General features: G+C 44.5%; 4 protein-coding genes and 1 long non-coding RNA gene across 6 annotated transcripts; 1 reads left to right on the top strand and 4 right to left on the bottom strand.

Moving 5' to 3' along the window:
• Positions 1–7,459: 7,459 nt before the first annotated feature.
• LOC131264870 (uncharacterized) lies at positions 7,460–105,404 on the top strand. Its single transcript, XM_058267137.1, has 18 exons — positions 7,460–7,547; positions 40,086–40,202; positions 60,909–61,824; positions 62,859–62,980; positions 69,189–69,271; positions 71,879–71,997; positions 75,987–76,131; positions 79,729–79,918; positions 82,602–82,738; positions 83,143–83,220; positions 84,607–84,746; positions 88,332–88,407; positions 89,284–89,436; positions 90,302–91,544; positions 91,647–92,085; positions 94,782–94,883; positions 96,330–96,433; positions 104,411–105,404. The coding sequence occupies exons 1-18, from the start codon at positions 7,460–7,462 to the stop codon at positions 104,563–104,565; spliced, it is 4,407 nt and encodes a 1,468-aa protein (XP_058123120.1). The 3' UTR covers positions 104,566–105,404.
• LOC131262425 (uncharacterized) lies at positions 43,072–49,039 on the bottom strand. The gene is made up of 3 exons (XM_058264418.1): positions 48,802–49,039; positions 48,470–48,668; positions 43,072–43,261 (listed from the first exon to the last, which is right to left on the bottom strand). Exons 1-3 carry the CDS (start codon positions 49,010–49,012, stop codon positions 43,072–43,074), a joined length of 600 nt encoding a protein of 199 aa, XP_058120401.1. The 5' UTR covers positions 49,013–49,039.
• Positions 50,188–53,039, bottom strand: LOC131262423 (17-beta-hydroxysteroid dehydrogenase 13-like). The gene is made up of 6 exons (XM_058264417.1): positions 52,659–53,039; positions 52,257–52,433; positions 50,821–50,893; positions 50,544–50,727; positions 50,337–50,462; positions 50,188–50,266 (listed from the first exon to the last, which is right to left on the bottom strand). The coding sequence occupies exons 1-6, from the start codon at positions 53,037–53,039 to the stop codon at positions 50,188–50,190; spliced, it is 1,020 nt and encodes a 339-aa protein (XP_058120400.1).
• On the bottom strand, positions 55,881–58,487 carry LOC131262422 (uncharacterized oxidoreductase YoxD-like). Its single transcript, XM_058264416.1, has 5 exons — positions 57,927–58,487; positions 56,671–56,743; positions 56,427–56,610; positions 56,242–56,367; positions 55,881–56,155 (listed from the first exon to the last, which is right to left on the bottom strand). Exons 1-5 carry the CDS (start codon positions 58,485–58,487, stop codon positions 56,053–56,055), a joined length of 1,047 nt encoding a protein of 348 aa, XP_058120399.1. The 3' UTR covers positions 55,881–56,052.
• Positions 105,405–106,163: 759 nt separating the features above from the next.
• Positions 106,164–107,099, bottom strand: LOC131265523 (uncharacterized). 2 transcript variants are annotated; one of them, XR_009178274.1, is made up of 3 exons: positions 106,791–107,099; positions 106,335–106,707; positions 106,164–106,243 (listed from the first exon to the last, which is right to left on the bottom strand). It is a non-coding gene; the product is annotated as an uncharacterized LOC131265523 (long non-coding RNA). The 2 variants fall into 2 exon arrangements; XR_009178275.1 differs by having other exon boundaries at positions 106,335–106,710.
• Positions 107,100–113,833: the final 6,734 nt, after the last annotated feature.

Genomic DNA, 113,833 nt, shown 5'->3' on the forward strand with positions numbered 1-113,833 from the left:
CCACGGCTCAGGCCTAGCAAGTGCAGTTAGCAGCATCACATTCTTCATCCCATCCACCGTCGGCAAGTAATTGGAGCAATATGAACCGGGCTCCCGTTTGAATAGAGCCGCGGTGCGTTTATCTCACATCTCGTCGCTCCATCTCGGGCGGAAGTCCGGTGACCCCGGCTAGGCTTCAGGCGATCTTTCCGCCGTATCGGGGGCGTGTGTTTACGGCTGTATGTGTTTTTGAATGGCGATGTGTCTGTGGGAAAGATAAAACGGAATCACCTTCCGCAAAAGGACTGGTACGGGTGCTTGAGGCACTTGCATTCCTCCGCCACACACCTACACGCAGGTACTCACACATACACATGGAGAGAATATGCCAAAGATCGGATCTTGTTTGGTACCTTCTCGCACGAAGTGCAACTGTTTGCTGCGAGACTGCCGGAAGGCTTGAGGTTAGGATTTCACATTTGATTCTACCCCCACACACACAAACACACACACATATGAGAGGATGAACATTGTTTCAAAACCAGAAGCGGCTCTTCACCAGACGGCGACAGGAAGAACTGCCATCCGTTGCCGGTAGTCGCTGCAGGAAACCTACAAGCGTCCTGTAGGCATATCGACGGGTTTGTTGGCGAGTACCTTCCCGTCTGCCACAGCGATGCTCGAGATGGGTTGCATCGTGCAAACGCACGTGTGCCACAAGGGCGCCCTCCAACCGGTGCCACTGTTGGGGTTTCCAACTATTTCTATTTGTATCCTCGCGGGCAAACCGAATCACCGGCAAGCCTGCCTGCCGTCGAGGGCTTTGATCCGCGACCCAACTATGCGCCGTGCGTTATGCTTGCCTTCCATCTTCGACACTTTGGAAAGATCGAGCTGACTGCAAAGTACCTGACCGGTGAAAAAAAACGAACGCCAACCCTCGAGGGGCAAGGTGGAAGGGGCTAAGGAATGTTTTCGAAACGCGTGCGAAAGCGTGGGCATAGCTCCGCACCATTGCCTGATGTCACGCGTGGGAGGAAGGATGTTTTCTTTCCATTTTCTGGCAAATGCGGTCGCAATGCGGTTGTTTTTGTTTGGCGGATTTTTCGTCCGCCGCTCGACATCTCTTGTTATATACAATGTCACATACAATGTAAGGCATGTTCTCGATTATGCTTGTTTCCACATGAAATAGGTAAAGATTAAAACACAAAATACTAATTCGTACGCATGAACTTCTTAAAGCATTTCAAAATGGTACATCCTGTTATTTATCAAATTGAGTGATAACATCATAACAAATCCACAGGTTTCTAACCGAGGCACATTTATATCTCATGGAATGTTTGGTGGGGTGTAAGCTCTCTCCCGCAGTTGGTCTTTGTCAGGGTGCAACAATTTCCCCGAAGTTTCATTTTGAATTTCTCGGAATGAACGATGAAACCATCATTCATCGAAAACGTTCCACTTTCGATACGATTCAATTATGATTAATTCAATCACTCAACAATGTCTGAGCGGATGGGTGTTGTTACGGGCATTACATTGAATTGAGAAACATAAGAACTGACATTTGCAGCATGAGAAGTAAAAACAGATATCTTGTTGTCAAGAAACCATTTTTTAATGACGATGAAGAATGTACAACGGCCCGCATTCGTTGGGAGGTTTGTGTTTCATTTTATTTTTACTTGAACTTATCACTTTTTTTTCTCATGCGGATTGGGTTTTGAAATGCATATTTTACTCTCAATACTATTTGGGATTTTGTTTTGGAAACGTAAGACAGTTGAAATAATGAACTTTTGTTAGTAAGGAATTTAATTTTTAAAACAGAGCAATTCAATTTACTGACTAAATTTCTACTTTGTTATAATAGTCTAGTTTTGCAATGTTTCGAATTGTTATTGTTGAATGTGAGTGTCAATAATTTTATTGATGTTTTTGTTGATAAAATTATTGACGTTCGATCGAGCGCGATCGATGCTGACGATCGACCGATAAACACAATCCAGCAGAGGGCGCTGGTACCTCCGAGAAGATCAACAAAGAGATAATCAATAAATAAACAAATTATGTCATTCGCGAACCGACACTTGCGGCAAGCAGACCTAATTTTTAGCTCCCGTATTATCGGTGCTTAGAAAAGTTTACTGTGTCGTCAATTGTACGAACTCCGAAACGCGAATCGTCAACACTAAAAATTAGTTGCCAAAAAACTTCGTGGAGTTTATTGTGTCACGATCGTAAGAAAAGTGAAATCGCGCCCGCATTCGCCGCTGAATCCGGGTTTTATCACTTTTCGGGAAGTGTATCCCACGCTTTGCTGCTGAAGCCAGGGAATATTGAAAGAAGATGGAAATGGAGTCGACCGCCATCGAGGATATGTGCGGCTGGTGCTTTGCCCTGCTGCATGAACGCGTGGCACAGTGCGATGGCTGTAAGAAGTGGTTCCACTTCGAGTGTGTGGGACTAACTGAGGCCACAGTGACGGAAGAGTGGCGGTGCAAGCAGTGCGATGGCGGAATCGCCGGAGCGGCAAAAGAAGAGCTGTCTTCCGGGGAGATCACCCGGAAAATAAATTCTCTGCGGCGGCAGCTGAAGGAGCGGCAGGAGAAAGAACACACCAGCGACTGCGAGCCGCTCGAGGAACAGTGGAAGGAACGTGCGCGTGGACAGGAGCAGCTCGAGGCGAACTTTAGTCGGATAATTACTGCGCAACGCGGGAAGCCACTTACGTACGCGAGCAAACTGGCAGCAAGCTCCACGATGCCCAGTTACTGGAAAAACGAGGCGAGCGCGAACGAACCCGAGCTGTCAAAAAGCCAGCTTGCTGCCCGCAACGTAGTATCCGGAAAGCTACCAACGTTCTCCGGTAACCCGAACGAGTGGTGCAGCTTTAAAAGCCGCTTCGACACGTCGACTCGGATGTGCGGTTTCACCGACGACGAGAATGTGATGAGGCTGCAGGAGTGCTTGACGGGACGAGCACTTAGAGCCGTGCAATGTCGACTTCATCAACCTCGTAACCTGATTGAGGTGATGGACACGCTGGAGAAGTTGTTCGGTCGACCCGAGGTGCTGATTAACAACATCTTGCAGCAGATCAGGGAGACACCGTCACCGAAAATGGAGCGCTTGCAGTCGATCATCGACTACGGTGTGGCAGTAGAAGAGCTGTGCGCCACAGTAAGAAACAGTGGACTGCACGAACAGCTCGTGAACGCGGCCCTTATACAAGAGCTCGTCGAACGCCTTCCCCCAAATCTACGATTGGACTGGGGCCTGCACAGGCGCACCATGTCATCAACAGTGTCGCTGGAGAGTTTTGGGACATGGATGAACGCCATCACGGACGCGGCGATTCTCGTGACACCACCCGCTCAAGACATGCCCAAACGTGCCGAGGTCCGACGAGTAGACAGCCACCATGAGGCGACGGATGATGATGACCGACCAGGCTGTTTAGTCTGCAATAGGGACGACTGTCTAGCAGGTCCTGACTGCCCAACGTTTCTCGCCGCCACCGTCGATGAAAGGTGGAACTGGCTTCGTCGCTGGCGCCTATGTCGAACATGTTTGTGGAAGCATAATGGCCGCTGCCACGTAACACGGCCATGCGGAGAAGCGGGCTGCTCCGCTTACCACCACAAGCTTCTACACAACCATGCGCGTCCAGACCGACAACCCAATTCAAGCGCAGTCTCCAGTCTTTCTCACGCAGTAGCATGCAGTAAGACGCTACTCAAGTATGTGCCGGTGACCGTGTATGGAGCGGGGAAGTCCATCTCTACATACGCACTGCTGGACGACGGTTCTGCGGTTACGCTAATGGATCAGGATCTGCTAGCAGAGCTAGGCCTTAAGGGCTACCCAAACCCCATTAGCTTAAGCTGGACAGGGGAGCTTACCCGCGAGGAGCCCAAATCTCGCACAGTCTCATTGAAGATATCGGCCGCCAAAAACGCTGAGAAAACGTATTTGATGCGGAATGTCCATACCGTCGCAGATCTGGCGCTACGGCAACAAACCCTAGCTGTGAAGGAACTAACGGCAGCCTACGACTACCTCGGTGCAGCAGACGCTAGAAGCTACACGAGAGCAACGCCCCGGATACTGATCGGAATCGACAACTCACAGCTAATGACGACGCTCAAGACGATCGAAGGTTTGCCAGGGCAACCAATAGCAGCCAAGACGCGCCTTGGATGGGTCATCTATGGTACCCAGGGAACCCCGACGTCGCTACAACCTCATAGCGTCTACCTGTGTACCCGTGCGGAAGTCAAGTCGCGGTTCAATAAGGCTTCGAAAAGCTCCACCTCACCACAGCTTCCACAGCTCCAAACTTACTCGCAGGATACCACCAATGGTTTGTCGAACAACAACAGTCGGCTAGAGAATAGCGGAGGCGGAAAAGGCGCCCCCAGAAGCAAACCATCGACATTGTCGTCGTTGTCGTCGAATACCAAATCCACCACCAGCACCACCATAATCGCACCGGTTGCGAACCGACCCGCGCTGTCGGGCAGCGGCACACCGACAACGATACCAACGATGTCCACAACATCGACTAGCAACAGCAGAAATTATTCCGGGGCAGATGACAGCGTTCCCTCAGCGACGGCATTCCCGAAACCGACGCCAAACTGTTACAAACCTAATATAATGCCGAAACAGCCGGGCACACAGCGGGTGATGGCCGAGCAGGGCCGAAGCGGTGGAATAACGGCGACTAGGATCAGTGTCCGCCAACATAAGAGTACGCGATGCCCAACGTCACCATCGGTCATGCAAACGGAGTTGAACGTTCCCGCTAACCGTCCCGGTACGACGTGCGAACCGTCCTTGTCAGCCTCCGTACCTCAGTCACCGTATTCGACCGCCCGACCGGCTGGACCACCACCAAAGCCACCAACGATGACACCGCCACCTCCGCCTCCCATACGCAGCGACCCTTCGGGTTCCGTCACTGGATCGACGGTTAGCAGCAGTTCATCGGTGGCCACTACTGCGAGTGTGTCGACAGCCACAAGCGACCGACATCCCGCACCTCGTAATGTTCTTGAGCCTGTTTTTGGTTTTATTAGAACTATGCGCCAACTGAAACGGCCGGGTGCTACAGATCGAACGAGAGAAGAGTACGTTGCAGGCAACGCACGGGTGGGAATGTCAATAATTTTATTGATGTTTTTGTTGATAAAATTATTGACGTTCGATCGAGCGCGATCGATGCTGACGATCGACCGATAAACACAATCCAGCAGAGGGCGCTGGTACCTCCGAGAAGATCAACAAAGAGATAATCAATAAATAAACAAATTATGTCATTCGCGAACCGACACTTGCGGCAAGCAGACCTAATTTTTAGCTCCCGTATTATCGGTGCTTAGAAAAGTTTACTGTGTCGTCAATTGTACGAACTCCGAAACGCGAATCGTCAACAGTGAGCTTTGGTATATAATGAACTATTTGTTTTTTAATTTTGGTAGACAAAATTATGAAAACCTATTAGTCTTCCTCTGTACTCTAAATCGATAATCTCTGTAGATCTAAATGATGGACATTTTATTAGAGTTTTCGAGCACTGTAAAACGAATTAAAATAAAACAATAATTCTATCACAAACATTTTATTTCAATGCAAAATTTTGGCGTCAGTTTTAAACCTGGCGCCGTTCAAAGAATAAACGGTTATTTTCCCTTTTTTACTTGCTTTCAAGTGTTTCCTACCGTATCTCGTAAACAGAACAGGGGAAAACCCCATTCGCCAGCGAGAACGCTTCGGTATATTTTCCGCAACCGTAAGCAAACTGGCCGTAAAAATTGAATACCATCTTGCCGATTTCCGCCGAAAGCGCACTGCACCGTACAACGAACGGCTGCGAGACGGCTATGAGGGAAAAGATAGAGAAAAACAAGGCACCAGCCATAGAGGGTTGGCTCGCCGGGATCGCAAACAACACAGTCCATCATTAATTTAATGTTCCCGTTTTTACGTCCTCCTTCCTGCGTTTGCTGCTGATTTTCATCCGGTTTGTCCCACCCTTCCTTCGGTTTCATTAAATATTTCGCTTTTTCTGTTTATATGACTTCTAGTCTCACCGCTATGTTTTTTCTTTCTTTCCACTCATTTCATCCTTCTCTCTAGCCCGGTATCCGGTCGGAACTGCCGCTCCAGAGGACTCCCTTCCAAGGGACTTTTCCAAGAAACATTCCCCGATCGCGGGGTCGTGGCTTGGGAGGAATTTCGAGTGAAATAAATACGACAAAAGCGTGAAGTGAAGCACAACAAAGAAAAGCTCTCGATTACTGCTAATGGCGGACAGAAACGGTGGCAGCATCCGTAGCCCAGGGATGGCAAGGAACCCGGAGTTTCATGGCAAAATAAAACACCGACAGGAAATGCTTGCCGTGCATCAGTAAGCCAGCGCAGTGGACTGGAAGCGAGGGAATTGGGAAGGATAGCTGCATGTTGCCGTGGAACAAAACAGACACAAATCGTAAAGAGTGCTTGTGGAACAACAACGCGGTGGAGTGTTTCGAAACGGAGGGTAATCGGAATGGGCTGGGACGTATTTTCTTTTTTCATTTAGCATCTCCACATAGGATAATTTCCGCCGTCTGGCTGCAAAAAGCACCTTCGTTGGGTTTATTTGTTTTCCTTGTTTTAGGAGTGGGCGCGAAGTTATTTAGAGAACCAGACGGGGCGAGGAAAACGTCATGCACAGTGGCTTAAAATTCGCATCCCGGGTGAAAGAAGAAAAGCGGTGGCAATTTGCTGCATACCTCCACGCTTCGAGCGGACACTCGAATAATCCTTCACGACAAATAGACTATGAAAAGCCACCCCAAACAATGCCAGCGGTAGCTGGAAGAGCGAACCAATAGAACCGAAAGGGGATTACACTGATAAGCCCCGTGAGCCCGTTTTAGTTAATTATCTGTGGAAAATCAGACCCGAGCGTTTCTTTTCTTGGTTATTTTCGAAAGTCTTTTGCTTACATTCCCTTTTCTTGGTTTATTAGCCCTGGTGCTTCGAGACGGTGGTAAACGTGAGTATGTTTCATAGCAGGCGAGAAACGTTGACAGCTGTCATGTGAAGGAAAGAAGAAATATCGTACTATAGCAGGCGTTGAGCGCGACAAGGGTTTTCCGTTTTTACGGAAAAGTGTACAAGTGTGTGCGGTCAAGTGGTTTTCGGGAGAAAGTTGTTCGATCAAGTGAGTCTACGGAAAGGGCAGCAAGTAAAAAGTAGTGCAACTTCAGGCGTCTGAAGAGGATGTGAGTGGTGCTTGGTGAAGAAGCGATTCCGTCCGACTCGCACACGACGTCCCGAAGCCGTTCAGCGGTTCAGCGCGGAGTTGTCCGCGGGTGGGAAGTGAAAGTGAAAGTTCGAGAATTCCTGATAATTAATGGTCGTGTACGCCGGTAGGTGATATCCAGTTTCCTCTTCAAAGTGAAATCCGGTCCATCCAACCATGTGGCTGTTCGGATTCATGTTGTTTGTCATCGTGTGCAGCGCCAAGTGCACGGAGGCGGATGTTTCGGTGGAGGCTGCTTTTCAAGGTGAGTGGAGCATTGATGTTATGTAGAGAACATTCTTCACAAGTGTATATGAATGGCTCAAATGAAGGTTTAATAATATTCGTACTCGTTATTCACCTTTCATATTTTCTGACTTACGACGAATATGGTCAACTTTTCTTAGTTTAAGGAATTATTTAATAAAACGAACAACTTTACTTCAATTCATTATATTATTTGAATCTTCAAACAATTGAAAAGCCGTCAAAAATCGTTTAAAGCAAGTTTCTTTACGATATGTGGTCGAGAATTATTAAAGAGAGATCAAGAATCTTGCCCTTTTCTTCGTGTTCGTGTTGCAAAATGGCTTCAAAACGAAGCGCATACCGTTCGGAGTCCGGTCCATCCGCTTCCAACGCTACATTTGGAAGTTTTCCAAGTCGAGTTGGTTCAAGAAAGTGCTAGCCACAGTTCCACTGGGACACCACTGGTGCTCTTAGATCTTATGATGATGATTATTGCAGAAGATATGAATTCCTACGTTTGTGTGTTTATGTGTTTCTGTGGCAAGTGCATGATTGCCAAGATGTTACGGACCCTGGAAAGCTGAATTCAGATGCAACTGCTGGACACTGGCGAGTTGTTGCCAAGAAGTTTATTGAATATTAATCGATCGCCCAATATTTATCGGAGCGCACCCGGTGGAAGCTCCCGGTTTTTGTTTTTGTTTGTTTTGTGAGAGCAAGTGATGATTTTAATTTCATTCCGATGGTCATACAAGCACATGCTGGTCCATCTGAGTCGGCTGTGCTAGGATGGATGTTGTCTGCCCTATATGCAAGTCCAACGGCGCTCCAATGCCCCCTGCCAATTTTATTTTTATTGTATTTTTTAAATCACGCTGGCATTGCGCCAACATGCTCACCTGAGGCCGCATTACCGATGCTGGCAGTGCCGGCTTGGATTTCACCGGCAGGAAGCAAGAAAACTTTAGACCTTAAATCTGATTACGGATGGCTTGCTTGGATCAGGCGAACCGTAGGAAAGGAATGGAAAGGGATTAAGTAGGTTTAGCAGTTCGTGGTGTCGTTTGACGTCACGGTTCGCGGAAGCAGAGGTCACGTAATTTAATTAAACTATTCATTTTATTGTTTCCTCATTCAAGGAAAATTGATAGTGAAAAACGGTTAAAACATGCATTCAATTGAACGATTGAGGTTATGCACAATTTTTGTGCCAATGTCCTATCACCTTAGGAAAGCTGGATTAAAATCTATTAGTTTGAAGCGTTTATTCCTGCATAAGTAGTAATTGCAGCGATTCGTAGGTCAAAACCCTCTAAAGTGACCCACTTTTCCGTGTTGGCATCATATACTTCGAGAGTTAAACACGAGGAAATCATTTATGTATGGACAAACACCGAAAAGGTGAACACATTTAACAGCTGCGGTTAACAGCACTAAGAAATTAAAAAAGGAATAAAAAAATCGACATGATGTGGCAAGAAAACTGGGTAAATGTGTGAGCGAATTATGCAGTGCAATCGTGAAATGGGTTGAATTTGAGCGATAAATATTGAACAAAAAAAGGGATACTTATGAATAATTAATTCCGGAGTACGCGTGTTCGCCGGAACCGACCCCGGAACAATTTTTTGCTTGTTCAGCAGGTTCAAGCATCGTCGTGTGTTTTATTTTATTTTTCTATTTTTTATTGTTGTCGGTATTGTTTGGCCTCCCTTCATCGGCGCTGAAGCATGAAATGACTTTATGAAAATAACTGATCCATCCTTCCGGTGCGGGTGAGGAAATGAAATGAGCCATTTGGCGAGGAAAGGGCGAGCATTATTGGTGAAAGAAATTGTGAAATTGAATTCCACTCAATCGGAAAATTTCATTGTATTGTGCAGGAAGCAGCATGATGCCAATTTGTTTCCTACATATAATAACCGTACGGGAATGTTTCGAATGCTCTCAAGGCGATGTTTTAACAATTGATTTTCGTTGAAAATTTGATAATTTCGATTAAAATTTCGTTAGATTTCAATTCCCAGTCTTTAAATGTTTAGCTTACTTCCAACACATGTATTTCATTTGATGCAAAAAGTAGCTTGGCTTACATACTCGTGATGGATGAAATCATTTCTGAATAGTTCTGTTCAGAGGATGCCATTTGATCACCAACGATATCATATGAAAGTATTATTCACTCAGCTTATTTATTGCAAGCATGGAGGAAACAAACAACTAAAGCAAAGTACACTCGAAAGGTCGTGTTACCGTTTTACTTCCTATTTCTGCCAACGGATGACAGCTGAAAGATAACGACTGGGTAATAAGAAACTTTGGCCACCGGTTTCTTCGGACACGTTTTACTTCAGAGGCAGCGAAAGAGACAGCGAGAGAAATTCCTCCCGCAACTTCGAAGGACAAAAAGCCCCGGTCAGACATTAATCCTGTTGTTGGTGTCTGATTTTCCCCACATTTGGGATTCCATTTTGTAACGGGGACACGCAAGAAAGAAATCCATTTACAGCAGAAGGGAACATTTCAAGCAGCTTCTCGATGTGTGCTGCAGGGATGTGGTCATGTTTCTTTTAAGGGTTTCGTTCTATTTTGATATTTGATCCCAAGAAAAGAGATCCCTTGACTTAAAAGGACTCACCGGGAAACGTGAGGCGAAAATCGATGATTCGTATTCGCTACGTAGTAGCAAAAAGATCCCAGACCATGGAAAAGCGAAAGGTGCGTGAAGAAGTATAAATAAACCCCAATTTCATTCGAAAACCTATTAAGCTTCAATTTAACTCCACCAGTGTTTCTATGTTTGACACGCTAAAATAGTCCCTGTTGGAAATAGGGAGAGCAAAAAGCACGTAGATACCAGGAACAGGTAGAGGGAAGAGGAGAGCTCGACAGGGACACGGACAGAATCAACCCTCCGGTTGGGGGATAATTCCAAAGAATGATTATTTGTTATTGTCGGCGCAATGACGGTGTTGTTGTTGCTCTGTTGTTTTATACTCTCATTTCCAACGTTTCGTGTGATCCGGACGCCATTCGGTCCTTCTCGGGTATCGAAGGATTTGCCTCCCTGGTGGTAATTTTTCCGTAGCGACTTCGAAGCGTTCGGATCAAAATTATGTGTGTACACCGTCCCGAGCTGGCTCGGGGAGAATCCGCATCCAGAACAAGAGCAACTTTTTATTACCCTTCCCGACCGGGGACCGACGGGAAGCGGCGTGGAACAAATACACAGCGATGGAAAGGAAAACACACCGCCCTTGATGGGCCCATGCGGAAGGGCACCGAGGCTAGATTATTTTCCACCCATTAAGCGATGACGAATGGTCCCGGCCGGTTTTCGGGATGGGAACAATCGGAGTTATAAAACTTGTACACGGGGCACGGGGAGTCATGGTTGTTATGATTTGATTTGTTTTATTTTACATTTTGCTTTGTTTTCGGTCGGTTGTTGCAAAAACCGAACGGAAGCGGAAAATTAGATACAAGTATCCTGGGAAATATTTCCGATTGAAAATTAGCTACAAATTGGATTATCTGAAAAGTAAATTGGATTTCTCGATCCTGGTTAAATCTGGCCGATTCGGAATGGGATGATTTGCGAAGTGTTATGCAATTTGCATAGAAAGAAATATTCAGAAATCAAATCATTATTTCAAAGGGAAGTCACAAATTTGGTGACGATGATTTAAGGCGTTAAATTTCAGTAACAAAAATCTTCGATTATTGCCTTTAATTTAATTTATTTCATATAACTACATCGGTCAATGATTGCTATCTTTTTTAATCTTGTAAGCTTCTTTAAAAAAAAAAAACAAAGTAAGTTATAATCATCATCATCATCATCTACAAAATAATAAATGAAAGTAATTTGAAAGATTTTGTTTCAATATTTGAAACTGTTTGCTTTCCTTCGCGTCGCTCATACATAAGTGATTATGACATGATATTGCACAAGTTTACCATCTTCTTCACAAGTTTACCTAAGAATGTTTAATGTTGCTCATGTTTCACTTGATGTTTAATAATATTCTTCTCTCGCTTCACTGCCTACGCTAAACATTGTTGTACAATTTCCAGACGCAGCAATAAACTGTTATTGGTGTAAGGAGGTGCAGTAATTGTTTTCAGCCATTGAACCACCTCCCAGCATCAACAACATGACACTGGCAAACAATAGGCTATCGCTTGTTCGGCTTAAGGCGCCACCAACAAGAACACTTCATGTTACCATCAATATTCGGTACATTTCGCTTCTGCTCTCGCCCCAATACTGCGTGAACAGCACGTTTGGTTCGTGTTGAACAAAATGGAACAGAGCGCCAGCATGTGACACCGAGGTGCTGTGTAGCTGTGTGTATTGGACTCTGTATGTATATCCGGCCCCAGTACGTGACAGTATTCATTATTGAAATTTACACATGTTCACCGCACGGGTGTGTCCTTCCTGGTCGTGCGATTGCTGACTCCCCGATTGCTGACTCGATTGCCTCCCGAACTTCCGCCGTGCGGTTGGGAGAGCGATGCAGATCCACCCGGGCAGCGGTTGAGTGGCCGGCCTACCTCCCCGGCCACACCTTCCACCCACAGGCAGGCAAGATAATTGCTGCCACCACCAAATGGCATGAAAGCGAGGCGGAGAAAATCATCGGTTTCTCATACGGCCTCCCCCTCCCGTGCCGATAGTTCCGGTGGTTTGCTCCAATCCTCCTGCGTTCACCTGTGTGTGTGTGTTTTTGTGTGCCTGAAGGGGCCTGCCGTGCGATATGTTGTGGTTATAGCGACGGGTTTTGCCAACCGAGGGTGGAGCAAGTCCTCTTCGAACGTTCCCGTCGGGCGATCCGGTGCGATAACCACTCACCAGAGCACCGGAGCTCTCCGAGCGAAGGCGTTGCCTAATTAATTTAATCCCTCGTACTCATGTATAAATTATGCGACGACGAAGTAAATCAATTATTCTTCGTAATTATCTTTTGCAAAATGTGCGTTTTATCCATACGGGGCCGGGGTGAGAGAGAGAGGAGGATCCAATCGAACGTGTAGGTTCCTCCGGGCTCAGCCTATCGCGCCGGTACCCTCGGGATGTTTCTGATCGCTGCAGATTGGGCTGGTTGTTTTTCTAACCGATTACGGCGCGCAAAGATAAAGAAGCAGCGCTCGATGCAGGAATATTCTATTGCGCAACTGTCGCTCGGCATCTCGGGAACGATTGCGAAACTACACCGGTGCCATCGACGACTGGGGGCCCATTAGGTGCTGACGTAGGATCCTCCGCGTGGTAAAACGATTTTGTGAATCGTTTCAACTTTGCGTACGGGTAGGATGGAAAGTGATGGGACTAATATTTTTCTGCAACGAATCAACAGATTAATTTCGCTTAAGGCTGGGTCAGAAGAAGGTGAACGTTTGGTCAGAAAATATGTTTTGATAATTGATGTGAAAGTATGGGAAAAACAAATGGTGACGACCTTTTGAAACCTGAATTTTCCCTAATTTTGTACTCTAAAATTGTTAGCCCCAAAACTTACGAAGGAAAGGACGAAGCAAACGGATGAGCTCCTCATCGATGGGTCCGTGCCGGGGAAACCTCTGTGAAAAACGCTCACAAGCCCCCCAGTTTCTGGGAAAACTTTCGCTTGGTGGCCGCTTGGGGCGTAATTGAAAATCTTACCCTCTGCATGACGCGAAATTCTTCGCGTTTTGTTCAACGGTTTCAACCCACTGCAACCACGGGTGAGGTGGCATGGAAAATTCCCGAGAGCGCCGAAAGCACTTACTTAAGCGTCCGCTCCCCCCCCCTCCCCCCGCCTTCCTCATCCTCATCCCTTTTCCGTGTGGTGTCTGGATTTTTCGTGACGATGCCGAAAGCTGAAATATTGCGATGCGGCTGCTGAACGGATGGGAAGAAATAGAAGGGGTGGGGGTGGGGAGAGGGGCGTTGGATGCCACTGGAATTGCGAAGCATGTCGGCGAAGGAGTGTCAGGGATTTGTGGATGAGCGTAGAAGCGTCAAATGTTAGTGCACATTGTGCCACGGTGGATCGTTTTAGCGCACCGAAACCGCCGACGCGCGAGCGTGGGAAAAAGCGAGGAAAAATGAAGCAAAAAACTAATTATCCATGTTTAGATAGTACCACCATCAGCATCACCATCATCATCATCATCTTCATCATCGGCGACAACATTCGCCGTGAGCGTGGGAAAGATGGAACAACGGGGGCCCAAAATTTGCTTTTCGTACACACCGCATGCACGTGTGTTTGTCTGAGTCGGTCGGTCTGAGTTGTGCACGCTGTTAAATTCGGGTGGAAAACATGGCACGGCCGGCGCGGGATTAAGCGAAGCGCACGCGGGATGAATGCGATGCTGTTGGTTTGTTCGGTAATCGTTTCATATTTGACGTATTTGATGTGAAGCGAAAACTTCTAGCGCGTGTGGGCGAACTTCTTCTTCATTCTTCTTCATCCGCCTCTGCATCGCGTAATCGTTTAAGAGACCATGGGGGTGGTTTAGATAAGGGAGAAAAGCATCCACGCCCGTCACTACTAACGGGAATGTTCCGCTTATGAGGGTATTCTTGGATCCAACGTGGAAGCATTTCGTGTCCTGTTAGAATATTTCGGGTTTTTTTGTTTCTTGCTATTTTTGAACTCGATGTACTTGGGTAAAAATCATTTGGTTAAAAAGGTTTCATCCCACCGGCTGAAGCGATGGAGGCGCCTGGTGTTTCATATTCGGCTTGATCCTTTTTAAATAAAAACCAACCGGTGTAACATATTTAACACGTTAAGTCCCCGACGGTTGTCAGTAAACAGTTTCCATTCACGCCGCACCAGTTCCCCGTGACTAACATCATACGAATACAAAAAAAATACAGTAGTTATATTTTTAGTAAACATGCTTTGAAAGTATAGATTTTCCTCTATTTCTTCCTCCACTCAGACACACATGAGTTGGGATGGATAATTTTCGTAATATTAGATAAAATGAAATCACATCTCTTCTCAGGCAATGGAAAAGCGAAAACGAATCGAGTTTTCGTTAGAATAGGGAGGAAAAAAGCACAATAAAATGGTCGAATTTCTATGTTACGAAATCACGGAATGACTGTTTTACGAGCGAAAGCGGAATGAGTCACGTCCCACCTTGTTCGGCATTCGATCTTGGCGCGCCGAACGTTACGGCCCGACGCCGGCATCGACGGAATAAGGAAAATCGTATTGTGCTCGACAAATCCTTTAAAAATCGGTCGTTCAGTGTTTTATGTTGATTGAGACGATCGGCAAAGCTGTTTCTCATGCTTCGAGAGGAAGTCTCAGCCTATCCGCATCGGCGGAAGCAGATGGTCAAGTGGAAAAGTGGATAGTAAAGCATTCGACACGGGAAACGTCAACCGTACGTTGTGAAAGGCACTAAGCACGGCCATTTCCATCGCCCGACGTGCCGTGTGGTGTTTGCTAGTGACGCAGAGAAACATACAGACACACGGCCTGGCGGTGTTTTCACATGTGAAGCCTTGTGAAATGCTGAATGTGAGTGGACGGAATGCGATTGAAATCGATACGACATAACGCTCGGCTGGATTTTTATGTAGCTGTTTCTAAAAAAAAGGTTCCATCAGAAATGTGAACCCGTGTCACACCAGTTTGTTGTCAAATTACGGTCGTTTGAGAAGTTTTTCAAACGAACTTATTTATCTAACACCATTGCGTTACATTTTTTTTTCAAAAAAATGTATAACTTATCGTACCTTTTCTAGCGCTCCCACGAGAAAGATAAAGCAGTTTTTGTAAAAACGAATCGCAATCAACATCATTCTCCATCATTGTTAGAGTGCACGGAACCGGAAACGCCACCGGAGCAGCCGAGTCGAGCCCGGAGGTTTGTCGCAGGTACAAAACGGGCCAACACAATGGACGCCAGTGCTTGAAAAGGCCGGATCGGTGTTGCCATTGTCGTCGGTGTCCTTGGACCCGGGACTACCGCCCGCCCAGTTCCCCGAAATGACTGCAAACACATCGGGCCAGACGTCGGGTATCGGGTTAGCGAAATGCACACATTGTCCTACCTATTTCGAACGAGCGAATAAATAAAGTCAGCAATACAAGCTGCTTTTTTGGACCATCCTTTTGGTTTGCACGGACGCGGAGTATGTGGGGCGCGGCATGGGCGGGACAAATGTTACACCAAAACAAAATGAAGTTAATAGGATTTGGAAATTAGACACACCGAAATAGTTGGACCAGACGGGAAAACCGGTAGCGGAACGGGCCCACACCGCCCGGCATTGCCGTTCGGTTTGTGTTTCTGTTTGTGCCGGGCGCTGGAGTTGGGGTAACATTATTTAGCACCAGCAAATCCTTCCACAAGACACCGTCCTAAACCCTTCGACGGTGAAGGTGCTCGTGTGTGGATGCATGTGGAGCGCCAAATGTTCGCATTTGTTCGGCCTACACTATCCGTTGTCGAGCTCTGGTGGTAGGATTTCTAGGACAGATAACCAGTGTTCGAATCCGTTGTAGGGTGGGGGCCAACACACAAGCAAGCAGATGAATGGTGCCGGACGACTGGGGAATACGTGGAATAATTTGAGTTGATCCAAGGCGAAGGTATCCTCCCCCACCCCCTTCATGCCACATGGTAAAGGGCGAAAGCGAAATAAGAAAAAAGTACCTCATTAGGAGCCGAACACCGAACCTGATACTTACCAAGACGCTTCGGAACCGGCACGGTTCGATCGGTTCTTTGTGCGTGTCATGGGTTTGGGCCGTCTCAACACGTCAGAACTGACTGGCTGCGGCTGACAGGAGGCGGCACAAAAGTATCCTCTTTCGTTGGTGAATTCCACGTCATTCTTTTCGCTACCATGATCCCCCCCCTCCCCCCACCCACTCCCTCCATCAGGCCACACAAGTTGGCTCGAGTTTGTGCCCGTCATTCTCGGTTTTATCACGAATGAAAATCCCCCGTGGCTGCCGGCGGCAAGACTTTCAAGGACAGTCCCTTTCCCTAGCTTAGCGGAAAAAGTTAAACTGGACGCCATTTTGTCTAGTTTTTCCCTTCTTTTTGTGTTCGCCATGCCGGGCGTGACTTCACCGGGCGCGTCTCTTCGCGTCACGAGCTAGATAAGAAAGGTGAGAAAGATTTATCTTTTACTTATTTTATCTACTTGCCAGCGGATAAGTTTTCCAGGAAAAACGGACCACACCCCACCAAAGGTGCAGGTGTCGAGAAAAGGACTCTTCGCCTTCGTCCATGCGATGGCAGGGTGGTCGGTGGGAGTCACATAAATGAAATGTTTGCGGTGTAACGCTAATTTTTACGTCGTTCGCTGAGGTTGTGTATTTGAACACTAAAGCCACCTTTAGACGGTTGAACTTTATTTCTTGTATTGTTATATAATTTTAAAAGAGTAAGAAAAGATAATAATTTGAACATCATATGTAAAATGTTCTTGAAAATCAGTAGGAAATCATAAACGAAGTCTTGTCTTTTTTTTATTGATTTGATTGGAATAGTTCTTGTCGTGGCATAATTTTCAACTCCAACTTTATTTTTACCATTTTCTTATGTTTATTTACAGCTCAGTTGAATATCAACAATTAAAAACTAAAATTCATGCTTTTAGAGCGCAAAATGTGAATCAAATACAATTATTAATTTTTATTTCTTTTCAAAATAGTGTTTTGTTTTTCATTTCTGTGCTTCTTTAAATTTTTTAAAAGTCTACTTGCTCTTAAAAATGAGAATAAAACATTAACTACCTCTCTGCGCAAGAAATTTATCGTTTTATTCACAGCAGTTAACTTCTTGTGGTCTATTTTGCGCTGTATGAATTACGTGCATTCTCTGGCACAATTATTCTCTAAACGGAGAGAGCTGTTCTGAAACCGTCCTTGCATGAAATGTCCTAACCGCACCCACGTCGGTATTCGTCTTCGGTCTGCTCTCGTGTAAATGCACCCTAAGATCCCATCAATAAAGCTCCCCCGTTGACGATTTCGCAATAGCTGTCGCACCGCCGATGGTGGTTTTTGCGGTGGCCAAAGTGGTGACCATGATTAATCACTACTCCAGCGTCCCACCACCGCTCCCGTCGCTCCTTCCAGACCACCGTGTTTGTGTGAGAAAAACGGTTTGCCTGTCGTTTCCGTCGACCCGGGTCAAGAAAATGAAAAGAAGTTGCCATCTCACTCGGTTTTCATTTCTCTGCGGCTGCGGCCGGAAAAGCTGTTCTACGGCCTTGGAAGACTTCTGCCAGCGCTGCCCGTGACAGCCGGAAGGCGGTGGAACGGTTTACCATTGGCCCGCTGGGAGATTGGTGGCGGGCGAGGGTTGATGTTTGCGCTTGCCGAGGAAATGGAGATGGCACACGGGTTGATCTTTTCACCGTAATGTCTCCTGTGAGTGTTATTTGCATAATTGGATGCAGTGCCGAAGATCCAAACGCGAACAGCAGGGTATATATTGAATCGGTCTCCGGCTTTTGATGGCTTCTGCGCCGGGCAGCATGGGTGTCGATAGGTGGCGGTTTGCTAATGTTTAATTCAGGAATGATTTGCCCTGCCACCTCCCCGGCGCTGCCCAAGGTTCTCCCCACAGGCGACACTTGGGCCTGGGGGTGAAATGTAACGCACTAATCACATTACGAGCTCGATGTGGGAACTATCTTTTCCCCTCCCGTACGAGAATGATTAACTCAACTTCTTCTCAATATTTATGATGTCATTTGGCTCGGCCGTATAATAAAGCTATCGGATCACTAGAAACCGTTCAAACGTCTTCGGCTTCTTAGGACAAAAAAGGAGCCTGATAATATATGCTAGCGCAGATTGTGGGTAAATGCGTAAAATGTGAAATGTAGAAGGCGCACAGTATCGTTTCGCAGTTGCCCATCAAACGATCGAAACCCATACCATTGCTAGGCGTAAAGCAATTACTGATAGCTATCGGGCCGGAAAAGTACCGCAAACACGGTCGAACTTTACTTATATTGCAGGATCGAATCGATCCGCTGTAAAATCGTGGACGCTGGGCAAACACGGATCATCCGGCCACCAGCGTCACGCCCCGGAATGGTGTCCCTTTGCTGCAGGGCACATAAATTGCCCGAACGAGCAACGCGCGCGCCCGCGAAGTAATTGTTTCTCACGAAAGATAAAACTCAAATTTGCTTTTTTTCCACAGAGGGGAAATTCCTGGTCCCGGGGAATTGTAGATTTTTCCTCGGTCGCGGTGTCCCGTTCGTCGGCTTGAACATTACGGGGTATTCACTCAGCTGCCCCTCAGCTATGTGGGAAGAAAAGAAGGATAGAGCGGGGGAGGCCTAAAGCGTGAAACCATGCAAGACACCGTGCGGATCGGGAAAGCTGAAACAAAAAGTAATGCTCACCAATCCGAATCGATCCAATCTCGGTTTTTACGCCAATGTGTTTCGTTTCCTTTTGACGCTGAATGCGTAGGCAAACGCGGGTAGTAATAGTCGCTGCCGGCGATGGGTGGCACAGCCGGATCCTACGGCCGACTTGTTCGTGGCGGAAATGTAGCCTCGATGGAAATTGTTCTCTGGCTGCCTCTGTTTACTGCTCCCAATTCGGGGGTTTTTATTTTATGTTGCCTGTTTTCCTCGCGTGGCACGGGAAGAAGGAAGATTACCACGGCTCAAGTGGTGCGTGAGTGAGAAAGAGTGAGAGGAGGGGGGGGGGGGGGGGGCGAGGATGTTTGGGATCGTGAAAAAAGCAGGAAACAGTTTTCCGCATCCCTGTGGCTTTGAAGTTGCGGCTCGACATGGCGGCGAACCCAATAACCTTTTTCTTTGAGCCCGGGACAAAGCCGGCCGAGGAAGGAAGGCAAATTACAGGCTTTATTCGGGCACGGGAAATTTTGCATCCGCTTTTCCCAGGGCGTTGTTCGAAGGCCCGAGCGAGCGAGCGAGCGCGCGGGTGGCTTGTAGCTGTTCAATACTTTTGTGACTGTTTACATTATCCCAATAATAAATTACATCATGTTCTTGGAGGGAGGTTTTTCGGTTTCCCGGCTCGTTCTTTCGACGTTACCCCGTTTCAAATTTCCCGCCGACTTATGATTAGCTCTTGGGAAAATATTTAGGTTGTTCCGTGGTTTTACATACACCCTCGTTTGGCTTGTGATTATTATTTAAATCAGGGTCGTTTCATTGTTTCGTCTCGGTATTTTTGAGATCTGGATCAAAAAACAAATTGCGTTCGATCAAATCAATCCGAAAATAATTGTTTGTTCATCTTAGCGATCTGATTTGGAACGATGATTTCTTGTGTTTCAAATATAACCTGATGTTTTTATTTCATGTTGCATTCGTACAATTATGCTTGTTTTACATTTGATCAAACATCCTCCAGTGAAGAACCTGTAATCGCTTTAGGTAAAGTGTTTTCTCTATGAATGCGGGAAAAATTCCTAAAAGAATTGGGTAGAGCTAGCTGTCACATTGATTACAATGGAACAGAGGAGAATTTTCCCCAAATACCACACTCTGAGGCAGCCAGACTGTGCAGGAGCTTACAAAGTAATCCTTTTATACCGGGTGGTTGCTTTGGCATTTGGTAAATTTTCCCCGTATTTTCTCGATTCGTGGTTTCATTTTGATTGTCCACCTTTTTTTTAACTAATGAACGGTCGCTTGGAAACTCTCTCTACATTAACGTGGTCCCCTGCAGTGTAGAACCGTCGAACTCTCGATTGTGACTCGCGGGACATCTAGCATCTTTCCTTCATTAAATGAATGAAAATTAATGACAACTTTAGACAGCTTTTTTTTCTTCTCCTATTTGAAGTAAGCTTTTTTTCTGCTTTGTTTTATTTTGTTAACAAACAGCACGTTGAACAGAACCTTTTTCCTTTGCCTAGGGTTCCCTATTTTCCGGGAGGTTGTTTTTCATTCGCTTTTCATCGCACCGTTTCGATCCTCTCACAGTTCGCCGTGGTCACATCTCCACTTCGAGTTCGATGGTTTCGTTTCGCCCGTTTGCACCCGACGACCGACAGCAAACAAAAACACTGTCCTTTGATGCGTGTCCTGCCTTTGCCAATGTTCGTCCGCAATGGAACAGACACGAACAACACTTTCCTGAGTGGAGGCTAAAAAGGGAGGGTGGAATTAAAAAATAGAAGCAAAAACATTTCCCCCGCTGGCTGGCCGTGCCCGATGGAAATCAGATTGTCAGCAGACGGACAGACGGTATCATGCTGGTTAAGGGGGGGGGGGGGGGGGGGGGGAGTTTTCTTTTGCCTTTGCTCTTTTGTGGACCGATGGAAAATCGGGCGTTTTCAGCGGTGGCGGGAGGTTGGCTCGAGCTTGACCATGGACTGGCGTTTCTCTTTGCCGTCAGCAAGTTGCATGGCGGTTCACCATTGTTCGCTACTCTTCCGAGGACAATGGTGGGAATGGAAATGTAGAAACTATCTGCCACCATCATAATCTCCTGTTCGGAATGTTGTGATTGTGCAGAGTGCATTGCAGATGCAGACTGTGTTTGTGTAGCCGTTGTTAGAAGGCGCTTGATGCACTTCAACCTCCGGGCGAAAAGCAATGTCATGATAGAGGGTTTTGATTTTCATTTGATTTTATTAAATGCATGAGAGCTGATCTGTGGCAATGGGAAGTTTTTACCGCCACGAGCATCATGAGCAATGTTTTTATTTACGTAATGCATACTTTTCATAATCCTTTCCATGATTGTTTCTTGCTAGCTTTTACGCTTTGATCGCGATACACAGAAAGCCATAAATAAATAAATAGTAAATTGATTTCATCAAAAACTCCGTAGCGATTTAGTTCATTCCTGTTCACCTAGACACTCTAAATAATGAATTAAACGAATCAAGTTTTCTTGCAGCAAATTTTCGGATGACATTTTTTTTTAACGAAATCTTAAAGTTCTACAGGAGAAAATTGTGCTTGATTCGTGCTCTAGGGAACTAACATGGTGCTTTTTCGTTTCTTTGCCGCTTTTTCCGTTCGCTCGGCACAACACAGCAAACAGAGCAGCGTGAAGTTTGATATAAAAGATCTAACCAGGGAACGTTACGCAGAAGACGTTCCACCGTGCCATCGTCGCGTTTGACGGGTGTCTGATTTTCGCCCCACGGCAAAACTCTCTTTCGTTATTGTTTTTGGATGAAAACATAAATGCTTTGCTTTTGGTTTGGTTGGAGTGAAATGGCTGAAATTTTGCTGGCTCGAAAATCGACCGCATTTTTCTCCAGATAAAATATGCTACCTTTAGCCCGGAGGACGGGCGGTGTGTGCAAGAGTGTGTGAGTTCATTTTTTCATTTTTGTTTCTCAGCGTGACCGTAAATTAGGTGACGGTTTTCCTTCTTGCTTCGGGGCGCCAACAAATTGGTGGAGTGTTTTTATTGAATTTGAATAAGATAAACCTTGAGTCCCTTTTGTCTGTTGAGTTTTTCCTTTGGACCGCGACAGCAAATCGGTCATTTAAAACAAAACAAAATAGTGTATATAAAATGAGTTTCGTTGGCCTTTCGCAGCCTTTATTCGGAAGATTGGTAGTTTTTATTTAGAGCTCGATGGAAAGAAATATGCAAATGACACATGAAGTTATGCTATTAACATTCTGTTCATTATTTTTCCTTACGTTTTTGAAATTTGACAGTAAAGATAAAGAACGCCATAGAAAGTGATACGCGTTATACAATCATTTGGTACAGGACCAAATCTTAAACTTTACTTTTTTAAATGTCAAAATTAAAGCACATGGCCTTACAAACATCTGTTTTGAAAGATAAGTAAGAAAAGATCTTATTGAATTCATGATTAAATTTGTAGATCCGTCTCAGTTATTTCTTGACATTGTTATATCCAAAACTAGGGATCATTAAATAATGACCTCTAAGGAACTCCCAAATTTGAATGTAAAGGCTCTTTCATATGGCACACATCATTTTATGTTTCTTCTCTCAACATACAATGTACACATTTTCCATCATAATAATCACAAAAAGAAGGCCACACCATGAATAAGTAAACCATCCACCAGCGCAATGCCAGTAGAGTCCGTAGCAGTAAAAACTAATAATTTATTGCCACCCCGGCAAAAAACTACGAAAACCAAAAAAGAGGATATCCGAGGAACACGAATGAGTCCATTGCTCTACGAGTGTAATGAAAATTAATTACCATTTACTCCCACACGCTCCTTACCCTCTTGTCCAGCACTCTCTCATGTTCCTGCCTAGAAGAGTAGTGTGTTCAACGTGAGTTGGAAAGAAAAACGAAGGATACCAGCACTAGAATGGGGCGAATATTTTTTTTTTTTGTTTTACTCTCGAACGAGTTTTAGTGAAGGGAAGGAAAAAGTTAGGGAATTGTCGCAGGAAGGAAGCGCCTCTTAGAAGGAATCCACAAATGGTCATTGTTTTTCACGCGGTGGGGCGCGCGAATGTGAGGGGCGAGAAGGGAAAAATGCTGACGAAAAGCGAGGAACGTATACCATCCGTCGCGTAAATGTATAGATGAATGCAATCAACATTTGATTACTGGCTGAAATGATGGTTCGTTTTAGTTGAAGTAACTAAAGGCAGGAGGGTGGTGAGAATGAACGGAAACTTCGGAATGCACCCATTCCGCTATTGTGCCCTGGTTAACTACACATTTTGCCGTACGAGCGGTACCTCAGGGAAATCCAAGGGGAACACGAGTTGGGAAAGTGGAAATACGAATTCTATGCCGGAGTCCATTTCCTCCCTCCGGTCATAACGGAAACCGAAGCCAGGCAATAAGGAATATTGCGGGTAGGGAACAGCTTGAAAAATTCGAAACCCCACTAGTGTGTGGCCAACGACTGGTCCGGCACGGGCAGGGACAAAACTTTTCGTCGATATTTTCCGTTCCATTTTGTCTTTCGCTGGAGAACGACAGCGAAAAACCCCGTTGGGAGCGGGAATCGATTCTGATGGGATGTCTGGATGTCTGGTTGGCTTCTGGCATCGGATCCCGGTTGCGCTTTGGCCGCATTCGCAAACCGGTCTGCATTCCGGCACTCAACCCCCCCTCCCAACAGTACAAGGGTTCGTTTTGGTCGAAATAGGGGGAAAACTCGGATGGCTTCAGTCGGCTACGGTGCGGAAGGAAATAATCTCATCTATTTTTCCTGCTCACAAGAGGGAGTGAAAGTTGTTGTTTTTTTTTGTTGCTTTTCTTTGTCGTTTTTTCTGCTTCCCACCCCTCCAATGCATAACTCTCAATCCATCCGCAAGCTACGGAATGTCAAGTTAGCATTTCGCTCGCTTCCTGCGCCATCATATTCGTTCCTTTCTTTTGGCGTCCATCTTTGGGAAGTGGAACTTTTTTTTGGGTACTGTTTCTCCCCGCCAAGGATGCGCTGCGGATGGTGAGCAAATTGAGATTTACTGGCGGAGTATAGTGAAGTTTCCAGCAGCGTGAATCCGTCCACTGAATGCCAACGAGCCGCCGGAGCTGGCAACGAAACCGGAGAACACTCCCCAAACGCTGCGAAACTGCGTCTCGCTGCGTAGGAAGGTTGCGTTGTAGGGTTTGACACGTGGAATGCCCACGGAAGGGAGAGCAAAATAGTGATCTATGAGGCAAAGCGAACAAAAAGGGGCCATATCGTGCACGAGAAGGGTTGGGGAAAACAGATTATTCTACCGAGCACAACAATCCCACCGTAAAGCGAATGCGGATAGGATGCGATGGGGGCCCCGACTAGGGGAGGGTTTCGACTTAAGAGAAGAGTTTAGTACACCATTTCCCCGGGAATGTTGGGTTGAAGAAAGCTTCTTCAGAATGCAATGATTTGGTAACGGTATCCCTTTTTTCTTTCGATACGTTACCAATAACACGTCCGCAGTCCGTTCGGAAGGGAGGGCAAAGATTTCGATTTCCTGATGGGACTCATTGAGGGGGAAATATTGGAAAGGTAAAAAGAGGGAAAAATGAGATGAAGCGGTAGGTATGGGATTATATAAATATCTGAAAATAAAGCTATGCTAGCAAAGGAAGCAATAAAATGATATTGATGCTGAAAATCGATTAAAGGATTTGGAGAATCTATTGATTATTTTTGCGATAATGCAACATCTCGTGACAGTAGTACGATAAAGTCTATAGTAGTTTTTTTGTTTGTTTTGAATGTGAATCGTTATCATCACGTACCACATTTTTTTTAAAACACGTGTAAGAAAGCCCTTTTTCATAAAAGTTTTCAAATTGAATACAAATTTCACACACAATTTTGAATTTTTCATTGATTATCGGGATAACATAGTTGATATAAAACCAAAATGAGATTAAACCGAACTTGATTTAAGCTCCTATATGCTTAATTCACTTCGGTGACTCCTTCTGCTTGTTTACTTCCATTCTGTCAATAAAGTCCAGGGTATGGTACCGTTTTATTACCGATTACCTTGACCACAGGATCCTTGAGGGGTTGTTTGGATTTTTGGCTCAAGGTAATGGAAACCCACTAAAGTGTACATAAACTTTCGTTCAATTAAACCGAAATTATAGCCATCTTTCACGTGAAGGTCCAACAGTACATGAAGGACTGCAACGGAGCCCTTGTGAAAGCACACTCTTGTGTGAAATAAAACCCGATGCAAGTACGATAAGACGTGCACCAAAGTCACAGTAAAAGAACACCGAAGAACAAGGTAACGCACATAAATATCCTCCTGCATGACGCGAGAAGGAGCTGCAACGATATTGCCAGCGTAAGTGGGTAGCTCCATTGAAGTCATAAAATAATAGAGCCCCCGCTCGGTAGAGTTCTATTTCGATCCGGTACCGACGGATGAAAACCAGCTTTGTTATGTTTAGTGGTGTTCATCAAAGTTAAAGCAACAGAATACTTTGATCAAAGTTTCCAACCACTACTGTTATTCGACAATCTTGAAAATAGTTTTTAAATTGAGATAACATTCATAAGTTAGCCAAGTATAATATGTTATGGTCCGTCATAATATTAAGTTTTCGTAAAATTTTGGATCTTTAAAAACCTTCGATGTCTGTTAATACCTTTCAGTTGGTCCTTTCTAAACAGCACTTTTAATTTCCTCCCTTGTTTTTCGAAAATAGAGCAAAGTTCGATCGAATCGTTACAATCTTTCAAGTTGCGTTCGATAGTATTTTGCTATCTTGTTAGAAGCAGCGTAGAGTTAGACACTTTCTGTTTCTAATTCCTATCCTAGTGTCTTCTGTAAGATCGTCACTATATGGCTGTATAAAAGAGCTATAGCTGTGAGAGTGTAACCATCGTGGGCTCCCAAGTGAGCCGTAAGAAGAAATTAGATTTTAAAGAAAATACGTAAAATGAAAATAGAGCAATATTCCGCTAGAAAAGGTAATGTGTCACGCGCACAGAGGGGCTTTGAATGTGGGATAAAGAGGAGAAGAAAATGGTCACACAGTTCAGAGTGCTCAGCGAGAGAGTTCACGTTTTCTTAGAAGCCATTGCCATTCCTTCCCACCTACTCGGGAACAGTGAAGTGGCCATGAAAGCGCTGTTTCGTTGCTGCAACGGTTGCCAGCCGCTTCGAAGGGACATTTCGAGACGGGCTTTCAAGCTCGTTCCAGGACTTACTAACCTCCGTACCATACCCACAGCAAACCTTTGCAATTGAGAACGATAGTATCCTTTAACCTCATCCTCTCGAATGATGGACGATAGGTAGAAGAGGCCGCGCGAAGGTCGACAGTAGAGAAAAGGGAGAGCGGGCTGTCGTTCCTGGAAATTATTTTTATAATCCTAGACGATAATGTTGATTTTTTATTACTCCTCTACATGCGATGCAATTTGGTCCGGTCCCGGAGAAGCGTCGGACGAGCAGGACGACGTCTTTTCGACGACAACGACGACGGTGGCTACCTTTAGGCATCCTTCTTCGACGTCTAGGCGATCGAAGGTGCTTCGACTCCTGCTGTGTGTTGGGACATTCAGTACCAAAATCCCCCCGGAGGTATCCTGATCATGGTTGTGCTTCGTGTCGTTCGTTCGTTCGTTCGTTTGAGACATTTTTTCCCAGTGATTCGACTTTCCTAAACTCCTCATATACCAGACATTCTACTTGAGGACGCTTTTTCTGCGATACGTGGAAAACTCGGACTTATGTGCTTTCGTACGATGTTCAGTTTTGTGGCGCTGGCATTTCTCTGCTGGTGGAAGAAAATTTGTGTTATAAAATTGTTTACAATGTATATTTTGTAAACTGCATTGATACATTTTAATGTATTTGAGTTAGTTTCGTTCAGTTTTAATCGTAAAGATATAAGTTTCATTTTAATGTACTCGATGCAATTACTACGATTTGTCAACCAGATATTGATCCGATAAAAGTTCAATGTTTCAAATTTTAATTGTAATACTTTCTGAACACAATTTTTATTGTTTGTTATGTATGTGTGTTGGAAGTTTTGTTTTAAAAATCTTGAAATAGCTACAAAAGAAAGCGAAGAGGAAAAATTAATTCCTTCATATATCGTTGGGGTACACATTTATACCACCTCATGCTGTACTTGCAAGGACTATTATTTTTTTGAGCAAGTGAACGAATACATGTATCCATTCATGGTTACACATACATCCGCGTACTCATGCACCCGTTTTCCTCGGCATTTTGCTACGTTACTCCCTGCTATGCGCCAGCATTAAGCTGCACAGAATACGTAAACATAATAATGATATTCTGAAAACTCAATTTTCTTCCAATTCCCCCCCGTTGGCCGCGCCTCCGTAGCTACCGCTCGCACACATGCGTCGGGACCTCCCGCCGGGCCTGCAGGACCCGAGCTTCATGAGCTTTCACTGCACGATCCTTGGAGCTTGCCACTTGCCTCAGCGCAACGGAACGTAACGGCACAAGAAACTTCCATATACGTGGCAGATCGTACCCATGGATCACCCGTCGCATCCCCATCCACCCGTCCACCCGGCACGCACGTGTGCTCGTTTGTCGGGCACGTACACTAAACGGTGCATGCACAGCCAGCACGGATGGTGTGCGCGCGCCAGAACAAAGAATGGTGCGGTTTGTGTGTTTTATACCACTCTCGCCGGCAAAAACTAAGATATCAGAAGCCATTGCAGGCGGGAACGGTGAGAAGCAGGAAGCGGCAGGCCGGAAGTTGGGCAAAGGGTTCATTGCTTGCAAGTGAAGCAGTTTCCCGGATGGTCGGCGGCAGTACGTTCCTGCCTCGGATATGAACTGCTTGGTTTCGTTGCAAAGAAATATTTTAAATTGTTTAATTGTACCTTCCGTATCCGTGCACGATATATGCCTCGGATGCCGTGGTGTGCCATTCGTATGCGGTGGGTGTATGTGGCAGTTAATGATACGTCCTTGCACATAGTCACACACGACTACCGGACGGTGAGCGTGGGCGGAAATTGAAAATGCAGAAAACAATTAACCCGAGAACATTATCGTTCTGCGGAGCGGAATATTTTTATTCGATTCGAATAAGTTATTGAGCGTGATTTTCAATGAAAATCTTTTACTGAGAAAGGGTTGCATTTACCTATTCAAATAACCCGATAAAATGGGAAACAGGAATGTTCTGATTTTGTTGTGTAATGATCTGAATCGTATTACTCATCATGTATTTTGTAAATATGTAAAAACTATTTTAATCCTCCTCTGATTGTGTGTTTTTCTCAAATGATGTTTAAAACGGGCTGTTTTGATTTCCAAACAGGTTTTTTTCTTAAATATGATTCTACAAAACAAAGAAAGTGCTCACGAAACAAAGAATAAGTTCCTCAAATCCCTCAAGTGGATTTTCTCAAAGATAGTCTGGCATCAGGATGTTGCTTCAAACCATCCAACTTCGTTGACTAGCTCTGGCCGATTCGTTAAAGCTTTGCATCCTGCATCCGCGCTGGGTTTGTGTCTGCCGTAGAAAGTTGATTTCCAGATCTCCCGATGGCACCGAAGAGACCACTCAATTCGTCCGATCGGTTCCACTAAGCAATCGGTTCGAAAATTGCGTTTCTCGTTTGCATTTCGTGTATACCTGTCCTACGTTCCGTTCGGTGAGAGTTTTCTCTTTATTTTTTCGAAGATGCACTGATTGGTTCCTGCTGACGAAGTTGCATCTCGTTGCGTTGCTTGCAGTGAATTTGATTGTGTTTATCTTGTGCCGCAATCAACATTTCGTTTCTGGAGCTGATTTGCAATAAAAAGGATAACGATAGCAACTGATGCCAGTAGCGTTTCTTTTTTTTGCCGAAGGTTAGGTTTGAAGTGGCACCACCTTCTTCTTTGATATGCCAGTTAGATAAAGCAATGTGTTGCAGGACGCATAATGTTTGCCATGTATATTTTTTATCATGCACATTTTGCGACGGAAAACTTCAATGTTGCTCCTTCCCACCTCAACAATATTTAAAATGAGTATCGTTTTAAAAGAAGGGTAGCGTACTAAAAAATTATGTATTTGAATCAATGGCAATCTTAAGGTTCCTGATGATTTACGTTTATTTGTGATTTAATTGTGAGCTTAATAACTGTTTTAAGCATGGTCCTGTTACAAGAGGCTTTTTTTCACCGAACGCTAACATTAGACTTGCATTTAAAATATTATCTTTGCCACAAAACTTAATGGTTGCCGAAATCTAATGGCGTCCTGTTTTCTGCTCTTTTCTTCCAGGTAAGACGATTACATAAATATCAAGTCCCGCCTGCTTCAAGGTTAGTCAAAGTCAGCCGTCGGTGGGGTAATAGATTGTGTTTGGAGCGTTAATTTTTCTCCCCCAGACCAATCGGAGCAGGTTTATGACTGCGCTCGGTTGATTTGCGCCGTGTGATGAGAGCCGACGCCAGGGAAATATGACTACTGACTGATTAAATTATGGCAACCGTGCTTGTGGCTTGATTTATGGTTTATGAATGGTGCCGGGGAAAAAGTTTTGACCTTTCTTCGCAAACGTAAATTATTTACCAGCCAACCTTCAGCGTGAAACATGACGCTATTGGTTGTTTCTCGCTCTGTTGCTGCGGAAAGGGAATTTTATGGGTGTAGGTAAAATCAAAGAACTTTTTTCAAAGAGCTCTGCTATTTCTCGCAGGTTTGTCAGGTTAGCAGTTTGATAATGTGCGTCAAGTATTGAGCCATCATGGGCGAATCCATAAGTTACTGTGGCAAAGCGCTTCCAGGGGCGCTTCCAAAAAGTTGAATCCATCTTATTTTAAACTTCTAACCGATTTAATTGTCAAGCTGTATAATAATCTGTTCATTCTAGCATTTTAGCATCATTTCCCTTAGACAATACCTAATGAAAATGTTTAGTGTTTGCAACAATCTAAAACGTTAACCGTCGCAATCAGGCAAATGCCACAGAGGCGAAAGTTGCAAGATCAAACGCACTAAACACCAGCTGGAGGCGCTTAACTTGCTTAGCTTTTATGTGGTTTGCTTGTTGGTTCGGTCTGATCAGCTTGTCTTGTGCTGCATGCAAGAATGCAAAGCAGGATGTTAAGATAATTACAGGTCGAGATTTATTCCATTAAGATGGAACAGATTTCTACTTCCTCCTTCATTTGGTCTTTCATCGGACGAAGTCGATGCAGGTATTTTACTGTTCATTTGCCGAAGGCACTAACGAAAGGAAGTTTTTTCTTGTTGCTAGTGAATATATAGTACACCATCTTCGATGTGTTGGTTATTTTCTTTGACGCTGCATGGACCCGAGGGGAGTACTTCTTGTATGATTCTTGCGTCCAAGAAGGATGCCTCGATACTCGTTAGATAAATGTTTTCCTGTTGCAGACGATGCAGGAGATTCGAATAATTGAAATACTTGTGATTCAAGTTTATCTTACTGTGAAGCGTAGCCAGGGACTCGAGACTGAATAACTCGTTCATCGGTTTACACTTACATCGTTCGATGTGTGATCTGCGTACGCTTAACTGTCGATAAAGCTATTTTTGCCGCACCTGGTGAGCCAACGGAGAAAGCAATTTCATCAGTGCGTTGCTGAAGGTACGATATTTCCGGCATGAAAATATGTAAGCTTCCAGCAAGTGGCATGCCTGAGCACTGCTATGTCTCGCACATGGTTGAGCTTATAATTTCCGATCCATCACGAATGCTTGTGCACGATACGAGACCGGGCAGTCATCACCTGAATTCAAACATCACAGCAAGCCGAACCAATAGCTCAGCAGAAAATGATAAAATTCCTTGCCATGGCAGAGAACTGTGCGGCACACCATTGGCCTACGCTAGGCTGACCACGGCTCATACATTTTTCATACACACCAACGTGTTTTATTTCTTTTCATTTCACCTTCGCCCGAGGGCTGACCAGCTCCAGTGCGGCTCGGGGGAATGTGGACACCGTTCTGGAAGGATCTCGAGATCTTTCGCTCCGATGGCCTTAAGTGATGTTGGCCCGAAACATCCTTGAACACCATCGGATAGATGAAATCGCACTAATCCAGGGATAAGGCATAGGTATAAGGCCTTACAAAAAGAACACGAAACAGATAAAACCTCCTCACCTTCGCCCAGCTGCGCACAGGTTGCGGTTCGTGTGACAACGAAGCCGAGCAACGAAATGGACGAGTGCTATGTGGCGTCTGATTTTCCGATTTCTTGCCTGATGAAGAGTTCACTGCGGCACGCACGGGTGCTGGGGCACGCTCGACTTCACCGCCAGGATGATAGAGCGCCACAATTGGACGACACTGGGAATGACAGGTTGTGGCATCTCGGTGAACCCGGGAGAAGCAGCAATAGCTCGAATCAGCGATGCTCTCAACCGTGCCGGGTGCCTGCCCACCCCATTGGGCGCATTGGTTTACGACTTTCGGGGACTTTATTTCGACATTCCGTCCCCGAACCGTAGCAGGAACATCGAGCTTTTATGATATGTTTTACTTTTTTACACGCAGCGGATTGAGATTCGGGGAGCAGCGATGCGGATCCCGGAAATGCACGTATATTGGGCGAATTGTATTTCGGTTATCTGGGGACCAGAAATAATAAGTCATTCGAACAACCGGTTTGATTTCAGCTCGGCGAGCCGGAAACCACGTGAAAGACTTTCCTGCCGAGATGCCACGTACGGCTGTAAAAGTTAAGACGTAGTTACAGCACGGTCCTCCGCCAGGGCAGCGCTTGCCGGTTGGTTGGACCGAGGATGAGCAAGTTCTAGTTCTTCTGACCAGATGGTGCCCGGCACGAGTTCGCGCTAGATGTACCGGTAGCATAGGACGTGCCTGATTAACGAACGGTTTGTTCTCTGCCGAAATCAAACCGAGGCGCCAGTTGTGCTTGGTCCGCATCGGTGTTTTTCGATGATATGATGAAACTAGTCTGACAAGAAGTTCGGTTTTTTGGAAAAGGTTATTATTCCGTTTCTGTGGCGCATTGACGTTGTCTTCTTCAACGGTTCGAACAGCTAAAACGTTTTTCTTGCGTACTTGATTCCGAAATTAATATATGGATGTTTTGCAGATGAGCATACATATTTCACCTAAAATAACTCAATTGTACCTATTCCTCACCAAGAATGATTCCGAAAGTCTTTCATTGGATGTTATTTCATTCTTGGTTTTACACTCTTATTATTTAACCCTAGATTGTTCTTTGTCATTGAGAGTTAATGTCCAGTTAAACAGAGATTGTTCTTGTACGTCATTTTGTCAATCTTAAAATCATTTTTAATTTTTCGTCATACATTTTTTGTTACAAAAAACGTTGGGCTACTCTCAGCATCCGTATTACCACTAGTAATGGCACTTTCAAACGATAACGAAAAATGATACTAAACACCATTCTGCCACAACGAAAGCCTCATCGAGGCTATAGCTATCTGCTAATATCGTTGCCGGCTTACCAATAGCTGTTCATGAAACGAAATATGTTCATGCTTGCACGAGAACTTATGAAACCGTGATCACGTCCGCAGAACACATGCCCGCTTTGTTCCACAACCGTGGCACCGCGTTGCCAAGGAACGAAGCTGCTGCGACACGCCGCCACGTTTGATTGCACCGCAGCTGCTTATGATTGCACCGTATTATTGTAACTTCGTTGCCAGCAAACACTCACCCACTTCCTTATAATCACGGGCAGGTTCGTAAAGGACTGGCTGGACAAAATTGTAGTATCATCGCGATCCTCTTGTTGGCCGTCCTCTGCGACGACTACGCCTTAGAGCCGGGAAAGCCTTGCCGAATGATGTAACGACCCGAACAGCTGTCGCAGCGTTTGAATACTTTGCCTCCACCACGAGATAATCGATCCTGGAAGGAAGGGATGCTGCAAGTGCTCACACGAGCGGATTCGGGGAAAACCTCACGCTGGCGGGTTTTGTGCTAGCGTGGGACAAAATAAATAATACAAACTGTGGGAGAGTGGAAATGGTGAATTCCTGAAAGACGTGTTCCACCCGGGTTGCACAAAGTTGTGCCAACTTTCAGACCGCCTGACTGTGGCAGGCGCTGTCGCGTTGTCCTGTCGGATATTGCTTACACAAAGGCTGCTTCTAAATATTGAATCCTAGAGAGGTTGCTGGCCAACAGTTGGACGTTCTCTGCACAGTGATTCCCGACATGAAACACGACGCCGAAGCTATACGCGGCATGCTGGCCGTTTGTTTTCATAGCCCCGCGCTGGTGTATGGTTTGAAGTTTGATAAAGTGGCCTCAAACAAGCTGTGGGAAGGTGGATATTCTTCCGAATGCATGATAAACGGTCCCGACAGCGAGGATGCATTGGGGATTCTACCGGAGTGGAACTACGTATCGTTCAATAGGCTTATGAATTCAAACGGCACTTACTTAAATTTTTGTCTGACCAAACTTACAAGCAATTCAGAGAAGTTAAAACATTGCGAACCCATTGGCAATAGTTTCACTGAGCAAGGGGATGCTAATAATGAGGGCAAGAAAACATGTCGAACAATCTTTCTGGAACACGGAAACTTTACTGACGTACATAGATACTTGTTAAACTGCTTGAAAAAGTCGGTGTTCGTTTTTTTTTCTACTAGCGTCTAAATCAGCGTATCGATTCTTATCGTTATCGTGCATTGTTTCACCACTTTCAGTAGGCGCTGCACAGTGATTCTGCCGAAAGTCGCTCAATTACGAATAAAGCAACACGGACAACATCCAGGCGGGTAGCTTAGCTCTGAACGGTCCCGGGAAGGCACTTGACACATCGTTTCGTTTCGTGGCAAATCGATGATAAGGCGGTGTGCGCCAGCAAGCGGAACATTAAACGCCGAGAAGCGAAGCGCACTTCCTGTAAGCAAACTGGGGGAGTCCTTGCGCAACGAGCGATGCTTTCCCTGGCCCTCCTTATTCATGAGCTTCGTACCTCTTTGATCTACGGTAATTCCCCCGTGTGCATTTGTGTGTGCGAGCGCATGCACAGTTTGTGTCGAGCGTTGGAAGGCTCCACTTTCCGCTTCTCCTTTTTTATTATTTCATTCATCGCTCGCCGCCTCCAGACGAGCCAACAAAAAAGAAAATGGAAAGGCAAGAGTTCGAGTTCAAGCGGAAGTGAAGTAAACACTTCCGACGAATGGCTTGAAAGCGAAGCGCCCAGAGGCGGAACAACGTGCTTGAGGGTCGGCAGTTCAAATGTTAACTGTGCATAAGTGTGCGGATGTGGAAAAGAAAAATGGAGTTGTGTTTTTTTCTTCGCTCCTTTGGAGAAAGCTGCTGACATTTCGTATGCGCTCGTTGGCACGGCCCGGGAAAGGTTACGGCCAACGAAGGTGGCGCGGAAGGTTCGAAGGGATTTGTGGGCAAATTAGAAAACATTTTCGGGGAATTCTATGAATAACAAACACCGAGAAGATTGTTTCGGTTCAATCGCGTAGCGTGACGTAGCGATGGAGTGTGGCTTTTTAAACGCGAAATGGAAACAAACCGGCTTGAAATGTTTTGCCGTGACGCTTGGTACATTTTTTAACATATTATCTATTTTGAGCTACACTTTTGTTTCAAAAATAAGCGCCTATTGTGAGAGAAAGTCTTTGAACTTATTGTATATATGTTTTTCATTTAGTGTATGCATGGAAAACGTTCAACTGGGTTAGAGTACATAAATAAATTTATTCATTTCTTCAGATTGAATCATATTATATCTTTTAGCACTTCAACAAACTAATCCAACTTATTAAAATCATCAGCATTTTATCCGAACTCATATCGCCATCAAATGGATGCCGTTGTATTGCTGACTCTAATTTAAATTAGGATAAAACAATTACGATTTAAGAGGGATTCGGATGAGAAACGCTTAACGCACTCATCACCCATTAAAATTAATGAAACCATTTCAAATGGAGATAAATAGTAGCTACTTAATGAATTCGGATTGGTTTTTAGCTCATAAGTTAGCATAACCGTAAGCATGCAAAATGGCTTTGGCTTTGGCTTTTACATACTTTAAACGATGGAAACAATTCAGTTTACCATGTAAACAATAATATTCGTCGTAAATACAAAAACATAACTTTGATCAGTGCACCACAGTTATCTTTGGTTTCGTGGTGTACAAGCTTTTGATTTATAACTTCTTGTTTGCTTATCTTTTCCCCTTAAATTTTATAACCCACAACCCAGCCCAATGTCTTCATTCGTGAGGATGTCCCCGAACTTTGCGTTCGGTTTAAGCGGGTGAGGAACATGTTCAATTAGGGATTTTATCATATCCTTGTTGTGATCAGATGATAAGCTTGTTTATGATTTTTGTTCACCGTTTGTGAACCAGCATCTTTCCTTTGCCGAGGGTACAACGTAATCATCATCAATCTGCCACACGATGGAGACCCCCGCCGTGCCCAGGAAGTCGATTGAAAGTCAGCGAACAGTAAACCATCTTGAAGCGTGGATGTTTCGGTATGATTCCTCTTTCGCTTTTATCCTCATTCACTTTTGTGCCGGGTCGGTGAGGTGAAACGTTTGCTTTAGAACGCAATTTTCCATCTAAACCATCCAACGTACCTCCACCCGCACTCGGCAACCCGTCATCCGCGGGAAGTAGCCCGAATACCGGAAGTTCTGATCTCTTATCTTTCGGATGTGTTTTTTTTTGCGTCCTACTTTCTTTTTCCAAACCATGAAACCGTTCCGAGGGCTTAATATTTAATGCAATTTTCGGTGCTTAACATTTATTTATTCATAATGATCATCCGGCCAAGTGAGGCGTGGGTGAGGCCAGGTCGTGAGAGATAGTCATGATTTTTCACGCACCACCATTTCGAGGCTACGCTTCGTCTCGGAAACACTCGCTTTGGTGACGTGTGCGCTCAATTTTTTCACAGAAAAGCTTCAAAAAGAGTGCTTTTTATTTCTAACCATCTCAACATTCCGATAAGTTTCCTTCACTCCTTTGTTGGGAGTCGAAAATAATGCTGAATGCATCTTAAGTCATCCATGAAATTTTTATTTTTTCAGAGCATAAAGACTTGTGGTAAGATTTTTGAAAAGGCTAACGATAAAATCATGGTATGTGGAAGGGTAATGCTGCACGGAAAGCGGTAATGATAAAAAACGCACACTCCCGAAAGATGAAAAGGGACTTTACATTTTGTTGTAAGCAAATGTTAATGGAACGGGTGGTTTAATTTGGAGGGCGGATCTGCAAAAAACATGAAAATAAAAGCAGCCGCCTCGCGGTACGCTATGAAGAACGTGACACAATTAGGGCCTCCTTAAACTGTTAGTCCTTTACCCTTGTAGGCTGAAAGTTCAAGATTGGGTTTTGCCTGTTTTCCATCTGCCCATTTTTACTCCATTGAAATGCATACTTTCCTGGAAAATGACTTATTTTCGCTCGCTTTTGCCCACCGTTGCAAACAAAACAAGCTCGAAGATGAAAAACCCGAAAGCATTCAAATAAACGGCCCTCCACACTAATAGGATTCCTCGCAGCATGCGCGCGTTTTCCTTCGTTAACACTAAACGGCATATCCGGTGGCATGCAGGGAAGTGGCGGGCTCATGACTCGTACGTACGTGTCCTTCCGTGTTCGGGACTGGGAAACCCGTATGAACACCCGGTAAGCTTCTGCCCTTCATTCTCTCAGCCAGGCTCGTGGCTCGTGTCATGAGTTCTGGACAAAAAGTCACAGACTCGCTGCGCTATGGTGATGATTTATGTGGTACGGGTTTGCACAAGTCCGTCTCGTATTGCAAGAGCCGAGGTTTGAAGTACACCGTCGGAAACTCTTTACGTGGTTGTATGAGGAAAAAAGACAACCTGACGTCGTACCGGCTGGGAAGTGGAACAGTGTCTCTATTTTACTTCAACTCTGTTCGTTTTTGTGTACTCTCCCTCACTCACTATCTCTCTGTTATGTCCTTTACACTTTTGTTTTTATTCTGCACAAGATTTACAAAGAAAATGTCATCATTCTATAAATGCCCAGCAAACACACTTATTCTTTACTTGACTCTATTTTCAACGGTCGCGTAAACCTCTTCATCAGCCATCTTACTTAAGGGATGCCGACGAGGGTGGGTGTGCCGGATGTGAAAGCACTCCGAATGCTCCTGACTCTCCCACCGGCAATGACGACTGCTGTGGCGAAGGAAAAAGTAGAATTTTCCATTGGGTGTACGTTGAAGGAACTCCGGAGCCCTACCGCTTCCTGTGAGCCTAGAGATTTCCAACACCGGCGAAAAAATAACGGGCAGCCGAGGGTGGGACATTGAAGAAACTGCCAATTTCACCCTCCCCACCCAATCCCGACCGTCGGTCAAACACGGCAGGACGGATAAAACAGTTCGCCTCCGATGCGCAAAGGGAGATGTTATGAATTATGGATGAATTATGCTTCGGCTGAAGGATGAAACAAAAAGGGAATCCTTGAAATATGGCGGTGACGATCCTGCCGAAGCCGTTCCGTTTGGTACCGTATCGAGTGTTGGCCTTTCCGAGTAAAGCTGAGGGTGTGCCAGTGTGTATGTGTGTGTTTGAATAACATCTTAAAGAATACAGCAAAGAAAAAACAAACCCCATAGGGACGCACAGGAAAGAAAAGTTAAGAAAAAGAATACACAATCTTAATCGTGCTCAGGGAGCTAGAACTCAAAATGACTAGCCGAGATAAGTCACACGCACGGCAAAACGTTCATCGAGGTGAAAATGTTTCACTTTCCCCATGGTAGTTTATTTGTGTTATTCCACCGAACTTGATTTAGATAAATGGCCAGCGAAGCCAATTCAAGCTCGCTACCAAACAATGGGAAGGCCATCATCAAGATCTTCTGGAAACAAACTTTTGCATTTGTAGGCTTATGCCCAACTTTGATCAGTATTTGCGGCTGCATTATCAAGTGATGTTAAACTTCAGAAAACTTTATAAAAGTTTTTTTTTCGATTTGGGGAAAATGTCGCTTTCTATACTTTTCGCTGCTTTGCTTAGTTCAACTGTATTCGTATAAATCATATGATACATCTATGGACAGTTTGTGTCAGATAAGAATTATATGTTATGCTCTTCTCGCAATATGATTGAAGGTTTTGTGCATCACATAATCACTCTATAATGGCACTGCAAGGTGTTTCAATGTTGAATCAATTTGTTCGTGACATCCTATGGTGGAAAAAATCGGAATCTTTCCTTTTTCCATTCCTCTCTTGCGGCAAAAAAGAAAACAAAATAGAAGAAAGAAATAGGGTCGTCGATTTGTCAATGCTCCGATATTAGACGTTCCGTAGGAAGCATTAATCTTTTCAGTTGGTCTTCCACTACCGAGCCGGTTCCGGTTTGCTCTGGCAGGATGACAAATGTTTCCTTTTCCTACCCTGGGAGAGGTTGGGAGAGCGGCAGCCAAAGGTGTTTATTGCCAAAATAGGTCACGATTGTGTGGGTTTGGCAGAAACGACACTGTCTCGGGGGGAGTATCTGGAAGATGGTGTTGGTGGACGGACAAAATAGGGATAAACGATAAGAAACGAATAAAAGTCAATCTTGCTATACTTCGGTGGATATGAATAATTGTACAAAAAAGCAAGAACCAGAGTTGAAACAAAAAGAATGTGAAGACAATTTAATGTTAGATCACACGAAAAGAACTTTTACGCTGTAATATGTTTTCATGTACTTACCCATGCACATTAAAAATCATATGTTCCACTGTTTTTTGCATCCGACATCGCCGCATACGGTACTAATGAGCTAGAAAAACGAAAATGTGTGAAAGTATTTCCTTTTCCTTTCCTGAACGAGACCACAAGCTCAGTCGCAACTCAAGTTAACCTGCCTAGTGTCGTCCTACCGTCGACCGTATCAGCATCATAATCGTACATCAGGCCTTCCATTATGCTTCCGCTTTTCCGCCGACACAATGCAGCGGATGCCGACACCGAAAGTCGCAAGGTTCGCCGAAATATGCTTTCGCCGCCATTCGTTTTGCGGCGAACGAAAGACACCTAATTGCATATCAACAAGTTTTTGATTAAATTTTATAACTCAACCGACGCCGAGGCAGGGAGTAGTAATATGAAACTAATGGCGTTTCCCGGCCTCCATTGGCCTGAAGTTCGCTCGGTTCCTTCCGGGCACTCCCAGTGCATCCGGGGAAAATGCATCCCGTAAGGATAACGATGACAAGGGCTTTGCCTCATTGTTTCCGGTTTTCTCTTTCTTGGTGAATGATGAAAAAAAGATGGTTTTTGCGGTTGAACATTGTTTGGGTGGCGTCTGAAGAGGATCGTGGGTGTCGTTTTGGAAAAGTTGTCTTCGGCACTTCTTTTGTTTATACCATCTGGGGGTGGGGATTCAGGAATCAGAAATTTTGTAACCAGGAGGTAATAACTGCAAGCGATTATAATAGCGAAATGTGTCTCTCATGTTTTAAGAGTTTTTTTTGGGTTATTGTACTTGTTAGTTTATCGATAATTTCTTGTGGATTTATTTTTAATCAACAAGTTGATCTTTAAGGATGTCAGTAAGACACATAAAATATTTATGTAGAATAAAATGTTGTGGCTCTGACGGAATACCGTTAAAATTGGCAGTTCAAAATGGACCTAGCGCCATAATTTATGCAATTTGCACTTCTGGTCATAAATTGAACTTGTACTAAAACGTACAAAAGAAGTTTTCATAACTGAGTTCGTTTGTTTTTCATAGACGCTAATAAATGCAGGTCCCTCCATTTTGTAGGCTAGTGTCGTTTTGGATAACTTTTATCCATCCACAAGTAATCACTACGTCAACGCTTGACTTAAAAAAAACGGAAGCTTTGGCCAGTCCTTCACTGTCTGTACCAACTGGACTTATTTTTCTTTCTCAAATCATCCTTATCATATTTTGTTCACATCACATTTTAAAAAATCATACGTTTTCGAGTAAGCATGATAAGTATTACAAACGAATAGCTTTTTATCATTGAATTCAGCCACGGTTGGGTTCTTTAAAGTAGTTTTGTGTTTAATGAAAGATTTAGAAAACGAAAAAAACTAACGATACCCGCAATTTTCTCAACACCTTCCTTCAAGCCCCCTTTACCATTTCTTTTCCACCATCGCTCATACGTTTTCATCCGTTCATTTATGTTTCCAGGACGTTGTGGCCACGGGAGTCCTTGTGAGCAATTGTGCTACGAGCTGCACGATGGCATGTACGAGTGCGACTGCTCGGAGGGATTCGAGTTGAACAAAAATGGCTATAGTTGCCAAGGTAAGTCGCCTCTTTTGGTTCTGTTTTAACTACCAGCACATCTCCCCTCACGGCACACTGCACCCCCTTCTCTTTGCAATCCCTCTGTCAAGACCCAAACACACGGACTTAAGGGTGGGTTAGGGCACACGGACACAATGGCTGACAAATTAGCAACAGTTCTTGGCGCTGGGATTCAAGACGGTGATTTAGCGTTCGGGCCAGAGTATGGGGAAAGATATTGCCACTTAACACGGGGACCCGAGAGGTCCAGATCCATTGCCGAAATAGTGCCCAAACTACCTACGGGGTAATCCGTGCCTTACTGCCACACTCGAACGCCAAGGGAACGTGTCGGTTTTCATCTCCGCTGGTCCCGGGGAGTCCAAATCGCTCGTAATCCAGCCAGTCGGCAGATAAAGCGCAGCGCCTCTCGGATTAAATCAAGACGAATGGTAAACATTTCGAATCAGGTCCAAATCAGAGCTTCCCCTCCTTTTTGACGTATGGTATGGCGCTCTATATGGCACTCGGTGGATCCTGCAAAAAAAAAGGGTTTTAAGTTCGCGCCATCTAAAGATCGACCACTCGCTTCTCGTGCCCCGCTCCGATGCCGATAGGCAAGCGGGATATAGCGCGGGAATTAGGGTAACGATTTGCCGCAATCGCACGGACTTGCGAAAAGAATGTCTACCATTTGGCTCGCGCGGCACCTTGCCGGTCCGAACTGGCCATTGGAGCTTCGGTCCGAATCGGTCTCCATTTGTCATCGGGGGTGAGGGGTGGGAAGCAGGAAATCCTCCGAACCGGAACCGTATGTAAATCACGCTAAGCTAAGCATGTTGCTCTGAAGGCGGGTGAAAAACTCGGTGTTCGGAAATTCTACCACGACGAGACTTGATTCGCGCTTTCCGGCACCGGAGGTTGCGTGTGTGTGTGTGTGTGTGTCTGTGTGTGCGGGGATCGTTGCCAACCAACCAACTGCTGATAGTAACCGCGGTGGTGTGCTAACGATATCACGTTTAAGCTTTCGCGGGCACAAAGGTGGGAAAATTTCCACCGCAACGTAGCGCACGCGACCGGGGAGAGGAATGGCCCAACAGATAACACTCACACAACGGGAAAGCTGTTGAATGCCATAAATCTTTCTCGGTGCCCGGTTCTGGTGAAAAGTTTTGCGTTTCGTCGAGCGTTCCGTTGCGGTTGCAGCAGATCCTTTTTTCTTTCCTTTCCACGGCCGGAATCCCAGGTGGCGGAATAGAACCAAAATCATCCGCACAGGAAGCCGCTTTCGGTGGATAGGAAAAGTGGTGGAAATGGCAGCCAGATAGCTGGCTGTAAATACCGGAAATGCATCGGTGAGACAAAGAAAAACTAAATCATGTAGAATGAATGAATTTCTTTCTGCATCGTGGTGTGATGTAAAATATTAAATTCAATTTAAATTCAGCCAACTGACAAACAAGTTCCAGATGGGGAAGAAATTTCTATCTGCCAACCTACAAGTTGTCAGCAGGAAGGATATGTTTTACACTAATAACGGCTTCGGGTAGATAATCCTTAAATTAATGCAATAAGGTAGTTAACTTAGTCATGCAAAAGAAAACTACACATGTAAAATTTTGTTTGTTCACTACATACTTTTGATGCTCATGCATTAAGATCATTATTATTTGTGCACAACAATAACAATCTCGTTAGCCAACACGTTTGCTGGTTAAAGTAAAATTCAACATTGATGTGTTTTTGCTTATGTTGCTCAACAGATATAGCTAATTTATATTTACAACAATCTTATTATGTACAGCAGTCATCGGGTTCATTGTCTTAAAATATTTTTTTAAAAATTATACACATGGCTTCAACTTTTTTCTGCTCTAAAAACAGCATTTCTCTCGTGCGCGTATGTTCTGCTAGCCGACATCGATCCATTTATGTTCTACCTATCTACACGAACAGATTTATTACAGTGTTGCCATTATTTTACACTTGACATCGTTTATCGATCACATTTTACGGTTCACCGGTCCACCCCAGCAAACGCCGAGCCGATCGTGAAAGTCGTGCCGGCGGAGGCGATACATGCCGGGCAACATATTAACCTTCCGGTTTCGGTACGGCACCGACCCCGACGTCCGAGTAATCGAATCATTTCGCACGTACAGCATTAAACGCGTTAGCTCATCGTCGACCGGCTCGGTCACCCCTTCGGTTGGTGCGTGTGGCATGCTTTTCCGGCCTTCCGGCGACCATCGTGCCGGGGACGGATTTTCGGAAACAATTGCCGTTAGCAAACAACAAAAAATAAAAATAAAACGAAGTAAAACTGTATAACATATTGTGCAGCTTATGAGGCTTAAAATTTACAGTACAGCTGCGGGGCTGCTGTTTGCCCGGGGTCTGTTGGCACACCCGTGTTGGCGGGGTAAGGGATGGGATAGTTAATCACCGCATATCGACTACTAAAACTAATGGGCCGTGTAAGGTCAACATGGGGTCGGGGTTTTGTTTTTTTGTATCTTTGCCGGGGTGGAAACATTAACCCGCTCATACAGCATTCCACGGACGGTTAATTTCGAATTGATTTGATTAACTGCCGGTTTGCGATGGGCCGGATTTTCCATCTTCGATCATTGATTTCCGCTCGAACATGGTGCTGGGATGTGGTGTGATACGCCGTGGTCGGAAGTCAGTCGAAAGATGTTGAAGGCTTCACACCGATCCGTCTCATCAAGATCGCGAACCGCAGCTGCTGACCAAAGCTTTGCGCTGTCAATTTGACAGCACTATCGAGTCGGCTGGAATCAGGGTCAGTCACAGCAATATCCAGCCTCGACGCTTGGCAGCGTCGTTGCGGAGGACAGCTTCGCTCCCTTCGGCTAGGGCCGGCCTATTTCAGCTGGACCACATTCGTCAGCTTGAGCAGCTTCTTCGAGCTGTACGGGCAGCTCGGCCAGAGGTGTGAGCAGCCGATCGGCGTGACCAGGGTGTCGCCGGCGTCGCGCAGCAGCTGCCCCATGTGCGCCGCAAAGTGCCACTTGGTCGGACTGACAGCCATCGTCAGCGATAAGGTGGTAGACCTGCCGGAGGGACGAAAGAACCGAAAGGGAGAAATATTAAAACATCCATTAGTACCGGGACAGAACAGGAGCCGCTGGGGAGTTGGGTGCCTTAGGGCACCGATACTGGATCTTCACCGCCTCCCTCCCTAATTCCCGACCTCACCGTGCACCTCTGGGAACCCCCCTGGAACAGGTCGCTTGAACAGACCAATTGCGCAAGTCGGCTAACAATCTACGAATCTTGGGCGAACGTTTCTCAACACACATACTCGTCAATCGCAACAACAGCTACGGTGGATCGGCGCTTTTGCGATCGTGCAAGATTGCAAAGTGCACCTCGTGAAATGAGGAAATCGGGAGGGTCAATGCAGCGGCACGTGCTTACCGGTGCACAAACACACCGACAACCGCACGCAATGGTAGTCTACGAACAGATGATTTCCGTGGGGCATTTTTGGAACCGGTACGTTACGTAATGGCCGGGCGATTGGTTTGATTCGGTGCGAGATTGAGTACGAACAGTGCGTCGCAAGAGATCACTGCGTGCGATAATGTTACAATTTGGTTCTCGACAATATTAATCTAGCTCTTTCAAGGCCTTGAGACTTGAAATGTCAAATCTGAGCAATCTATTTTAGTCCAATCACAATTTGTCGGTTTATATTACTGCTTAACATAAATGATAAAAGATTCTTTAAAGGAAAAAAATAGGTTAACATATTCTCATCCATTGGTGGACTTGCTCTAGCCGTTAAAACGATAATATGGAGTGACCTGTCAGACGTTAAATGGATGCGATAACTCTCCGCTGTTTATTTCAACCACACAGCTGTAGGCCACCGATTCCATAAATTGGTTCCCCAAGGTTTCCACTGAGAAAACTGTTAGTGTGTTCGCGCTTCTAACACTCGGTCGAAAACAGGAAATAAATATATTAGGATGCGCAAGCTTCATTCTTGTTACTTCTCATGGGGCAGATAGTCAAGATTATAGATGAAATGGTTAACCCTCACTTTATTGTCGTAATTACCGGAACATGAAAAATTCAAGCGTGTTTTCCGCCTGCAACACAACATGCTTATTCTCCGGGTTGGGCTTTTGCTGGTTACAAATCCTTGGTAGCTAAGGAACTGTCATCTAACCTTTAGTTGCCAGCCGACGCACACTTGTGAAAACCTTGCTATGGAAATTCTCGACTTGTCCACTTGCGTGCTCAAACATGGACATGCTTTCTATGCGGATTTCTAATGGTTTAAAAAAAACAACTTCACCTGTGTGCGGTGAAGCACACACGCACGCACGCACGTCGCGGTTGATATTTTGATGGATAAATTTGAAACGAGTCGAAGGTAAACAGGCTCCATCGATCGCGGGGAGCACTGGGTGGCAGTAGAACAAGGTAAAGAAGTTTGTGCTCAAAGCTGCGACAGTATGGTGACATTTGCAAATATGCAGTGGCCAAAACCGGCCCTAGGCGACCGGCGGCAATCGATTGGTCAAAGCCGGTCGACAACGATGACAAACTCAATTTTTATGTCACAAATTTATTACTTTAAATCAAGTAGCGTAAACGAAAATTTATTGATGAAAATCTATTGCCACCAAAGATAGTTTTCTTTACTCGACTCTTAAAAATAAAATCTTTGTAAAAGTGTCGTATCATGCTGTTTATGCAAACAGATTGATTCAAGAACCAATTGATGCGACTTCTTTGCAAACGGGCAAGGTCAACGATCGCCACGTCGGCAGGGTTTATTTTTGGAGAGTTGCCTGAGAAACAAATCCGGTTTGTGTTGAAAGTTGAAAATAGTGGTGTGCCTGAGAGGCACAATTAGTCACACTTTAATATATGAGGGATCGAAAATAAAATAAAAACATCGAACACCTTCGCAGGGATATGAATTGCGTTCGATTTGTGAACCGGAGGGACGCTGCTGACACACGAACAGCACATTAATTTCAAGTGCATTCTTTCCAAATCGTAAACAAACGAGTGGCCAAACAATCAAACTACGCAACCCCTTCGACGTCGCGGAACGTAACCGCCAGAAAGGAAAAACGAAGAAAGTGCCAAACGGCGGTTGCCCAACCAACGCTCCTCGCGCACGCTGCAAATCGTTCGCCATTGCATTACCTCATCCTAAACGGGAGGGAGGGGTGTCCGGAGAGGACCATTGCAATGGCCGGCTGGCGTCGAATCGGTTATGGTTGGCGGTGGTCCGGGCTTTAGCACGGTTTCCATTGGCATTCCGTGCGCGTACGAGGAAACTAGTAAAAAGAGCGAACGACACGCGAGGGATACTTTGAGACCTCCGTGGCCAAGCGGTCGTGGATCTAGTTGGGCGCGTGAATTCGCGTACAAACTGCTCCATTAGAGACCCACCAGAGTCTCGACGTTGGGCCCGAAACCATTCAGTGAGTGTTCGGCCGTGGTGGTTGTGGTGGTGCTCGCAACTGTTGTTGCTGCTGACCTCCCCACCCTTCTCCGCGCAACAAATAAACAAACAACAACAAACTGGTGACTTTTTCAACACCGCACCACCACCGAAGGCCCTTCGAGCGAGCGAAAACGCGTCCCCAGCAGTGGCTGACCTCGATCGGGTTTGGTTTTTAATAATCGCGCCGCTCCAAACAGCCCACTTTGGCTTGTGGGCTCCAGTGGGAGGGGGGGTTCGCCGAATGATCGACGGCCGATGATAAAACGGTGCCATCGGCTGTGCTGCATTTCACTTTTCTGCCCACCTCAAGGTCGCTCTGGTGGGAGAAGGAGAAAAGGCGGAGGGGCGAAAAAAGTAAACAACAAAGAGTCCCGAGCCCCGAGTTTGTGCCATTTTCCGCGACCTGCATCTGGGCTGATTATCTTTCGATGCAGGAGCTGGCCAGCGGTCCGCGGGACAGTGCCCTATAACCGAAACGTGGTGGAGAACAGGCCAGCAACCTACTTTTTGCCCACCATGGTTACCTCACTCGGCAACGCGACACGATCGTGGTGCTCCGTCGACCGGCACCGTGATGTAATGACGCCGTGTCCGGCGGTGCTTGGTGGTGTTGGTGTTGGCCGATGGTGTGAGATGATACAACCAGGTGATGCTGGCCGCGATCACAGAAATGTTTGCTTCCCCCCCCGGTAGTGTCGAGTGGTACCCCAAGTACTACCAGCATCCCAGCGTACAGTTGGATTTGTCCATACAAACGGTGGGATGAAATTTATTTGCATATAATTTTGAGAACTACATCTTTGTTGCCACAACCTGTAGCACTTCGACATGACAATATAAAAGGAGCACTTTGAACGTGATTTGTTCGATGAAGGTCGACATTTGTTCTATTTTGTTCAAAAAGTAGTTTTAAAGCATTCTATCGTTGTTTTTATCAACTAATAATAAATAAGTTATAAGGTCTATTTGGTAAGACTTTCATTAAATTCTCACTATGTTTAACAATTTATTATCAAATAGAAAACATAAGAATAGGTAAGCAGTGAGTAGTATTGAAGCAGTTTATCGTTGTTTTTATCAACTCATGATAAACAAGTTATAAGGTGAAACCTATTTGGTAAAACTTTCCTATCCAATTCCCTATGTTTTTAGCAGTTTATTATGAAATAGAAAACATAAGAATTGGTGAGCAGTGAGTAGTTCTGAAGTAGTTTATCGTTGTTTTTATCAACTCATGGTAAACAAGTTATGAGGTCTGTTTGGTAAAACTTTCATATCAAATTCGCTCTGTTTTTAACAATCTATCATGAAATAGAGAACATAAGAATCGATAAGCAGTGAGTAGATTTGAAGCAGTTTATCGTTGTTTTCATCAACTTTTGATAAACAAGATATAAGGTGAAACCTATTTGGTAAAACTTTCCTATTCAATTCCCTCTGTTTTTAACAGTCTATGATGAAATAGAAAACATAAGAATTGGTGAGCAGTGAGTAGTTCTGAAGCAGTTTATCGTTGTTTTTATCAACTCATGATAAACAAATTACAAGGTCTGTTTGGTAAAACTTTCATATCAATTTCGCTCTGTTTTCAGTTCATTAGTAAGATTTTACATGTTTTGTAAGACTTTTCTTATTTGGATACTTTTGTTCACTCTTGACCAATGTGAGCGTTTGCAAACTTTCGTCCTGCAACGTGTTGATCTGGCGTTAGTTTCGAGAGCCTTTTGGAACGGCAAACGAGTTGTGCGGAGTGAGTTGGTGTGTTATGGAACATTTTTTTATGATTGATTTTTGCCAACAAATACCTCCAACACCCCTACCACCTCTTGACCCTCTTCCCATACTTCCCAGCATATTTGTCAGACAAATCAAGTTTTGCTGCATCATCGTCGCCCAGCCAAGCAGGCCAACAATAAAAAAAAGCCCAGCCGCCGGTGGATATCTATCGATGGAGCACGTGTGACTCGCAGAAAGCTCATCAGAGAGAGAAAAAAACGAAGGTGCAGAAGGGTGTGATCATCATCCACAAAAAAAAACAACTAAATAACATTAAATAGTTTTTTGTCGCTTGCTCTGTGCAAACATGCTCGCTGATGGTTGCGCATTCGTACCATTATTCCGGTTCGGAAGTTTCTAGATGTGACCGTTACTTTGTTCTTTTGCGTCACAAAAAAAAAATTAAGGTCCAGTCAGTTAGGCGTAAGTCAAACAAACAAACGTAGCTTCCATCTTTTCGAACGTTCCAGCGTTTCGTTGCGACAAGCCTTCCGTTGTTCGGATGGAACATTCGCCACGAATCATTAACGTAATTCGTACGGATGCACTTGTGGATGCCTTTTTTGTTGTTGTTGTTGCTTGAAAAAAATAAAATAAAAACGGAGCAAAAATATACCTTCTATGCCCAACACCTTTTCATTTGAATCGCTAAGTGGCTTCATGTACGTGGCTGATTTCCATGCGTTATTCATCAAAACCTTGCGTACGAAGGGTACGAAGGGCCTCCGAGTGAAACCTACCCTAACGCAGTGTTATTGAACCGGCCCGCTGTAGTAAGCTTTACTCGCTCCGAACGTGCAACTTCCCTTTCACTTCCCAGCCCCAGAAGACGCCAGGCTCAAGACAAACCCCACGCTGGCGGCTTCGAAAGGAAAAGCTTCGAAACAGGTTTCCATTTCAATGACCCACAACCGCTCGTGTGCATGCAACGAGGTTGGTTGTTGCAGACCCCCATCCAACCCCCCGTTCGTTTCCTTCCTTCGCGGGAACGGGTTGCCCGCGGACGGCTTACCTTATCAGTGAGAGCAGATCCCGTTCTCGGACGTTCAGCGAGTAGTTCGGCTTGGCGGCCATCTCGCACAGCAGCTTCGGCAGGCACGCTTCCCGAAGCGAGCTCTTGAGCTTTTCCTTGCGGGCGGCCAGCTCCGCCGACGACAGGCCGGCCGTGTTTTCCTCCTCGTCGAAGTCACTCTCCACGCTGCCGCCGATCGCTGCGGAAAAACCCGGAAGCGAACCAAAAGCGGGACGTTAGGTCAACATCGTAAACCGGTGTCGTAAATATAGTTTGATGGCACCAACAACGAAGCAGTTGTTCGGCGCTTGGTTCTGGTTCGGCGGGCTTACCATTTGTGTGACTGGTCCGCGTTCGGGTGGCCGCATCCTTGCCGGTCGGTCCCAGCGACTCGCCCGTGTTCGCCTCGACCTCGGTGATACCGGATAGGAGCGACTTGCCTTTCGGCTCCTTCCGTGCGCCACCGTACCCGAGCAGGTCGCCGAAGATGATCACCACGAAGGCCATCACAAATATGATCCGGAAGCGCCACGCCACCTCCATGGCGATGCTGATGCTACTGCTAAACGCTCGAACGACTGAATGGATGTGATTGTAGTCACCACCGCACCTTTTCACTAGAATATTTGGCTCGCACGGCACCAACTTTGGATTGATCGTTTTCAGGCAAGATGTACGTTCACTTTAGGCTGGCAACAGCACACGCACTGCCCACATCGGGTAGAGCTCGCCAGTTGATCTACAATTCCTGCCCACCTTGAGCTCGCTTACGATCGAAACTGCATTCGGCGTTGTTTTTTTTTTTGGTTTTGTTTAGGTCACCTCGCAATCGCACAAGTCACACCAACCGACGAGAAGACACAACTAAACTGCATCCGTTGCAGTTCCGCGTAGGAAAACAAATCGAAAAACCAATAACATGAAAAAAGATCGTTTCGTGAGCGGAAACAAACACGAACAATAACGAAAACAGCCACTGGGAAAATGATACGCTCACGCACGACGACCGCTGTAACGTGACTTAGGTGTCGTTCCGTGAACGAGATCACCGGATCGCGGGCAGAAATTGTACTGAAAGCAAAAGCGCACCTGGACCAACGTAAAAACCTATCGCACGCGAAACCTGATCGACGACACGATCGGGCTTTACTCTCATCCCCTCTATCTCTCTCTCGTTTCTGCTCGAGTCGCTTCTCCCACTCTCGTTGTTGGAGCTTTTCCGCGCGAATCGCGGATCGCGAAGGGTTCACGCGATCCGACCCTCCAAAGCTCCAAACACGCGAGCTTACAAAGCTGCTAGGCAGAGTGAGCAGGATGGACTGATAGATGGTTTGATCAATGTTTTCTTGCCCACCGATCGCGATCGCGGGAAGTGAGATGAAGGTTCGGTGAGCAAACAGCTGTTGGTAGTTTATGATTATGTCGTAATTGATGCAAACAGGGTGGTTCTTGTGATTGTTTACCGCTAAACACGGTTAAATCTATTGTCTTTATTGACAATATTTGCGACAATTATGACAATTTGTGATCGGTTCAAAAATTTAACACTGTTGGGAAATAGGGAAGTATACAGTTGTGTGTAATATATTATGATAGGATCTTCCTCCAGTAATAATAAATCCTTTGATTTTCCTTGGTCGAACTCCTTTGGGTCGAACAACATATAATGCAGTTTTAGGAGAAAGAACGGCTGGCCAAAATCGATCCAAAATTACGTCTTATCGTTTCATTATGTTCGGCAGCGAAGTTTGTAGTAAGATTCGCTTCATAAGATGACCCACCTTGAAGGGTAAATTTCTGAAAGATACCAAAGCAGAATGTTTTTTAAGTGTATTGTTATTAACAGCACGCCCATCAAGAAACTCACTCGTAAATTCCAACAAGAGGACCCACAACCTTCGGTAGATACACGTGCATCTTGTTGTACAGAATTCCGTCCACGATTGCACGGGCAACAGATTCCGACTGCAGGATGGGAACTCGATGCTTGATGCTACCGGGAGGAGGTCCAAGAAATATGGCCAAAAACTTATGTAATATCGTCCGAGGTAAAGCCGGCAAAGCAAAACCTTACCCGAGCTGCTTCAGTGCGTCCATCAGCTCGGCCCGGGTTTTGATAAAGCACGGGTACACGGTGGTGGTCTTGACGAATTCGTCGACGCCCTCGATGTGCAGCTCGCTAGCGAACGAACCCATCAGCCCCCGGACGCCGTACTTTGAGGCTGCGTATGCAATCAGACGTTCGACTGGCAGGTATGCTAGGGGCAATCATACAGAACGTACGTTCAGAATAGTACCCTTATGAGGTCGTGTGTTTGAAGTGTTGCGGGCAGCTTCACGATGAAACTTACAGACTATCGATGCAATCGCCACAATGTGGCCACGTTTTCGCTCAATCATATCGTTGGTAAACAGCCGCAGGGTCTATTAGGGACAAGATAATTATGGCAGTACAGTATTTGATTGGTTCACATCTAGCGACGATCTTGGAGTAATAAAATAATTGAACTTCTTTAATGATGGATTCATTTATGCAGGTATCGGACCAGTTGGAAACTTTATCATTCTTATCAGCAACACATGCAGAAAAGGTGTTTCGCGGGTGTGAGCTGTTGTAATTTTCAAATAAAGCGTTTTATACGAAAAATAAAGCGTTTCCTAAATTAAATTTATACAATCAAATCAAATTAATTTTCTTAAAACCAAATGGTTTAACGGCAGGATTCAGCAAACATAAAACTAAAACAGTTAGTGTACGGATTTGAATAAAATAAAATTTGTAATGTAAAATACAGCATTCGGGATCCGATCTGTTTTGATTACTGTCTTTGTGTCACTCCACTTTCGAGAGTGTCTGTGGTGAAGGATCTCGCGGTGTGGGTGGATGACCGACTCACCTTCTCTGACCACATTAACTCTGTTGTGGACAGAGCGACCAGGACACTTGGGAATTACGGCTTTGAGGGCGCTGTACTGTTGTTGGGTCCGCCCAATATAGGATTACTCCTGCGTTGTGTGGTCTCCAGCGGGGGTTACAGCAATGAACAGGTTGGAAAGCGTGCAGAGTAAGTTCATCCGCCTCTCCACGAGACGTTTTGTAAACTTCTCTACATCCACACCTCGCGTTTTCACTTGCTCGGACTTCAATCCATTCAACAACGACACGTGACTGCCCAATCCCTGTTCATCGCAAACCTCCTCCTCCATAACCTTGATGTCCCACTCCTCCTATCGTCCTGACCCTTCTACATCCCTTCGCGTCACCTTCGTGATAGACCTCCTTTCCTTCTTCCCTTTCTTCGAGCAAGTTTTGGAAAGAATGGCTTCAATGCAGTGCGAGGTCTATTTGACTACAATATCTCCATTTCTCAATTGCGTTCCCGTCTCCTCTCCCAGGCCTCTTAATCCTACTCAAGTTACTTTTAAGTTTTATATTGTACAGCCCCTGCGGCAAACAATTGTTTTAAATAAAAGTTAAATGTTAAATTTTAAATGTAAATAACTTTTCTTGACCAGCTTCTCTTTTTTTGTAATAAATTATCTATATCTTTTGTTTTAATATACGATGATGAAGGATAAGTACAACATGCTAAGATAAGGAATATCAAAAAATGTGTATGTGTAGTTTAATGTAAACGTCTTCTATTAAACGTTGAAAAGCTACGGTAGTGTAACTGCTAAGATAAACAAAATTATGTTAATTAACTGCACGATCAAGCATGTTTCTATCAAACCTAAAAACAAACTAAGAGGAATGTTGAAAATCATCCGCAATTTAAGAACTCACCCAAAGATGTGAAAGCAGATTGGTCTCGATCACTTTCTTCAAATCGTCCGGCGTACCCTCGCGCAAGGACATCAGCGGCAGAACGCCCGCATTGTTGACCAGAATGTCGACCGGTCCGAGTTTCGCATTCACTTTATCCTTCATGGCGCTCACGGCGTCGTACGAGGTAACATCGGCCTGGATCAGTGTTGGGAAGTTATGAAAGGTAGAAAAGTGCATACAAGTGCAGTAGTAGTTACTCGTCCCCCCTCGCGGATGTGTTACGTTTGTGCAGTAAAGCGGCGTAGACTTCCTGAAACACATTACGCTTACCGCACAACAATTTAACGCGAGTCAGCAAAGCGTGCTGCGTTCGCGTTACATCGAAGGCGTGGACTTTCGCTGGAGCACACTTGGGTTTACCTTAAAGAAATGCGCTTTGACTCCGAGCTTCCGAATGTCGGCTACCGTCTGCTCACCGCCGGTGGCGTCCAGATCGACGACGGCGATGTGACATCCGGACAGGGCCAGCTGGAGGCAGATGTCACGTCCGAGTCCGTTCGCACCGCCAGTCACGAGGGCCGTCCAGCCGGAAACATTCTTTTTCGGCGCTCGACGAACCAGCTCGACGATGGCATTGGCGGTCAGTGGAACCAGCAGCACGAAGAACGTCAGCACGTCCAGCAAAGCCATTGCGATGAACTTGACCACATTCAGCGGGTTGGATTTCGATCCGGAACTCCGGGGTTTTCCACTCAACGCCTTCTGGTACGGCGTCTGTCCGATGTTCTGTAAACTTTGCATCGCGCTCGAATACGAATGCAAATAGTACACGCGTGAACTTTACGTCTGTTTCGGTTACTTCACGTGTGGCTCTCACTGTCGTTTCGTGACGATGCACTTTGATTTGACTGACAGCTCCGTACTCCGTACCGTTCTGTCCCAGCGTCGAAGCGAAACTGAAATGTGCAACGCGATCGCAGACAAATTGCAGCGCAGGGGCAACTGCATTTTTTGCCCTTGCAGTGAAAGAAAAGAGCTGCGCTGAAGGGTTGCTCGAAAGCGGAGTGGGGTTGGTTTATTTTCCGAACCAGCTCGACCAACGATGCAAGAAATCGGCGTTTTCCGGATAACCGGGTTTGAACCGTGAGCAGTGGCTCAACGGTGCGCGGACTGAGCGCAAGGGTCCTCGAACCTCCAAGGGCCAAGTTCGTATTAAACAAATATTCTATAGAAATCATCACTCTTCTGCTAACATGATGATATGATCGACAGGTAACAGATTGGAACGAGGTCCGTCTTACAATAGTGGGTAACTTACTTTTAATAATATAATATGAAAAATAATTATAAGAATCATAACGAACTAATGAAACAAAAAAGTCCAGTCAGAGTCGGACAGTAACAAATGAAAAACGTGTTATAGTAAATAAATTTCAACCAAGCATGTATCTACAGCCAAACAACATGATTTTGGAATGTATCAAGCATAGGACTAAAATGATATACGTTTGAAAAAGCTGCATACTATTCTATATAAAAATTGTTATTCCTTGTTAAACGAATGTTTCAAGTGGATCTTAAAAAGAGAAGTAAAATTACATAATCATACTTCTCTTTTTAAAATTACATAATTCTACTCTATTTATTGAAAAAGAATTGTTATAAAACATTAATAAAATCAAACTTCCAGAAAACTTATTGATTGTGGGTTAAAAATAATAGCTAACATTGAAAGCCTAACGACTTTTTTTAAGCTGCTACAGGTTTGTACGCTTAATAGTATGTTAGCTCTTTATAGTAAAGCAAACAAAATCGAATAACATATCATAATATACACGATGTAAAGGTAATTACTCTGCTTCATAGTTAATGGGAATTGGATACCAGAGCCTTTTTTCAAAGGCGTTTATGCATGTCTCTACCGGTGGTTTGAATATTGTTTCGTACCTCCATTTAAAGATAATCAACGGTACAAACACTGCTTCAATGGCTTCATTTCCATGTGAAAGGCTTGTTGTGGATCTTTCTGAACTATTACTTATCGAACAAAGTTTAAAACAACTCAAATGTAGAAATGTCATCTGCTGAACATTGAGCATCTTCCTTGCTTGGATAATATTTTATGCACCTTCGATACATGCGAGGTACCTGAAGATTACCATCTGGTTGGAATAAAATTGCACTACGTAACGGATCATTCAGTCTATTATTGAGGCACACCACGTGCTGGTGATTAGGATGGCTATCGTAAAGTGCTAGTCACACCTCATTTGTGTGTGCCATAAAGCTATAATTTTCCTGCCGATGTACTATTGGAATGTCTAAGAAACCTCGCTGGACGTTGTTTTTGTGCATGATGAATGAGAATTAAACTTTACGCCGGGGGAAATACAATTTAACAAAGCACAACTGCTTTTGCTGTATTGCAATTTTTGTTGCCCAAGGCAGGTAGCTTTATTTTTAATTAATTTGAAAAAAAATATAAAACGGGTACCTTATTTAAAACCGGGTTTATTTCTTATAACTAAGTATTTACATTATTGTAGCGGATAGACTGATTTAAGAGTATATCACCGGATATTAATTATTTAACTACTTGAATGATCTTGGTAACATAAATGATTAATGAATATAAAATTCCAATATTTCTGAGTAATCGGGAACTTTTCTCGATCCGGCCAATCCATACAATATTATAGAAGGTGTAAAATCATAGACAACAACTATTATTTGTTCAACGGAGTTGTTAGCTGAGGTAGTTTTCCAGTAATTGTTTTCAGCAGCAGGTTAGAAAGTTCGCAAGGCAACAGACTACAACCAGAAATGGAAGAAAACAGGATTAGTACATTTGAAAAAAATAACACACACACACAAACGTTACTTACTCCGACAAGTAGATAAATAGTCGAATGAAAAACGGCGCGGCTAGGACTTGGGTTTTCCTTTGCAGCATGCCTTCCACCGTCACATCGGCCGCCTCCTCGGGCGTCAAGATGGCGAGCTTTTCATCGAAGCTGGAGTGGTAAAGAAGGTAGCACAACCAAGAAAAGCTGCTGAACTGTGAATGACGCACTTTCGGCAGACCTGCCGACGCCGCTACTCACCTCAGTTCGTTCAGCAAATCCATCAGCTGCTTCCGGGTGGCGATGAACGTCGGGAAAACGGTGGTGGTGAATATTTCACCACCGAACCCATCCATCGCCAGCTCGCGCTGTAGAGCCTGCATCATCCCACGTACGGCAAATTTCGTTGCCACGTAGGAGACGCTCCGAGGCATCGCAATGTAGCCTGGATGAGGAAAGCAAGAAATAAAATGCTCTGCTTGTGGTGGCTAGATCGCCGGTTCGATCTCCTTCTTTTCCTCGCGGAAGGATTTCACTCACCCATGATGGAGCTGACGGCAAGGATGTGCCCCCGCCGGCGTTCCTTCATACCCTCGACGAATGCGCGGATGGTCTGCAAGTGGAGAGAAAGCGTGTACCGATCTGTTACTGGCAACAAATTTGTTAGGAGTCCATTCGTGTGGGTCAGCGCTTTGCCGCAGGTGGGGCACCGGATTGCACAATCGAAAGTCAATAAATAGCGCTACGTTCGAGGGGTTGAAAACACATTCAATTTTGTCTTTATTGGCCAACGTCGGCATTGAACATCTTTGGAGTTTGGATCACTTGGGATGGTTGTTGCGCAAACATGCTTTGGGTTCTGCTTTGGGTTGGACCGTTTGGCTCGCTTCAGGTAATTGTGGTAAAGATGTATGCGCCGGTCACCCAGCGTGAGGGAAAGAGTAGCTCATGGAGCGCCATCATTGACGCCTTCAAGGTTGTTTGGAGCCATTTTCTTGGGCCGACATTAGCTTCGGTATTTTCCCTCGCATTACGCAGCGCACCAGCAAGTGCCGCAGGCCAGACGGTAGACATCTGCGAAGGGGATGAAAATAATACATGATAATTCATAGCTTCACGATCACCTCGCAGCATCCTATCGGAAGGCACGTGGATCATACTCGAACTGCTTGCAAAATAGAGCCAAAATGTTTGGCACGAACACTTCCCGCTTGTTGGCCAGGACGCCGGTGACAATCTGCTCGGCAACCTGCTCCGGTGTGAACACATAGAACCGCTTGAGGAAGCTACAAAAAGAACTGGATATAAGAACTATTCCGATCTTAAAACGCCCTTCCGCGCGTACTTTAAACTGTCCAACATCTCCATAAACTGTTGGCGCGTGGCTATCAACGACGGATAGACGCAGGTTGTGTGCAGCTCGTGGTCAAGTCCGTCCATCCGAAGCTCGCTGTTTAGCGCCTCCATTAGTGCGCGGACGGCATACTTAGTCACGGTGTATGGAATGAAGCGTCCCACCGGAAAGTAGGCTGCAACAAGAGCAAGGGCATTAATGGGCCTTATGCTGAAGGGTAACCCGCGTTTCTTACCCGCTATCGAAGCAATCCCCACGATGTGTCCACGGTGTCGATCGGTCATGCCGGGTAAAAATGAGCGAATTGTCTGAATGGGAGTGAAATGAAGCATGGTAATCGATTGCAATTATCTTTCACTGGAATCATAAATGATGCCGTCATTAGTTCTGAGATAAGATGAATATTAAGCTATGTTTTATAAACCCCAGGTTAGTTTCAAGCAAGTTGTGATGCAGGTTAGTCAAAATGAGTACAAAATAAAGAAACAGTACTAATGCTCACCATGTTATTTACAAATATTCACATTTCACTTCCGTACGTAACGATATTATCATTGTTTGTACATAGTTTTCACTTGTTAATAGTTGCATAATCACCTTATGTCTGCAGAAATATCTTGGAGGATAATACTAATTTTCTTATACAACTTTTTTGATGTACAAACCCCGTAGTTTACATCGTTTTTTTTTTAACGAGCGTACCTACACTCGTTTAACATTTTCAGTGTGTTTCGTTTTTGCATCTTTTCCACGCCCGTATGTTCAGTTGAATCAGCGTATCGAAATCGAGGTAAGGTGTTGTACAAGGCAAACTGATTAGCGAACAGCTAATACCGGTAGATGCGCGAGGTGCTGTGCTGGTTTATTGACTTTCACATGCCGGACATACGTCGTATTAGTGTGGATAATTGAATTAGTCCAACGCTGTTGAACACATTTTCAGACCCTTTCCCACGTTCAACAACAAGAAATTTCTGCGGTTTGATTTAATTTGAATTGTGGGTTGGAAAATACTATCATTTTCATTTTATTTTAAACTCAGTGTAGTCTATAAAAAAAACACCCAGTGAACTTTTTTTTGAAGATTTACTTCTTTCTGCTGATTTGTGCGATTTGTTTTTGCCTACTCAAATATTTCTTCATGCATTTTTGGGTATTTAATAAGGAACCTTCTCACTTTTCATTAATATACAATATAATCATTATTTCATTATGTCGATATGAGAATTATTAATTGCGACAACACAGAAATAAACAATTCAACTTGGCGAAAAAATGTATGATAAGTTTTGACATGCTTGTAATTTTACATAAAAATTGTAATAACATTGAAATTTGAACGTATTCGCACACAACTTGTTTGGTGCAATACTTTATAAACACAACTGAAATGATACATACAACGCACACAAAAAGAAAACTTTGTTTTTAGGGGAATGCAAACACTTATTCCCATGGAACACGGAAACCAACTCGCATCGAAAAGCTTACCCAAAAATGCGAAAGCAGGTTCACGTTGATAATCCGCTCGAGGTCGGCGGCGTTGCCTCCGCTGAGCGACAGTACCGCCAGCAGACCAGCATTATTGACCAGCACGTCGACGGGGCCTAGCTTGGTCTCGACTGCAACCCGCAACCGGTCCACCTCCTCGCTGCTGGCGATGTCCGCCAGGAACGCTTCCGACTTCACGCCAAGCTGGCGCACATCCGCCGCCGTCCTCTGCGCACCCGGCAGATCGATGTCGACGACGGCCACATGGCAGCCTTCGCGAGCTAGTCGAAGGCAAAGCGCCCGACCGAGACCGTTCGCACCGCCGGTCACTAGAGCCGTTTGACCGCGGATCGACTTCTTTTTTGCCGGCAACACCAACCCGACCACTGCCTGCACAATCAGTGGGATCAGCTGCAGAAGGAAGTGCAGCGTGTCCGGAATCACATGGCGCACCACGAACTGCAACAACTTCAATGGTTGCGCCTTGGAGCTGCGCTCAGCCAGCTTGGCCGGCACGTAGCCTTCGTCTGCGTTTGTGAAGTAGGGCACTTCGCCTTCCATTGTGTGAAAATCACTTGAAACCGTTGCACGTTACTCTTAAGCTTGAGCGCCGATGATCTGTTCGCTGAGCACTCTGTGGCGCGACTGACGGCTCATCGCGGATGTAAAGTACTCGCGGGCCTCCGAGTGAAGATGGAGCCTGCACACGCCACGCGCGTCTGTTGGTCGCGTCTCTGCCAAAGACAAAGATTCACACGATATGACTTACGATAGGATGATGAGGGGTTCGCGTCACTCTGGTAGACGGTACACGCACACATCAACCAGCCTTGGCTTTACAGGTACGCTGACTTTTCACATGTTGTCTCTATCCAATGGACCGTTTACAAATGAGCGCGTTGAACCTTCCCTGCGAATCTCCCATTCGGTGTTAGGTTCATCCAATCCCATTTCCTGTTTCGCTGAACAGGTTCTTCATCCACATCCCAATGTTTCCATCTATATGCATGAGTGACATCCGTTTTTAACACCTTACGTACACGGTCACCGTAACCTTGACACAAAACTGTTCTTTCGTCATCATTCGTTTGCATCCAAAATTTTGCAAAGTTTTCTCCTATTGATTTTTCAGTTTTGGTAATGCACTGGGATGTTGTACAGGTCAGTGATATTTGTTGTAAGGTCAATTAATCATAATAGCTGAGCTTATTTGATTGAATTGCTATTTATTGGATGGATTAAAACAAAGAATGGAGGAAAATTAAAGTGATTAAGAGACCAATTTGGTAGGTTAATAATCCAGTATTATATCAAAGAACCGGTAACGATGTAGAATGTTTAAGTACCATGTCAATACCCATAGCCTAAGACGGTTTTTTTTCTTTCGGTTTTAATGAATTCTTCCGTGATTTTTCAAACGTAGGTTCAAATTTTGTATAGCACGCATTTTTATTTATTTATTTATTTTTCTATCAACCGCAACCAATGATCAAGACCATACATTGCACATTGACCAAAAAAGCTTCCGAGCAAGCTGTCTAACGAGCGTGGAGAAACCCTTTAATGCATTATAGCACGATAATCATTCAACACTCACTTTTCCACAACGTGCACACCGGTCACTAATTATACACCCGACAGTTAATTGATAAGCAGCTCGAACGAACGAAGCAATTTTACGACGACGCTCCAACCCGCCATCGTGCCATTGTAAATGAGCAGAAGAAAACTAATTATGCATCAAAACATCTAAGCCCGAAACGTTCCGGTTTCGGTTACATTGCTTCCCGAAGGCGTGGCGAGTAAGGCGACAAGCCAATGCTAAAAGGTTGATGGCTGCTTGTAAATGCATCATTGAAATTTTAACCCGGATTCACTTCATTTCGCATAATTATGCTCACCAGCGAAATTGAGGAAAATGCGTTGGTTACCTTCAAAGTTTCAACGCACCCAATATGAGTTAGTTAATTAGTTTCAGCGCTTTGGTGATGGAAAAGCATCGTTCCTTTTCTCTCATTTGATACGTTGGGTCAAATGTAATCATTTCTACTCATAAAGGTTTTGAAGTGACTTTATCTTTCCCTCATTATTTTTATATATCTTTAGATTTATACCTCCTCTTAACCAAATGAGAACAAACGACGTGTTGGCTTATTATGAAAATTATTCAAATTTTTTGCCAAATTATCGGCTCATCGACAGTTCAAACATTTGCATCCGTGATGAGACGTCGTCGAAAGTTGCGCAAAATCGCACTGTAATTGAGTAATTGGCAAACACTAACATTTGTCTTCGATCGCTACCTTCTGCTGCGTTGAAACGCAAGGCCGTCTGTACACGTGCGATTGATTGCCGTAATGAGAATCGTGCGGGAAAAGTATACGTAGCTCTCGACGAATGCACCAGGTTTCATAACGGAAGCAGCGAGTTCGCGGGACCCAACCGGTGACAGGTTCGATGCTAATGAAGGCTGAATCTAGTCAAGTATTTGAGGATATTTGAATCTACGATCTATCTTTTAAAATTGTCGAATTGAATGGTAATACGCATATTAGTCTTATTTGACTGAATATTTATGGGTAAAATGTAATGAATTTAATAAATGACTGGCTAAGAAACAGAAGCTAAGCAGAGCTTTAAGCTCAGTCGATAGGTTGACATCGTACATATCACAAATCGTACCATCAAAACTATGTATTTTATAAATTTCCTTATATTGTTTGTATGAAGCCGCATGTGCGTCAACGATGTTTGTACTCTGCAAGAGTGTGATTTGCTGCTGACGAATTTTCGTCAACATTCCCCAATATTGAAGCAGATGATCTATCATGCTAAACAAAGAACTAAGTGTGTTCTCATTTCTTAAGGGGTATAAGTTCCTGGGGATGGTTGAGATTGTGGAAAAGCAATCAGCTTGAATCACCTTCGCATCCTTTTCACTTTTAGCTAACGAGCTCTTTCTTCTCTTTCTTTTGCTGACAGAAATTAATTCTACCTCCAGCGACGATAACGCATCCAACGGCGAGGAGGACGTCCTTTATCAGCGCGGTGCGTCGTTCAGCGCCAAACTCGACATATCCGATCTGCACATATCGATGAAATCGTTCGACAGCGACGATGACGAAGACGATGGCGATAATGATGGCGGTAAGGGTGGCACCGGTGGCCTGCATCTGGTTGCGTCCGCTGCCGGGGACACCGGTGGCAACCGGAAGGCTCGACCGAACAGCATCGACACGGGCGATGAGCTGGCGCGAAGAAAAGCCAATCATAACTCCAAGCCGGCACCGGCGCGGCGCAACCGTGACGGAAAGGCGAGCCGGGCGGAAAAATCCATCCAAAACGATGGCCCCGCGTTGGTGACTGCCTTCGGAGGTGGAGCTGGTGGCGGTAGTAAGCGACACGATCAGCAGCAGCAACTGCAGCAGGAAAAGAAGAAGTCGTCCTCGGGGAGCGAACGGCGAAAATACAACACAACAACCGAGGGAAGAGTTGGCACCGGTGCTAATGACGCTGGCAGCAGAAGCAATATGCCACCGGCCACGAGTGATATGGAAATCAGTGGCATATCATTATTACACTCCCAGCGCCGGCAGCGGCATGACGAGGTGGTACCGGAAACGACAGTGTCATCTGCAGCAGCAGCTGTAGCGAGATTGGCGAAAGCACCGAGCGGCGATGATGTGGACGATGATGATGATGACGCCGATGATGCACCGGAAATCAGAGCTCTGCCGCTGCTCGCCGGTTCACTGGAGGAGAACGCGGAGAAGGGCGAGCGGGCCGGCGGAAAATTACCTCCGGAGGCGATGGGTGGTGATGCCGAGGCCAATGATTTCGCTCAGGCCGTGCGCCAAGATAATGCAACGCAGCGTGTTTCGGGAGGGGCGGCGATAAGGTAAGAAGGGCTTAGGTTTGGTGCATGATTTGCATTTGTAACGCACTTTCATCACGCCGCCAAGAATGGGTTGGGTTTGCCATTGTTCGGGGAGGGTTTTTGTTTCCGAGTGTAAATTAGAAGCCATTGTAATGACGTAGTGTTTTGATAGGAGGCATTTTTCGGGTGCATAATTTAATGAATTCATTAAGCAGGATCGAATTACACCGGTATAAGGTATAACGTATAAGGCGGTATAAGTGGCATGTTTTTCTTTTGGATACGGGTAGCGCAAAGCGAATAATTGAATATCGATACCTCATTAAAATAAACACTCGAATGGTATGAAGTATGATGCTAAAAGTGAGAGTGATATGATTTTATTTTTAAATAACCGAATCATTTATATATCAAAAACCGAACGCTCTCCTTACGTCACAAAAAACTAATCACCTAAGGATCACCTTCAAAAGCATCAGTTTTCTTTTAATTCCACGAACAATCTGTAGCTGCGGAAACGGTCGAAACATTAGGAATCAAGATTATATTTAAGATATACACATGATTATCAGGTTCCATTCGCGCCACTCTTCTCGGCATTATTCTTGATGTTGGATTTGACGCAAAGACCCTCGCGGTGGCTTTCGAGCAGCCTAGGCGGCTGTTAGGCGTTCCGTTTCCATTTGCGCGTCGAGCTTCCGCTTAGTAATGGCGAGAGGAATTCTTCGGGCGATCCATTGCCGTCATTTGGCGCGGCCCAATTTGTGTCAATTCGATGACGTTCTCGGTTTCATTAGCGTGAGATGATTAAGGCGTGTGCGTAAACCCGGCTTTCTAGTGACGGCAATGAGCCAAAAAAACCGGCGTGGAATGTAAATAAATCACATCTGTTACTTCATTGCTATTCTCTTCATTTGCACTTGATTTATCCTTCGTTAGTGCCACCCTTTAGACTATCTCTTTAGTAGGGCACAATTAAACGCTCGTTTCGGGGTTTCGATCACGAGAGGGGCATAATAATGTTATTAAAATATTTTTCTTGTTTTATGTTTCAGCCTACCGTGTACTCTTGAATGTGGTCCCGAAGGAACGTGCTTCAATGGGATGGAAGGGTCAACGATTGCACCCATGCACTGTTTGTGTGCCTTTGGAAAAACTGGACCGCGGTGTGAAGAAGGTAAGTTTATCGGAACCGAATTGATGCAGAGTCATATTTGATAAATTAATCGATGAAAACTATTGAATGTTTCCAATTTTATATTTGTTAGCTACACGTTTTGCATTTTCAGAAATTTATTCATTATCTCATCTTTGTCCTACCTGACACACTTTTTCCGTGAACAATTTTTTTGGTGCCCTATAAGATCCGTTCACATTATTCGTCAATATATCATGCATGTTGCGCCTGAAAGAATAGCTCTCGTAGTATGTTTATGTTTTTCCTCTTCTACGCAAAACTTCCTTCCCTGAGGCGTACGGAACGAAAAAGGAAATTCTTTGTCGTCTGGACGAATATCAGCTTCGCAGTGGCACGCGACACGGTCTAGTGATATCGAATTCCGGAATTCCGTGCCAACGTTTCGTTCTGTTTTAATGAACCTGATCCACGAAAGTGGAAAAGCTTCTAGCGATGGCCAAAGTCAAGGTGCTGTACTATCCGGTGGTTGTCATTTGAACTACCTTAATAAAATGCGTCGCTAGTAACGTCGTGAAACGGGAGCAGAAGTAAGAATCGCATCAAATTAACACCATTCAACATTTTCTCACATTCTCTTACGTTGGTTTTCATTAATCTTATGAACGAGAAGGAATGCAACGGAACTGTTTTCCTTAGGACAACCGTTACCTTTTTTCAATTATAAGGTTATTGACTATTTTTATAAATCCTGTCCATTTATCAAAAGATGTCGTACTCAAATACTTAATTTACCATACATACAATTTGTTTATCTATCCTTTGAATTACAAGAAGCTTTTGACGGCCTTTCAAGTCCTTTTGTATGGCAAAAGCTTTGTCAAGTAAACTTTAATCAGCTGGCATGATCGTATCAGTGGGAGTTTCTGCCTGTCATGTTTTCTTTTTTCTCTGACGTCAACTTTGCTCGGGAATGCGAATCGCGCCGGCGAAACTTTTCACCGATTGAAATTAAAAGTTGCCGGTAGCAGGGCAATAAAAACCGTCAGATTTCGCTTCCATTTCGCGTCCTGGCTGCACCTCTTCCCGTCGCGTTTTATCAGCCAGGATGCACGCCCGCGCTCGTTTTCCTCGACGAAGGGAACTTTTTATTCTTCGCCTTCTATTTGCAGTGTCCTCTTCATTACTTCACTCGCGGGCGGTAAACTTCTGCAGCGAGTGGTGCTATCCGTTATTGGATCCAGGGTTTAAGCGAGCTCGAGCAGGCGGGGAGCAGGGTATTTTGGAACACTTCAGACGTGTACTGTTCGCGCGAATTCACGATCCCGCTACGATTGGTGCCATTCATTGGCCGGAAAAGTATGCCATCTGGCGAGAGTTTCGAAATTATTTTCCCACCACCGTTGGATGCAAAAGTTGGTGCGTAATGATGGTGGAAAATCGACGGAAAGTTTTTTGATATTTACTTTTTTGCAATCTACTACATCTCCGATGCCTTACCGAAAATTAGATGGTTTTCAAGTTTGCTTTTCGAAAATGGCGATAGCATGATACTGGTTATCTCGGTGGAAGATCTTCTTTAATTGAAATAAAATATTAAATTGGTCAAATTCGGCAAAATAATTAGCTTCAGCTCAATGTTTAAAGGAATGTTACCAAACTCCAACTAATTTGCCAAAGTACATCTGGCGTAATTTTCATAAAAGTTTTAACACTTCAAAAGAAAGCCGTTCGGAGAATCTACCTCCAAACTGTTAAAGAGTCCAATGCTTCAAAAGCTAAGAACAAAAACCACCAGTAACTGCAAACCAGGTGTAACATTTCTTTCCATCCGTCAGCCAAGGGTGGAACAGACCAACCCACCCGTCCAAAAGCACAAAGTGTTTCCCGCTAGACATTCGACGGCGACCGCTAAACGAGGATATAAAATTAAATGAATTTTCCGGGCAAAAATCACCATCCCGCGCCCACGGCGTCTAGGAAAGTCTTTTCCCGGGGATCACGTGCAATAAACGTTGGTGCAAAAGTTGAAGCAAAACTTTTGTTTTCCCACCACCCCATTTCCCAGCTGCTGACAAAGAGCGAATTTTTATTCCCTGTTATGCCGCGGGGCAGAAACGGCAGAAGTTTGCCAGGTGGCCAGGTGGAAAAAGGTTACTTTTGCACTTCATCTACTACCCACAGGGGTTTGGCCGATGGTGGGATCGAAAAATCAACTTCACGTCAATGAAGGTCTATTGGGAAGTAAATTTTTCCCTTCATGTGTTCGCCCGCGTTCCCGCAAAACACTCGCCTCGCATTCCACCGGCGTTGGAGCCGCTTTTCAAACCATTACGGATCGGAAGATTGTTTTCCCGCTCTTGTTCTTGGCGAAATATAAATTACAATTATGTGGCCCGACTACCGCGCTCTCTGCCTTGTTCAACCAATATCGTGCAATGCTTGTGGTATCAAAGCATTTCCACCGGGTGGTGGTGCTGTATCGTGCTTTATGGTGCCCTTTTCTTCCTCTCCATTGAATGGAAATTTACTTTTGAACCGAAATGGTAAAAGATATCCCCGTCCATTACGTCGAGGATCCTTTGAACAACTCCATCGGGCGTTTCGGCTGTGGAGCAACAATTTGGCGGCTTTGAAGAAAATGAAACCGGGATAATAATGGCTTCGTAATGCCGTCTACATACCATGATACTTTGGATCAGCATAGTGTAGTTATGTTTTTGCATGTGATACTGGGAGAAAGCGTATTCTTTACCTTGATCATGATCATTCATTGATTTTTCAGCTCCGAAAAACATGCTCTCATCTTTAGTCTTTAATATAAAATCGTTTCAAAATTTATAGATTCATGAGTTTCACTAACGATAAACGCGTATTTTCTTATTCTCGTCGAAATGAACACATTTTCTGATTGTCTACCTACCTTTCCTAATCATTCTCAATGACATGGGTTATGTAACGTTTCACTTAGGGTGGATTCGAGCTGCATTTACTGCATGCTGTTGTCATGTGTATCGTTTTACGAAAAGAAATGCACACTGACAGCCATTCCGCCACGTGTCTGTTCGTGTCTCCCATGGCATGTTACCATTGGCGTTATCCCGTTTGCGACGGGAACGGAACAGCCTTCCGACAAAGGGACGTTGCACAATGCTGCTTCGTCCTTCTACTATGCGGGTTGGTTCGTGTCCCCCGGCCTTGGTCGTGATCTCTATCCTTACCGATGCGATGCCCTTAATTTCAACTGAGACAAATCGTACAGCTACTTCATCTCTGCTGCACGACAAGCGCACGTACGGAATGGGCCCGAACGGTGACACGAATTGACATTTTGCGGAGCGGACGAGTTATGGGAGAAGGCAATGGCTGGAAAATGGAACCCGACTCCAGTACTGTGGTTGACGTTACGTGACGTTTAGGACACAAGTAGCTGGTAGGAAGGAGAGGTAGATTACTATTGCGAGCGTTACATAAAAGATAGCTGAAAATGCAAGTTTGTATGTAGTTACTGCAAGGAATAATATGAACCAGTTTGATGCAGTAAAAAAGATCTATTTTTGATGTTGTATAAGTTGTAAAATAAGCCTTTATTAAAATTCTTCTAACGTACGTATTGCTAAAAGTTTGATTTATATCTGTCTGAGATATCCTATTGCTGGAGGGAAAGTAAAAGTTCATTGAACTTCCAAAGGATATCGCTGGCACTCCAACATGTTTCACCATCGAAAAGACACAAATAAAACGATGTACAAACGAAATCGATGACACTATCCATTTCAAGAGCGTTAATTGACACATGCAGCTCGTTCGATGGGCAATAGTGACCATTTCCATCGTACCGTACCACCTTCCGCTGCTCGCCGCTGCGAGTCACGTACGTCAAGTGTGCAAGAGGGAAAAAAGGAAGCCGAAGAAAAATAAAACATCCCTAAACCATACCACAGCGCATCATGTTGCGTCCCCGTTTCGACTCCATATCGACATTCCCGGCGTCCCATAACATGCGAGGAATCCATTATCGAACCAACTGCTCGGTTGCATTCTGTCGATGTCACTCGCTAGCGGGCTGATTCCCGGTATTCGATGCAATTTGCCATCGCTGACAACGCCACTCGCCCTTAAAGAGAATATCGTATGAGCCGAGACCCAGCTCGAGTTGTCGTTGTGGTGGAAAATTGTATCGTTCCGTGCGAAAGCTTTCGGTCGGACCATCATGGCTCTTGGAGAAACGCTTGATGGGACCATGTTTGGATCGGTTTTGTTCTTTCGCGCGCCCTACTAGCAGCGTTTGGAGATGAAACATTTCGAAAACCCTCAACAACAGACGGAGCTATTTATTAATTTTCGTTACCAGATTCACTGAAGAGCGTTTCATTCCTCCGATAGCAAGATCGGTCATTGAAATCACAAACATTGTGAGTGTAACTTCAATGAGTAAATCTACATGTATTCATCGGGTTGCGTGTTGAAATACGCTTTTGTATGAAAGTTGTCAGAATATTCGAGCGTTTCTCGTTACTTCTTCATTGATGTTTATCCGGCGTAAATTATTTATTAACAGTTGAAGATGTTTTCATTTTTCTTCATCGACGTCAACACCATATTTTCTAGATAGATTTTTGCACTCTACCCAAAAAAGTGGACATTTTCCAATAACCAAAGGGGCGCCTAGCAGTAATAAAAATATATATTGATTTTCATTGAAATTAATGAACCTATCATCCTTTGCTCACTTCAAATATGTCATAAATGATTTATGTGCGCCTTCAAACCTCCCATTCTGGAAGGATCCAACACTCACGCCACTCTGGCCACTTCTTGAAACAGACGCCTTAAACTTTACGTCCCCTCAAACTTTACCGCTTTGGGACCGTGGCCTGTTCAAAAGCGGGCACTAATAAATCTCCAACCCCTTGCAGTCCGATTTGGCAACACAAACACGCACATCCCATACCCGAAGGGTGCCGGCAAAGGGTGTTAATGTGCGAGGTGCGCTTTGCCGCGTCTGTACGATTATTTTAAATCCCAGTTTTTCCGCCTCCCGGGCTCCCGCCGTGATTTGGTGTGGTGATTTTCTTCATGTGTGCTGCCCTTTTGTTCATTATTATTTCGAGCGCACCGTTCCGACTTATGCCCTCCGGCAGTGGTGGGAGGGGGGGAGAGGGCAAGTGGGTATTTTCTTGGTACGGAAAACTTAACCAAAACCGTATCGGAGCGCGCCGGAGCTGGGATTGGAAAATTGAAATCCCTCGCCCACAGTGGCATAAATTCGGAAACTTTTCAAACCCATCGTGGGAACGAAGTGGAAGGAGGATGATGGGGGGGATGCAAGGGGTCACAATTTCCTTCCCATCTTATGGCAATTGCGAGGCAGCATACTGACACACGTATGATGTGTGTGTGTGTTGTGGGGGGCGGGGAGGGGGAGGGGTTCACCGTAGAAGAAAAGACAGAATGGAAGATTCGCTTTGGATGGCATTTCGAAACCGGAAGCGACGCTTTTCGCGAAAAGCGCCGACAGTCGGATACGGGGCGCACAAAGTCTTGGAAAACTATTTCCGTTCCCTGCAGAAAGAGAAAGAGAGAACCTCCTTTAATCTGGACCGGTAAACTTTTGCCTTTGCACCCAAGCCACTCCACCCGAGTCCTCAGTGGTGGGCCAAACATTTTCGCTGACAACTGCGACGATCGCTTCGCCGGCGAGCTTTTCCTTTCAAGTCGTAGCGTAACCGGAAAATCCAATAAGATGGCTTTAGTTTCGGTGACTCAACATATCTGCGGGTTTTCGGTTGAAGATGGTTCGGAGCCGATTCTTCGGAGGCGATTCATGGCAAAACAAGTGCGTATTTCTTTGTGTGTGTGTATAGGTGAGTGGGTGGGGGTTCTGTCGATAGAATTGTGCTGCGTAATGCTGGTGGTTCGCGTCGACAGATTGCGGGTGATTGTTACCGCCGGGGAAACAATTCATCCAGCATCATTGGTTTTCGCTCGAATGGTAATTAGATTGATTGAAGGAAAACGGTTCACAGACGAACGAACATTCCGAGAAAAAGTTCCGGCTAGCCATTTTATGCCATTTATGCTGGGTGTGATGATGTTTTGTGATCTCTTGTGAACAAAAATGGCGGCAAAGGACTCTCAGTTGTACAACAAACGATTAACTGTAGAACAAAAGCAAAAAGCTATTTCGTTTAGATGATTAACTAATCATACTAAACTAATAAAAACACTCTTGGCTTTCTCTTTTCAGACACTAAAATCAACACGCCTCGCTTCAGCCAACATTCGTGGGTCGCATTTCCCGCTCTGAGAGGAGCCTACAAACATGTCCAGGTATGAATGTATTCCAGGAAACCTTAAAACCCGTGATTTCAATGGGGATCGCACCTGCGAACCAATTCTCGACCAAGTACCATACGCATTGAAGCGTCCTGATAGTTTAACGTGCTTTCAGGGTAAAAGTTAATAATGTGCTTCATTAGTTGGGTGGGAATGACCCCTTCCTTCATGTACGTTACATCATCCAACTGGTGAACGGTGGAAAACGCGTTCACGGCTGCGAATGCCGCAAGCGATGCAGTTTCTCTTTGCAATTTTAAAACGGTGATTACTTCCGCCATTCTCCGGCATGTCAGACCACAACCCGGCACTCATCAATGCCTTTCAATGTTGGCCAGCGTGTGTGGTTGGTGTGAGCGATTTCAAATTTTCAACCTCGGACGTTTCCACGATCTCGCCGTTTTGCAGGATCAGTTTATGGAGCTTTTGTGAACGTGGCTGGAACGTTGGTGGCTGGTTTTATGTTCTTCTTTTTCGATCAGTTCGAAAACGTGTAAAATAAAACAAAAACATCAACCAGAAACATCCCTATCAATGTCAATTCTGTTCCGACACCGTGGTTACGGTTTCGCGAAGCGCTATGCCAATGGGATCGTAGCCAAGCTGGACACTGAGTGGGAGTTATGTTACTTGCGGTCAAATATAAGAGTGAAAGTTCGTATCATTATAAAATTTAAACATGTTTTTTACTGAGATCTGAACCTGCTCTTTACGGAAGAACCTTAAATTTAGTTCTTACTGGTAAAATTCACAATGTAGTTTTTTGAAATTACAGTAAACCAAAGGGTTAGAACACAGTTTAAATATTTTATTGTCCTTGATCGGGCACCAAACGAGACCGTTGTGCATCTGTATGACGATCCAGTTATGTTATCATTATCATGTCCCCATCAACCCCTATCGTCCGATCCACACAATGTTGGCCGGAGCTTAGCTAGTATAACACATGCAGATACACAACCCCGAACAGCCACGCAATGATGCGAAAAACGGCCAAGGTCCGCGCAAAAACCGACGCGACAAACCGAATGTCGAAGCCACAGAAATATAAACGAGCGCCGAACGAACTGACCTCGCGCTCTTTGATACCAAAAATGGACAGAACCAAACCGAAAGTGGGAAACAAAAAATCGCCTAACTCTTTTAACAAACGAGGATGCACCACCAACGTTTCACCGATTTTCCTCCCCTGCTCTGCAAAGGATGATCTGGCCGCAGTTCTATTTCTGTCGAACATGCCCGGAATGGATGGGTTTCGAACGGCGCAAGATGCTCGCGGGTGCACCTTGCTGCACACCCTTTTTCAATTTCAGGCGTGGCCGGAGGGGACAGTGGGTGGTTGCAACAACGCTTCCAACCTTCAAAACACCCACAGCCATGTGGATGCTGCATTGTGGAGCGATGAAGGTAATTTTCCTTCGCGAGAAAATCGCTTCGCCGTTATTGTTATGCTTTCGCGGAGAAACCCCGTAACGGGGTACGCGGCCGGGAAGGGACGAAAAAAGGCCACCTTTTTTGTTCCAATAATACCCGATCCTGCTGTGTGTGGTAACACCTTGCCCGGTGTGCGCCTGAGAGTCCTTGTTGGTGTTGTTCTTCCTGCTATCACATTTTTCACTCGCATTTTGACCTCAAAACACGCCGGAGCTACAACAATGCAATGTTTGAAAATGGTTGTACGGTGTTTGTTGAGTTTTGTAGCTGTTTGTTCGTTCGGGGTTATTTTTCGTTCGTTTTGCGTTTATGTTTGTATAGGGTTTTCGATTTTTCTTCCAAACCCTCGTGGCTCTTCTCTTTTCCCCTTTTGTTTAGTGGCGTTTGTTGGTTTAACACCGATGGCAAATACATTTTTGCCGAACCGTACGTACGCTTCAGCGTTCATCCGAACGATTAAATCGGCTGCTTGTGGGATGCATTTGTTGCGAATGTTGACTCGATTGCACTCAGTGCCCTAAGCTGATCGAAAGCAAAAAACAAGTTTCGGGAAATTTAGTTTCATAAAATAATCCGGAACAAGCTGACAAGGGATAACACACCTAGACCGTTCGCTGCACAGGAATTATTTGATTGATGTGGAATAATTTTGAAGCATTGGATTGTGCTTGTTTTTCCGGAAACCAACATCAAACAAAACCCCATTGACCATAAAATAAACATTGATCACAAAATACACTCCGACAGCAGAATTACTGTTTACGCTCGGTTTCTTTTGATCACTTCCATTGAAAACATTCAAAAATTTTAACAATCAAGGTTTAATGAAAAACGAGGTGTTTAATACCGCAACAGTATTGCACTGTTTTGCTCATACTTTCCACGGAAAACTGCACCGATCGCACAGTTGGTGAAATAATATTCGTCGGATTACGAACGATTAGCTTGCGTACGCGCTTCAGCAAGCGCGTTCGTTTTTCGCCACTCCACGATTGGCCATTTTAGCAACGGAGGCGCGATGTGTATCTGTTTGCTTTTCCCGGCTTTCCCGCGCGTTGGGTACGTTGAAATGGGTTCATTTTCTCGCTCACCTGGGTGGCAGACACTTGCCGGCATCGTAACCATTTTACTTTACCATTACCCGGTTTTTTTCCCCAACCCCCACAGCTGCACGTCGAGTTTCGGCCCGAGTCTTTCGATGGGATTTTGCTGCTAACGGGCGAACGGGACGATCTGACGGGAGATTTTATGGCCCTGCTGCTCCATCAAGGCTTCGTCGAGTTCTGGTAAGTGGTTGTCACGCTCGTTATTGTTGTGCTTGTTGTTGTGTGTGTATTTTTCCAATTTACTTTTTGAATTTTGCCGAGTATGACGTTTCATTTAGCTGACGTTTGATTTTCGCTTGTTTGTACAACATTCTGTTTTTATGTTTGCCGTTATTTACTGGAGCTTGCATGTAGATAAGATTTTTCCGGATGCATTCTGCTATATTTTCGGTCGCAATGTTTGGTGGGCGTTTAATTTAACTTTATTGCAATATTATAGTGCATGTTGTTTCATGCTTCAAAATTCCGTATTTTATATGCTTCTTTCACTAATGAATCCCCATTAGTGTTACCGACAAATGACTTCTTGTGAAAAACGCAAAAATCTACCAGTGGGCAAACGAAAAACCCATTTTCCCATTTCACCCACTCCGCAATCTGCCATCCGACCGTTTGCGGCTCAACTTTGCTCAACACTTTAAAATGGATCCATTCCGGTGGCGTTGTTTGTTTGTGTTGGGTCCGCTTAATTTACAAACACACACAGACACACACCCGCCTACTGTTTGCTCCTTTAAAGGGGAACCGTTTAGTAGGACGCCATCCGGTTTCGTAGATAGTGACGGTGGGTAGTGCTCCAGGAGTTGAATCGATAGTAGCACGCTATTGGACGCGGACGTTTCCCGGTGCTGAAATGCGCCGCACAGCAATTCGGCGAATGTTTGTCAACAACTTAATCGAGTTACTGCCGGCGTCCTGTAAATGGTTGCCTCCGTTCGACCGGAACGCGCCGAGCGGACCAGGCGAAAGGATATTGACTTAGCTTACGTTCAGCTTGGGCCCGGGTTGGGTGATGCTTTTTTTCCCTTTCAGCACGACGGTTTGTTCTTTCTCCAATCCGCTTTTCGCGGATTCTCGGCTCACGGGACGGTTTCTTTTCCCAATTTTTTTTATCGTGCCGTGAAGTTACGTCGTTTCGTCGTATCGTTTCAGCGAAAAATCATACATCCCGTCAGGGCGGATCTTTTTCCGCTAGCGAAACGAAATAAAATGTATTTTGATTGGAAGGTGGACGCAGCGCCGTGAACAAACACAGGACCGTAGAACGACATCGAGCTCATTTTGTTGGGTTGATTGAATTGATTTGATGACATTTTCAAATGTTTTATTTACCTTTTCAACCCTCGGTGGGGTGCTAGAATTTATTTTTAAAGAAGCTATTGAATAAGTTTTTGCTAAAGCAAAAAATATAGCTAAACACATTATAAGTTAAATTGTGTGTACACATTTTATTTTCGAACAGATTTTTCTTCACTTTGTCTTGAAACAAAAAAACTAGACTTTAGTGCATGATCATTAGTCAATCAACACTTTCCTCTTGATCGTCCACCTCTCTATGCATCTCGAGTGGATTCACCACCGCCCACTGTTAAACATCGACCTTTGTATCGTCAAAGTACCTCGGGATAACGAATCCAAATTGGGATGCGCCTGTTGGCGCCCGGTCGGCTCCCGGTGTCGGAGACAAAAACTTGCGCCCATAAATCAGCTGGCAACTGATATTTATGTGTACATTAATTTCGAAGGAATGTTCAATTATGCAAGATAAATGTATGTGTTGAACCACTTCGACAGCCGGGCCTCGGTTGAGGGTTCCGGCCGGTGGCCCCAAAACTGCAGGCGAACGGATCATCGCCGAGCACGCCGATGCTTCCCTTTTCGCCGTACATTTTCGCCCGTGTCTGTGTGTGTGTCAACCACTTCTACTGAGCGAGGCACCAACATTGCTGTCCGTTTGTTGCTGTCCCGAACGTATGTGTGTAAGCACTTCCCGACAGGAAGCGGAAATGGTGCTCGAATAGTGCACGGGGCGCGCCTGTGCTACCGATGCCAAGGACGATGGTTGGGCACGCTGCGGTAAATGAAAAATATTTGCCAGCCATTTTTCATGCTTCCAGGCGGCAGACACTTGCTCTCGGTCGTTCTTGTCTTGTTAAGCAACTATCGAAACCTATACTGCACCGATAGTTTGTCAAGGTGTTTGAAAGGCTTAAGTGAGGAAAAAGTACTACGTGTAAAATTTTAGTTATCATAGGAAATGACTTAGAAACATTTTTAATTACTAAGAAGTAATTAAGTAACATAACTTAAGTAACATTAAATCGTTAAACCAGGGGTCCCCAGGGAAACCCATCTAAATTTTGACATTATCACGATGTCAGTTGTTTTTTGAAAAAAAAAAAATTAAAACAAATTGTTGAAAGAAGTGCTCAATACTAAGTGAATTCCTCCTACAATTTTCAATTGACTTTTTCTATCGAATTTGCTTTATTGATCGTGCTAAAATTTCCTAGTCTCATGAGTCCGGAGGGGAAAAACTCGTTTACTATGCATCCAAAATAACTATGATCAACAAAGATGTAAAATAAGTCTCGCAACATTAAAAAATTCTCGTAGCAGAATTATTTTCACTATGTCAGTAGTCAAGTAGTAAGTCAGTAGTAAGTCAGCAAAATCAAAACACTTTGAAATAATGAGAGTAGAGAAATAATTTCCAGAACAATCAAAATAAATTATGCAACGGTACAACGAACCAAAATGTATCTGTTAAAAAAGATCACAGTTCAATGAAAAGTATCATACTTCTTTTCGTTGAATTTTAATCGTTTAAAACAAATACATTTTGTTTAAAAAAGTTTAATGATAAAATTTCTTATATTTTATATTACAACTCTTTTTAATGTACTTTATTAAAAGTTGATACACTATTCAAAAGGGTTAAGTATTACTTTGAAAAGATCATATCACCATTTAAGGTATCCGGCCCGCGCTTACCGTATCTTTTTAATAATCTGGCCCTATTTAGGAAATGTATGCCGATCCCTGCATTAAACTATTTAAAGCAATTTTCGAAGAAAAATTACACTCTTTGTCTTGTGAAACACTCATGCAATGTTAACGAGGGGGGCCAAGCCATCCTTTGTCGTGAAATAACTCCTTCACAATAAGTAGTAACCCCGACCACTAAAAAGCTATCGATCGCATCCTATCGAGAATCTATTGATGTTAATTTTTCTTTTCCTAATAACCTCATGCACATCGGCCGTCATGATAGGCGGCAGCGTTCCGGCGAAGGAACAACGAGCCGATAAATGGATCGATGGCGATTGCTTGAGCGTGAAAGTGGAACGAATTAGTTTTAATTGATGATAGATGGAGCTGGCGGGGAAAAATTACAGGCACGTTTTATTTATTTCCTCTCCAAGGTGAAAGTGGAGAAGGCAAGTGGCAGTCCCCTGCGAGGAGGAGTGCCCGTCTTGAGTACTTATTGTGCCTTGCGAATGGAAGCTTTCCCGTTCCGACGGCATTCGATGGCAATAAAGAACGACGCTTAGAACGGGACCATTGACTGGAGGACCGTTTTTGCCATTTGCCAGCGAACGAAGCTGACTTGGACTTGGAATTATGGGTTCCAGCTTTCCTACAGCTTCATTTGAGCGCCTTCCACGAGCGGCTCGGTATGATTTATAAAGTATTTCCCCTTAACAAAAGACATAAACCGAACGGAATGGCGGACACTCGCCGAAGACAAAGTTTTTCGGAACGACCAGAACCCCCGTAGAAACCCGATGCCAGTCAACTGCCGCGAAACTTTGCTCTTTTAATCCTTCGCCCGTCAACTCCGGTAAGCTGATTGCGTTGGATTGCTCGGCGTTGGTGGGGACGGAGGGAAATGCATTTTGAAATTGCTCTAAAGTTTTCGCTTTCGGTGTAGAATATCGGCCGGCTTCAAAGGCCGAGCGTGGTGAACGGGGTGGGACTCAATCTAAAACACACAACTGCTTTGTAGCAAATAAACGTTCGGCAAATTATAAGTTCCCTTTCCCGAGCAATCGTTTTCCCATTTCTGTTATGTTACAAATGAAATTTAAACATTTTGAGTTCACGAACTGTTTCGCAGAGTGCCACAATATATTACATCTTAATCTTTCCGTACCAATCGTTCACAGGTTCGACTGTGGCTCCGGCATGGGACGCGTCAAGTCGGAGGAAACGATCGTCCTGAACCAGTGGAACACGATAACCATCTACCGGCACCGCTGGGACGCGTGGCTCGTGCTGAACCAGGGCAACCGGGTGCAGGGCCGCTCGAAGGTAAGACGAAAGGGAAGAAAGTTTTCTTCGGCCACGGGGCGCTCAGATCGTTCGCCACGTCCCGGATCGCTGCAAACGGCACTGCGGGCAAAGTGGTATCGCTAGCCGGAGCGCAGTGTTGCATCACAAAGACCACAAATTTCATCAGGATTGTTTGTGTTCCACAACAAAAGAATTGTGTGCACAGGCGACTCCGAACGCCTACCAGAGGCACCAGCGTTCCTTCCGGCTTCCGGGCACTCCTTGGGCGGCTTCTTGCCCGCTTGCTTGCTTGCTTTTCCTGCTGCGGAAAGGAAATTGCAGCATTGTGCCGCCACGGGAGCGGAAGAATACAAATTGATTATTTTTGCAACACCGCTGCATTCGCCTGAGGGAAGGCTAAGTTTCTTGAAGACGGCTATTGGCATCGGACAGGTCCCGGGGGGATGGGGAGCTGTCTGTCTGTGTGGGTGTGGGTGGCTGGCAGAGGTGGAGAAACGGATATAGCTTCCAGTGCCATGTTTCGAAATAAATAATGGTGCCCTATTATGCTACCCTAGCGGGGGGGTATTTATAAAATTGTTAACGCGTGAAATATAACTTTGAGAACCCGTTCAAGACGCATTAAAACGTAAACGTTTCTTAAACTGCTGTGAACTTCAGCTACTAAACTAAATGAAGATTTTTCAATCAATATCCCAGGTCAAAGATTAATAACGATTGCGTTTTATGTAAGGGAAAAGTATGCTACAATTTTTTTCTAATTTTAATTACAATCAAAATTGACTATTATTGTACAGAGCACAAAGGGAAAATGTTTATTATTATTATTGCTGCATCCATGTAAAGCAGGCTGTATTTAATTATTTTCCCTACTAATGGACAATTACGGTGCGGGAATAACATTGCCTGTGTAACAAAGACGGTGAGAGCAACATCTTACTAAGATAATATTTACCATCCCATCAACCACAACCTACCCTATTCGGCTCGAACCATCCACAGAATCGGACATTTTTGCGCACCCTCGCCCCACAACCCGCGCCGTCCAGTTAACAGTGAACACGCATAACACAAACAATGGGCTTGTTGTGGACGAAATTAACGACTTTACAGCAGCCGGTCCGGTGTCGGTATCGGTTAAAAGCTCCTCGCCGGCGACCAACGACCGGCCCGGAAGTGCGCTCCATGCCCCGGGGCTGGTGGAACCAGTTGCATAATCCCCTATCAACGCCTCACTCGAGAGCTTAATGCCTGCTCCGGTACGGATGCGGCCGGAAACAATGGGATTTTAATTATGTTTACCCTCTAGATTACAGCTGGGCACCGGAAGACACAAACAATTCCCGCCGTCCCGTCCCGTTCGATCCAATCCCCGCCCGATGGTGGTGATAATGCGACCGAGCGGCAGATGACTTTAGCCACTCGATTGCCTGACGCTCTTGAAGTCCTTTGTGGTGCCGAAGCCCTACGTCCGGCACCCCCGGATGAAGCGGGTTGCTCCGTGCGAACGGGCTAAGTAATTCTCCGGATTGAACCATTTGTCATCGATTGAGTACCGGAAGCCGATTACGGCGGCGAGAGTGGTGATGGGATGACGGTAGCAGCGACGGCCCCGGGGAATGTAATATAGGAATGATCCCAACAAGCAGATGAGCCTTTGCACCAATACATTGTGCTGGGTGGTATTGAGTGGTCAATGCATGTGTTCGCTTTCCATGAAAATTGGTAAAACATATCCTTGCCTTGTGCGGGGTGTGGTTCCCTTTTACGAACCATTTACCCGCTGGGTAGCATGAAGATAAGCTTTATCCGGAACTCAAATCTTGACCAAATGGTTTAATCCCAGGACTTTTCCGTAGACCGACTCAAATGAAAGACAGAATATAACACCTACATACACTTTACATCGGTAAGCCTTTTGTACGGAAAGATTTGGTATTGCACCTCACCTCAAATCTGTGAAACCGAAAAAATGATAGACATCAAATTCGTATCCAAGCGTAAGGTGGATTATAGATTTTAATTAATGATAACATACACTGACCCGGAAATAATGAACTGGTGTGTCAGTTCTTTGCGTTATTTGGAACTCGGCTCGCCGTGAAATAATTCTCGTAAACCATATTGCTAACGTACCCTCCAGAGTTATGATCAACGGATCAACAGCTTGGTGAACTGTGCCATGGGTTTTCCCTGTTCGCAGTAGACCCCCATCGGGCAGCCGAGGTCCTTCTTTCTTCTTGCACGACAACGAGCTGACGACTAAGAAGTCACCACGGGGTGGAAAATCGGTGGGAAAATTGATGTTAAATGAAGTGAAAATTTTCCTCCCCCGAACTTCCGGCGCGAGCTCGGTGCGGGGCTCGAGGTTTTGAAACTCGAGAACTCTCCGCCGACTGCGTGCCTTCTAATTTCGGCTCCGGGTGGACGCTGTTCACGGATCATGTATCACCGTGCAGTCGAAACCCTCCGTACCGACAAATGCCGGCCGGGGATTCAATTTGCTGCTAATGACTTAATATATCAGCCCAGTGGGCCAGTTCGGTGTTCGGTGCAGACGTTACCGTGAACGGAACGATGTGATTTTCAGTGAAGTCCACACCACCACCTTCCGGGCCAGTAAAATCCTTCTGATTAACGACTCACTTAAGCCGGTGGTCGTGAAACATATTAGTTCGGATTCGGCACGGACAATGTGGGCCATGCGTTTGTGCACTGTGTGTGCCACTGCTCCGGTTCACTTATAAGTGATTGTGCAGATTACGGAAAGATACGATCCGGGCATATTTTCAATAATGGGAGATTGATTAAGCGGGTCGTAAGATGGCTATAAAGGATTATATTCATACACCACGGTCGGTCATTTATTGTATCCGTTGGCCTCGAAGGAGCAATAGCGTTTCGCAGTGCTTTGACGAAAAATGACTTCCACAAGAAGATGAGTGAGATAATTGTTAAGATCGAGTAATAATTATTCATTTCAATAATTCAATTTTATAAGCTGCTGATTTCTTATGAACCTCATTAAATTGATTTTGGTTTCCCAACGTTTAGTTCAGATTACTTCAATACCAGTATATCGATTCTTAAGCTAACATATCGAAGAAGATCACTAAAAAGACCTTTAAACAAATTATCTAACAAGGCACGCTAGATACTCTATAGCCTGATCAGTACTCAATATCTTGTTGATAAGAGGTAAAAAGTTTTTTATCATGTCATTTGTAAACCATGAGCATATTTCTCCCACAATCAAGAGTTACAATATCCCTTAGGTAAAAAGAGTGCTTCTTACAGTTAAGATCTTCTTCAAAATTTCTTCTTCTTGTCGCCTCATCAAAAGAACATCATACTTTTCAAAATTGTCAACAATTCTCACCCACGTTTTCTTATCATTTTGACAACAAGGAAAAACTGGTGCGACAGAAATCATGAACGATGAATGTTTTCACGGCTTCAAGATAATGTTTCATCATAATTTGGTCAATTATTATCCCGTAAAATTCATGCCCAACTTTAGCGGGGTGGGGTTTTTATTTTGTTTTGGGTACGAAATATTCCCTCATTACTTACCATCACTTTTTTCTCCTTCTTCATCTGCGTTCTTCCCCGCAGGGGCTGTTCTCGCGCATCACCTTCCGCGAGCCGGTTTTCCTCGGTGGCTACGGCAACATCACCGGCCTGGACCGAAAGCTTCCCGTCAGCACCGGCTTTACCGGGTGTATCCGAAAGTTTGTCGCTAATGACCACGATTACAACTTCCAGCCGGCGCCACTCGGCGACGTTACGCACGGGTTCGATATACGTAAGTAGAAGGATGTGGATGGTATAGGAGATGTGGACGAAATCGTTTCCATACCTTGGCCTCGCCGAAAACTTTTGAACCTCCGAGCGGAGTTTGTTTTCTTCAAAAAGCTACGTACGCATTTTAGTTAGTTTTTTTTCTCCTTCCGCTCGTTTTCACTCAAGCGTGAAAGCGTGATGGGTTTGTTTTCGCCCGTATTTTATTCTTTCTTTTTCCTTTTTTGTTCTACACAATTTTCATTGACCTGTGAAAAATGCCATAATTTACCGATTGTCGTAGATGACGTAGATAAAGATGAACCTTTTCTAGATTTTAACTTTAAGAGGTGGTGTACTTAATTTTTTCTTGATTTTCAATCGTATCACGATGGATATCAAGAGAATCAAATAAAAGAAACCCTTGTATTGTGTCGTTTAGCTCAAGCCCTAATGCTATGTTCAAGCAAACATTTTTCTACAGAAGTTAGGGTTGAGTAATTAGTTTCTCTATTTTTACTCACTAATAAGTGCGATTGCATTTAGATCTAATTCCGTGGAACAATTTCACAAATTATAGTATGTGACGAAGATATTATGAAAAGTAGTGATACGATTCTTCTTACGGATCATTGGATTCAGTAAAACAAATGCGAGTTCGACTCGTTGGTTTGGGTTGATCCTTTTTAGTGTCAAACTGTGGTTCAAACAGTTTCAATGAGGGTAAACACATAAATTAGAGCAGACAAAAAAGGCTAAACAAAACTGTGAACCGAAAATTCGCTGACAAATCTTCCTATCTTCGGCAGAAGGATAAGAAGGAAACAGTTCCTTCCATTCAGTGGCATATCGCTGACGCCAAGGGTTCATCTTTTTTACACTTCTTCACCAAATGGCATGCAGCGAGAAAGAAAACTTTTACTAAATTAGTTTCACAAGTTTGACGGTGCCACGAAAGTCGAAAGCACGTCAGAGGTGAAAGAAAAAAAAAAACTCCAACTCCACCATCATCGATCGGACGCGAAGTTGGAGGACTTTCAAGGGGTTGAAAAGTGTCGGTGGCATAAGTTCTTCACCCTTTTCACTTTTTAGCGTTCCGTTTTTTTTTTGTTGGTATTAGTTTCGTTCAGTTTTTGGATTAGATATCTCGCCTGTTTTTCCCCGGCCATCGGTTTTTCGATGCCGCGCTTGTTTATGGAAAGCACGATGATACGACAACGACATCGGATCCTGAACGAGGGAGGGAAAAGTCAAAAATAGAGCATCGACCAAAAAAAAGCTGTCTCATTTGAAACTTTCTTTCACTTTCGTCCAGAACGGGTTGTTGACACTGGCAGCAGAGACTTACGGCACCGTTTTGGATAATTTAATAGACTGTATTTATTCTGTGTCGTTTTTTTAAGGTTCACACGTCCGGATCAGTGTTGCAAATAATTTAGTCACTTTAGTTTTCCCCTCGGTCTGTTGAACGATGTAAATGACCGTTTTAGCAAAGAAAGGGTTTTTATTATTTATTTGTCTTACTAAAACAGGAACCACTTATGAAAAGTTTCATTTTAACTACAAACTTTCATATAACTACAGTTATCAGATAATATTTAATAAATGGTTTTACACTGCTGATTTTTTGTTTAAATCTAGCTTTGTTAGGTGTATTTTTGAGACGAGAACTCTATTTGGCATTGCAACTAAACTTTTCCATGAGCTCATCACCATGCAACGCTGTCCAACTAAAGACTAAAGACGGTTCCCCTCGGACGTACCTTGTTCGCGAGAAAGTCGACCATTCGCGTCATCGTTGTCATCATCCCCTCGCCATCGGGTCCACTGGACGCCAACTTTACACTTCGGTATAAACCGGTCGGACCGACGCTCAACACCTTCCTTATGCCGGATGCACCGGAAACATCGGTCCCACTGGAAGCAAAACGCAACCGGGATGCTGGTGCTCCAAAGTTTACTGCAGTTTTTCATTTTAAAGTTCATTCCATTAGCAAGCCGCCGGCCGGAATGGCGCGCCCACGGGATAACTGAATTAAGCGGAAACTGTTTCGACCGGAGAAAGGGGCCTTTTCGCAGGCCCGGGGGGGTTTTTCACGTTTCCACGGGATGTTTTGTGTTATTTTATTTTCTCTCCGTTTTGTATAAAGTTTCTCTCCTCCTTCTGTTTTTCACGCCGGGGATGATCGCACGGCGTTACAATTTAATTAAATGATAATTAATTTTTACTTTCGAAGAATTCTTCCTTCACGCCGTTCGGAACTGTTCTGAAAAATGTGTCTGTTTGTGTGTGTGGAAACGAATTCGCTGACGGCTAGAATTACGAATTCGGTCGGAACGTTTTGCAAACAGTTCTTTCATGTTCCGTTTTCTTTTTCTTTCTTCCCGTTTACGCCTTCCACTCGATTCTGCGACGAACGCGCGCGGGATTAAATAATAAATAATGGTGAAATGAAACGCAAATTGATGGATGCAAATGCAATTGGGGATGGTAAAAAAATCCTACCGAACGACAAACAACAACTCGTGTCTCACTCACGATCCGCAAACGAAACAAAACAACACCGATGTGCGGATGGAAAATGGAAAATATGGAACCATCACGATGATAATGCTACCGTGACGCGTTCCTGTGGTGTCTGTGGGGTTGTCCCCTTCTCCCCTTCCCTCATCGCCAACCGTGGGCAAAAAAACTGAACCGTCTGCAGAGGAATGTATCACCGATCGGTGCAGTCGCTATCCCTGCCAGCATGGAGGAAAATGTCTACCGTCGGATGACGGCGCCATCTGTCTCTGTCCGCTAGGATTTGGCGGTGATTTATGCGAGATGCGACTGGATTTACAGGTACGTGATTAATAGAGCGCGCGAGAGTGTGCAACTAAAAGAGTGGCATGTGGAACCTGGCGAACAGGTGAACAACTACTTCCCACCCGGCATCGATGTGAAGTGCAAAAACAGCTAGGAAAAAAAATCTGGCTCGAACTCTCTACGACTGGTGTTCCTTTTCGAAATCTTTCTACAGGTGAATGAAAGAATGAACTAAACGGGTGGAGAGAAAAGTGGAAAACGATAGCTTTGTGGCGTCGATGGTGTTTGGGTCGTAGACGCTCCCACTATCATAACCGAACCAATTGGAAATTCGTTTGCGATGCCATTTTTTCCAGTTTTAGGGAACATTTTTCATACACAATACCGTCCTAGTTTTTCAACCCATCGATACATCATTTTTCTTTGGAATTTTTCCACAGGTGCCTTCATTCAACGGATCGTCATATTTACGCTATGCACCGCTCGGTGATAGCTGCATCATTTGGTTTGAGCTAAAGGTATGTTTATGGGTGATTTTTATGCAATAATATTTTTTTTCAGAAATAAATCAAAATAAATTATTAAAATATGAGAAAAAGAGAGATTGAGATTAGATTTAAATCTAAAAATTTGTTAGCCCATTTATCCATTTTTCATGCACATCTAATAGATCCATAAATAAGCCGGCAAAATAAAATTATGTTATAGTTTGCACAGAGCAGGTAGCTGGAAAAGAATATTAATCCAAGCCAATAAACTTTCCCTGCGTAAGCCATCCGGAGGAGAGAAAAGTAACCCCCAGGATGGACATTTTCCAGCTCATTTGCATAACTAAATTAAAAGCAACCACACACAGCGCGTTTGGCACATAGTGTGGCCTGGCCTGGCCATTCACTGGACCGGTTTAGTAGTTGTTAGACCATTGCACGCGAGCGAAAATGGGTATTTATGCTACGATAAATCAACGGTGTTTACCAATTTGAGGTCTAATTACACTTTGCATCAATACACCGCGTCCACCCCTTTGGGACGCGGGTGGTGCAGTGGATAAATCATGTGCATCGAGGGAGGGAGGGGGGGGGGGCTGTGAAACAATGGTGGAATAAATTACATCCACCACTAGCAACCGGATTTCAGCTCGGCCCGCTAATGATAAGAGATGCTTTGGCGTGCAGGCAACACACAAACGGTACATCTATTGGACATTGATTGTTTGTTAATTTAGCCCGGTTCCGACGAGCAAGCGCTAGATTAACCTATCAGGTTCATTATGGGCCGTGGAATAGCTCTCTCTCTCTCTTTCACACACACACACACTATCTCTATTTCTACATCCAAAACTACGTGGAGTATAGTTTCAGTTTCAGTTTCAGTTTTCTAATCCATGCTTTTATTTCTTGTTGTGTCTCTTTCCGATGCTGCCGCTCTCTCTCTCTCGATGAACAACAAACCGTGTGCCGTGTACCGGATGGTGTCCTATATCGATGCGCTAATGAATTGCCCCTGCAAATAAACACGTCGCGCATATCCTTTCATTTTTACCGACACAACATTCGATTCAATCGCTGTTCATCAACATCGCCGAACAACGACGGCGCTGCGAACTACGGAACATAATCATCGACATCGGCATCATTATCACCACCCGGGGGTTTTGGCACGCCGGTTGCCATATAATGCCACGCGGGAAAACACGCCGCCGACCGGTGGAAATGTGCCCTTTTGCCAAATCCGCCACCGAACAACCCCGAAAACCCGTGCGGCACCGGGCGCCTCCATCATGCGCCTGGCAATCAATTTGGCTGCCAAACAACAAACCAACCGGAAAATGCATTTGAAATCGATCCACGATCCATGCCCGTGCGCTTAACGACCACCACCACCCGCCTCGTTGCCGGAGCTAGATCATCATCAAGCCGCTGCTGGAGGATGGGCTGCTGCTGTACAGTGGCCACCACGAGTACGGTGATTACATTTCGCTCTGCCTCAACATGGGCTACGCCGAGTTTACGTACGATCTGGGCAGCGGGCCAGCGACCGTCAGGTGAGTGTCAGACGACCGATCTTTGCGCGTGGCGGGAAAACGACTTTTAAATTGCAATCAAACCGACGGTTGAGGCCATCCAACGATGAGGGATGTTTCCAACCAAAATGCATTCGAGTCCGAACGGAACGGGAACGAGAAAAGTATCACGATGATGACGATGGTGATGGCCAGGCGAATGATTGATGTGTGGGATCGAATTATAATGACATGATGAACTCGTTCTCACTTGCCTCTAATGGATGGCTTTTCGATGCTAGTCTTGGTGCACATGCTGGGATTCTTTTAACGGTAAATGGTCTATATAAAGAATGGCTTTCCAGGAGGTTATTTGAACCACCGAGCGCTCGAATGGACCATAAAACTCAAAAATGAAAATTGAATGTTTGTTTTACTACTTAAAAATGGCACAACGTCCATCATTCGTTTGGAATACTTGCGTTTGATTAAAGTCACTTCGCCAACGCCGCTTTTCTGCCATCGGCTAACTTTTCCCCGTCCGGTTGTTTCGTTAGTTACAGTTAAAAAAGGGCTAATTTAATTAATCGCTTGAAATCATCCTTCGATTGTAATTGCAAACAGTCGCTTTGAACGCTCGAAGAATACCGAAATTAGCAACCCGACACAGCGAAACCCGGCCTACCGAGAAGCCCAAAACCAAAGGGATCGGGAGCTATTTATTATGCCGTCGGCGAAGAAGGAATTATTTCTTACTTAACAGAACAAGGGAGCTAAATTTTCGGTTTTCCCACCCTCCTCCGTTTGCTGCGAGTAACGACGCGATGCGATTGATGCCCGACGCCTTCTGTCTTTTGGCGTAACAGCTTCATCTTGATCCATTTTTATGGCCCACTTCCTTGGCTCCGTCCTCGACGCGGTCCGGTTGGAGGGAGAGAGGGAAATAATTTGAAAACTTTACTAAATGAATGATAATATCGATGTTTATTTAAGTTTAATGAGTTCCTCGGCCCTCGGTTCCGGTGAAAGAGTCCTTGGCTCACGCCATCCTTATGCGTATTGGACACTCGGATGGGAAGGCCTTCGGCCCATACCCGTGGACGTCTACGCCAACGATGGGGGGAAACCCATTTGAAAATTTGTGGTAATGAACTAAAGCCCAAGTCCGAGACGATGACCAACGCCCATCATTTTTGCCATTGTTAGCATTTTTCATTCCTCTTTCGCGTTGGGTTTTCCCCTTGTTGTGTCCGTTGGCGGTAAGAATTTTATCTAATTTACGTTGGGAATGGAAGCACAAAAGAAAAGGCTTACTGTAAATAGTATCGAGTTCATCGTATCTTCGTTTTTTATGGTTTTGCACCTCTCTTTTGCGACACGGACCCGAACCGACGAAACCCCTAGAGTTGCGATCTAATGGGCCCGATTTCCCAACGCTCTCAGAGCGACGAAAGTCCTGCATCGCTTGAGGGAGACGGCAGAAAAGGAGGGCATTAGCGATGACGAAGCGTATGCGAAAGTGCGCTCGCATAAAAATGCGCATCTTGAGACGATCTTTGGTCCGGCGGGCATTTTAATATGCAAATTGCATTCATCGCGGGTGCCGTCGGCCGCAGTTGCAAATTGCGCAACATTATCACCGCTGGGTGGCGCATTTTGTCGAGCTCATTTTCCACGCTGATGGAAAATTCCCATCGGCACGGAAGGTGAAGTTACGCAGAGTTCCAGGGTTGTCTACAATATTTGAGAGTTGTAGGGTCACTTATAATATTGATTAAGTGCTAATCTAGTTTTGTTCTTTCCTAGGACTTACTTTAGGAATACCTTTTTTAAAACTCGATGCTTTCAATTTAATTCTCACGTCAGAAAATACTACAACGAATATAGTTCAAACCTGCCATTGGTTCTTTGTGCACGATCAATATGGCATAACTTCATTCTCAAGACTTCACGAAGAAGGGTTCATTAGAAACTGTCCTTAAATAAATTCGTTTTATTGAATATGGTCCCGGGAGAACATTTTCGCCCCGAAAACAATCGCCTTGCCGAACCGATAATCCCTTCCCGATGGGGCGTTGATTGATGTTAATGCGCGAATTTAATCTACTTTCGCGCGTAGTCATTAGCAGCCGTCGGTCGGAGCCAGTGTCGAATAAAACGAGTGGATGGATCGAACGGCCAGTGGATGGATTTTAATTAAAATTTCAATTCCACCGCGCGAAAACGCGTTCCGAGGTGGGAGTGGGGTTTAACTGCACCCGAACGGTTTAATCGTTCTAACCGATCGTCAATGCCTCGTGGAGCGTTCCGCTGATGGGTATTTTGATGGGAAACCGGGAGGGCCGCGGGAAAACTAGCCACCGTCATCCGGGTAATCCCCCCGGTGAGAAGCCACGCAGCGATGGTGTTCAGCATTTGTCAATGGAATGCTTCTAGCCGGTTTGTCGATTCGATTTTGCGTTTCATTTTCCACGTATTTGAGTTTATCGTGTTTTATTCAACGACGAATTTGGTACACCACAAGTTATCACCGACGGTGGTTGGAAATTATATTGCATTTTGGTAGAATTATCGGACTTAAGAGTCATCTGTTACGATGGTTTTATATTTAATCGGAGGATGAACGATTTTGTTGAATTCCAATTTAACTTAAGCTTTCAATATAGTAAACTGTAATTCAGTGCTATATGTTTTGATTCAAGCTAGTTTTTCAATAGATAGTGTAATTGTACATTAAACAAAATCAAGAGAAAATCAAGAGTACCGTCTACTAAAATCAAAGAAAAACTATTTATAAAGTGTTGTTGTTTGCAAAAAAATCAAAAGAGAGCACACACGTCTTCTCAGACGCTTTAAAGTTATTTGCACATTTATAGAAGATATTAGAAAATTCATTGCTAAGGACGACTTCATGTTGCCAAACTCTTACGAAAACTTTACAGTTTTGAAGTTCTTGATTCAAACCCCATTTTTTGTGTTGCAAAGGTGCAAAGGTGTTCTTATATTTTCATTCGAGAACCACTTAACACACATTCCTTTAACCTATTGTTTACGAGTAAAATATAACTGTTTTTTACCGCAAACGTTGACCAGTGTGAATATCATCCTAAGTTTTTTATTCCTGATCAAAAACTGGATATGCAGAAAAATGTTAAGTCCATCGTAATAGAGCAGAGAGCATGATGGTTTGTTGTTGGCACCTCCCTGACATAACAAGGACATCGCTTAGACGGTTGCATTGTGACATACGTGCTGAGACTAATGCCGGTTATTTTGGATTAGCAATGCAAATACAAACAGGACCACAGCACCGTAAAGTGATTAAATTTTTAAAGCTCTTCACATCATTCTTCGTGGTATTTTCATGTTTAAAAGTTAAAGAAAATTCTATTCGTGTTCCATTCTGAATAAAATGTGTATCTGAAGTTTAAGAGATCTACGGGAACAGAGCTACGTTACATACTTTAAGTATCATTACAATTAATAATTTATTATTATTCCTGTTGTAAAATTAATTAAACCTTATAAGTATTTAAACGATTTTGAAAGAGTTTTATAATTCAAGTCGATGCTATTTTGTCATTTCCAATGGTTTAAGCTCATCCTTTATTTTGTTCTTTCTTGCAGGAGCGAATTCCCTCTTACCATGGGACAATGGCACACCATCAAAGTCTCCCGAACGTCACGGTTGGCAGTGTTGAAGGTAAGCTCGGTGCTTTTGACACAAAGACTGCGGCATTAGATTGCTTTCGACTTCCATGCTGTCCTGCCAAGGTACACTGCAACGGTATCACATAAAATCAAAGCAAACACAAAAGGCCAGTGGCCCAGTGCCATGCACGTTTAGCCTATGTAAATGGGCTTATGAACGACTTCCGGCTCCGAATGGTAGGCCCATTCGTTTCGTTGATATCTTCATCCGCCGTTCGGGTCGTCGGTGCGAGAGAAGTGGTACTAGATTTTTAAACCATCCACTACGGGAGACAGTTCCTAATGGGAACAGAAGTCTGGAATTACGTATCTCTTTCCGCAACCGGGCCGGAAGGAGGGAAATGATTTAATTAAATTTTTATATTGTAATTACCCCTCGACCCACCCGCTACCTCAACCAAGTCTCAACCCTTCCGAGGCTGCTCCCGCACGGAACGGTTACGACTGCCAGTTGGTGTTGGTTGGTTCTCTTGTCCCAACCGGTGACAGCTGAAACGCTTCCGGACATCCTTCACCCAGCAGCCGGGCAACTCGTGCTAGGTTGACATGCGACGTCCAGTGCAGAGCGCATTTTTGCCCTCCATTTTACGGCGGCCATTCCTGCACTGGAAGCAATCTGTCCGACGCGCTCTACCGAACCGCCGGCTGGTGATGGAGAAGAGTAAAAATGTTTTATTAAATTACATCCCGCCCAGTTTAACGTGCACGCCGACGGCAAGCACAACTTCGGCCGCTCCCGTCCAGGAAGCGGTCGTGGACGAATTTGCTCTAATTAATCCGATTTAAAACTAAGCCCCCTTTGCCGTGGAGACTTATTACATTAATGCTGTTTGTCGTTTAAATTTTTCCCCAAACAAACCGCACACAGATCGATCAGCTGCCGGAGGTGATGACGGTGTCACCGAACGGTTTCTGGCATCTGTCGCTGCCGCACAGTCTCTACCTCGGCGGCGTCCACAACGTGCACACCCTGCCGATGAGTCTACGAGATAAAGGATCGTTCGCCGGTTGCATTCAGAAGGTAAGTACTCTAGGGTTTTCCGCCCCCTCAAGCGGGTGCACAATTGTGCACAAGTTAATGAACAGTTCCTTCCCTTGTTCCATTTCGTCGTAAAATAAATTAAATTTTTCTAATTGAAACGAATTGCATTCTTCTGATGTCTCATAACTCATTACGAAGGCGCTTTGTTTAAACGTTCTTAAATGAATGTTATAAAATACTAGATTACTTTGCACATGTGATCCACAAACGGAACACACATTTTTATTCCCTTTTTCAGCAACACAATACAGTGTATATTTGAATGATTCAATTTCTTTTTATTAGATTTTATCAAACATTTACTCTTTTTTAACAAACAACAGAAGAACTAGAAATAGTTCAAAATGGAATTAAATTTTCTGTATATAGAATTCTCAAAAAAATTTGGGAAAAATTTTGCCGTATTTATCACAGTACAATCATTATCCAAAGCCATGTATTGTATAAAAAGATTTCAATAAGCACTTTTATGATAAATAATAGGATCAGTTATAAACGATTAGATATAAAATTAAAAACTAATTTATCAATAGTTAAATTAAATAACAATAAAAAAACGTTTATCATTTGTTGAATTTGTATCAAATCTATGAAAAGATCTATGAAATAATTTAAATTTTCTGTACAATTTATAAAATTCCCTTAAATAGTTCTGTAACGAAATCGTCAATGACAATTCGCTAACAATCCGCTCATGTTTGCAAAACGCTCCTATCGTCTCGTTGCCATTTCAATTCAACCGAACACATTCCGTTGAATGTCAAAAGCGGTGGCGGTAATTAACGAGCGAATCATGCAAAACCATTCCTCCATAACATGGTTTTGTCCGCTTTTTGATTTGTAGGTCGACATCAACGATCGTACCATCGCGATCATCTCGGAGGCACTCGGTGGTTCGAACGTGGAAAATTGCCCGCATGCCTGCGTCGCCCGGCCGTGCGGCCCGCTCGCCAAGTGCGTCCCGAACCTGGATACGTACGAGTGCCAGTGCAACCCGCAGAACCGCCAGTGCAACCAGGCCGAGGAGCTTCCGTCGGAGGTGATCGAAAAGCAGCAGCGTTTGCTGCGGCAGCGAAAGCAGCAAGAAGAGCAGCAGCAGCAGCTGGCGCGAACTCCAGTAACCCCACCGTCATCCCCACCGACACCGACGTCGAGGGGAGGAGGAGTCCCTTCGACAACTCCCGGCCCACCGGAGGACAGAACGCTCCCGCACGACAACAATCCATCCGATGGAACCGATGGCGGTTCTCAGGAGAGCGACGAAGGCTACGATGACTACTACCAGGAGGACGATGATGATGATGCTGACGCGGACGATGGTGACGACGACGACTGCGGTGTCTACGACTACGGGCAACCGAGCGGGGACCAGCGCTGGGAGGCGTACGACATAAGAACGCCCGCACCGGCATCGGTAGCTAATGAGGCGGATAAACAATCGAGTTCTCCGGCGAGCAAACCGACGACAACGACGACGGCGGCGACCACCATCGCTAATGAAAAGATAATCGCGTGGATCGATAAGCAGAAATCAAAGGAATCGTTGTCGACGGAATCGAACGATTACGCAGACTACGCCTACGGGGATGCCCGGGAAGCGCAGGCAGGCAAGAGGGAGCCTTCCGACGAGGTCCGAGACCAAACTGGGTCGGATGACACGAGCACGAAGGTGGACGGCGGGGAAGGTGTGCAAGTAATGGATGACACGCGCCGACCCGAGCCCGAATTTGGCCGGGAGCTGAAGCATGAAATGATTGTGGTTGCCGATGGACAGGGCGAAGGAAACGGAGACGAGGCTTACACCGACACCGAGGGCAGGGTGGGGTTGGGGAAAGATTACGACCAGCATGGCGACCGGATACCGTACCGGCCGGAGTATCTGCTGCGCCGTGGCAAGCAGAGCTGGAGGGAGTCGGCGACGCCGAGAAGGGCCGGACGCCGGGGTCAGACGAGGCCGGAGTTCGATGGGGCGTTGATCGAGGAGATGAACCGGATTATGAAAAATCATAACGACGACAGCGCGGACGACGCGGACGACAATGGGTTCTGGGGTGTGGTGTCGGACGGCGAACATTCGACCACCGACGGTGACAACAACGACGATGACGACAATGACGACGATGATGACGATGACGATGACGGCAGGCATCGCTATCACTATCATCGTCGTTCGAAACATGAAAAGCAAGCGCGGGCCCGAGAACACCTTCGCTGGCTCAACGATCATCTGGAGGGCATGCGGGACTCGCGGGACCAGCGAGGGGAGCAGCAGCCACAGGAACAGCAACCACAGGAACAGCAGCAGAAGCAGCAGCAACAACAGGAGCAACAGCAGCAGCAACAAGACCAGCAGCAATCGCAGGACGACCCCCGATACGACGAAGACGACGTCCTACGCAGCATGAAGTACAAAAACAAATACTTCCGGAAGTACCAGGGCGCGTGCTTTACCGGCACGGACAGCTACTTTCACTACAGCGACGCGGAAACGATGCGGCGCGTCATTAGCTACGAGATCGATCTGAATCTGCGCTTCAAGACGCACTCCACCAACGGGCTGATCCTTTGGACCGGCCGGCACAGTGCGCTCGAAGGTGACGACTTCCTGTCGCTTGGCATCGAGAATGGGTGAGTAGTCATCTAACTAAACAAGCTCAATTGTCTGGATGATTTTATATTTGTTATTTTTTATGTTTTCATTTGGTTCTCGGTTCGTTTGCTCTTATTTATATCTAAAGAAAGGTTCAATTTTTTTCTGCGTTGAGTGGTTAGGTATCAATTTCATAAGATTTAACACGTTGCGTACCAAGCGTTTTAGCACAATTGTTGGTACAATTTTATAAATTACTATTTGTTTATAATATTTGTTAAACCGATTGTTTTCGAAAGCCAAGCAGAAACTAAGCTTCCCAAAACATTTATATAAAATGTTACAATAATTTTTATGTTCCACTTTCATTTATTTGTGGGTCAAAAACTTTTTAGAACTAGAACTGCTGTCACCCATATTTGGGTGACGCGGTACGGATCGTGTTAATCAACCCCTAAACACTAAATACTTTAGAACCGAAGTCGGCATACATTCCCTTGAATGGGCCAGATGATTATAAGGAAACGCGGGCCGGATACCTTAGACGATGATTTTGAATGGAGTATCATCTTTATAAATAGCAAAGTTACATAATAATCGGTAAAAGATCAAATATATGGATTTTTATCGTTAAACTTTTGTAAATAAAATTTATACTTATTTTCGTTGGATTTTGATTTTTCATCATATAACAGGAACACCTCGTTCAACAATTTCAACCATTTTTGGGAAGAAAACAATCAGGAAATTCACATATGTTAATATCACTCAAAAATAATTAAAGATCACATAAGGAAATATTTTATACTGTTCGAAAACATATTTTGTACCATACATTTACCAAGCATCCAATTTGACAACCCCATAATGTTCATTCTAAGCATCAACATGGATTTCAAACCGTTGGAAAAAGGAAAACTGAACAATTCCAGTCCATCAGGTTCCGTGTAATTTTTATTTGCTGGTAGCTTCCAAACTCTACTCCTACTTGAACACAAATGACTTGAATGTGACTTTCAATTATTTGATTTGGCAATTTTCTCTGAAACATCTTCTCGATTTTCTTCTGATTTCTATCATTTTACGTTTACGGTTTATGTTTATAATGTTTTTGTTAGCTTTGGCTACGAATGTTCAATTTATAAGAGAACATTTATTTCTGTTGAAAACCAGGTAGCATTTGTCACATTTTATCGATTGGTTACAAACCACAACACGCCACCAGAACCTTCCATGTGGCGTTACGAAAAAAAGGACACGTAAAACCACCATCGTGTGTCACGGAACACTTCCAACCCCTGGGTGGTGCCGTAATTACCACGTGTCACATTTGACCTTCGCATTAGCATTCATATCGCGTGCCGTGGCAGTCACGGGGCGTACATTTTATCTAAACAGCGCCATTTAATTTCCAACCCAACCCAAGCCCGGAACCGGTGGTGGGTTGGGGAAAATACGGGGAGCCAGGCCGGGAAAACTGTCCATCCCGAGTCTAGCGTAATGAATGTTTTGCAAGGAGGGAAGCAGTGGTAAAAAAAACTTTCCAACTCGTGCCATAAAACAAAAATGTCAACACAAACACCATTACGCTTTGTTTTCGGGAAGAAGGAATCGGGAAGGATAGAAGAAGAAATGAGAGGGTGCCACAGAAATAGCGAGTGACATCAGTTAATGTGGCTCGAAATCGATTTTGGTCGTTCGTTTCCGCCATCACACGGTGCAGGGAAACACACAAACACACACATACACACACACACCAACCTCACAAAACTCACCCTCGAAGGTTCTGGCGGCGACAGAACGAGATAAGAATTTTAAGTTGCCAAATCCCCGTGCCTTACGATCCGGACAGGAGACAACGTCTTAGCGCGTTCGTGCGCTTTCGAACGCGAAGATAACACCATAATCCAACGGCACGTCGATTTCGGGGGAATTTCGTTCCCTTATCTTATGCTTGCTAGAATAATTTTTCGCCGAGAAACCCCAATCGCCAGACCGAAAGCTGGCTGATAAATTCCCCATCGTTGATGCCGTTTCGGGCGATTTTTTTCCCCCACCCCCCACCCGGATTCGAACGAGTTCAACCGGGCGCATCTTCCGAAAAGCTGGCACTATCACGCAATCTAATCAAATATCATAAAACATTAAGGCAGTGTATCGGAACGGCATCGAAAACGGTACGGGGGTCTCCCCCCGAGACGGGAGGGGGTTGAAATGTGACAAGGGAGACGGACCAAAACCAAATCCCGGTCTTTTCGCCGAATCGATCCGTTATCACTTCACGTCCCGAAGCTCGTAATCAAATATTTAAATACTACTACCGAAAGCGCTGCCATCGAACGACTCCGGCCGGTGGTCTCCCAGCGTGGACCCATTTTTCCGGTGAAAAATGTCCGCCAGCCATTCGTCAGCCTTTCTGTCGACGGTCCGCAGTGGACTAGTGCTTCCCAAATGACCAACAACGACCGATGACGGACGATACCGAGAACTGCGTTTGCTCAATGGATACTGAGCAAATTTGATCTGTCCTCCGGCATCAAAATGCTACGTTCAAATAGAATCGGATTTGTTCTGTCTTTTTAGTTTTCTATCGGTTATTTTTTTAATCAACCATAAATCTTTTTTTTTCAATCCATTGGACTAACTTTCCACATCCGATAGAATGACTAGCTGTCCGCTAGGGAAGCTACGGTTTGATACATTTTTCTCCATTTTTCTCTTCCGATCGGTACAGATACCTTCATCTGCGGTACAATCTCGGCTCCGGTGAAATTAATATCAAATACAACGCCACCAAAGTCAGCGACGGTCTGTGGCATCGGGTGCGAGCGTTACGGTAAGTTACGGTTGGTGGAATCGAGTTGGGCAACATGTGGCCGCAAGTTTTGAGTTGCTTTTTTCGTTCCGTTGCTATCGATTTTGAATTGTAAATGTGTGGACCGATGCCAGCTCGTCCGGATTTGTTACATTTCTTTATCATTCCAATTATTACTTCTAGGTATTTAGTTGATGAAATTTTTACTCTTTGTCAAATCACCTAGAAACAATTTTATTGAAGTTTTACAGCTTAACTAAATAAGTGTAAATCATGACAAACGAAAAACTAGCTTATTACAGAATAGTAATGGCAATGCGTACATTTCAAAAGGAGCTTTGTTCCTTCCCTCAGTGATGGATGTGGAAACTGTCCTAATCAAGTCTAATTTATCATAAAACTAATGGAAGCAGTAAAACGAAAGCCAAACGTACGATTTATTAATCCAAAACCAAAATGGTGAAATGCATAGACATTATTCATATGCACATTTCCAGAAAGGAACCCCGTCAACCGTTGATTAGGATTTTTTTTTGTTAGTCGATGCTTTCGCAAGCATATATCTTTACCGAGCAAATACCGCTTGGAGTGCTGCCCATATTTTGCACCCGGTTCAATTGAACCTCGTGTTTACCATGCCCAAATGTTATCCCATTCCCATACCGAGCATATGCTACAGGAAATTCTCCAGGAGGGCGTTCCCAGTACTCAATTTCCCGGAGGTTTTAGATTCAGATTCGAAGTAGTAATGGTGAGAGAAAAAAAAACCCAAACTAACATGGTGAAAAAAACGGCGACTTTTCCAAAGCTGCATCGCTAATGTATGCCGCCAAAGAGGTTTTCCTAACAAAAACCAATTTTTCATGAATTATAAATCTATCAATCACTGGGCACGGTCAGGAGGAAAAACAAAATCGATAGTACCATTTTCCATAACGCTCGCCGTGGGAAATGCCATACCATGGGGAGGGCAAATAAAAAAGCGAGGAAGAAAAAAAAATGAACGCACACCACGCAGAACCGCCTCGTTCGTCGATTTTCTAACCCAATTTTTTCCTCTTTTCTTTCCATGTTTTTTCCACTCTATCTCACTCACTCGGTCAAACCAAACGGCTGGTCATGGCTTTTTCACAATTCATTTCCCCACGGTTTTTTTTTTTCGTTCCGTTTCCCACGGCCGGAAACGCTGCCTTTTTCCGGTTACACATACCTACACACACCCACGTCGGCGATAACCGGGCCCCCGGGTGGACGATGGTTGTCACATTTTCACCTTTCGGGGCTAAAATTTGCCTTTCTCCTTCGCGTTTCAATGGCTCTATTTTGCGTCCGTGCGTGTGGAACGGTGGCGCCATCTGTCGGGCCCATGACGTGGCCTAATGCCTCACCTTTCAAACCGAACCCCGGCCATCAAAACTAACACACAAAAAAAAACACATCCCCACGCTGACATCCAACACATCACAGGAACTCGCAGGACGGCACGCTGAAGGTTGACGGTGGAAAGCCAATCACCAGACGATCGCCCGGTAAGCTGAGGCAGCTCAACACGGACACCGGACTGTATGTCGGTAAGTGGTGGTTTCTTTTCATTCCTTTTCCATCTCCTGCTGCCGTATAGTTCACCTATTTCCTCCCATCGCCTTCCATTTCCCTTCACCAAACGCTCAGCGGAAAAGGTCCTCCCTCCGTCGCCTTGACCGAATCGAAACTTTTTAACCCTTCCGGGTTGTACACTCCTTTTCACAAAACGAAAAAAATGGAACGAATCTGTGGGGCAGATAAAATGGGGGAAGGTTTTCTTTCAGCCAACTTCCACTAAGAGAGTCATGAGAATCGGCCCACTTGCTTAAACTGTCCAGACGCCATCGTTTGCCCTTTCGGTTAGCCTCCGAGGCCAAGCGGAGTGTTCCGGAGTACAGGGACAGTTTGTTCTTTGGCTTTGGCACGAGGATAACCAGTCAAAGTGGAGTAGGTTTTTTTTTGGATTGCTCCATTTTAATTTCCGGAAGGCGATTTTGCTTTTCTTTCCAACGGTTAAGTCCCTTCTTCTCCCGTGCTGAGATTGGGTAGGAGTGTAATGAGGAAGATGGCGAGTTTGTGAATAATTATTCAAAATCTAACCTTATTTTACCTTACAATAACAAATCCCCAGATTTTGATTATGATTAACCAAGCCAAGGGTATTTTTCATCGCGCAAATTCCAGCTCCAGTATTTTGCTTACAGCTACAGCAACACACGGCATCAGCAATGACATCGAAAATAATTCATGTGAATCGATTTTATGCTTCATAATTTAACATTCTTCGTTGCGAAAATTTAATCACCTGTTGCCAGCGACCTCACGATGGTGAAAAGCCGAAAGGAACGGGAAAAGGTTCCGTCAGTGTTTCCCCTTGATCGACATCTGTTCGATTCTAGCGACTTCAATCACTCCCTTGGGGGAGGCAGGTATTTCCTCGCTTTCCACCACACTCCACTCCGTTTCAAATACACACACAGACCAGTGAAAGGTATTATTAAAAATGGATTTAATTTCGTTCCACCGGCCACCGACCTGCCACGTACCTCGGAGTAATAATTTATTATTAGCCTCCTCAAGCGGACGGTTGGGCTTTAAAAATGTAAAACAAAAATAAGAGCACATCGCGATGGTCCTTGGGTTGGCTGGCATGGGAGAAGGCGAGCAGTGGCTTTCCAAGCGTGTGTTTTGGCTGGTGCTGGTGTAGCCAGCTCATGACGATGACGTGCCCTTTCATTGCCTTAATGGATTTACAATGTTAATGGCAGGTGGCTTTCAGTATTTTCCACCGCGCGCCCTATTCCGCGACCGTGGAAAGGTGAAAGCTTTTGGCCAAACCACAGGCGGGCGCCTGTTTCGCTGAAGGCTTGGCCCCCGGGTGGGGCGATCACTTCCGACCGGTGCCCCCTTCTCCAGGCGCCAGGTACCCATTATTGTCAGTCAATATCCATTCTGCCGGCCATTGTTCGGCGAATAGCGCGATTAATGATGCCCAGGAAAATGGTTCACCGTGCGTCTCGTTTGGTACTCGGAAAACTCATTTGCTGAACCGGCTGGAACCAAGTAATCGAAAGGTAAATGCCCTTCAAGATGTCATGGATGCTTCCAAAAAACATTACTGTTTCTGTTTGACAAATTTGTTAGTAGTACATTACTCTGAAACTAGCATACAATCAATATTTTCTTTTTTTTAAACTTTTACATCACATTATTCAAGTTAAGCAAACGAGGTAGTTGACAGACAGTTTGTAGAGTCCAAACTAATCTTTACGATCCTGTTAGACTTGATTTAATTTTTCATAGATAATATTTTAACGTCTGAGTATATCACAGGTTGGTCTGACATGTGAAACATTTTGCATAGCATAGTAATTTAGCAGCATAATTTTCATATTAGTTTATACGACCTAACCGCACAGCCCACACTTCAGCGAAATGAAAGAAATTAGGATAAGCCATTTCGCTCCCGTCCTTCTCTGCTCCTCCATTTCCTACGACCAACTAAATTCCATAAACAAAACTCACATGAGTTATAAGCTCGCCAAGGCAAACGAGTTCCACAACAAATTCTCCACCAGAAGCACATTTGTTCTCCCGATGCCATAGCCAGTGCTCCGGGGTCAGGGAAAGGCGAGCACCATTTTGCTCCCCGCGGGCCAACCTCACCGAAAAACCGATTTGCTGATGCGAGATGCAAACCAAAGATGCCCGGCCGCAACAGCCGGAAAAACAATTTTTCGAACGTAGCTGGTTCGGTGGTTCGGGTCAGTGCAGAAACCTTACGGATACGAATGGCCACGGGGAAACTCAAGAACCCCCCCTCCCCCCTCACATCTCGGCAGGGTGTATGGTAAGGAAGGGGCAGTGCTATAAAGCGGATATTTATGTTATGGTGTTCCTGGCAATATGTTTACTTCCATTCTTTAAAAAACGATTTGGCCTTTCCCCTCCGGTTTTCAGAGCACGTGGGCACAAAATTGGGAAAACAAACCGCGGTGCTTCGAGGAGGGAAAACAGCACAAAACGATTGTCCCTAGAAACCCCACCACTTGGGTGTGTTTGTGTGTGTGTGTGTGTGTCTTAACCCATTTTCCTTCTGGGTGGAATTGGTCACATTACACGGTGATCCGTTCTGTCGCAGCTGTACTAGCACCCTGGCCCGGTTTTCGTGCCAACCAAACCAAGCGAACGGTCCAAGGACGACCGGGTTCCACTGATCTGTTTATAGTTTCCGTACGCCGGACCAAAACAAGCCAAATGAAAATAAAAGAAAAACCTGAAACTGTACCCTTTAACACCGTCCCTGCTAAACCGGCGAAATCGAAATAAAAAAACAAACGGTAATGGTCCACAACTAGTAGATGGAAGGATTTACCAGGGGAAGCGGAGAAGCTATCTAGCTTAAAGCACGTATTTTATTATATTTCCACATCAAATGTCCTTCCAATCCGGAAAACACCCGTAGTCGTATAGATTATGTGGGATTCGCGGTTCCATTGAACGAGAGGGGCCATAATCGCTGTGAGGTTAAATTGCTGGAAATAAAATCGATGCTACGTATCGCGGAGTCACTTTCGCATAGGGACGAATATTACAAGCCTTTTTTCTAATGAATTTTACTTTCTTATATGAGATAATATAAATCAAATTAATTACACAAAGACCGTATTTTTTCGTGTAAAATGACCCCCAAAACAAATTATTCGATGTTTATGAAAAAAATTGAAAAATTCTGTTTTCTAATTTTCATCAGTTGTAATAATGTTATACGTGTTTTCACCTCAACTTTACGATCGAATCGAAAAGTTGCTACCCGTGTATAAGGACCCCATTAATCGCCCTTTGATCAGTTTTGAACTAAAAGGGGGTCGTTTTACACGGAAAAATACGGTACATTTATGTTCCACTTTTTAATTTGATTTTATATTTATACATCGATGCTTGTTTAAAATCGTTGATCAATTGGTAAACTTTTGAAACGAAACCCGCAAATAGCAAACAGCACCGTCATCATATCGATCGATATTTTCATGTGTATGACCCGATTAGTCAGAAGATAAAATTAAAGAAAAAACAACATGTGTTATTTAGGAGCAGCAATAATTTCCCACACAACACAAACGACAAACCACTAGCCACACAAAGCTTCAATCGAATCCAATAACTCAAAACACTTAACCGCACACTGACACGCAATCAAGTCACCGGGGGAGGAAAATAAATGATCCTCTGGTAAACAGCTTGTCACAGTTCAGCAAAACGTCGGGTACAATGGTGCTTGGACTGTAAAAAAACAAGGTGGAACGAGATGTGCCTCTCACTTTTACTACATAATGATTTATCCTGCAGCCTGTGGACTCCGATCGATTGGAAAACAACAGTAAAATGAAAAAAAATTAAAAGAACTACACACACACACAGATGCACACAACGCTATTACAATTTTTATTGCTATCGATTACGTGCTATTGCAGCTCGTTGCAACGATGGCTTCGTCGTTCGTCTCGGCGTTGGTTCGGAAACTTTTGGCGCACGTTGCCTCACATTATGGTCGTCTCGATCATCCGTAGTGGTGTCATATGCTGGTGAAACGTGCGCTTATTACGACGGTCCTCGCTCCCGTATCCCGTATCCCTTCGGGGCGGCCAACATGCAATCGCCAAAGCAAACACCATCCATCGTGGTGGAGGAGTGTATGTGCAGCGAATTAAACATAGACGAAATTGGGACGTCGTGCCGACGAAACATGGAGTAAATTTACGATGCGCACGGATGTGCCATTTTTTCTCCCGCCCGTTTTATAAAGCACACACTTCACACTCAACAGTTGCATTCGTTGACATTCATGGTCGGCGTACTTGCAGGATGGTGCAGGAGAACGATGGTTCTCGACAACGGAACGATATCTTCATTTGTTATCCGCTCTGCCAACACCCGACAAGGGTCCGTTGTTTTTGCATCGTTGCTCACATTTTCCTTTTGGTTTTATCAGCATCGAGTTTTTTTTTTATTCCTGAGTTTCTTTCGTTGTAGGTCTTTTAGAAGATACGCAGTAACCATCGTAGCTATTTTACATTTTACCTGACATGCTTACGTCACACTTTTAATTTTCCTTTTTATATTTGTTTTCACCGAAAAGGTACATTTTCATCACTCGTACTTTAAAACCATTAAATTAGGAAAATTTTCAAAGAAAATAATAAGCAAATAAAAATGGAATGTAGGTGTCATTTCATAAAACATTCATTTTTCTTTATTTGATTCAATTCTTTAGTAATCTGTAAGTGACAGGTGCCAAATAAACTGATTAAATCGTGTATTTTCTGCAATAATGCCATCAATTATTTGCTTACCCTATATTCACATTGCACAAAACAAAGTTATGGTTTCATGCATATGTTGCAACTGCACTCAAGTTAAAACTACGTAAAAAATGAACATTCGACATTATATAGTTCCCTTGTTCAGTTTGACAGCAGCACTCAACGGCGTGCTCAAAGTATGAGATACATTTTCCCTCCCCCACGGACCCTGCGGTGCATGATGCAAAACTTTTCCAAGCATCCATTTCGTCACCGGGGGTCGTTAATATCGGGACGATGGCCAAAAGTGAACGGTGCGGAAACATGAGCATAAAACTCAACCCCTCTCGGCCGTGCCTTTTATTCGATGGCAGCAAATGGTTATTGAAAATTTTGCGAATAAAAGTTGATTTATCTATACCACTTTTGCCTGCCGGGTGGAGTCGGAAAGAGGAGCTGAGGGGGAGCGTTTGGAAAAGCAAAATGACGTTGCAGTGGCAACTTGTGGTGACGTCCCTGTTTTTTTTTTGCATCCTTCGATTTTTTTTTGCTTCCCAATGCTCAACACTGACCAAACGCGGAGGTGTTTGGTGGAGAGCAGCAAACTTTACGATGGCCAGCTGATGGTGGCTCTTTAGTGGAATTAAACATTTTTCCTCGAGCCCCCTGGCCCGCAAAACTTATTGCTGCACCATCTGACGCGGGTGAGGTATTCAAATTTATTGCCCCTCATAAAGCAATCCGATGCAAGCTGCCGTTTGGGGCATTTGGCACCGATGAATGGCGCATGGCTCGGACAAGACCGGGGAGCTCTTTTTTGTACCTTTCCTCTTTTACACCGTTTACAATCGTTTACGAATGATTTCGGTTTCGTTTGACAAGATTGCCGTTTTGGGTGCATTTTTTTCCGATGTTTTAGCTAGGGGATGAATTATAGGCAAAAAGTGTCGTTAAACGTACAAAAGATAATTTAAAATAAGTCAGATAGGTTTCTCTTTTTTAACAACCACTTAAATTCGAAAATATACATTTCATCATCTTGGATGAGCTGAAGCCATATTCTGACAAAATGGATAAACTTTTTTAAAATCTTTAATTCCATAAATCAAAGTTTATTTATTGAAAAAAATAAAAACCCATAGGTAAAATGATTAAATAAATAACATAACTAAAAAAAACGCTGGTTACAGGCATTTTTTCATATGTTCATATCGTTGTAATTGCTCACACAAAATCATTGCCTTTTCGCTTTATCGATGATAGCCTACGGAACCCGACCATAATTTCACTCCTTGATTGGTGTCGATAATTCACTTCCAAGCTGACCGTTTGTTGTTAAATGCTGGTGCCAACTAATTTGCGGTTGAATAATTAAATTTTATTGCACTGTTGATGTCCACACGCAGCTTCATGCTTCATATCTGATTCATCAATTTCGATGGCTGCGTGCATCGAACTCCATTACTATTTTTCGATTACTTCATTAATCATGGTTCCTGCCGAAACATCGGTGCGGTAAGTAACAGGAAACCATCACCATTCCAACAAATGCTTTCACTCTACATTTGGGACGGTTTCCTAAACTACGTCCCCGCAATCCTTTATGTGCGCGTCCAGTTATTTTTTTTGTTTCGTTCTTCGAATTCCAATGCTCAACAACGAATTTGTATGCTCTAACCCAATCGACCGTCCCAGCCCCAACGACTCTCCGAGGCTTTTGTTATGCTCTGTGCAGGGAACAACGAAAGCTGTGCAGAATATTGAAATTCAAATTGTGATTTTCCAATTCGAATATCCCACCGAGTGTCACCCTGCACCTACCCGTTTCACAGGGAGACCCCTCCACCGAACGCCAACGACCGACCCCGGCTGGCTAGTCGATTGTTGTTCGAATCGGGGTTCACTAATTTCCCTACGACGAACTAATCAAACCGGGGGGGCCCCCATGTATTGGACGGAGAACTAATTTCGTTATTAATTAACTCGTCCAGCATCGTATAATCCCATTCGCTTGCCAATTCGGTGTCAGGGTGTCAGCCACTGCTACCCTTTTGAAGGCCAAGGGACCGAAGTGGTATGGGTTGATATGCGTGCTGTGCGTACTCTTTCTGGTTTCAGAATACGTATACGTTCCAGCACGATACATGAATCTTGCCTCAAGTTGGTATTTTGAAGAGGGTTTAATTGAACTTTGTGTGTAACCTTTATGGTAAAAATTTGATTTATTTATGGTTTATAAGTTGCTTCACTATCCAATTGTAGCCAGTTCATTTTTAATAGCATAACCTTAAATTCTGTCTTAAATTTAATTAAGCATTACATGGTTTTCACTTAATAACCTCAACTCATTCATATAGCTCAAATTATCCATACTTCAATTCAATTCAATCAATTAGGAAAAGAGAATTAAAAACATGATCAAAACCGTTTTTCAGATTCATTGCTAGAACGAAACCTCATGTCAGTTTAATCCTGTTCGACCGAAATTCTATTGATTTCAAATCCCTACTGTTCTTCCGTGTCCGCCCAGTAATGACCCGCTCGGTGTCGTACCGAGTTTTTGGGGTCGATGTCGTTTAATTTCTCCATTTTTCCGCCCAATTGATTTCATTCCGAAAAAGTGCTGTCATGAAACGGTTGCAAGCCTGGCTACAGTTTAATTTCAACCAAGTCCACTTACATCTCAACACTCACACGTACATGGACGATCGGTCGGGCAGTTTTGCGACGTTCCAGAATGGAAAATCGAGGTGGCGAAAGGGCGCAGGCAAGCTTTGGCCAACGTCCCAGAGGGTGTGTGTGTGTGTATCGGTGTGGATTTACATAAAATCCTTGCGCTTTTCGGTGCAACCCCCAAAAACCATTCGTACCATCTGCCTCGAAATTCAATCTGATCACCCCAACCCTCCACCCATAACCCCGTATTGGGAAAAGCATATGGTCATATTCGGTTGGAAGAGACGAAACCCTAAAGCAGATATGTCAGAAGGGAATTGTGTTCGTGAAAATGGAGGGCATTTGGGGAAAAACGGTATGGAAATGAAAACACCGCCTCGATCACAACGATCTCAGCTTCCCTACAGTGCCATCGAACCATTTTCCCACGCACCCGCTTTCCTCCCATTCACCAACACCCCGTTCCATTCCATTCCGCTAGCGTGTTTGGGTTTTCCAAATTAACTAATTTGAATATTTTATGCTCTCTGACGCGCGCACACACAGGTGGGTTGCCGGCGGCCCCGCACTACACCCGCCAGCGGTACCGGACGGGGATGGCGGGCTGCATCTCGGAGCTGATACTGGCCGGCGAGCTGCGGCTGAATTTCGACGCGACGATACTGGGCACGGCACACAACGTCGAACCGGGCGCCCCATGAAGGTAGATGTTCTCGCCACCAGCCCAGCCTGCCACCGGTGGGCGGAGGACGGCACGCCGATCAACCCGCGGAAGCAACGGTGTGAGTTCGTCCGCGCATTCGGGCGCCACGCGAGTACGAAACCTTAAATCGGGCAGCAGAGTATAAAAAACAATCTTAAACAAAAACAACTAGTCGAAATTAAACCAAAGCGAGCTGATGGAAGCAGAATCTCAACAACAATACCGACAGAAACACACACACATACACAAGAAAACGTCCAGCCGAAGAGCGAACAGGAAAAAAGAGAAACAAAAGTAGCTAAATTCTCAGTGTATAGCAAAAAAGGGAAAACAAAACGTCATATTTATTTCATAACAGCAACAAAACTAGAAACGATACTCGTGTAAACAAGCGAGTACGAAGCGTCAACAGAGGAACGGGAAGTTAGGGAGGTAGAACTTAAGAAAGAGTGAATGTGAACAACCAAGCAAACAAAATCTGTAGCCAGCAGCATGAAGAGGAAAAAAACAACACAAACGCCAGACAAAAAGAGTGTGAATCGAGTGAACGAAAATCGAATGAATGTAATGGATCAGACAGGAGCAGATCGGAGAAAGAGTTGAAACCAGATAAGGTAAGACCGTGCGAATGAAAACAGAGTGAAAAGAAGTTCTGGAATGCTAGCGAACACTCACAAACACACCCAAGTCACCGAAAGTAGAGTAAATCAGTTTTGTACAAAAACAATCGACAACACAGCAAGTTTGGGAGCATAGCAAAGAAAACGAGAGTGTATCATCTGATAAGATTTGAGTTAAAGTGTTCTTTTTTGGAAAAGAAGCAATGTCTGGTTCGTGCTTGGCAACATTTTACTGAAGAACGTATTTCTCTATTTTGGGGGAAAATTATTCGCTTGTTTGTTTTCCACCAGGTCACCATTTACTTTCAACCACAACAATGCGAAAATTTAGTTCATAGAAAACAAAAGCTTTATTCATACGTATTGTAAAACTATGCCAATGTCGTAAGTGTTGGAAAGGATTATGCATATTTAAAAGGTCCTCTACCGCCTCCGCGGTTGAAGTACTCGTCAGTCGAGCTCAAATTTCGTAATCCCTGCCTTGAGGGGTAAAAATCGACAGACATTCTGCCTTCCTTCACGTGCTTGCTTATTGGAAAATTCTTAAGTGAACGGAAATTACATCTTCGCCCACGATTCGAGCGGCAAAGTTCAGACCATGCCGCAGGGCAAACGTGTTCCCAGTTTTGTTCCGTCGTTTTTCAATATTTTCCCCAACATTGAAATTTCGATCAATGGCGAAGACACAGACAACCAAACCTTTTCGAAAGGGACGCGCGGGGAAGATGGCGCATTTTAAAAACCTCAAAACAACCCAAGTGACAGAAAACACGATTTAGATAATTTTCGCCAGGCTTAGAAAGGGGCTGCATAGAAGATTAATAGCAGACTTATTAAGCCAAAATTGCAAGTGTGTGCGTGAAAAATGAACCCACCGTGGGTGCACTGATCCGATCCTTACTATTATAAATTGAACCCTTCCAACCCAACTCCGGAACTGACAGCTCAAAGCCATCAAATCAAAACAAAATATAAATTCGAATTCAAACAGAGGATTTATTTTAACAATCTCAGCAGTTTTTCTGGAATAGTTTCTTTGCGTGTTCCAAAAACCGTCTAGTTGCAATTCGTAGTCATGAAACGAAAAATACGAAAAGGTAAATATAGAAAAGTACAAATATACAAAAAATTACCTGTTTACATTTACCTTGCTTGCAAACAGGATAATCTTCCCCGATGAACTCGAATGCAACAAAATCGCAAACACTGCATTTATCGAGCTACCATGGAGTAAACCTGCTTCCTAGCTTGCTGCTCGTCCTGTATCATAGGGTTAGCTGCATCTTGCGGCGAACAGAGCGTCTGCATCATCATTGCATAAAGTTCATCCCTCGTCGATACAGTCACTGGAAATATTGGCCTACCCTGGCTTTCCAGCATTATTTTGGCTTGTATGTCCTGTCTCGTTTCCGAAATCATAGCCTCTACAAGCAGCAAACGCTTCCGAAATCATAGCCTCTACAAGCAGCAAACGGTCAATACGAGCAATGCAGAAACCTTCCGGCATTTGTTGTTGAAACCTGCTGGACGGTTGCAAATAACACTTTCCAAATAAAAATTATCGAGTGCTGAAGCGATAACGCAAATAAATCAGTAAACTTACCATAATCGATAAACTGCCTCATCACAATCTTGCTTGGCCCTGGGTAAACGTGTTGTTGGCTTTCATACTGCTGATCCATATGTTGTTTAATCCGCCTTCTGATCGAGAAAATTAGAGTCGCATCTCTGTTTATCTTCGAACCACAATGTTGTTTTTGGTACAGTGCAAACGGCTGAATCGAGAGAGATGTGGAAATATGTTATTCGCAGACCGAGACGCAGGTGGGACATTTCAGTCCAGTCATTGCTGATGCTCTGCAGGAGTACCATGACAGTGCAGCGAAATTACTCCGTCGTGTAGCTTCATAGAACACTTTTTCCACTGGATCGTCTGCCAGAGGGCAATTGGGCTACGTTCTATCGGTGCCGCAGGACAAGTAAGATCGATCAGTTCAGCCTGAATACCCATCTCGAGAATGCAAGCGCAAACTACGATGCGAGCATGGTTAAGCTAATGCAGTCTGACCTAGCCACAGACTGCTCGTTACAAGGCACAAGAGATTATCTGCGTCATTTTCTTCAGCGTACTTCACACCCGGCGACTCGACACTGTTTCCAGTGCTGCTATCCAACTTTTCACTACGCTTTGTGAAAGTAACATCTTTTATCACCGACCTACCCGATTATTGAGAGGAAACATTCTCCTCGCTGCTGCTGCTGAGCGACGAGTTTTTCTTACGACTTAGCGAACGTTAGCGAACCGATCGCGTCCTGTTTGTCACCAAGTAGACGGAAGTGATCGAAGAGGTGATATTCTTCACCGCCCGTTCACACGGCATCGTAGCGTAGCGATTTTGACACTCCATCGTAGTGTCAACTATTTTTTATGGCCGTGGCTAAGGCCTCTCGACCAACATTTACACTACGATGGAGTGTCAAAATCGCTACGCTACGATGCCGTGTGGACGCTGCCTCACCACCGCATCTTACACCGTATCCTCCTGCTCCTTGATCACCATTGCCTCCTCAGACATGAACGATTTCGGTCCATGCTTACCGCCACCGTCGTGTACGTGTACGCATCAGATCGTCGCCAGCACCATTGATCACCGACGATTCACCTTCACGTTTGACCACCTCATCCATGTCGATCAAAATATTACCCTACTTTTGCTCCCTCGCGCCTCCGTGGACGCGGTTTTCCATCCGATTTTTGTTCAACAATCGAGCAATCGACTCCTGCCAGCCAATCTGTTTCGCGATCATCTGCGGAGCTTTCGGTTTGGTAAAAGTGTTGATCATCAACCGTCGCGCATTTTCAAGCTTCAGTGACAGTTTGGCCAGATTGGTGTGATAAATCAAACAGAGTGCCCCGGCGTATCCCATCTCGGTGTCGGACCCAAGGACGAGATCCCGCAAACCCAAAAGAACGTGCGGCTCCAGCTCGAACGGCAGCGTGAAGGAAAACAACCCCGATTAAAGGTTGTGGCACTCAAGTGATGGATCGTAGAATCGCAGGACAGCATTTTTTTGTTCGAATTTCGCTTCGTGTTTAGCATATCGGTAATGAACTTGATCAGCTTCCTCGGCGCCAAAGTGTCATCAACCTCGTGCTTCGTTGTGGTGGTAAGGGTGAGCTCAAATGAAATCCAAAACGAGAAAAATAGGAAAATGAATAAGCTTGTCCCCTAAATCTTACGAACCTTTTCAATGTTAAACTCTTTTCGGATGTAACACTTCACGTTTGTCAACAGTGACTCCAGTACCATTTTGGTATCCTGCGGCGGAAGTGTCGTACCTATCGCGAAATTCTCCTGTACCACGTCCAACATCTACTGACGTGACGCCGACAATACTTCCGACCGTCCTTGATAATCGTACTGATGTATTGTATGTGCCCAGAATTTCACCCAGATATGCACCGAACTAACGATGGCGATCACATCGTTCATCAGCACATTCTCCTTGTTTGTTGCGAGTTTGTAGAGAATTCCCGAAGCCACCAAGTTCGTTGTGCGAAGTTCTACTTCTCAAAAAACCCTATATCGAATATGAAGTTCAAGAGATGGAACATTTTAAACAAAACTTCCTTCAACGGTTGTGATTTATTCACTCCCGCCGTGTCAACAAGTTTTGATACAAACCTCTGGTTTGTTGACGTTTTTTCATTCAACACCTACATTCGACCGACGTTGATGATGATGCTAAATATGTTTCCGGAAAAAGGCTTCTCTTACCTCTTTTCTTGTTATTCCGTGAAAACATGTGTGATTAATAAAGATTATCATCTTTTATTTACGCTGAACAAGTCCGCACGATGCACAGTCACATTACCAAATGAAAACACCAATGACAGCTCAAAACTGATGCACAGCAAGCTTAGAAAAATGTTCAAGAAGAAAACATTCATCAGTCCGTGTATGTACACGGCGATACGAAATTCCGCACCCATACATTCAAACATCGGTGGGATTTAGGGCAATTTCACTGCATTTTTCAAAAATAACCGTCAATTTTGTCACCTGGGAACACATGCCGAAGGAACATCCCGCAAACAAACACAAACAAACAAACAAAACGCTAAAGGTTTTTGCGCCGGTGACGCACACACACACACCCACACAGCCGGTGACAGCTGTCAACGAAATGTGTCATTTATCAAGCGGAAATAAATGGCGATGTTTACTAGATCGATTGTGGTCTTGTTTGTGGTACTGGGGAAGGGGATTCCTATTCACGCGTTATCGATAACAATGTATGGGAAAACCACACACCAAGAAAGGAAATCAGGTCACGAGGATAGTTGAGGCACTAACGATGAGCCTGGAAAAGAGCGGTGTAATGGGAAAACGAACTTTATCACCGTAATCCTTCCTTCATTTTGTTGGGAAAAACTCGTTAACAAAGGTACGACGGGGAGGGGAGGGAAAGGGAAGAAAAAACCACCACCAGCAAACGGTAATGTATACGTAACTTTTTCAATATCCCATCAACCTTCAACATTACAGTTTTCATAAGTGAACATTATCATATTTAATCTCACTTTCTATCCTTTGCGCCGGTTGCTGCGATCATCAAATTGGTTGGGCGACCGGCGACCAACTAATCCCCAATGAATTTCCGCTTCAAATGGAGGCGCCCGGTCATTTTCATCTTTTTCTAAGTTGTGTTCTCTGGAAAGTTCTCCGTCAATTTTGTGCACCACAAGCACGGGGTCTTGCGTTTGGCGCGAAAGACGTCTTTTTAAGCGATTGGAGACGAACTCACGTGCCTAATCCATTATCGGCACGGCGAAGAAAGTGACAGCCTGCTATGTGGGAATGAACTGATTATTGGGTTTTTCTTCAGGCGCGAAAAGTGCCTACTTAAAATTCATGGATCGTTTGAGAAGGATTAAAAATTACCCTATGGAACGCTGTTATTATTATTGTAGGTGTTCATTTTATCTGAAAGTATTATCTCAGTTCTAAAACACTTTCTAAAAAAGATCCATCTTTGTTAGATTCTACTTCAAGAAAATGTCTACCGGTAGAACCTTCTACAATATTCTTCTCTGCAACAGAATAAACCGACCAGTAGGGTTTGTGGTGTATTCGTCCAAAATACATACTCTGGGACATTGTAACACTACGTGGGGTAGGTAAACTTCGCAAGATTCGATTAGTCCACCCTTTCAACCGACTAATCCGAAAAAGCGGGTGAGCCCGCTGGCAACGGTAAAGGTGGTGCAAAGACGGCCAAGCTCAAGACGTTCTGCTGACGACGGACTTCGAAGCGCGGTCGATGTCCATGGGGTGTGAGTAAATTGAATGAAACGTGCATCTTCCGAGCAAGTTGGTCCAATGCTGCAATCTTCCCTCCCTACTGCCTGGTAAGGGTAATGCGCAGTGTGGCTTGAAGCGGATTAAAGAGAATGCTGCGTCAATGTTGCAGAAGCAACTCCATCCCATCTGAGCGTCCCGAGGTCGAGGACTCCTTTCGCACGACCTGCACACTCCGCACACGAAGATGGAAAAGGTGAACATGACGGGTCGGTCGACTGTCGAATCCATAAACAATGACCTGCCGCCTCAATGGTGCAGCTCTGAACCCTTGCCGCGTGCTTCTTTTCGCTCTGCGAAAGTTTGCCCTCTCGGCCGGAGGTTGAAGCTATAAATTAAGGAAAATTTATACGCACGTATGAGCGGAGTCATTATTGAGCGCTGTTTTTCATTCCCAGCCCGGGGAAGCGGAACGTCCGCCTGGGTGGACTACGTCTGTTCTTCCCGGAAAAACCGATGGGTTTTCAATGGGGGCCCAAAGTTTAATGCAAGCACGAATGATTTATTACACATCCCCGAGGTTTCGGGTTTCTTATGGAGGGAGGGGTGCGAACAGTATAGTCTTTTGGAGGTGAAGACGGAAACTCCCGGTTTGCAGAGCCGATTTAATTAAAAACGGTCTATCAACGAACTGGGATAGGCTCGGTTGTTAGGAAAACATCCTCAGCTTCAAAGCATACTAAGGTTTGAGTTACTAGTAGTAATTCATGCACGTAACCTACTAGTAATAGTGAAATAATTTTGCCAAGCAAAATACAAAACCCTTTTCTAAAAATCAACCATTTTGGCAGTACCTACTTTCTACGAATTTAAGAACCACGCATTCACTGAAGTAGAACACGAAAATCCAATCGGACACTTCTGCTCTTTTTCCAAGTGACCGGGCACGAATCTTTCTGCAACGATTATAGGGCATATCACAACACACACCATTTTTCCCGAAACACTTTGTGGTGCTTTCTCCTCATTTTTACCGGTAACGGATTTGGTTTCGGATTTTTTAAGGCAAAAAAACGATCTTTCTATTTTTATTCGTTTGAAGTATTTCATAAAAGTCGTTTCCAGAGAAAAATAGGAGCAATGAATGAAGTTTATTCAATGGCCATGTTAGGCTTGCTGATGGAAAGCCGGGTTGTTTATGGTTCATGGAAAAGCAACTGGATTGGAATATGTTAAACGGTTTTGTTATTATGTTGACGGTTAAACGGAATTAGGATATGCGCGAATGCCAGTTCGTAGAAAATTCTTTAAAATGCTTTCAACAACAAACAATGCTCCCAAGTTCAGCAAAAAGGCAGAGTGAGACAGTTAAAATAAACTCTCCATCCAATTGGCCAAGTTTTGATTTTTATTGTGTGGCTCGATTAGAATAGTTTAGAACTTTTGCCAATCATTATTCAATCTCCTTAAAAGCATAATCATATCTAATGGTAAATGTTTGTTCGTGCCATAAACCATTAAAACTAGCTGCATCGTCCAGCGTTGACCGAACTAAGGCGGACGGGAACGAGTAAACCGGCACCTCTGGTGTTTCATCATTTTCTTTCCAGCTGGAAACATTTAATGGGGACAAGCAAGCGACATCCTTGGTGTATTTACACCCCATCCCTCTATGGCTGGCCAGCCCCCTGCTGCTAGAGAGTAGACAAACAGAGTCGAAAGCTTTTGCCAATTGCCACCGAAACCAAACCCGGGGACCGAGTAAATAAAAATATACCCTTTTTCGTTCTTCAGCTTGCGCTCAAGATGTCCTTCAGAGGAAGGGGGAAAGTGTTTGCCAAGCGCGTCAGTAGAAAAGCAAAAGCGAAAAATGTTAGGGACAGAAGCAACTAACGTCAGTCAATTTTATCCTTTGCCTTTTTCCTCCACTCCAAAACGAAGTATTATTGGTAAATCGTGTCCCACTTTAGAATAATGATAGGTATAATTTGACCGTCCGAATAATACTAACAACTGTGACCCTCGTGGGTGACGACGACGGTTCCCTTTTTATCGACCCTCCCCGTGTCTCTTTAAGTATCCCGCTTGGCGCTCGCCAAGCATAAAGATGAAGCAATTCTTTTCCCTTAACGAGGATAAGGCAAACATGTAACAATAATGTCCAGCATATCAGTAAAGCAAATCAAATCTTAGGGTTAGGGTGTGAGCTTCAATACTTCGTCAATCGGAGCCACTTTTGATCGGTCTGCATTCGCCAGTTTTGATTGCCAGCAAAAGATACAGGGAATTATGAACCGTTTATCATTCCACCCAAAATCGGTTAAATTTGCCCGATTATTTGTATGTTTCCGAAATACTTTGCATTAGTATACCCACGAAAGATTAAAAGTGCATTACGAAGCCCGTACAACCAACTTGCAACCAGCTTAAAAACATTACGACAGATCCCACAGCGCGAGCGAAAGGAACAGCAACACATAAAGTTAAACCATCGAAAAGAATCTCTTTGAAAAATTCTTTTCCTTCCACCGAAGAACCAAACACAAAGAATCTTAATGCCAGAGAGAGTAATTTTCATTGTAGTCCGACTTATAGAACAAACAACGAGATAAGTTTAGTCATTTGGGTGTACGTGAATGGTCGAATGTTTCGTGTGTGTCTTAGGCACTCCTGGGTAGTATGTGTGTATGGTGTGTGGTGTGTGCGTGTATGTGATGTATGTGTTAGAAAGATTTAGATTTTAAACAAATTTGCTTTAAACGTTGGCTAGGTTTTTTTTGTTTTCATGAAGCACATAGGGTTTGATCCGGAATCAATCCCACTTTGCTGCCTCTTTATGAATTGTAAATATTCTGCTAGAAATAGAGGTGGTTGGATTAAGTGCAGAAACCATCCATGCACACCGCACGTAAGTGTAGCTGGTGCTGCAACGATTCTTCAACCGGGAATGGGGATCCTTTTACTTAAGCAGTGTGCACTCGAACCACCCCGTGGCGTGCACCTCCACATACGAAAGCCACGCTTAATCTGTGTATAGCGCTGATAGGGATGATACGAGAGTGTATCGCAATAGAGTCCCATGGCGGGCGGCAGCAGACCACTCGGAAAATAAATAAATCTAGACCCCTAACGGCCGTGCGGTTTGGTAGCAGCTTGATGTTACGATTTTATAACGATCATTAAAAAAGAAAAAACACAGTAAAGAAAAAGCACCTCTCTTTCACCGCGTAAGACGGAGAAATGTGCTTCATTGATAATACAAAAAACGAAAGAAGTGAAGAAAGAGGTATAAGCATTGTCACACCATTGTCACACAATCGCCATTTAGCTAATCAGTAGCTAG

The sequence above is a fragment of the Anopheles coustani genome, chromosome 2 (genome assembly GCF_943734705.1).
Source record: "Anopheles coustani chromosome 2, idAnoCousDA_361_x.2, whole genome shotgun sequence".
In the NCBI taxonomy this organism is placed as follows: Eukaryota; Metazoa; Arthropoda; class Insecta; order Diptera; family Culicidae; genus Anopheles; species Anopheles coustani.

Coding starts and splice junctions, on each gene's coding strand:
- LOC131264870 (XM_058267137.1), top strand. CDS start 7,460: ATGTGGCTGTTCGGATTCATGTTGTTTGTCATCGTGTGCAGCGCCAAG. Junction 84,747..88,331: donor AGCGGGCCAGCGACCGTCAG/GTGAGTGTCAGA, acceptor TCTTTCTTGCAG/GAGCGAATTCCCTCTTACCA. Junction 89,437..90,301: donor TCGCCGGTTGCATTCAGAAG/GTAAGTACTCTA, acceptor TTTGATTTGTAG/GTCGACATCAACGATCGTAC.
- LOC131262425 (XM_058264418.1), bottom strand. CDS start 49,012: ATGGAGGTGGCGTGGCGCTTCCGGATCATATTTGTGATGGCCTTCGTG. Junction 48,669..48,801: donor GCGGACCAGTCACACAAATG/GTAAGCCCGCCG, acceptor GTTTTTCCGCAG/CGATCGGCGGCAGCGTGGAG. Junction 43,262..48,469: donor GATCTGCTCTCACTGATAAG/GTAAGCCGTCCG, acceptor TCCCTCCGGCAG/GTCTACCACCTTATCGCTGA.
- LOC131262423 (XM_058264417.1), bottom strand. CDS start 53,039: ATGCAAAGTTTACAGAACATCGGACAGACGCCGTACCAGAAGGCGTTG. Junction 52,434..52,658: donor TCAAAGCGCATTTCTTTAAG/GTAAACCCAAGT, acceptor ACACTGATCCAG/GCCGATGTTACCTCGTACGA. Junction 50,728..50,820: donor GGCGATTGCATCGATAGTCT/GTAAGTTTCATC, acceptor GATTGCCCCTAG/CATACCTGCCAGTCGAACGT.
- LOC131262422 (XM_058264416.1), bottom strand. CDS start 58,487: ATGGAAGGCGAAGTGCCCTACTTCACAAACGCAGACGAAGGCTACGTG. Junction 56,744..57,926: donor ACCTGCTTTCGCATTTTTGG/GTAAGCTTTTCG, acceptor ACTCCCATTCAG/ACAATTCGCTCATTTTTACC. Junction 56,611..56,670: donor GGGGATTGCTTCGATAGCGG/GTAAGAAACGCG, acceptor CTCTTGTTGCAG/CCTACTTTCCGGTGGGACGC.